This window comes from Aspergillus brunneoviolaceus (genome assembly GCF_003184695.1).
Source record: "Aspergillus brunneoviolaceus CBS 621.78 unplaced genomic scaffold BO95scaffold_92, whole genome shotgun sequence".
Lineage (NCBI taxonomy): Eukaryota > Fungi > Ascomycota > Eurotiomycetes > Eurotiales > Aspergillaceae > Aspergillus > Aspergillus brunneoviolaceus.
The window spans coordinates 1-121,920 of NW_020290822.1; the positions used below are offsets into that span (position 1 = coordinate 1).

Sequence of the window (121,920 nt, forward strand, 5' to 3'; positions counted from 1 at the left end):
CCCCCCAACCCCGCCAGTCCTATGAGTATGCAATATCAACTACCACCCACCTTACATCATTCCGCAGGAAATCGCTCTACGTGTGTGTGTGTGTGTGTGTTTGTGTGTGTATGTGTCCGATCAACCTCAGACACCACAATTAGAAACCAGTATCCATTCCCATTCCCTAAAAGCAATGACGAGCAAGCTCCACGCAACTCGCCTCAGCCCCAGCCTCAGCGATAGATGCGCGCGCCATCGCTTCTTTAACCATCGAGGCTTCGGACCACCACCAGACCACTGGACTGTACAATCTACAGAGTAGCAGATCGAGTCTGCGCGGTACTGGTTCGTCCAGTTGTCTGCGTATACCTTACCCCTTTCTTTCTTCCTCTTCCTTGTCGACAAGAAACTGAATAGGTGTATGATTCAGAGACGAAGAGGAGAGAGGTAGGAACTATGACCCGAAACTTACCGTGGTAGCCTACTAGACACTCTTCCAGCTTGAATGTGTTGGATGGATGGATGCGTACATAGTACTGTACTGTACAGTACCTTCCTGGGCCGGGGGGGCTCAGCCTTAGAATATTCATACTCATACTCATACAATAAATAGGTTACTGAGTAGCTGGCTGGCCACCATGAACCCCAGTCTCACAGTAGTCCAACTCCAAGCTAGAGTATACTCGAAGTTACCTAGTACACAAATTACCAATGACATCAACAAGCATGCAAGTACAGTACGGACCGACCAATCATGTGAATTTGCCAATCTGAACGACTACAATATACAGGTACAGGCACTCGGCCGTCCTCTAGTCAACAGTCTTCACCATCCATTCTTCTTAGTGGCCCGCGCCGTGTCAGCCATCTGCAAGGGGAAAAGACGACTGCATCCGGTCCATCCCTGCGCGGAGATCCTCTGCCAACTTACCTTACGGCTTGTCGACGGTCCCCGGGGCCTTTTGCCTCCGCCACCGGTCGTGTCATTGGTCGAGCTGGAATTCATTTCCATTGCGACCAACGAGAACGCGTCCTTCGTCTCCGGAACCGAAGCCACCGGACGGCTATACCACCTCATGTATACTTACTACTGAGCATACCAATCGAAGGTTCCGGCAGTTGAATGCCGGAATTCCTGGCTACATGATAAGTGGCCTCTCAACGATTGGTTCATTCTTTTTTTGGTTGGGTTGGTTTTCTTTTTCTTGAGTCACTGCACCACGCTTCACCTCCATGCAACCACAGACCACAGACGCTAAAGCACATCCTGCCGAAGAGAATCCCACTAGTACTTAGTACAAATCAAATCATTTACCCCCTGACTTCACCAATGCTAGAATTCATCGAAAGGCATTCCTGCAAGACTGAAAATGGTCCCAAGGGGACAAGGTCACAAAAAAAAAGAAGAGCAAAAGCAAAAGCAAAAACACCCAGTCCATTGCCCGAAATAAGCCTAGTAGTGTATTGAATGTGTAGTAAAAAAAAAGAACATATGTTCAGTCGTAACGATCGTAGTTGTATAGAATAACAGGTGAGGGAGAACTTCACACGACCCTACTTCCGATGGTCGGCGGGCTCCCAGTGGATGGGCTCGAAATCCTGGTTCTGGAAATGCGCTTGGTTATACGGAGAACTAACCATTCATTAGCATCGCCATTGTCGAAAGTGCAGCAGAACAAGGATCATACTACTTTTTGAACGGAGTCGTCACAGGTAACGAATGACTTAAGTTCGGTTTCATCACCAGCGGATTCAGTCGGATCTGAGGGCCATCCGATTTGCGAGGCAACGATGACAACGGAGCTGGAGGGGCTGACATCCGAAGGGGCGGGGGCGATGCCAGCGAAATCGGAGGAGGGGGCGGTGATGTGTGCATAAGTGGTGGCGCATACACTTCCTGGGGCGGCGAGACACGGAACGGACTGGGCGAAGCCGAAGGCATGGGCGACGGCGCAAGTGCAAATGACGGGTCCATCATCAGATTAGGGATCGACATCAAACTGGAGTTGACGTCGAACGGGAGTGCACCTTGATCCCAGGGGGAGTAGTTAGAAGTCATTGCGTATTGATAATTGACCACGGGTTCCATATTCACAGTAGGTTCGACCGCGTAGAGAAGGTCGTAGTGGCCCCTGGTCGCGCGTTAGCATACTGAACATGACAGCCAAGAGTCGCGGACTCACGGGCGGTACAGCAAGCAGATCGTGGCCGCTGTCACCCGGTTCGGGGTGAGAAGGTGGGGCGTGACGACATCCCCTTCGCTGCGGTCCAGATAGAGGATCTCCACCGCAAACCCGGATGCCTCAATCACCCCATCGACCAAAGCTTGCAGGCCGACTTCATCAATCTCGGTTCTCACCGTGTCGATCCGTGTCGCACAGTACTGATCCACCGGCAGCGACAGGAAAGCTTGGTAGCGAAGGGCGTTCAATTTCATCCATGCGCTCGTGAGAAGCTGTGGTCATACGTCAGTCGCACGAACTCAATGACGAGACGAACAAGACTGACTCGAAAATGAGTGATGATGGCGCTGGCATTGTATTCCTCATTAAATGCCTCGACCAGAAACGTGTCGTCAATGATGCCATTCTGGATTGCTTCAATGATTTGATGGAAGACACCTTCCGTCGCGTCGACGAAGATCTCGTACAGATGTTCCTGCTGGCCGGTTCGATCCAGGAGCACATTGAGCGATTTGATCCGGTTCAGTTCGTCGTGCGCGAGCACCAGATTCTGTAGTTTGAGAATGTTCTCGAAATACCCAAACGCGACCGCTGCACGGAGTTAGCGGACAAGTTGCCCCAGGCATGCATTGCATGGGCAAGTACCTCTCCAGCCGCAGTTTCCGTCTCCCTTCATGGTGCGTACCAGGGGATGTGTTACTGCAAGTGCCTAAGATACTGGTTAAACATCTGCATCATCCTCAAGAGCGGCAGGGCCCAAACTGACTGCAGTCTTGGTGATGAAGGCAGGATCGGCATTGGCATATTCCATGGCGACCATGCTACTCGATAATTTGGTCGAGACAGCGGGACCCTGTTTACTCCATAAGCCGGGGTCGAAGGGACTATAAGGCTATCTTAGACAAGCTCACCTGAACGTTGGCCTGGAACTCATTGGAGAGTTTTTGGAACTTCTCCATCTCGTCGGTAGATAAGGCGTTCATGTTGAACGATCTGTGGCTGTGAGTGGGGTGATTGAGATGCCTAGAATGGGGAGCAGCCCCGTGGTGGTTGAAGAAGGCGGCTGAATGAGGATGTTGAGGGAAAAGTCCGGAAACGGATTCCTGTCTTGTCGAAAGTTGGTTGACGGGGTAGTAGTGATTCCAGGATACACCCGACAGGGACATCGCAAAGCAGACTAGAGAGGCCAAATGGTTGAAGGAGGAAGGTTGGTCACCGGCAGAGGAGGAAATCAGAAGTGTCGAGATACCTTATGTACGGAAGGATGATGGTCAATATCAACAACGGCCTCGCGGTCATCAAGCAGGAATCGCAGCCGGAGCACGTAATACCCACCAGACAATGCAGCATGATTTGGCGCCAGGTTCTGTCTGGTCGCCTTGCTGTGCCGGATCCTCGGTGCAGGAGAGGCGTGCCGGTTCGCAAGTTCTTCAGTGATGTAAGAGCCTACTGTGCAGCATTCTTAGCATGGGCTTCCATCAATCGACAAGATTTCAGGAGGAGTGTTTTCGATCCACCATCACTGTGAATGCGATCGGACCAATGAAACAAGCGCCGGAGATACTCCCGCCAGGGCTCGAAGACAGGATGTAGGGCCATGGAACCAGACGAAGATAGTCCAGACATGTGTCACAGCAAGCATCAAGAATGCAAAGAAAGAGAGCGAGAGCGACGGCGGCTTAGAGAGGGAAAGGCGAGCGGGATGGGCCAATAGAAAAACACCGGGAAAGAGGGCAGAACAAGGAATGCGGTTCGGAAATGCAAATCGAAGGAAGATACGCAATCTTGCACTTGACGAACAGGCGAGGAGGTCGAGCAATGACACCAGTTCGTATCAATTCAGGGAGTGATAGACGATTGTCCGCCCAGTCGCATCCGAACCGATCGCTCACCCTTCCTGGTTCACTCCACGCAGCCCGCCTGAGTTCCGAGATGCAGCATCCAAACGATGCTACTCGGTCATTCGTAGAGGCATGCCTGCCGCTCATCGATCGAGCGAGAGATGATGAAGAGGAAGAGGAAGGGGGAAGAGAGCAAGGAAGGGGACAGGCATGTGTGTATGTATAGTATAGGTTGCATGGGAGCCACCGGAAAAGAGAGAATGCAAACACATAACACAAACACAGCATTCAGCTGAAGTGGCAGATCTATTCCGCATTGTCGACAGCTGAGGATGATGGGAGGGTCCAAGTGTAGGCCAGTAACATCAGGAAACCCCCGACAAAAGAGGGGAAAGAAACCGTGATTGTGTAGGTGTCTCACATAGACACCAGTTGCCAACCAAAAGACAAAGTAGGAGGGAACGGGAATAAGAAAAAAAAATAGTGATGCTCAGACCTTCAAAATGTCGTCAAAGCTTTTCTTTTTCTTTTTCTTTTTCCTTTTCCTTTGCTTACAGCCAACGTGCATACGGAGGGGAACCCAGTCACACGTACTAACTATGGTATCAAGTAAGCATGTGTGATGGGATGGGAGGGTTTGACCCAAAGAGGTATCAGGGTGTATAGCAAAGAACGTTACAAGAACCAATTGAGGGAAGAGAAAACAAAAGAGGATGTCAGGTTAAGGGTGGCAAAGGGGAAGAAAAAAAGACCGACTAATCACTGGTAAGTGATGAGGATCATTACTCGGGCGGCGATATCAGCTACCACCTTGAGTAAAGTGGTAGAAGAAGGAGAAGAAGGAGAAGGAAAAGGTGGAGGAGGGTTGGAAAAAGGTAAAGGGGAAGTAGAACGGAGCGAAGAGCAAAGCGAACTCAGGAAGGTAACCAACCAACCAAGTAAGTGGTGTGTGTGTGTGTGTGTACAGTAGTAGGTGTAGTAACGGTAGTAACGGCAGTAAGTAAGAATAGTTCGTACCTAGTAGTAATTTGGTAGTTGGTACTTGGTAATTGTCAAGGTAGGTAGGTAGTTTGGTAGGATCAAGTCAGTTGTCAGTCGGATCTGGGGGAGGAGGTCCGAGGGAGGGAAGGCTTTAATATGGATATTAATAAGGAAAACTTTTGGCTCTTAGTATGTGGTCTCGCCCCAGCACGAACAATCATTTGTTCGGGGGAGAGAAAAAGGTGGAGTGGAGGAAAATGGAGAAGAAAAGGAGAAGAACACAAAGAAGAAGAAGAACAATCACAACCACATCCACAACAAGCCAATACAGCAGTTCACTAGCAATGGAGAAAAGAAGGATAATTCAAGATGGATAGAGACCACTAATTAGACTGACTATGGCAATCTAAAAGTCAGAAACCGACCGGGCGCGCACGCGGGGTTGCCGGACCATACATCCTGCTTCATACTGACACTAACTGACTGACTGCCAGTGAAGTAAGTCCACGGTGAGTCTTTCTTTTTCCTTTCTGATTTCTTTCTCGGCATCGGTCGGGCGTTATTAGTTCCAAGTTGGCCTCCAGGCTGGTTTGATTTAGTTCCAGTTGAGACTTGAGTACCTCCATCCACTCTCATTCTTACTTCAGTTTGACTCGCTAGTTTGCCGGGTGGATGCGTTCAGTGACTGGGGTTCCGCCAGGATGGGATTGCAAAGCCCGTCCACAGTCCACGGTGTCTCCCTTAGTCTACGACCTTAGTCTAACTTAGTCTATCGCATTAGTTATCTGTTGGCCTACTGTACGAATAGGCGGATTTGAAATGAAGATTGCGATTCCATCCAACCACAAACGTACATCTGTCGCGGAAGATGAAGATCGATGCTGTTGCAGCTGTTGCAATCAGCCAGTGGGTACAATCCCGATCCACTGCGCTATGTTAGTATTATTACTCCGTACGCATATGGATTATTGTCTCCGTATTGCTGCTCTACAGCTTGCAGCTGCAGCGGATCGGGGGAAGCATGGTCCAGTGCAACAATACTACCTAGGTAGCCTGACGTTTCTCAAGTGTGCAGCCGGCCACTATCCGTCCCGTGCGTACTGTCCATGATTTCTTTGCTTCGACTTCTGCTAGCAGCCTAACAGCAGCACTAATGAAGTCAGTACATTACAGGAAGTAGACTACCTAGTAGGTATACAATCAGTAGTTCTAGAGATTTGAACCTACAGGGGTGGTAGCTCTGGCACAATTGGCCGGAAGGGTACGTGCTCAGATCGCCTTGCGACTATGACGAGATAGAGACTAAGTTAACTACTAGGTAACCTAGATATCTCAAGGTTAGTTCCTCGTTAGCATCGAGACATCGTAGTTAAGTTTTCCGCACCCTGTCCCTAGCCGACTATCCACCGGCAGTCACTACTAGGTACTAGGTAAGGTAACAACATCCATCCCCTTCCCAAAAACGGATCCTAAAGGATCGGAGAGGAAAGGACGTGGTCCGGAGATGGGAATTCCTCGGCCTAAGAGTGGGTGAAGCTCCCCTCCCAGTCCTCGAGTCCTCGAGTCCTCTAACCGACTACACGAACGGCCGATCTGAATGCCACCAACGACCCTACCGATCCTTCATGCACTAGGAAACGACCACATGTCCGGACGAGAATACCAACGAATGGCCATGGGTCGAGAGAGCTGCGAGGAAGCTAGGATTCTCTCTGCCATTGGGCCTTAATATCCACCACTAAGCGTCGGCCGCCACTCTGTGACTGCTGCTCCGACGCGATGATGGACGATGCAAGCCTTCTTTCACTGCCGTTATTTCTTTTTTTTTTCTTATCGCTCTTTTTGTGATTACCACTAATCATTTTTTGGGGATCAAGGTACTAGGCTCATCGGAAGATTGACTTGCAAACAGCTGCATTGTCTATCTGTCTTGAACTGTGGTGATGCTTCGCCTGTAGGGTGTTGGCCTTTGCCCCGCCCCCCTCAAATCTAAATTTTTTTTATCGCCGTCGTGCATGCAGGCCGTACTCCGTACTGCGGACAGACAGACAGACAGACAGCAGCAGACCAGGCCAAGTCAAGGGCCAAACTTCCGATCGAAACCGGGCTAGTCGCCTTGAACGACGCACCTGAGGGTCGTCAGCAAGAGCAACTTCCTTGAGACTAACGCCCAACAACTGCTGCAACTGCTGCAACTGCTACTGCTGCTGGCGCCAAAGAAGCAACGTGCGATTCCTTGATGTTAATTAGTCCTCTCTGCCACCATGCGATCAGACCACCGTCGACCTCCGATGGTAAGACCTTTCTCTAAGGTAGTCCCATCTCATCCCATCTCATCCGCTCATCATCCAACCCGTCTCGCTGGTTGTAGCCATGACCAGGTTCACGGATCTCGTAAACACTAGATACTTGTCGAGTCCCAGGAAAAGGATTGTCGATCCAACTAAGAGGGGGCTTGCATATGCTACCTCGGCAGCGACTCCGAGCCCATCCATTCGCGAGGGATCGCTCACGGTGAACTTAGTGTGCTTGTATGGGATTGGAAGACAACTACAAAGACCCCGACCGTGGTGTTGTTCAAGTTGCTGTCGGGTCCGGACCGGCCCTCTCAGGAAACCCACAATAAACAAGGCGAGAGTGAGAAGTCAGAGAAGATGAAAGAGAGAGGAGCTAGAATCCCTGGGATCTGCATTACCACCAACGCCTTGCTTTTGGTTATTGCTTTGTGCTACCCTTCTTCTATCTTCTCTTACTCTCGCAGGCGTGCAGGGGCAGGTTCTTCATATTCCGATTCGTTCTACAAGGAGAGGGGGGGCCCATCAGGTGGTGGGACCGAGCGCCGAGGAGTTCTGGAACGCAGTAGGTAACTTAAGTAACTAGCCATCATGTCAGCCTGCCAGGATGTGAGATGATGACGATGACGATGATACTGTAGTTAGTCTTTGCCGTCTATGCGTCTATACGCCGGTAGACGGTAGGGCGGTAGATACAGGATAAGGTCAACGGCGCTCTGTGTGGAGAGAAGCCGTTGTGTAGCCATCGAGTTTGCAATCAGGCTGCTGCTGTGTATCAAAATCAGTCTACTCCGTACATTCCCTCTACAATCCATCCCCCACCCCCCTCCAATCTACGTCACTCGGCGAATTTCCGGGTCCTGATTGCATCTTCAGGGCACAGGATTGACGCTGGAAACTGACGCAACTTCACATTGGTTCATTATTTAGCAAGATGATTGACATTGGTAGTGGGCACTGCAGGTAAGCTATTCCCGGCGCCTTTCTTTTTTCTTTTTTCTTTCCCACCCTCCACCCCCGCCCGCCTGTGGCCTGCTTGTCCATCGCCAGCAGCACCTCGGAGCTCTTACTATGTGCTCGTAAGAACAAAGAACCTTGAACAAAGAACACAAACAAACAAACACGAATAAGCATTACGGGCTGTTGTCCGTTCTCTCTCCAACTACCGTCTGGGATCGGCATTCGTGTGATAACCTCAGCACTTTGAAGGGGGAATTACTGACCGATTTCCAGATGTTCAATTTGTTCCATTCCAAAATTGTCTTCATTCCTCCGATTCCCATCTATTATTCGGACTAAAAAAGAGACGGACGGACTCCGCTGTCTGGCCCCCCCCCCTCGTTAGGACACTAAAGGATCGATCCCGTCCCTTCTTTTTTCTTATCACTCGCGCTCGCTCCACTTCTCCGGCTCCATGACAGGTTGGGACAGGAAAAAGCAGGTATTCCCATTGCGCAAGTCTCATACATTGGGTACCCGACCAGGTTACAGACTTCATGCCCCGCCCAATGCCTGACTCCAAGGAATGGAGAGGCAGTTTACTGGTGTGGAGAGAGAGTTAGCCCCAAGCTGCTTTCCGATTCCACACACAAAGTACGCACCAGTACGGAGTACTACCAAGTGAGTATCCAGTGGAAAGTTGGAACGAAAATAACCGCCCTTGTCAAAGATCCACGGATTTTCCGTACGTAGTTGAGGGTGCCCGCCCCGTTTCAGACTCCGTTCGAGTGGTGTGGGGGGCGGAGTGGAGTACGCTCATTCCCACGGATCACCTGTCAACTTGTCACCCTTGACACTAGTGAACCACAACCGATGTCTTGACTTTTACTTGAGTGGAAATATCTGCATAAGAAATAGGGATAAAAGAAAGACATACTACCGGGTATACACGATTGCACCCTTGAAGACGAGGTATCCTTACCGAAGTTAAGCTACAACAAAGTACCGAACCCTTCAACCCAAACAATTACCATTATCGATCCCCATCAACTCTTCAATCAAAACCCACAACAAGCAAACAAACACACACAAAACTACCTTAGATTAAAGCCCAAACAAAGAAACTAGGTACCGTACCTAGTAGGTAAACGAAGCCCAAACAAATGAATCCCCCCCCCCACCACCCACCCCAACTACCAGGACACCACCCCAGCGCAGCGCCCCATATCCAAACAAAACAATGGCAAATGTTTGTGCGGTGTAGCAAAACCGAAACCCAAAATCCCTGAGAAAAGCAAACTGCATATACAGTAGATAACTAGTTGCCTCGGGGTTTCCCTCGGGATAATAGTGAAATAGCGCCGGGGGAGGATCGGAATCCCAGGCGAAGGACGGAGGAGCTAGAACAGTAAGTTATCATCCGTCCGTTCCCCCTGTCAGTCTGGGTCTGGTTTTCTCTTGAGTCATGGATGAAGGTCTAGACTCGACACTTTTGGGGTCTTTGATCTCCCGTGTTCTACTCCGTAAAATCTCACAATATTGGCACATGGGGGTTTGCTTGTAGTCGATGGATGTTGCCAAACGCAAGAATGATGCAGCTATCCATTTCGTACCTTTTGCCCCCGTCGCTCATCCATCCACATCCCTGGGCCCTGGGAGGTGAGGTGATGAGACCCTGACACGAGGTATTAAGCACGGTGGCTGGAGTGGTATGAAAGTACTGTACGCCGTACCTCCTCCTAGTACGCCATGGCTGTTTGGTGTGGTGGGTGGCTTGTGGTGCCGAGTCCCCACCCCCGGGGATAACTTAATTGTGTCAATTATGTGAGGTGACTACGATGGATTCGGCTTATACCACACCTCCCAGGTACGGTGGGAGTGTTAGTCTGATCAGCTTTTTCTGCCGGTCATACCTCTGTGTTTGGGGCTCTCGTCTTGTAGAGTATACACAGAACAGTATACTACGGTACAGGTACTTCGCCTAAGATAAAGGGATAAGATAACTACTACCAGGTTTCTTACGCGGATTTAGAACCGTAGGATCTCAATGAGACTGCATATCTAATCAGCGCATCGCATGGAATACTGTACTGTGCTTGCGATCTGGCCCCAAGTACTCCGTACAATCCATATGGATGTATGTACATCAGTCCACGACCTCTAACTTATGTGCTGTACCTATGTACTGTACATGTACATGTACATACATGTACATGTAACCTTTGTTCCTGCAGTTTGCTTTCCACCGCAGGTGCCCCGTGCAGCAGCTCTCCTAGCCTACCTACCAGTCTACGGAGTACTGTAGCTTCCCCTAGCTTCCAATCACAGTTACCTAGTTAGTGTCGACACGCAAAAGCTACCGAGTCGGGGTATTTGGTATGCAGAAGTGGATGGGTCTTTTGGGTGGGGGTGCTGGCGGCGGTGTGTGGTCTGACATCTATCTAGCTATGCGATGCAGGTCGTATGTGTGTGCTGTGCTGTGCTGGGCTGCACTGCGCTGGGCTGCGCTGTGCTGGTGCTGTCCTGTGCTCCTCTGGTGCATGGGGGTTCCTTGCTACAGCGGGGGTGGTCTATGAACTTGAGCCTAAGGCCTGAACCTGGACTTGAACCTGAACCCGGAACCAAATGATTCTAATTGCAACTCTTGGACGATTTTGGGGGTTGGGGGACTCGGGGGGGGGGGGGGGGGGTTTCTCTTTTTTTCCGGGGGGGGGGGGGGGGGGGGGGGGGGGGGGGGGGCTTCTCTCATTTTTCCGGTCGATGTGACTGGGATCGGGGAAAGCTTCCGGTGGACTGGGATAGGAGGGATTGTCCCGTCTGCATTGGCCTTTTGGATTGAGTTGGGGGGGTGGGGGGTGGACTGACGGGGATTAACTGGCCCAGGGACCGGGGGGATGGGAGTGGAAGTATCACCCGCGGAAATCCGGGGCGAGCACTAGGTAGGTGCTACCTACCTAGCCACTAGCTAGCAGCCAAACAGACAGGCAGGGAACAAGCTAGTAAGCTACCTAGCAAGCAGGCAAGACAGCAATTCAGCAATCATGGGGAAAACTACGTACTTTGTACTGTACCCCCTCAGCACGCCCTCAGCACGCTCGCGATCGCTTCTTCTAAGGATATGCAGTGTAATACAGTACATGTAAGTATCCGAAACACCTGCATATCAAAGCCCCTCCAACCTATGGTGCTGAGCTCCAGCATTGCCCCTCAAGCCGGCTCCTGCCCCACCCCGCCCTCGACGGCGAGGACGATTTGGAGCCAACGGATCATCCGACTGGAACAGAGGCCCGCCTCCGGTTACTCGCATCCCCTGGAGAACGAGCTGACCACCATTGTCCTTGAAGCCTTCGCCATCGTTCAACAAATGCGTCCAGCTCTTGCGCATCAGTATATAGCATTCTTTCAGCTGCCGAACTCGCTCGAGGTACGCGGGGGAATCAGCCTCCACCTCCACTGTCCCGTGCTCCTGGTCGATTTTGGCCTTCATTTTCCCGTACAGAATGAGGTAGCTCACGATATCCTGAGCCTCCGGCTCAGTGATACGTATGTGCTTTGTGATGAACTTGAGCGTGAACCGCTTGTACGGGGCGGTCAGCTTCTGCACCGCGCGGACGCGCATGTTCCGGCTAACTTCGTCGATGTTCTCCGCGATGAACGGGTCGGCCAACACGTCGGCGTTCTTACTGAGGATATCCTCGTAGGCGCGAATGTCATCCCGTTGATATGCGTCAACGAGATCGGTCATGGCAGCGATACGCGGATCGTTCTTGTAGGGTTGCGTTTCCTGGGAGTCGAATGGATTGATGTCCGATTTCATGAGCATCGTCGTCAGCACAAGGTACTTGAGCACCTGGATGCGCTGCATGGAGCCCGCCTCGTCGTAATTCCGGAATGACTCGAAGAAGTCGCTCTGTGCCTCCTTCCAGTTCTCCTCGCTCATGTGCATCTTTCCGCCGCACTCTCGGATGATGCCCATGATCTTCGGATGCGGCACAGCCGACCTAACGCGTAGAGCCTTCTGGTAGAGTGCCTTCAGCCGCTTGTTGTTCTTGGTCTCGGCATACATCTGGATCTCCAGTGCGTAGAGTTCAAGGAGGTAGGTGCCTTTGCTGGGGTCGTCGCTCCCGTCCTCCCGCTGACACGCCCGGTGCAGCTCCCGTACCTTTTTTCTCAGCTGGCTATAGTCCTTGCGCTCGAGCCACAGTCGGGCTAGTTTGATGTTGGTCTTCAACCATAATCGCTCGTTGTTCGTGTTCTGGAACGATAGCAGCGTCAAGGAGTAAAATTCCTCCATGCACTGGTATGCCCTTTCGTCGTCGGAGCCCTTCTCAATGTAATCCAGCATGTTGTTGATTGATTTCTCCGAGTAATTCCGGGTGACAGCCGACTTGACGTAGGTGAGCAGTTCCCTGTAGTGTTCAACCGCCTGAGCAGTCAGTATTGATCGCACGTAGGGTGAGTGAAGGGGAATTACATCACTGTATCGTCCGAGCTTGAATTCCAACTTGATGGCTTGCTTCAGCCCCTTGAATCCCCTGCGCATGGCTTCGTTATTTTCCTCGGCTGGACCTGTTTGGTTCGATGTCGGCCTTACCAGTCGCCTTTATCTTGCTCCAGTGCCGGCACTCCTAAGAACTCGTCGATCGCCTCCTCCGGATTGTCTATCTTCACTTGTTTCGCGTTATAGTATTTGTTCTCGATCCCGACGTCGCCTGACTCGTCCTCGTCTTCATCTTCGTATTCAAAGTCATATCTAAGAGTCGGTCAGCCAGGTGCGACGGCAGGTTGGATACTGGCACGTACTCCTCGTCACCAGAATCTTGCATGAAATCATCGTCATCCGACATTTTGAGAGAGTAAGGTGTAGAAGGAAAGTTCGCTAAAGAAAAAAACAAAAAGTAATAGGAATAGGTGATTAAAGCATTAAGGAGAAGGGATGGGAGATGCAGTGGTTGACCCGTGACAAAGTGAGAGAGGAATGAGATAAATGGATGGAACCAATGGAGCCAACGATGGAGGTGCGGTTCGCGCCTATCGGAGAGGTCGGTTTGCTGCCTTCCCCGCCTTCCAATTTGGAGTCAACTTCCAGTCACTGGACACCTTCACCAGTCCACTGCACGGAGCTGAACACAACAGTTTCTTGAGTGTTGCACCAACGGTTGAGCAGGCTGCTACTTTTAATTCTACTAGGTGGCTATGCATGACAAGGCCACCAGTGACACATCCTGGCCTTGTCTCTGAGTACGAGTTCATGGAGGCCTATTCCGCATATTTGACCAGATTATATATACAAGTGGTCAATCTTGACTACTAACTCAGAAAAATACTTCCAAGTGGACACGATCAGCATGCGATAATCAGTCCGAGACAGACTCCATACCGATTGCGCAGGCTTTTTCTTGTCAACTACTAGTAGTAGTTATGATCCTGGGAAACATGATACTCTCACATAGAGCACTGTACTGTACAGCTCACAGTCTAGGCATGATGTAGTTATCTCAAACAAAAGCAATTAACCACCAAAGTCCATGTAGGCTGAAATCAACACCAACAGGTGAAAAGGAGACAAACGGCCTGAAGGAACTCATGATCGACATGCTTCAGAGCTGCAGCAACGGCCACCATATCATATTCTCGCCGCCACATTGAAGAATTCCAGCGGTACTGCGTAGTTGGCAGATGAAGATCGGCTCATTCGTGGAGCCTCCGATGACATCTGCTGCTGCACTGCAACTCCGCCGCCCAGCCATGACTCGCGCCCCGTCAATAATCAGTTACTAAGTAATTCTTCCTCTTCACTCACTCTCTTCTGCTTCGTGTTCGGTTCTAACCAAGACTCTCGTCACAACTACCTCGTGAAACCTCATCATTTCCTATTATTCAAGTTTCGTCTGCCTAGGATAGGATAATAATTTCCTTCTGACCCGACGCAAACAACTTACATCCGTTCATACACCAAATCTCCGCCCGCTCGCTGCTGTCGAACCCCGTTCCCCGATCTAGAACCTCCCCCCCTCTCCTCTCTCCCATCCTCTCTCCTCCACCCCCCCCCTTCCCTCCCTTATCTTCGTCGGGACCCTTCGACCCTTCTTCCTCCTGCGATTCCTCCACCAACACCCCATTTCACTTTCACCATCACAATGAGTCTCTGTGGGCGTCAGAAAGTTGTGCGCCGGAAGATGGTGCTCTTGTCAGTGCAATCTATGACTTATCGGTCGGCCAGCTGGGAATTTGAAGAGCTGACTTCCTAGATAAGAGGGGACGGTGCTTGCGGAAAGACCTCGGCTTTGAATGTTTTCACGAGAGGGTTTGGCCATCTGATCAGCCCCCCTGTTTTCTCCAAACCGAACTAACATCCTCCCACTTTAGATATTTCCCCACGGTCTAGTGAGACACCTGCTTTGCGCTTACGCTTGTTTGCGATTGATTTGTTGACCGCAGCATTGACTGCATAGTGAACCCACCGTCTTCGGTACGCATTGGCTGTTCCTCCCTTGAGATGATATGCTTGCTAACGTGTTGTTGGAAATTAGAGAACTATGTACATGGTAGCTACCTCCCCGCCCGATATCGGCCTTGGCTACTCCTATATACTCATTCTCTCGCCAACAGACATCTTCGTCGACAATGTACATATGGAACTGTCGCTCTGGGATACCGCCGGCCAGGAAGAGTTCGACCGACTGCGCGCGCTATCGTACGAGGATACGCATGTGATCATGCTCTGCTTTAGCGTAAGGAGGACCGATGCGAACGGCTCTGTGTTGCGGTTTTGACCCCGTACTAGGTCGACAGTCGCGATTCGTTCGAGAACGTGGCCAGCAAATGGATCGAGGAAATCTCCGAGAACTGCCCCAGCGTGAAGCTGGTCCTCACGGCACTGAAATGTGACCTGAGAAAGGACGAGTTCCTGAACGACAACCCCAACGCCATCGCCTACGAAGAGGGCCTTGCGAAGGCCAAAGAGATTGGTGCCGTCAAATACCTGGGTACGGAGTCTTTTTGTTTTGTGCGCCCCTGCGGCGGTTCATGCCTTGCTGACATATGACCTGCAGAATGCTCCGCCGTGCAGAACCGTGGCATCATGGAGACTTTCTACGAAGCAGCCAAGGTGGCCCTGGAAGTGAAAACTCAGGGGTCGAACGGCTCCGGGGATCGGTGTATCATTCTGTAGACCTGCTGGGTCTCGGTCGCTCTTTGCTTTTTTCTGCTCTATTATTATACCCGTTCTCAATATTCCCCTCTATGGTTCGACAAAAACCGACCTGGATCAGTTGCCCTGGATACGTGCCTGCAGTTCGGGAGGATCTTGCTTGAACCTTCGAAAGACCTTGTTTCGCCGCAAATTCAGCCTGTTGTACTTTGCATTTGATCGCCCTATGTCTGTTTTCCCTATATATACTTCTTTTTCTCTCTGTCACATCGTCCTCATATTAATCGTGTACACTTACTGTCATGATTGCGTGACCCCCGAAGCTTTTTGTTCCGGAAAGCATGCAAGAGATGTTCAAGGCAGATACCTACATCATTATATCTATATCATCCATCGTCCTAAGCATAGATCGAGAAAACAACCTATGAGTACGAGTATTAATACCGTGTCTAATCTAAGATCCCTTGGATAACTCCCCAACCCAAGGCCATACCCCATGGTTACTTTTTATTTGATTTATTCCCTCAACAAATCCTCCTCCGCAACAGTATACACCTCCTCAATCCCCTCCCCCTTCCCTTTCCCGCCCTGGACCGCAAAATCCCGATTCACGCGCCGCACAAACGCCTCGACAAACCGGCCCGCCACCGTCGGGATGTCCGTCCGCACCCCGACGCCCGCCAGGCTCGTCGCCTCGCGGCCCTCCAGCCCACACGCCACGATCTGCCGGAACCACCACATGGGCTCCTGGGTGACATTGAACCCGATCCCGAAGCTACTGATATTCCGCCGCAGATGCACCCCGACCGCCGTGATCTTGTGGGGTAGCTGTGCGTCATCGGTGCCGGTGTTGTGCCGCTGTTGACCGGGCAGCGGCGCAGGGGGATGCACCCACACACCCGGATCCTCCGTCACCAAGCCCCGCATCCCGTACGAGGCCAGCACGTCGATCACGCTGTTCTCCAGCAACCGGATGTGGCAGCGCGGGGTCAGCCCCAGGCGCCGCAGGTCGAGGATCGTGTACGCGACCATTTGGCCCGGGCCGTGGTAGGTCGTCTGGCCGCCGCGGAGGGTGGGGTGGTATTCTGCTTTCTCGGGCGAGCCCGGCGATCTCGGGAAGGATGAGGGGGTGGGGTAGGGCGTTGGCGGGATGAGGAGGGGGCGGATTTGTTCGAGGGGTGGAGGGAGGGAAAGGGAGAGCGTGTTTTGGGGTTGGGGTTCTTTTGTGCTGGAGGGTGCAGCGGTGGTCGTGTCGCGCGGACTGGTGTTCGAGGGCGGGAGGTCGCGGCGGCCGGTCGTGTAGACCGGGTGCGGGGTGAAGGTGATGATTGTTGGGTCGGGGGGCGGGGGCGGGGGCGTGGTGGTGTCGTTCGCCGAGGAGAGCAGTTTCTTGTGTGTGAGGAGGCGCGTGGTCAGGGTTTGTTGGAGGTGGGAGATGCGCGTGAAGGAGGTTAGGTCCGGGTAGTGGATGTGGGCGAGGCGCATTTTGGATTTTGCTTTGGGGGATGATGGTGTGTGGGTTTGACGGTTGGGTGTATGTTGTTTAGAGGGTGTAGGAGGAGTTGTTCATAGCATTGGTGGTTGGGGAGAAGGGCAATTGGCTTGTCATTAAGGGCTTTCAAAGTTGGAGAAGAGGAGCTGGAGATGATGGTTTGCGCGGGCGGAGAAGATTCGAGCGGATGGATGGATGGACGTCACCGCGGGAAACTAGGTTTAGGACGGAGTCGGTGGGAGAGTTAACTTTGCCGCCGCTTGCTGGCCGGAAGATCATGTGATGGCAGCTACCTTATTTTAGAGATGACCGCCTCGATTGAGATCTCTGGACATGTTGGTTTTCATAATACGCAGATATAGTCACTAGACTTTTGGACATATGTTCCTCCAAGCCACTGATATGGACAAGATATGGGTTGGACAGAGTAGACAATGCGGGATTTGAATTGGTGAGAACGAACATTGAGAAAAAAAGGACTGCAACTCGAAATCATGCAGGCGCAACTCCATTGACCAAGGTCTCCTGCGACTCGCCCTCACGAACCAACTGCCAATCACGCACCCCTCCCTTCCAGTCCGCAATACGTCCCTCCCGCACCTGCACAGTCACTACCCGCACGTCACTGTCAATCGAGATGCTCGGCCTTCTGGCTCCCGGCTGTTGTTGGAGCTGCTGTCCGAACGTGCCGATCTCCTCCTCGAAAGTGTTGTTCTCCAAGTGCTGTGTCTTGCACCATTCCTCCTCCTCCGAACCGGGCTCCAGGACCCGGGCAGTACCGGCAATTGTCGTGGAGATGCTCGACAGCGCACTCGTGTTCAAGTTCAGCAGTAGGCTAGCCAAGGATGAGCGGGTGGCTGCGGGTGGCGGAGAGCCTTCTCGGTCACCCCCGGGGTTGGATGCGCGCGTAGGAGGACGGTGGGAGACCCAGTCGTGGACCAGAAGGGAGACACGAGGATTTGTCAGAATCTGGTTGGTCTTGCGAGACGATGGGTTGGTGGTCATGATAATCGTGGGGTATGGGTCGAACGGAGTGGACGGTAGGTAGGTGTATGACATGAGGGAGATGTGGGGGGTCATGCCATCGGTGGTTGCAAGATGAAGCTAGTGAGGGATTAGAGAGTAACCCGTGAGTCTGAGCAAACAGCTAGCAAGGACTTACAAAGCGCGAGTTCTTGAGGCTGGAGACCACCTCCGTAGGCAAGGTGCTGGCGACATGCGGGTGGCAGGTCGAGGCGGACGCCTCGTACGACAGGGGAGGGTTGTTGGGGTCTGCCATGGTGGTGATTGTAGATGTAACTTATTCCGAAGCCCTGCCTGTATTGTATGTGATACGTGACTCTCAGTATAAACTGTAAACCGATCAAGAGCAGCTGAGAATGGAGGAGCGCAAGTGGAGGGGCTGCGGAAGCCAGAGCAGCTCACTATCACTAATCCAGATTGGGGATGAGCGGTTGAGCGCGGATCACCAGGCGGGCCGAGTCGATTACCTAACACCCGTTGCTTGTCTGGCAACGCTCGCTTGCCGTCGACGTCATTGAGATCGAGCTCTGTTTTCGGTGCTTAGTGCTTATGGAGATTGTGACAGGGGCAAAATAGCTCAAGACTAGTACTCATATGAGTAGTACTGCTAGGTGCTTTGGACAAGATGATGAAGTTTTACCCGTCAAGACTGATAGGACAGAAGGAGCTCGAGGAGCCACTTGTTTCGTCATGGTGGTCTCAACCATTGAGCAGTAATACTCGTTGTTGGACTGAAGATCGCGGCAGAGTCCAGACGGTGACGAATCATCCGCAATTCTTCCGTTATCAGGAGAGCTGCTTTACTAGATCCTTTTCGGCAGGATGAGCGGATGCAGGGCCTAGGATCACTCGGTCATATGGATTACTTCACTGGAGGCCAAGATTGGTGGTAATCATATAAGAACAGGTGATGACTGGCAATAATACCCAAGTAATCACCCACGGTTAGCACTACTGGCCGATTTCCCCGCACTTTGCTCCGTAACTAGTAGTGACGGTCGACTTTCCCCAGCTTCCAAAAACACCTACGGTACTTCGGGGCACCTCGCAGCTCTCAGCTCACCCTCCGCTCTTCTTCTTCTTCTTCTTCTTCTTCTTCACCTCCTCTTCCACATCCACGCCTCTTACCTTTTCAACCAGTGTCATTTGATCCCTCACCACCACCATCACCACCACCACCTACCCCGTCCCAATTCTACCAACCAGTATCTTCCTGATCCCCAGGATTAATTCTACTCCGCTCCCGCCGCGGCCAATTCCACCAGTTCCTCTTTGCTGCTAATCCTGGCCTCCAACGCTTGCTACCCGACTGGTTCTCAGCGATACTTCCTGCCGTGCTCCTTCCTCTCAGCCATTGGGTCAGGTCACTAAGTTGTCGCGTGCTGGCCTCGATATATCCCTGTCCCCTTGTGTCTCAGCCTCTGTGTCTTTCCCCTCCCTACTTATTAAACCCCTCTCCTACAATCCTTCCCTGTTGCTTTCACTGCTCTGTGCTTGGGTTGATCATACGGTTGACCCTTCCTTTGCCAGCGTCTTTTCACCCACCATTGTTTTCTATTTGTTTCCAGTTGAATTCCTAGCCTTTGGGCAGCTGCTTGTTGTAAAAGCATAAGCCATGTTCGCACAACGCGTGGTTCGTCCAGCTTCGGTGCTGGCTCGCCCCTTCAGTTCCTCTGTTGCTGCCTTCCGTGCCCCTTCCATCCGTGATCTCACCCCCGACTCGGCTGCTGAGTTTAACGCACGGCAAAAGGAGTTTCGCGAGAACCTTGAGGTGTCTCGCAAGAAGAGAGAACAGCAAGAGAGTCAGTCTGTCGATGCTTCTGCTTCTTCCTCTGCATCATCCCCTTCAATTCGTGACCGCTTCCGTGAGTACGCTACCGCTCCCACTGCTCCGCTCGAGAGCAATGGAAGCTGTAACAACAGCCCCGACCTTGAAGCTGCAGACGTACCTGTTGGGAAGGCATTGGGCTCACTCTCTACTTATCATAAACTAGAAGACGAACAGCTGCTGGAATCTAGCCAGTCTCCGAAACGCGGTCCGCTGTCGTCGCTCATCTACGGAACGAAGGAAGGCCAGCAGCTCGACAAGGACATCGAACGGTCGTTCTCGCAAGTGCTCGCCCGAGGCAAATACGTCCATTCCATTGTCTTCCACGATGTCAAGCCCGACAAAGTCGATGAATATGTCAACCTCGTTGGCCAGTGGTATCCTCGCATGGCGACCGAGCCCGAGAACAGGGTCAACCTAGTCGGAAGTTGGCGTACCCAAGTCGGCGACAACGACACTTTTGGTAATTATAATAGCCGACGTTCTTAGTGATGCTGGTCCCAGTCTGCGTACTAACAGCTCGATTGAAGTCCACATCTGGGAATACCAGCGATACGAAGGTTACCACGCATCCTTGCACAATATCGCCTCTCATCCCGAGTTCGAAGCCTTTGACCGGAAGCTGAAGAGCTTGATCAAGAGCAAGAAGACGTCACTCATGCAGGAGTTTTCCTTCTGGCCCACAACCCCTCCCCGACGCCTCGGTGGCTTGTTCGAACTTCGCTCATATACTCTTCACCCTGGGAATCTCTTGGAGTGGGAGACACATTGGCGTCGCGGCCTCACCGCCCGTCGTGAGGTCATGGAGGGAGTCGGTGCTTGGTTCGTGCAGATCGGAGACTTGAACACAGTGCACCATCTCTGGCAATTTGCCAACCTGGAGGAGCGGAAGATTCGCCGCGAACAGTCCTGGGGCATTGAAGGCTGGGCGGAGACCGTGCACAAGACCGTCCCATTGATCCAGAGCATGCAGAGCCGGATCTTGATCCCGATGCCGTGGAGCCCTGTCGGCTAAAGAGATTGGGTAGGCTGCGGGGAAGAAGGATCGGTGATCACAAGACAGAACCGTCCGAGCGAACTAGCCAAGCATGCAGAACCGCCCAGGTTGCGGGCTTCCGTTGCAATCCATGCACCATGTATCAGGACAGGGCAAGAGGGCGAGGATCCAAACCGCCAGTGAGCGGTTCGACAGAAGGAGCGTGGGGCAACCCAGCTTTGTCCTTTCTTCCACGAATCCTGGAACTGAGGGAGTTCTTGACCTCGTTGGTCTTTATCTACACATTCTTTTAACCAGCCGCTGTGCCCACGGTGTATCGTGTCAAAATTAGCAAATATTGAAACTGTGTTCTTTGTTCCCTCTTTGTTCCTGTTTCAATTACCTCTTCTACCTTTTCTACGTATCTTGTAGTCAAATTATTGTCGAGATAGCCTAAACGCTTTAGGGTCAAAGATGGGCCCAATATCAAGTCGCGGCCCATGGTCCCGCTTTATTGTGCTAGCCGAGCTAGCGTAACTGAGTCCATCCCCGCTCTGTACGCGACCGAGTCACGGTGTCGAGTTGGGTGTCAAATGTTACCTCGGGTCGAATGGCGAGAGGGAATACTGGTGGTATTTGCCAACCCCACTTCGGGGGGACTTTGGTCATTTCGGTTGACGACGATCTAAGCCCCGGACGGCACAAGGAAGAATGCTATAATAAGTGATGCATGGTGCTTTATCCTAGTGAAGTCATATCAAACCATTGAACCAGCAAATCAAAGGTACAGCTGCACGTGCGCCACTTCGCCAAGGGATCGAATCTTTCGACGATGTGCGGTGAGGTTCTTTCTCTGCGAGTCTGCAGCCCTAGAGAAGTGTAACTACAGTCCGTAGAAGGAAGTGTTGAATGTTGACTGGCTGTCCTCCCCGCCTTTGCATCAAGCATCTTTCCCGCCGGCAGAAAAAAAAAGAGGGTCGTTGGGAAATCAAAACAACCAAGGAAAAATTCATGGTTGAAAAGCGAACAACATCATCGTTTGCTTTTTATTCTTCTTCCTTCTTCGGCACCTCCCTTTGTCTTAGCCTTTCCTCTTCCTTTTCTTTTCTTTTATCATTTTATCTTTCATCTTCAAATCGACTTCCGATCCTTTTCGAAGTTGACTCCTATTCTGACGTCCTCTCTCCCTTCCTACTTCCGGGACATCTGGACATTCTGACATCAATCTTAATTTGCCGCCTAGTAGGCTACCTTTTCCGCGCGTGAAGAATAACAAGGACAAAACATATCCGGGCCTTTCGCATTCTGCACTTGATTCATCGGACGTACCGTATCGATTCTTGTAGTTCGAAGGGATAAACTCCGGCTTGCATTACAATCGCCCGCACTGCCAGGCAAGATGGTGTACATACGCCAGCACGAACTGCCCGCTCTGCGGCAGTATCGCTATGCAGGAGTGGACCACTCGCTCGTCAGTCGTTATATCCTGAAGCCCTTTTACAATGATTTTGTCATTAAGTTCTTTCCGATGAGCATGGCGTAAGTAGTTGTTCGCTGTTCTCACCGGCTGCATGCCTCTTGCTAACGACCTCTTCCCACGGCCTTAGTCCTAATGCTGTAAGTTATCTGGCCTGATCGTTCTGCAGCCGGAACGAGACATAATAACGGAGGACCGGCAGATTACCTTGACCGGCTTCTTCTTCGTGGTAGTCAACTTCATCACCATCCTATGGTACAACCCGACCCTAGACCAGGACTGTCCTTCCTGGGTCTATGCCAGTTGCGCCCTCGGGTTGTTCCTCTATCAGACGTTCGACGGTGTAGATGGCATCCAAGCGTATGAAAAAGCCCCTCGCGCCCTTCTTTCTACTGGTAGACAGGACACTAAATGGAACCACGCAGGCGGCGAACGAAGCAAAGCGGCCCTCTGGGGGAGCTGTTTGATCACAGTAAGTTGGAAGATCTAGGGCTGTATGAAACCGAGTATAGAACCTAAGTGCTTTTTCCTAGGCGTCGATGCTTGCAACACCGCCTTGGGAGTCCTGATCTTCTGTGCGGCTATGAACCTCGGCCAGTCATGGGCTACAATCCTGACTCTTTTTGGATGTATGTGCTTTACTCCAGGGGGGAGTGAGCCGCTGAGAGGCTGACACGGTAGCAGCGACCATGACCTTCTATGTCCAGACCTGGGACGAGTACTACACCCAGGTACTGACCCTAGGAATCATCTCCGGCCCCGTTGAGGGTGTTCTCACTCTCTGCGTTGTGTTTGGGTTTACAGCATACATGGGTGGGGGTAGCTTCTGGCACCAGCCCATGCTGGAGACCATCGGACTCCCCAAGCCAGACTTCCTGCCGGACCAGCTCTACGGAATGGCCTTTACGCAGTGGTACATGGTCTATGGTGCGGTTCTCCTCTTCTTCGCCACCGGTTCCAGCATCGTGCATGTCATGAAGATTCGCAGCGAGCGTGGCCAAGACCCCATCAAGCCTCTCTTCGGCCTCCTTCCGCTGGTGGCTGTGTGGACCTTTGTTCCGGCCTACCTCTATCTCCAGCCGACCATCCTGAAAAACTACGCCATCCCGTTCTGTTTGTACGTTGGCCTGGTCAACGCGTATGCGGTGGGCAGGATGATCATCGCGCATTTGACCAAAACCAGTTTCCCATACTTCAACATGCTCCTGGTGCCTCTCGCACTGGCTACAATCGACAGTGTTGGCGACAAGTACGGGGTCTGGTCGAGCTTGCTTGGTGGTGAGGTTGGCCAGGCCGCTTTCCTGTGGGTGTGTTTGGGTCTGTCGATTGGTGTGTATGGTAGTTTCGTGGTGAGTATTGACAATCCCTCCAGTGGGCGGAAGGGCGCTGATCGTATCCAGCATGATATCATCACGACGATATGTGACTACGTCGACATCTGGTGCTTGACTATCAAGCATCCACAACCGCGTGTGGAGGTGGTTATCACAAACGGAGCCCCGAAGAAAACGAACTAGAGTATCGCATGTTGGTGTCGCATGACGGAAGTAATATCGCGATGGAGGAGTGCCTTGCGGTGTATGATAGAGACGGTGGTATGCGAGCGTTAGGTGGCGAAGTCAACTTAGTATGCATGGAGGTGCGCCATTGGATAATGATGTCGTGAGTATTGTGCCGGGGGTGGATGTGTCGGGTACATGTCGCCCGGATGAATCATTGTTTAGTCATGAGTCGAGAGTCAAGCAGCGTATATAATTCATATTAGCGGAATCTTTCAGCCGCATCCAATACATCGATATGCATCTGTATACATAGAAGCTGAGAATGACCGAAGGACCTTGAAGGATATGGTAGGATCTCGAAAGCTGAGCTAAGCGCGAGTCGATTGGCGGAGAGGGCGGGCGGCACGGGGTGAACAGACGGGCCGGGCCCCCCAGCTGCCTGAAGCGGCAGGGTAAGCGAGAGGGTTGCAACCCTATTTTGCCCCCAAACGGGCTGGCTGGGTGACGCCGTCGAGAATTCCCTTCAATCCTCGCCCTCTCTACGAGTCCACCTTTTTGCTTTCACCCTCAAGCAGGCCATCATCATCAGCGCCCTCATTCAACCTCCCTCGCTGATCGACTTTTTTGTCTCGTCAAGATGGTAGGTCCTTATCAATCCTAAAGCCCTCTCGATACAACACGCAACACATCCCCACGTCCAGCATGCACACCGGCTGCACCGACTGTCATGTCGCTATCCCCTCAGTGCCTTTTAACGTCGCCGCCGCCACCTTATCGCCGAACCATCGAAATTTTTTGCTCGAACGGACTTGGTCAAAAAATACCTTCGCTAACAGGATGATACATCAATAGGTTCTCGCGGTCGACCTCCTCAACCCCACGCCTCAGGCTGAGGCCCGCAAGCACAAGCTCAAGGTATGCTGATACCCGGATGGAAATGGAAAAAATAATGGATTTGATATTCCGACCTCGAACTATTGGCTAAGACATTCGGCGAAACAACAGCAACTTGTGCCTGCTCCCCGCTCCTTCTTCATGGACGTCAAGTGCCCCGGCTGCTTCACCATCACCACCGTCTTCTCCCACGCCCAGACTGTCGTCGTCTGCGCCGGTTGCTCCACCGTCCTGTGCCAGCCCACCGGTGGTAAGGCCCGTCTCACTGAGGGCTGCTCTTTCCGCCGCAAGTAAATGTATCGATAATCGCGCGCAATAAAAACCTCCCGTGGTCGGAGCGATGATGAAAGCAATGTGGCGTTCTTCGATGATGATGGATTAATATATCTCGTTTTTTCTTTGAAGGAAAGCAAGATTTCAGATAGAAGATGGAATCCTCGCCCCCCTTTTTTGTGCGAGAAGCAGTCCCCCCCGCAGAGAACCCTCCCTTGTCCAAGGGAAATGAAAAAAAAGACAATTTTTGACCAGCCATACCCATTTCTTTTTTTTCCATACTTCAGAAAACAAAAGCAATTCTTCGGTTTTATCACTTTTGCTTTTCTTCCCTATTCTCTGTTCACGTTCAAAAGAGGGGCGTTCCGGATATCTGGCAACTACGAATCAAAGAGACACTACAGTTTGACAACCATGATTCGGTCCTCGAGAGAGACAAATTCCTTCTCCAGTTTCTATTGCCATTTATCTGAATTCCTTCTTCGACTTGATTGTTTGATATTTCCATGTACCCACGTTGATTCTATTGACGGATGTACATCGCCAATTCTTCACAAAACCAACAATCCGGAGCACGACGTGCAGTACCACCGCCACGATTGCACGAGCTATGCCGGGATGCCACAGGGACTGGGGACGATTATGGAAGTGGATTGATGGTCAGCAGCAGATGCGACCCGGGAATACGACACTTGGCACTCAGCATTCGACATCTCTCTCGTGACGGAACAATCGTTGGTTCGGGAATCAAGACCTGAAGAGGCTTTTTATCCCAAGGTGGTACTGTATCTCTTTCTCCGTGCGGGTAGCAATCGTATGTTTTGTTCATGGTCTTTTACACTCGTAGTCTAGGCATGATGTTTCCTGCCCCAGTATGATAAGACCATTGTAACGGCTCCACTCAACACCCCGCAGTAGTGTAGACACTAGGCAAGAGTATCCGGGGATGGGTCTGGAAGTTGGTCTTGTGCTCGGGACTAGTGAGTACATTGTGTATCTTGTATGAATGACGTACTTCCTCTAGGACAATGAACCACTTACTCTTGTCTGTCCACAGTAACTTCTGACATCCCCCAGTTTCAAAGGTGACTCAATAAGGTCAACTCGGATGAACATCAGGTCAGACTCAGGAGGGTAAGACATCCATGATCCTTATCGAACCTTCTCCGCATTCTAACCTCACGAGGCTGTGTTAGCGGATCTCTTGTTCGGGTCTAGCGTGTGACGACAATGGTAAAGCGCATAATTGCCCGCTTGGCGTTCCGCTTATCGATAAGGTCAGTCCGGGATGCTGGAAGTATGAATATGTAGAGAGAAGATGTTTTACTTCATCGGCTTTGTCTCGCCTTCCAACCTTATACTTATTGTGCTTCTGGGTTGGGCTTACATGCTATCATCATCGAGAGTAATGCTGATCTTCATATGCGGTCCAGTACATACGATGCAATAGAGAAGCATGAAATCTTACCAGTGATAGTGCCTCGTCACTTATCTCATACCCGCCAAGTCTGAGACAGATGTACAGTACCGCGAACATTAGCCCTCACAAAGGAAGACACCCACCATGATGAACCTTCTTTAAGACATATCTGAGACTTAGTATCTGCAGTATGTTGATCTCAATGGCCGTCAGTCCCTATGTGGCTCTTTTCTGTGGCTCTTAGACTAAGACCGGAGCGCAGAGTGGCTATGCTGTCAGTCAGCTCGCGCGGCTGATCAGGCTGCCCTGACTTCTTCCTCCACCCATTCTGTTCCTCCATCTGGAGCCATGTCACTTTCTATCTATCGGCTATCATGTCTAGCCCGAGAGCTTATACGGTTGGCTGGATCTGCGCCATCTCTGTTCAGGAAGATAGAAGTCATCTCACCACAGACTAGGATTTAGAACTGAGTTGCAGAAGATGGGTCTATGATAAACTCCTGTTTTGGATCCCACCATTGGACTAGTCCGCATAGCAAAACGATAATTTCGGAAGACGGACCACTAACATTGATCGTGGTTGTGGGGCTCAAATGCCTTTCTATGCTGGAAAGATACACCAAATCAGACATTATACTGTCCCGGGATAGGAAGACAGTCTTCGCGTGCGCTGTCATTGAGCATCTTCAGCAGAAATCTGAAGGTGTGGATGCAGGAGTAGCATATATATGTTGCGCCTATAATGAGCGCCATACAGTGAGTGACTTGGTTGCTTGTCTGCCCTTGGGATATTTACTGAAAGACTTGTCAGACACGTGTAGGTTCTTGCATGCTCAATTCCACGCGAGCTACCTCGCAACGAAGCATAACGTGCGAAGTCTTCGTGAAGCCCTGAGAGATCTTCCAAAAAGCTCGGGAGCGATATACCAGGAGGCGATGGGAAAGTTGAAGAGTCAAAATCCGGAGGCCGTTCGTTTAGCCGAGAAAATGCTACTCTGGATCGTCAATGCATCGCGGCCGCTTCGTGTCAAGGAACTTCAGCATCTGTTGGCCGTGCGAGAAGGGGACCTCAATATCGATGATAATGCACTTACTGCACCCACGTACATCCTCTCGATATGCGCCGGCTTAGTAACCATCGATGAAAGAGGCAGCATTTGTCGCCTAGTTCATTATACGGTGCAGGAGTTTCTCAGAGAGAACCGAGCTAGGTCTTTCCCCTGGGGTCATCTTGGAATGGCGTCTATTTTTCGCCTGCAGTATCCGTCCTTCGACTCCTTTGGAGCCGGACCTTGCCCTTCTTTCGACAAGCTGCGCCGGCGGCGGAAATTTTATGTGCTTTTCGATTCGCTGCAAAAGACCTCGGCAAGCATATGTTTGGGGGTACATCACAGAAGAATGGTAGATTTGGTACTCAGGCCTTTCCAGAACAAAGGTACAGTGGCTAGCATCGCGCAGACTCTATTCGTTGAACAACGTGGAGTCGGCGTGCCTGACTTCCCCGGCGACTTCCTGGGCATACACTACGCATCATACCTCGGGCTTACAGACGGTGGATCGATTCGGAGACACGCCACTGTCTTTGGCAGCAGGAAGGAGGATCTTAAGCTGTAGTCAGTATACTCTTGCTACGCTGTCAACCTAGGTAGTTCGTTATTATGTCATTGCATTGAAAAATGAGAAGATGATAATTAAAGACCTTGTGATGACCTTATCTGCATAGTGTTAGCAGTCAATAGGGAGCGGTGGCCGTCGTCGCATCTTCGGCAGAACTGTAGTACAGCGGGACAAAACTCGGCGCTGAGAGTGGTTTTTTTCATACCGCCTCCGAGGGAGCCGGCAGAATTATACAGACCACGGGGGAAAGTCGGCCGTCGAAAACTGTTCAACTTGTTACCGCCTTGTGGTGGCAGAATTCCTACCACGGGAGAAATTCGCTCGATGAAAATGGTTTCTTTCATACCGCCTCCGCCAGAGCGGCAGAATCACTACCACGGGTGAAACTCAGCCGCTGAAACTGTTCAATTGGTCACCGCCCCCCAAAAAAGCGGCAGAAATCCAATGGCACCGCCGGGCTCTTATCTTATCGCCGCCATCCTTCTCTACTCTGACTCCGCAACACTGAGTAACTCACTTAATCAAAGGCATTTGTCTCTCTTTTCTTCATCCTTTTACTATATCCCTCCCTCTCTCGGAGACTCCAAACTTCCACTGATGCGCCTCCGGAGCCTCTCTTCCAACCCTCCCATCTAAAGTTGCAAAAATGCCACCCCCAGGAACTCCCCTCAAACTCCTCTGCCTGCACGGCTACACGCAATCGGGCCCCCTCTTCCACGCCAAAACCCGCGCCGTGATCAAGCACCTCACCAAAGCCCTCAGCCCAACCTACACCGTGACGACGAGCTACCCGACCGGCCCGCACCGCCTTTTAGCGTCCGACATCCCGGGGTACGAGCCCCCGACCACCCAAGGCGGGATCGCGTCCACCGACGAGGTCGAAGATCCCGAGGCCTACGGCTGGTTCCGCCGCTCCAACACCGCCAACCCCCCTCTGTACTCGGGATTGGAGGAAGGCCTCACCACGCTGGCGCAGGTTATCCGGGACGAGGGCCCCTTCGACGCGGTGGTGGGGTTCTCGCAGGGCGCCGCGATGGCGGCCATGGTGGCGTCATTGCTGGAGACCGGGCGGTTGACGGTATTTGAGGGGTTCGAGGATCCCGAGACTGCGTGCAGGGGCACGGAGTGGAGTGGGGTGGAGGGGTTTAAGGTGCCCGAGGCGTTGAGGGCGGTGCTGGCGGATGGTAGTAGTGGTGCCGGGGAAAATGGTGGCGGGAACAGGCAAGAAAAGCAGGGCCCGTTGAAGTTCGCGGTGTGCTACAGTGGGTTCCGCGCGCCGGGGCCGCGGTATCGCGCGTTCTATGAGCCCGGGATCAAGACGCCCGTCTTGCATGTGCTGGGCACCTTGGATGCCGTGGTGGATGAGGGGCGGAGTCGCGCGTTGGTCGAGGCGTGTCTGGGGGATCCGGAGGTTGAGGGCAGGGTCGTGTTCCATCCTGGCGGGCATTTTGTGCCGAGTCAGAGGCCGTATTTGGATGCGGTGGTTCGGTTTATTCGGGAGGTTTTGGAGGCCGAGGAAGGAGGCAAGAAGAAGGGGGTCATGGATGAGGATGTTAATGATATGGAGTTGCCGTTTTGAGTTTGTATACGGGGCTAGATAGATAGATGTTGTTTGTGTATAGAGAGAGACAGTGTGTGTGAGACTACTATAGATAATCGTCATACCATTCCTAATCCTCTAACGTCGGGTTTCTCGTTGTACATCGTTTCCCTCTATTTCAACGAGCCTTGCCCTTCTCGCCCCGAGTGGGAAGGATCCGAGCCATCATCTCCTCCTTGGTGATCAGGTGATCAATCCGCTCCAACAGTCCCAGCAGACTCTTCATGTCGCTGCTCCATTCGTTCAGCACGTCGTCCGCGTCGCGCGGCTTTGAGAAGTTGACCAGCCGCGCGGGACGGTCGATCTTGGCGTAGATCGTCTTGGACGTCACCAGCTCGCTGATGTACTTCTCCGTCTCGTCCTCTGCCAGGTCCAGCAGCTCCGTCAACCGGCCCATCTGGATGCGCGTGTAGTACTTGGCCACCACCCGCACGTTGTGTTCGATCACCCGCTTGCGGAGATCCTGCCACCGCCGGTGGGCCTGGTCTTCCGCCGACTGGCTCGGCTGCGCCTTGAAGACGTCGGTCTGGCACAGGTGCGGGCCGAACTGCTCCGCCACCATCGGCCAGCGCATCAGCTCGTGGATGGTGAAGAGCTTCACCAGGCGGGCCTCGACGGGCACCGACGACAGGCGCGAGTCCTGCTGGATCCGGTGCAGGAGGTCCGACTGTTCGTTGTCGTAGGGCGAAAGGACGATGTAATACACGATGCGAGCAAGAACCTGGAGAAACACCGTTAGCAGGGACCACCCAAAGGATGTAAGAGGTCAAAAACGTACCGCGTGAAGCTGCTCGGGGTTGTTCTGAACCGAGTCCGTATCCAACACCTCACGGTAGTGCTTGCACACGTCCAGGTATTTGTAGTCGTGGTTGGCGAGGATGATCTGTTGTTCGTAGTAGCGCAGCTTCAGGTCGGTCACATCGTCGTCCACCTCCATCGGCGGCTCATCGGGCTGGCGGGTCTTCTCCCGCTCCTCGGCCTCTTTCTTCAGCTTCTCGATCTCCTCGGCGCTCTTCTTCGGCTTGCGGGCGAAGTACCGCTTGTTGATCTTGCGGCTGAGGATCGTGGCCTGCGTCCAGTCACCCCGCTCTATGCACAGGGCCACTTGCTCCAGGATGAACTCTGTCTTTTCTCTTCGGCTCATCGAACCGAACGTCTCTACCTGCAGCTCGCAGAGGATATCGGCGGCCGCCTGGAGGTCGCCTTGGGTCTTCTTGATGTTGGAGAGGATACGGGTGACACGGGCGCGCTCGACTTCGACGAAGATCTAGTGCGGCAAGGCGGCAGTTAGCGAGCGGACCTGGCTTGATTTGAGCGCAGGATGGTGTGCGACTGACCTTTCCCTCGGTCACCGTCCGCAGCGTGGAGATGACTGAGAGCTTGACCTCCAGGTTGGGGGTCTCGTCCAGGAATTCCATCACCACCTGTACCATCTTCGTTATAGCTTGTTTGAGCTGACCATGCTTCTTCGAGAGCAGCAGTACTTGGTCGTTCAGGAGGGTCCAGTCGCCGGAGTCCTTGCTGATTGTGACGATTGTAACGATGATTCGGGATGTGGTGGCCAGATCGGAAGCCTGGAGATGGGCTAGTTAGACGCGGACTTGTCGCCGGACGGGGGCAAGGAGGGTCGCACCTGTCTGGCCTGCTTCTCCAACACCAGAAGCTTGTCAATGGCACCTTGCACATCAGTCTATAGATAGTCAGCATTTTGTGAGCTTCAAGATTGCTAGTGCGCCGACCTTGGCAAGCTGCTCTGCCTCGGGGATTAGCTTGTCAGCATCCTTGGAGAAGTCCTTCTCCGGCTTCAACAAGGTTTCGGACATGGTGACGAGGCGTCACTGTAAGTAAAGAGATTGTAGATCTGAAGAAAGGGGTATCTAAGGAGTGTTGGGTATGATCACTCAAAGAGGACGTGGAAATGGGCGAGAAGATGGGGATGGGGGGATATGATGAAGGCGGATTGTTCGAAGCATGGATGGACGGGCTTCGGAGCTCTGACGTGCAGCTCCCAGTTGCATCACGTGACCGAACAGTGTCCAGCAACCTCCATTTGAACACTATGGATGGTGTTGTTTACAGCTGCTACTGTCCTCTCATGAACAATGTGATTTTCGCCAAATTGATCTCTTGTGTCCTCATTTTGACTTTTATTTTTTATTCTTATGAATGTCACCAGTAAGATGAATGGCACGCATTATATGTGGTTGGCTATCTCCGGTCTCCTCACTCAGCAACTGGACAATCAGAACCCTGTTATCCGACCTCTTTCCCAAGACTTACTGCCTGAGGCCGTGAACTTCATGGATCAATATCTTTTCAGACTCCACCAACTGGTCATGCCCAGGCCTACCCAATCCGGTAACTCAGAGTGAGCCGACCGCTTATCTAAGCCAGATTCCCGAGCACGCAATCACGCAATATGAGGTTAACCGCATTGGGCGACGAATCTATAAAATCCTCAGGGACAAATGACTGCGACGCCGCGGACATTTTGTGTTTTTCTGTTGTGATTCATATCGCAGATAGCCTTATCGACCATACTTTGCTGGCAATTGGGAGAAGTCGCAGTGCTTATCTTCAGGTTGTCACTAGTCATCCGCTGCGTCGAACATTTCCGCGGAGGTGCACTCTCTACCCTCTCGGAATCCATAAATTGAATCGACCATCCTGAGTCACAGGTTTCAAGAGTGTATCCGAAGAAATCACGTCGTTTACCCGGTGCTCAGGTTTCTCAACTACTGATCGGAGAAGAGAGAAGTTGGAAAGATACGCCACCCATTATAGCCTGCATTGTCCGCAGTGGCGACTTAATCATCATGCGGGATGCATCAAATACCAGCTCCCCCGCGCCGTTGTTGACGGCGGTCAACGTCGAGTCGCAGGTGCATTTGATCATTGGAGCCAACCCGCTGGCTGCCGCTCGATGTGCGAAGAGCGTTGAGGCCGGCGCAAAGCCCATCCTGATTACCCCCGAACCGCAGGAGGGGCTGCAATATACGCTTCTTGAGCGGATCGAGAGTGGTTCCGTGCAGTGGGTTCGCCGGGATTTTCAAGACAATGACCTGACCAGCCTGGGGAGGGAAGAAGTCGACCGCGTGGTTGACACAGTCTTTGTTACCCTGGGCGGAAGTGACCCGCGCAGCGCACACATCTCCAAGCTCTGTCGACGGCTTCGGATCCCGGTGAATGTGTCCGATGCTCCCGAGCTCTGCACATTTACGCTCCTATCCACATATTCTGATGGGCCCCTACACATTGGCATCACGACGTCGGGACGCGGGTGTAAACTGGCGTCTCGGCTGCGGCGAGAGATCTCGTCTTCGCTGCCATCGAATCTCGGAAGCGCCATTAACAGACTGGGCGCCGTGAGGAAGCGGCTCTGGGCTGAAGACCACGCAGCCGGACTGTGTGACACGGCACTCGAGGGTGACGAGGACGACTCCACCGGTCAGCGCCATACATTCAACACCCTAGTAACCGAGGACGACATTTCCGCCGCCAAAACTCGACGCGTGCGCTGGCTCTCGCAGATTTGCGAGTACTGGCCCCTCCGCAAGCTCGCCGCCATCACGGATGCCGATATCGAGACCATCCTTGAGGCCTATTCAGCTGGCAAAGACCAACCCACCAACAGCAGCCAGAATGAGTCGAGCAGTCTGGCCCGACGAGGAAAGATTGTCTTGGCTGGTTCCGGCCCCGGCCACCCGGACCTCCTTACCCGGGCCACTTACAACGCCATCCAAAATGCCGACCTCATCCTTGCCGACAAACTCGTCCCTGCTCCGGTCCTGGAGTTAATCCCGCGCCGGACGGAGGTGCATATCGCGCGCAAGTTTCCCGGCAATGCGGATCAGGCGCAAGAGGAGTTCCTGCAGATGGGACTGGAGGCGCTCCGCCGGGGCCGGCACGTCCTCCGTCTCAAGCAAGGAGACCCCTATCTGTATGGGCGGGGCGGCGAGGAATTCGAGTTCTTCCGCGGCCAAGGCTACGCGCCGATTGTGCTGCCGGGCATCACCAGTGCTCTGAGCGCGCCGCTCTTCGCAGAGATCCCGGCCACCCACCGCGGAGTATCGGACCAGGTGCTGGTGTGTACGGGTACAGGTCGCAAGGGCGCCGCGCCCGCTCCGCCGACGTACGTGCCAACCCAGACGGTGGTGTTTCTGATGGCGCTGCACCGGTTGTCAGCGTTGGTGGAGTCGTTGACCACGGTGCCAGCGGCGAGTGATGACAAAGATGAGTCGTCGCAGCCAACGCGGACGCCCTGGCCGAAGGAGACGCCCTGTGCGATCATTGAGCGGGCTTCGTGTACGGATCAGCGGGTGATCCGGTCCACATTGGAGCATGTCAGTGCTGCATTCGAGGCGGAGGGGTCCAGGCCCCCTGGGCTGTTGGTTGTGGGAGCCAGTTGCTATGTTCTGCATCCGGCGCAGGGACAGAAGTGGGTGGTTGAGGAAGGTTTCCGGAGCTTGGATGAGTTGTGTTTGGAGATGGGTGGTGGTGCTGGCATTGATCAGAGCCAGTGATAATCGTGTTGTATGTTGTTATGTTTGCTGCATAGATACCCATAGATAATGTGTATGAATGAAACCCCGATGCGGGGATGATAGACCGATGGTTCACCACTGAAGATATGCCTCGTATCGACTTCCAACTTTCCAGTAGCACTCAATCTAATTCCCGAAATGGTCGGTCTCCGGGGGAGAACCCCCGGACCCCCCTTTCTTTCAGTTTCCCAGAAAAGCTCATCTATAGTAAGTATTGAACAGCTCGGAGGAAGATATCGACATGATACACAAGATGTCCATGAATCTTGGGTACAAAACAATTAAAACCACTGTTATTCACAAAACCATATGCAGAACAATCAACCTATATAGCATATCATCTATACCAGTTCACTAACTCAGGCACCTACCAACCTACCCAATAGCCTCCACAGCAAGCTTCCTCGTCGCCAGCAGCTTCGCAATCTTCTCCCTCTGCGCATTCATCTGCCCCAACTTGGCCCGTTGAATCTTCCCCGTTGCCGTCCTGGGAATCTCGCTCACAAACACCACCCCCCCATCCAGCGCCTTATACCTCGCCAGCCGGCCCGCGACAAAGTCATAGACATCCTCAACCGTGATTTTAGATGATGCCGGTGATTTCCTCACCACGAACGCCCTGGGCACTTCCGTCCCACTGCCATCACCTGCCTGCACCCCGAGTACAGCCGCGTCGTCGATGCCGGGGTGCTGAACCAGCACATCTTCAATCTCCGCAGGGGCGACAGAATACCTGCACACTCACACTCACACTTGTTAGCACCCAGCCCCAATTGCATACCTTCTTCCGACGCCATGAAAAAGACAAGAGTAAAGAGAGAAACCTCACCCCCGAACCTTGATAATCTCCTTCACCCTCCCAAACAAATAATACAGCCCCTGCTTCCGAAACACCATATCCCCCGTCCGAAACCAGCCCCCTTCTTCCTTGTCATCATTACTATCTGAAGTACGATTCTTATACCCCAGGAATATCCCCGGCCCACGGACCCACATCTCCCCGGCCCTCCCGTCCTCCTCAATAACGGCCCCGTGGTCCCTGGGATCAACAAGCCTCACCTCGACCCCGTCCCCGCGCACGCGGCCAATGCTCGCTTTGTCGTGGATGGTATCCGTGGCCGGCGACAGAAACACGAGGCCGGTCTCGGTCATGCCCCAGTTCTGGGTGACGATGGCGGAGGGGTGGGTGAGCAGGGATTGCAGCCGGTCGAGGGCGGGGACGTCGATTGGGGCGGCGGAGACGAGGCAGTAGCGGAGGGAGGCGAGTTTGGGCTCTATGGGGAGGGTGGTCTGGGTCAGGATGTGCACCATGGCCGGGACGAGGTAGGTGTTGGTGATCTGGTGGGTGTGGATGGCTTGCAGGAAGGCGTGGATCTCGAAGCGCGGCAGGCTGTAGACGGGCGAGCCGTAGCGGACCGGGAAGATGTGCGTCCACACCGCGCCGTAGAGGTGGTGCATTGGGATGGCGATTAGGCGGCTTGTTGTTGGGTTTGGGGTGGGGTAGTGGCTGCTGAGGTGGTGCGTGATCATGTTGGCGTGCGAGAGGATCGCGGCTTTGGGGAGACCGCTGGTCCCGCTGGTGCAGAACATCGAGGCGGGCGTGGTGTGTGCCTGGGTTGCGGTGAGGGGGGTCCAGGGGCTGGTGCCGTGGGTTAGGAGGGTGGTTAGCGGGATGGGTTGGGGGGTCGTGGGGGTGATCGGTGGCTTTTCTGGGGTGAGGGTGTCGGGGCTGTGGAGGAAGCTCAGGATGGTGTCCTCGGAGAAGACGCAGACTTGGTTCGCTGCGATGCCTCGCGCTGAGGTGACTTCGAGCACGGTGGCGAGGGTTGCGCTGGTGGTGATGATCAGCTTGGGTTCGCCTGCCTTGACCACGTTGTCCAGTTCAAGCGGTGGACTGTCGGGTCCGGCGCCGATGTAGACATTCCCTGCTCCGAGGATGCTGAAGAATAGGGCTGAGTGGGCGAACTGGCGGAGTGGTCTGGCTGTCAGTCATGGATACAGGCAGTTGTGAGGACAGGGACAGGTCGATTGGTACTATACTCACGCTGTTGCCCAGGTGAACCAAGACCGCTTCCCCGGGCTCAACATGGCGTTTCAATCCGGCCACCAGGGTCTGCACGAGATGCTTGAGTTGATAAGCATTCAGACTGCGCGAGGCATCTCGAGCGTCAATGTATAGAGGTCGGGTCTGGTCGTACTCGACCGGACCGTTGAATGCGAAAGACACTACATCCATGTTTGCATTGATACTGACTGAGTATGCTGGAAGGAATGCATGTGCAATGACTGACTGCTTTAAAGCCCTCGATATCTCTATTGTCGCTTGCATCCTGAAAGCTCGGCTATTCAGCCTTGGGCTTACTCGAGACCAATTGGGGTATCCGCCCCCGAGTCAAAGAATGGGCTGCTGCAGAAGTCAGACGCATTGTCTATGAGATTGAGAAGAAAAAGCAAAAAAAAAAAAAAAGATACCCTCACCCCAACCGTTATCTGTCACACCAATCGAGGCAGACTCGTGCTGCTTGGTGGCTGAAGGTATTTGGAAGGATGGGGAATGGAAGCAAGTATACTAGGGCTGTACGCAGCCAGCCACTGTCACTTACCCCCTCTTCCCCCACTGCTTGGTCTGGCTATTGTTTGCTACTACCTAAGTCTACCAAGTCTACTAATTCTACTAACCAAGTAGATCGTTCGCAAGTTGTTACTTCAATCATCATTAGCAAACGCTTCCAGACCATGCTACTGGACAACCCCCGCCGGACAATAGGCAATGGACAGTGCGATTCAGCTTATTCCAGAAGGAAAGCAATTCCATCCTGAGCTGACGCTACGTCATTCGTCAGAAGGATTGCGTCCCTTTTGCAAGATCTCGTATTATCAGCTTGGCTTATAGTTCTATGTCTTCCTCGTGTTGGCGTTGGTGTCGGAACTATTTCCCCAATCAGCCCGGCTGATTGGAAACTTGGAAGAAGTAAGACACAAGAGGCAGGACTCAGCCTTCCTTTCCACGCGATGGTGCGAGGGGTTCCTTGGACTTTGGCGTCGGGGACTGACTCGAGGGCAACCCCGCCAATGGTGAGGGGAGGAGGAAGTAATCCCGTTCGTGCTAAGGCTGCCACTAATTTAGTACAGTGCATGTACTGGATTGGAATCTTCTGCACCTGGATGGTCATCGCTCACTCATTAGTTACTCACTTCCGAGGTAACTAACAATGCACAGTGGTACTGTGCGTCCTCGCAACCGATAGGCGTCCAGCTTGCATCTTCCCTTGGTTTCAGCTATGATCTCCTCGCCCCCACTCAAAACGAGGCTGTTCATGTTCATTGCTTGGAGAATGATGACCCGTTTGGTAGCCAGAATCCTCGAGATACTTACAAGCGAGATGGATATACTTTCCGCGATAGCCTGCTGCTGTGTGCATGTTACAGACCAGGAGGGCATCTTGTATCGATTGGTTGATAGAAGGAAGGCCAGACAGACAGACTTAAAGAAGGTCGTGAACATGCACTTAACTCCAAGCTGAAGAACCGACTCTGTCTTGAGTATAATACTTCGTTCTTTTCTTCTTTCCATTCTCTTGGTGTGAGACCAAGTGGTGTGTATTTGTGTACTTGCTACCTCTATAAGGTAGGCCCGCGGCTACAGTCATGCCTTCCTTTCCCGAACCGATTGCCATTATTGGCACGGGCTACCGCTTCCCAGGCTCAACTTCTTCCCCTTCCAAGCTCTGGGACCTTCTTCGCTCTCCTCGCAACCTCGCTTCTAAGACCCCTAGCAATCGCTTCAACCACGATGCATTCTATCACCCAGAGATTCACCACGGCACGGGAATTGCCCCGGAATCCTACTTCCTGTCCGAGAACATCCAGCAGTTCGATGCTTCTTTCTTTAACATCTCCCCCACCGAAGCCGAGGCCATGGATCCTCAGCAACGACTACTGCTGGAGGTAGTCTACGAGTCCCTGGAGCGCGCAGGTCTACGCATAGAGACTCTGCAGGACTCGGACATGGGCGTCTTCTGCGGCCTGATGAACACAGATTACAGCAATATTATCACGAACGACTGGGACGATATCCCGACCTACACTTCCACTGGCGGGGCTGCTTCTATGCTGTCTAACCGCATTTCCTTCTTCTTCGACTGGCATGGCCCCTCAATCACCATCGATACCGCTTGTTCGTCGAGTCTGGTTGCCATGCATCAGGCGGTGGATGCGTTGCGGAAGGGCGATTGCCCTGTCGCCGTCGTGGCGGCGAGTAACCTGATCCTCAGCCCGCGGGAGTATATTGCTGCCTCCAAGTTGCGGTTGCTGTCACCGACTGGTCGATGTCGAATGTGGGATCGGGATGCCGATGGATATGCCCGGGGAGAGGGTATTGCCGCGGTGGTTTTGAAGCGGTTGAGCGATTCAATACGGGACGGTGATCCCGTAGAATGTATCGTGCGTGCGACGGGGGTCAACGCGGATGGCCGCAGTATGAGTCTGACCATGCCCTCGTGGACGGCCCAGTCGAGGCTGATTCAGTCGACCTATGCCAGCGCTGGCCTGGACCCTAAGAGTCGTCCGGAGGATCGGTGTCAGTACTTCGAGGCCCATGGGACTGGGACCCAGGCTGGCGATCCCCAGGAGGCAACGGCGATATACGATGCCCTGTTCGAGGAGAGATCCCGGCCGCAGAACCCGCTGTATGTGGGCTCTATCAAGACGGTCATCGGTCACACCGAGAGTGTGGCGGGTCTAGCCGGCATTATCAAGGCATCCCTCTGCGTCCAGCATGGTGTCATCCCCCCTAACATGCACTTCGATCGCATCAACGCCAGCATCGCACCCTACACTACCCATCTGCGAGTGCCAACTGAAACGGTACCGTGGCCTACTCTGGCTCCCGGCGTTCCGCGGCGAGTCTCGGTCAACTCTTTCGGATTCGGCGGTACAAATGCACATCTCATTCTTGAGAGCTATGCGGCTCCGATGCCATATCTGCCAAAGACACTTTTACCCCCATTATTGCCACTCGTCTTCTCCGCAGCCACAGAGAAGTCTTTGACACACCTACTTCACCGATACATTGAATACTTACGACAACGCCCTGACCCCGACCTCATTACCTTGGCAGAGTCGTTGATGCATCACCGATCTCTTATGAGCCATCGTCTCACCCTGACAGCATCCTCACTGGACGATCTTGAGACCAAGCTCCAGACAGAGCTTCAACATCGTAGCTCAGTTGAAACTACCACCAAGCACCGAGCGATTTCCAAGGGAGTTGTTGGAATATTCACCGGCCAGGGCGCACAGTACCCGCAGATGTTCTGGGACCTCATATCTCGAAGTTCGCAAGCCCTAAAATGGATGGAAGAGCTGCAAGAATCCCTAGTCTCCCTTCCGCCACAATATCGCCCTGATTTCTTGCTAACACAAGAACTCTCGGCCCCCAAAGATACCTCTCGGATCCATGAGGCACGAGTATCGCAAACCCTACGAGCTGCCATTCAGATTATTCAGGTCAATTTGCTCCGCGTGTTGGGAGTAGTCTTTTCTGCTGTTGTTGGACATTCCTCCGGTGAAATCGCTGCAGCATACGCAGCTGGCGTAGTCTCAGCATCGGATGCAATTAGGTTGGCATATTTGCGAGGCTGGGCAACCCACCAAAGCATGAGTAGGGGTGGACAGCCGGGGGCAATGCTAGCGGGGGCGATGTCCTGGAAGGATGCAGTTTTCCTCTGTGAAGATGGTGGATTCAGCGGTCGAATTGTGGTGGCGGCCAGCAACTCTCCCACGAGTGTGACTTTTTCAGGTGATGCGGATGCGGTGCAGGACCTGGAATGGATCTTGCAGAGCTTGAACATCAGAGCACGTTCTTTAAAGGTCGATACGGCGTATCATTCTCCCCATATGGTGCCTTGTGCTGAGTCTTATCTCTGTGCTGTGAGAGCCTGCGATATCAAGTATCGACCGCCCAATGTGCCATGGTACTCCAGTGTATACCATGCAAAGAGCCTTGAGAGGCACGATGTGTGCCATGAATACTGGGCAGAAAATATGCTTCGTCCTGTTCTGTTTTGCGAGGCTGTTCAAGCTGTGCTTTCTGACCTTGCGAGTTCGAACATGATGGTTGAGGTCGGCCCGCATCCAATGCTCAAAGGTCCGGTCTTGCAGACCCTGTCTGACTTTCAGCAAAGTGATACCAAGCTGTCGTCTTATGTCGGTCTGGCTCATCGGGACAGCGGTAGCTTTGACTCTATTGCCAACGCTATCGCACTCTTCTGGGATCATCAATTACCAGGTCTCGAGACTCAAAAACTTATCAGGCTGTTCGACCTTGATCATGACTGCCACTTCTTGAAAGATCTACCAACCTACCCTTTCGATCATACGAATTCTTACTGGGCTATGTCTCGCTTGACCAACGCCCGTCTGCACCGTGCTGACCCACCACATTATCTGCTGGGGGCACTTAGTCCTGAGACCACAGAGAATGAATGGCGATGGCGGAACTTTCTCAGTCGGACAGAGCTGGCATGGTTGAATGATCATAGAGTGCAGTCTCAGGCTATCTTTCCTGCCACAGGCTACATTGTCATGATGCTCGAGGCGGCCCTCATAATGACTCAGGGACAGTGTTTGCGCTTGTTCGAGATCGATGAAATGCACATCAAGCGCGCCATTAACATTCCAGACGACCCCCAAGGTGTTGAAGTTATCTTCAAGGCCGAGCAGGAGTCCATGAGAGATCATGAAATTCTAGGCACGTTTACCTGTTATGCCAATATTGGGGGAATTTTGAAGGTCTGCGCTTCGGGGAGAACCACGCTTTCCCTGGGTGAAACAGACGCAATGGCGCTACCTCCACGACGGATGCCAACGCCTTTCACAAGACCGGCGGACATCGACAGCTTCTATGCCGGCTTGGAGAAGTTCGGTCTGGACTACCGTGGTGCATTTCGAGGCCTCAAAGCTGTTGCCCGCCAATCGAATGGGTCGACAGGTGTCGTCTCCTGCAATAACACATCATCGTCAACGCTGCATCCAGCAGCCATGGATTCTAGTCTTCATGGTATGCTGGCTGCTGTAAAGCTACAGACACCAAGTGTGCCCGTACACATAGAGCATATTGTCATGAACCCATTACTCTGCCGAGCAGAATCGTTGAACGAAACCCAGGATCTGATGGTTGATACTGCGCTTCTTGAGGACACGGTCGACGGAGCGAAAGCGGATATTCACACTTATAATAGTGAGGGTCAAGGCGTCTTTCTTATCGAAGGCTTTCAGGTCGCTCCACTCGCCGTCCCTGATGATCGCAATATCTTCTCTGAGATTGTCTGGGGACCGCTTGTGCCTCATTCTGTGCCAAGAAAGACTGGTGCCAATCCAGAGACCGAATCAAACTTGTATTGCGCGGAGCAGTGTGCTCTATTATACATAAAGGACGCCTGGGAGACGCTGACAGCACTGGAGTATGCGCGTATGGATCCGTACCGTGCAAGTGTGATAAAGTGGATGGAAAGGGTCTTGCAGATGACTCGTGATGGCACTCATCCTATTTATCAGCCTGAGTGGTTGGATGACACCATCGACGAAGTGCTAGAGATCGCAGATGAGACAAGTCCGGGTTGGCACAATTTGCGGGTAGCTGGAGAGAGTTTGTCCAGCATGCTGCAGGGAGTCTTCGGCCCCTTACCGCTCTGCCACGACAATGATGACTTTGAACCTAGAAGGCTGTATCTGGATCCTTTTGAAAGCGACCCTAGCAGCTCTGAGCTTGCAACCTTTGTCGGACAGCTGGTCTTCCGCTTTCCTCAAGCGAAAATCCTAGGGCTCAATGCAGGGAGTGGATTAACGGCAAAATCCGTTCTCAATAAGATTGGCAGCTCTTACCAATCATACACCATCACTGACACATCAGCGATTCGGCTCTCAGAGGCATATGAGACGTTCGCCGGCGACAATAACACCAAACTGATCTTGCAACGACTTGATGTTGAAGAGAGCTTGCTTGAACAAGGCTTTGAGAATGAGAGATATGATATAATTATTGCTGCTAACTCTCTGTCCCAATCACAGAGGCTTCGTGAGACTATGGTGAATATCCGGCGCTTGCTCAAACCTGGTGGTTATCTAGTTGCGCGGGAAGGAACTAACCTCGATATCAGTCGTGTTATGCTGGCAAATTGTGGCACTGCAAAGTGGTGGCAAGATGACGACAGCGTTCGCCAGTGGAGTCCAATTTTAAGTATCCAGCATTGGGAGAAGCTGCTTCAGCAGACTGGTTTTGGTGGTTTTGAAGCAGTCTCACCTGCCAGTGAACTTGTGTTCAATTCGACATTTGTCTCGCAAGCTACCGATGAGGCAATCATGCTTCAGCGTAATCCATGGACGTTCTCAGGCCGCCTTGACAACGATGTTTGGATTGTTGGGGGTGCAACAAACGCGACTGCGAGTCTTGTATCAGGGCTCGAGGCGCTTCTGGCTCGCTTTTTCTCTCGTGTGGTCATTGCATCGACACTAGAGGTGCTGGATCAGCAAGACCTATCCAAATCACACGTCCTAGTCTTGACGGATCTCGATTGTCCTTGCTATAAAGTCTTCACAGAAGAGCGTCTGGGTGGACTCAAGGCGCTAATGAACCATGCCAGCAGGCTTCTCTGGATAACTGCCGGACACGAGAGCCAAGATCCATACTGGGCGATGGCTAAAGGCATTATGAACTGCGTTGCATACGAGAACCCGCAGCTACTCTGTCAATATCTGAATGTTCCTGATCGAGCTGAGATTACTGCACCGGGACTGGCTACGATCTTCTTGCGACTGTCTCATACCACTGGAGACAATGACTTCACGTTGTCAGATCGTGTGCATAGCATTGAGCCGGAGCTAAGGCTCGTCAATGGCACGTTGCAGATTCCGCGATTTAATCTTAGCGACGCACTGAATAATCGGTACATAGCTGGTCGGCGCAGACTGAACGGGTATGCCAATTTGCATCAATCAGTGGTGCATATCATTCCACCTTCAAATCGGCGTCGAGAATTTGTTTTGTCTGAAAGAGCAGGCAGCAAGGGTGACGACTGTCGAGGTACCTCTCATCAGCGCTGGCTTGATGCGAGCTACTCCACATTGAACGCTTATCATGTGGAAGGTGCTGGATATCTCTACTTGGTGATAGGCCGCGATACGAGTGACCGAACACGTTGGTTTGCCCTATCGTCGCAGCAAGCTTCATTGATCTCTGTGCCTCTAAGTTATTGCTTTCAGATGCCGGAGCATCTCCCTGAAGCTGTGGAGCCCACATTTCTAAATAGGATGGCTGCAGCAATTATGGCCATTAGTGTACTGAGCTCTGGAATACCTAATATGTCAGTACTGATTCATGGGCTCGAATCGATGAGCAGATTGAAACAGGAAGCGTTCACGGCTCTGAGTGCAGTGCGACAGATGCAAGTCTATTTCAGTACTAGCGATTTTGTGATCTCACCGGAAAAGCACTCGTTGTTCATTCACAACAACGAATCAGTGCGCTCTCTCGCACGCATTTTACCTTCTGACCTGTCTGTCATTGCTGAGCTTGAAGAAGGCAAGCTTAACTTGTTCTCTCGAATTGCAGCGATTGTCTCAGAGGATGTTGCTCAAGTCAAGCTGACCAACGTATGTCGAAGGTCTTCAAGCATCACGAGGCTTAGCAATCCAGTCGCTGTGAGCCAGACGTTCCTGAGCGCATGTGGGTTTGCTTTGCAGACAATGGAGGCAGACAAAGCGACTGATCTAATTTCTCTTCGTGACATCCACGGCATGCATACGGATCTTTCCCGTCAAGCAGTCGTGGATTGGACTGTGCATGATAAAATCCCAGTCGAAATTCAGACGGCAAGTTCGGCGGTAAGTTTATCACCAGACAAAACATATCTCCTTGTTGGAATGACTGGAAGTCTGGGCCAATCGGTCTGTCGATGGATGGTTCATCGAGGTGCGCGGTGTGTTGTCATGAGCAGCAGATTCCCCAAGATTGATCCTCTGTGGATTGGGGAGATGGCGAGTTTGGGGGCTCGCGTAGTTCCATTTACAATGTCAGTTTTCTTCAACAATCTCGCTGATAGCTACTGACCAGATATTCTAGGGACGTCACGAGTCGCGTATCAGTGACTTCTGCATACGATACACTCTCTGCCCAGCTACCACCAATAGGGGGAGTCATTAATGGTGCAATGATCCTTAAGGACCAAATGTTCGCCAATATCAATTTTTCAGATTTCCAGTCAGTACTTAGCCCCAAGGTGCAAGGAAGCCTTCTTCTTGATGAGATATTCGGTCACCTTGATTTGGACTTCTTCATCCTCTTTGGGTCAGCCGCCGGACCGATGGGCAACATCGGCCAGGCGGCCTACTCAGCAGCTACCCACTTCATGTCTGCGCTTATCCAGCGGCGACGCAAGCAGAATCGAGTGGGAAGTATCATCCACCCGACATCGATTGAGGGAGTGGGCTATCTTGCCCGCGCAGATTCTGCTTTGTATGACATCCTTCAGAAAACAATGGGCAGTAGCAGCTCACAAATGTCTGAAAATGATCTGCATGAACTTATGGCGGAGGCAATTCTTGCGGGGCGGGTTGAAGCGGGCAGAAACGCAGATATCATTGCGGGGTTCGAGCTTGTGGATGCCGCCAAAAATTCTGACGCAATATGGTTCCGGAATCCAAGAGCGTGGGGCTTCATTGATCGAAGTGGACGCCCCTCTAGTGGAGCATGCGTCCGTAAGGACACTGTGGAGATGAAAGTACAGTTGACGGAAGCAAATAGCATCGATGACGCGATACAGATAATCACCACGGGCTTCATTGAGGAGGTTCGTTCGAGGCTGCGTCTCCCCGATGAGGAGTCCGTGACTCCTGGTAACGTGTTGAGCGAGATGGGGGTGGACTCGTTGATGGCCATTGGGTTGCGGCAATGGTTTGTGAAGGAGGTCGGGGTTGAACTCCCGATGCTACGATTTCTGGGCGGGTCGTCTATAGGGGAGCTGGCTGGTGTTGCTGCGGTACGACTTGCTGAAGACGGTGTCTTCAAGGGTGAAGATATTGATTTGGATAAGGGTGATGCGGTTTTGACGTCGCAGACGGAGGAAGAGGCGAGTCTGGTTGAATGGAGATCCTCTGAGTCCGGACTCAGCCTATCCTTGTGATGGGTTTGGAGCTTATAGTCTTGTCGTAACCCTCGATGCATGATGTACAGTACATAGTATTTCACGCAATTGGTTGTGGATTTGCCTTGTGCTGTCTAGCACCGTTCTAATGGCATAATATCACGCTGAGCATAGTACCGCCCATTATAAGTAAGAGTAGAGATCCTTAACCACCGCAACACCTAATATACACAATGCCCTAATTCCACAACAAGAAACCTTCAGACACCCCCTTCCCACCTCACAGCATGCTTGATCTCCGCCCCCTCCATAAACTCCTTAATCCTCACAAACTCCTTAAAGCCCTCCGTCTCCGCAAACGCAAAATGCCTCTCAACAGCCTCCCACCCACTGAACAGAACAAACTCCGCTGTCCCCTCGTCGGTGTCTGCATTCCCCCCATCCTCCCCTTCACCCCTAGCAACCCACCCGCCCACCAGCGAATACGGGGTCGTAAACGCCTCAAGATGGGCTTTGCTCGCCTCAAACGTCCGCTGGAATTCGGCGCGTTGGCCGCGTCGGATGAAATACCGACCTATCGCGAGGACGGGGGCGGTCTGTGGGAGGGTTTGGGCCGGGAGATCGAGATCGATCCTGTGGGTGGATTTGTGGGTGATACCGATTGTAGCTTGGGTGTGGTGGTGGTGGGAAGTTTGGTGGTGGGGTCCTCATGGAGGAGGTAGATGTTGTTTGGGTCTTCGAGTTGGATGTAGATGTTGATGTTGATTGTTTGGGGGTGGGCGTGAAGAGGGAGGGATTTTAGGAGTGTGGTTGAGGTTGTGGCTGGAGGGAGGGGAGTGGAGAGGTGTAGCTGGGTTAGGTTTATGGTTGGCATTTTGGGGGGGGGGGGGATTGTAGTGTGAGTTGGGTATGGTATGGGTATGGGTATTGATGAGAGAGAGGGTGGGAGGGGGAATTGGGGGCTTTTATGCTAAGTATTTGCGTTTCAAGTTGAGAGGATGAAGTACTAAAACTGAGGTAGTATAGGATCCATCAGGCTAAATCAAGTATGGTGGGTCTCATACTTTTAAGCTGAGTTGAGCTGACTGACTGAGCTGGAGGATGATACCAATTTCCTAGTTGGGTTGCGCTATACTCCCAGCAACTCTTCATAAGAACTAAAAACTATGGAATCATAACTAACTTAGGCCGTGGATAGTGACTCAGCAGGACCATAAATAGCCTCCCCACTCCCGGCATAATCCCCCACTAAGCCCAATCGAGCGAATCCCTACCCCTGCAGTGCGAAATGGAACGATGATGGCAACTTCATCTGACGCCATACTGCAACTTTCCCTTCATCAACATCAACCTCAACCTCAACCTCAACCTTAAGCAAGCCTACGATCCCCCAAATAAACCATGGCGCCCGAACCCCGAACCTACGTGTCCGGCGGCCGCGTCCTCGGAAGGTAACCACCACGATATCCCATGCCATGCCATGCCATGCCAGAGCCCGAAGCACCAAGCACCGTGCTAATCTCCGTCCCCTCCGTCTAGCCCCCCACTCTCCGTCCGAGTCAGTCGGTTCTTCGAGAGTGTGTATGTGTTCCTGGGTCTGTATCTCGTGAGCTTGTTCTCGGTGAGTCATACATTCTCCTCTTGGTTATGGGTCTGCGTCTCGTGTGGTTAGGTGGTTGTGAGGGTTGCTTGCTGCCTTTCCGCTGCTATTTATGCAGACTTGTGTTGTGGCGTTGGGATTAACTGATATTCATGGGTTTTGCGAAATATAGCTCGATCCCTACGCCGCGGCGCAGAATTCGCAGTTCAATATCCATCGGAAGGGGAATAGCTCGGGGTCTAGGTCGCGATGGGGGTTTTTTGGGGGTGGTAGTGGTGATGGTGGTGGTGGTGGCGGTGGTGGTCCAGGGGGAGGCCCGAGGGGATTTGGGCCGAGGAAGATTGGTCGAGTGGATGATGTTCGTGGGCCGGAGTGTAAGAGCTGTGGATAGAGGGTGTTTTATGCAGGGGATAGGTTTATGGGGGTGTGGGGAGTTTGATATTAGCATTGGGTGTACCAATTTGATTATTGTTTCCTTGACGATTTGGACTTTGGCGTGGGGTAGATACTGGATGATGTGAGGATGTTGAGTAGATCTATGGACCTGGATCGAAGACAGATGGGATGGCGGTTTGATATTGATATCAACATCACGTGGGGATTTCTCCGCAAACATACCCCCCTCCCCGCCCCCGCAATTCCACTCTTTCTATCCATGATGTATATGTTCCATTCTACTTGTTTACACCACCAACAGTCACCAGTGGAATCTGTATAGTACTTACTCCATCCCATTCCCCAAACTCACACTCAGCATCAAATTAACAAGCACAGCATCCATCTCCAACCCAACCCACATTCTCAACTCTCACCACCACCACCACCACAACCAAACCAAACATAACCATGCCCCCCGCAACCCCCCCAACCGACTCCGACTGGAAAGCCCTCATCACCACAACCCTCCAACAGCTCCAATCCACCACCACCACCACCAGCTTCCCAACCTACCCGCTCCCCGCGCACCCCAGCCTCACAATCGACCACACCCAACTGTCCCCGACCGCCAGCCCCACGCAAATCGACACCCTCTGCACCGAAGCCCAACGCCACCACTTCGCCACCGTCTGCGTGCGGCTGCCCTACGTCGCCCGCGCCGTGCAGAACCTGTCCGGCAGCAGTAGCGGCAGCAGCTCCCCCCAAACCACCCCAGACAAGCCCGCGCCAACCCCCGGCATAGCCTGCGTAATCTCCTTCCCGCACGGCACGGACCCGACCGCTTCCAAGACGCACGAAGCCGCCTCCGCCGTCGCCGCCGGCGCCACCGAGCTGGACATGGTGCTGAACCGGCCCCTCCTGCAGGCGGGGGAATACACGGCCGTGTACGCGGACATCCGGGCCGTGCGGACGGCGATCCCGGCGGACGTGGTGCTGAAGGTCATCCTGGAGACGGGGCGGCTGGCGGGGACGGAGGAGGTGGTGGCGGGGAGTGTGGTTGCTTGTCTGGCGGGGGCGGATTATATCAAGACGAGTACGGGGCTTGATGGGCCCGGGGCGAGGGTGGAGGATGTGCGGGTGATGCGGTGGGTTGCGGGGAAGATGGGGACGGGGACGAGGGTCAAGGCTAGTGGTGGGGTGAGGGGGGCGGAGGACTGGAGGGCGATGGTGGAGGCCGGGGCGGAGAGGGTGGGGAGTAGTTCGGGGGTGGGGATTGTGGTGCAGTTGGCTGGGAATAAGGAAGGAAAAGAGGGGGAGGGGGATGGGGAGGAGGAGGGGGGGTATTGAGGTGATTTGGTTGTGGGAATTCGTGTTATGGTTATTGCTGATATTCGAATTCTTGGGGTGTGGTTGTTACCCTGTCATCAGTTTGATATACCTATCTGCTTCTGGGGTGTTCTCATACAAGTTCATTCAGGCTGCATACAGCTACATATTCAAACGGTATAAACAACTCATCGTAAATCAAATAAGCTAAAAACAGAGTCGTCGCTGAGATACATATGGAACAAATCAGCACATGCAGGAAATCCACACAAACAAAAACAAAATGTGGGATGCGAGATGAGTTTTGGTCCTCCCTGCGATGGATAGGGGCTGCACGCCGGACTTGGCCCCAACCGGGGTGGAAGATACACTATATGGGAACAAAGGGGATTCAAATGTCGAATGTCGAAGGCCGAAGCGGAGGTATATAGATGTCGAGGAAATTTCGGAAGTCCCTGCTATCGACGGGATTGAGCTGGAAGATGTGCTGAAGGGGCAGGCTGAGTGTATGCCGGGAGAGCGGAACCATGATATACCCGACAGCATCAATAGCTGTTCTTCCTGCGGCACGTACGAGACCACACCACAAGAGCACACGGCAAACCGACAAAAAACCCCCAACCCACCCACCCCCACAACTCAGCTCAACTCTACCACGCATTCCGATCCCAATTCGGATCTGTTCCCACAAATCAGCAAACCAGTTTCACACACAACCCCACCATACGTAACCATATACGAAAATACATACCCTGCACAAAACTCGCCAGCACCTTACTCCCCGTCTGCAGCAGCGGATGGCCGGCCACGATCTGCAGGAACCGCTGCAGCCCCTCGCGCCGGTGCTCGATCACGTCGTCGCTGAACCGGTTCGTGAACACCTTCCCCGGCAGCGGGGGGATGGTGACGCGCGTGCTCTCGCGCTCCAGGGTGTCGCGGAAGTACTCGAAGTCGGAGTAGCGGCGGCGCACGACCGAGTGCTTGAGCTTGAAAGCGGGGATGTTGGTGCGGCACACGATCTCGTACGAGGTGTACATGTTGCGCGAGGTGCCGTGGGTTTGAGGGTTTCGGACCTGTGTTTTGGGAGGTTGAGACTTAGTTGAGATGGGAGAATTGGGATTGAGTAGGTGGTGAATGAATGTAGTAGGCTTTGGGAGGTATGGCATGGTGTTCTTGTGTCTCGATGGCAGCAAAGCGTACCTCAATCTCCAGGAAATTCTCCGGAGGTCCGTAGATCTCGTCGAAGGTTTGTTGACGGGATTCGGGAACGGCCTGCATGGTGGATGGATTGTATCTCGTGGAAATTTGTCGCAAATGATAACGACAACAAAACAAAGCGAGTGTGCGTGCGCTTGTGCGTGGACGTGGACGTGGACGTGGACGTGGGCGTGGGCTGGGCGGACTCCGGGCTGGTGTCAAGTGGGCGGGGAGCGGAGGGGAGATTCCAAGGACCGCGGGGGAAACGCTGGCGATTGTTTGTATGAGGTCGGGTCCCGAAAGATACTGACAAGACACTACTCGGTCAGGATTGTTCGGTCGGCTTAAAGTCAACGAGTGTCGCGTGCCGCTGTCTTCATGGACCAGACCAGCAACTTGCAGCTTTTTGGTGGGGATCGGAGAAGGGAGAAGAGATGACGACGAGGTGAGGGACGGACAGAACCGATAAGAAGGCGGGCGGGTGGGATTAATCTAGTTTAGCTTCAACTCGGCATCTTGACTTCAATCACTTCCCCGGGCCTTTGTTTATCCTGTCCGCTGTCAAGATTCTGTACACAACAACACCACATACATAGTACCCATTCCATTGCTCATTACAGCTTGGTCATCTAACCAGACAACAGACAACAGACAAATAGATGATACAAGATTCCCTTTGATTGGTCTAAAACACCGTAAACACGATGCCCTCATGAACAACAGAAACACAAGCAAAGAAACAAATGCCAATTTCCCCATATGAACCGTTTGCAGCAAGGCAGAAAACATGAACCCCGACGTGGACGAAAGTAAGAAAGCACATGTGATACATAAATACTACCAGTGATCAAAGGCCCGTGACCACCCAGGGCCACGGACATGAAGCAGTTAGAAAAAAGAAGCCCGGTTGAGAGGGAAATGAAAGGCCAACGGTAAGGATATCACTCCTGTCGGCTGCGCTTGGCGCCGTGGGGATTCCATGACCCATCGCCGCCTTGAGCGTTGGGGAAGAAGCCCTGGTTGAACGCTGGATTGGGGCCTTGGAAACCGCCTTGTCCTAGTAAGAATTCCCCCGGTCAATAAGGTTACGCAAGCACACCAGTCAAGAACTTCGAGACATACCCTGCATACCCATATTTCCACCCATTCCGCCCATCATCGGATTCATTCCCCCGGACATCGGGTTCATCCCCATGGCGCCCATAGGATTCATGGCCGGCATACCCATCATGTTGGCACCCGCCATGCCGCCGCCCCGGCCGCGCATGCCACCGGGGCCGCCACGCATGGCACCACCCATCATCCCACCGCGGTTGTTGAACCCAAAGTTCTGCATCCCCATCGGGTTGTTCTGCTGGAAGCCTCCGACCATCGGCTGCTGGAAGCCACCCATGGGACCCTGGAAGTTGCGGTTCCCGCCAAAGCTGTTCATGTTGTTCATGCCACCCCGGTTGTTGAACCCGCCCCGGCCGCCTCGGAAGCCACCACCCATGTTGTTCATCCCGAAGTTCATGTTTTGGTTGGAAGAGTTGAAGCCGCCGGACATCGATCGCGACTGGTTGTCCTTGCGCATGGGCGCATCCTTGGGCAATGTGCGGAAAGGGTTGGGCTGGGGACTAGTATAGACGACCATGTGCTTGCGTCCGGCCTGCCCCGACGTGGCGAACGACTCGATCTTGTGTTTCACGGCAGTGGCCGCCTGGAGGGTCGTGAACTCAACGAATGCTTGTCTAGAAGAGGATCAGTATCAGTGCCATCCCCAAGGACCTAGTCATAGAGGCAAGCCTACCCTTTGCTTTTACCGTTCACCTTGTGCTCGCTGAAAGTCACGTCCTTCAACTCATCCTCGCTGCCGGCCTGAGCCACCCAGCCGCGAATGTCATCGTCCGTGGTCCACCAATACAGATCCGAGATGAGAAGAGCAGGTGTCGCATCGGGATCCGTCGGACGATCATCATGTTCCTTGCGCTTCACACCTTGCTGGGGAACCGGAGCGTGGGTCTGTTGGGGGGCGGCTGTTCCATGTGCTACGCTCTCGGTGCTGCTGGGCGCAGCCCCTTCACTTTCCTGCTTCAGGGTTCCTTCCGATGAGCCATCGCCCTGAGCGACGCTGTTATTCTGCGTGGCGTCCGACGCGTCTAGAATGAGCTCCGTGTCCTCGTGCTTGATGTCATCGCCCTGGTCGTTAGCATTGTAGCTCCCGCCGTCGCCATAGATGTCAATGTCGAAGTTATCATCCTCAGTGGCCATTGTGATTTAGTTATGACTCGGTCTTCTTGCTCTCAAGGCAGTTTCTTGATTTGGTTTGCGTGAGGGAAGATACAGTTTCTGTTTTTTTTTTTCTCTTTCTTCTTGGCTTTCAGTTTCGGGGAATCAAGTGAAAATACATGTCTGCAGACACACCAGGTCAATTAGCAAAAGGAAGATTGATCGAACGGTGATCGGACGGTGCGAATACTGAAGAAGCCGCGGCGGCAGCTGGGTCATTTGTCGCCCAGAAAGAAGATCCATGTTTTCAACACTCTTAAAAACAACACGGGGGGTGCAGGGCGGCAATGATGTCCAACAGGAAACAAGAAAAAAAAAGGCTCGATGATACGTACAATTGTGAAGCAAAGGCAGCTTCAAAGAGAACACACAGGTCTTTTCACCAACGTCCGAGTGGAAGTTGATTTGTGTCTGATAAACAGAGGTAGTGCTTCTTTGCCTTCCGAGTGATTGCAAGTACAGGTAGTGTGTGCGATAAGAGAGAACCTCTTGTGTCCAAATGGAACAACAAAAACTGAGAAAAGCGAGAAATGAAGAGGACGAGGGGGGATGAAGAAGGAGGGTGTGAGGTTTATTTCCACAGATGCGGCGCTGAGACGTGCTGCTACCACAGAATGTAGCTCAACCTTTAGCTATCAATGAACAGGTTCCACTGTTCCGATGAGAGCATACAAAAGACAGGGTTCGAGCTGATACTTGTGTTAGTAACACGCTGTGAGATCTGGAGTCAATCTGCCTGAACACGATGATGTGAGTCAGGAGGAAGCCCGAAACAAACTGCGCGTGAGCCTAGCACAAAGGTGGTGGTCCCTTGGTGTTGTTGCGCACCAGGTTGATAGGGTAGTCACAGGGTGGCGAGAGGGCGAGATAAAAGAAAGAAGAAGGGGGGGGGGGGCGATTCAAGAGGGGGAAAGAACTAAGAGATAAAAGAATAAGGCAAGAGAAGAAGAAGAGTCCTTGAAACGTGTCCAAAGAAGGGTTGCAGGTGGAGCGCGCGCGATAGATGGAAGAAGTACGAAGTAGGAGGGAGGAGGGAGGAGGAGGGAGACTCGGAGAGAGAGAGGAAAGAGAGGGAAGGAAGGCTGCTGCTGCTGCTACTGCTACTGCTACTGCTGTGCTTGCTTGTTGCTCGGCTTGTTGCTTGGTTGGAACTGCGGGCGGTCTCGAAGGCGCAGAAGTGGAGCTTTCCCAGCCCCGGAGCGGCAGATGTATAACTCCGCCCGCGGACAGACCACACGGTGGCACACACTCCCCAGACTCGAACTCCCTCCTCGAGTCCTTGAGTCCTCGGGTCCTCACATCTGTCGATCGCATTGGCTTTGGAAATTATCTCTGTTGCTAGATTTTTGTTTTTGTTTTTTTTTTTTCAATTTGTTATCATCTAACACTGGTGCAGAGCTTAAAAAGTACATTATTGGCATCCTATCGCCTCAATCTGGTCAATATAATATATAGCAAGCTGGACTATCACTGCTAAGAGCATTCTATCTGGGACTCGTGGATTACGTGTCGAAGCACACTAAATTTCCAAAACAATCTCACGCGCTCCGAAATCAGATGAAACAACGCCTTTTAGTGAGCAACTTCAGACTCGCGGAGTGCGCTCGCCTGCTTCTGTATAATATACCTCCAGATAATTTACCATAATTCGTACGCGAGTTCGTCATCCAGCGGAGATCTGTGAACAGGCCGACTGCGAGACATCGCTGCCATCGTCTGCTTGAAATCATCATACTCAGGCACGGGATTCAACTTGCTGTCGTAATTGCGTGCTAATGGAGGGGTCCCTTCGTCGGATGTGGCGCCATCGTTCCAGGTGTGCAAGGTGCAAGTCCCAGTGGACAGACCCCAGCCATTCCACGACGTCGCTGGAAAGGCACGGTTAGCTTGGTTCCCAACCGGTCATAGACATCAATGCATGAACTTGGAACTTACCCGCCACAGCTGGGCAGCTCGGATGCCAGCTCGCGTCCCGCACGCATGTCTTCCACAGCACATCGCTCCGGCTGCTACGTATCTCATATGCAGCAGTCGACATGTCGGGGTCCAGCGGGCGCGAATTGTGAGTGGCTTGCCCTACGTCAATCGTCCCCGCCAGCGTCGCATCCATGTTATACACGTACACCTTGCCGTCCTCGCTTCCGCTATATACGTATCGGGAGTTGGTGCTGTTGGGCGGCGAGAAATGACACCGGATCAGAGTTTTGAGGACCCGATGACCACGGTAGGTGACAACCGAACAATCGTGAGGATGAGGTTCGTAGTAGTCATCGGGGTAGGATTCAAACCGGTAGTCGAATCCCGTGGTAAATGTGTTGAGATCGATCGAGTCAAACTTCGCCGTGGTCATCATTTTTCGCAGATCCCAGAGCTTCATCGTCTGGTCCTTGCCGTTTGAAAGTACGTATCGTCCGTCCCCCTTGCTGTCAACGTATGTCAATCCTTCCGTATGTCCCATAAATACACCAGCTTCGCGCCCGTCGCCCATCGAGCGTCTGTCCCAAACCCGCAAAGTCGTGTCATCGGATCCGGAATAAATGATATGGGGCGAAGACTGGTCACCAAAGCAAACGGCATTCACATCATCGTCGTGATTCTGTAACCGCAACACCGACTGTCGTGTTTCAAGGTCATAGACAATGACTGATTGATCGGAAGTGCCAGCCACGATCTCGCGACCGTCGCCTGAGAATCGAATCGACCAGATCTATGGCAATTTGAGTACATACGATCTCATCAACGGGAAGTGTCATTCAAGCTTACACCAAAGTGAGAGTTCCCACCAAAACGCATCCTTCGTCTTCCGGGTATCGAGGATAGATCCAGGACAGCCGGCTCAGACTCATCAGCCGGATCCGTGGGCGCCAGGCAAACGAGATTCCGAATCGACGTATATGCTAGGAATTTGTTGTCCGGACTCAGACTCGCGTCGGTGATAGTCCATTGCCCGAATGGATACGTCACAGTCTTGTAGTACTTCCAGTTGAAGGGGTTGGAAGTGTCGTACATGCGCACTTTGAAATCCTGGGCACAGCAGAAGAAGAAGTTGCCATCGTCGGAAAACTGGCCTGAGTAGCAGCGAGAGTCAAAATGGATGACTTTGTCCGCCACTGAGCTGGGAATTAGCCCCTATACTCCGAAGGTTAGCATGTAAACAGAATGTCTTGTGTGGTATCCAGGAAGGAATACGAACCTGCGCCATCGATCGGATATCCTGCCTATTTGTTCCCGTCAAGTTCACCCCGAGTTCCCGCCACATGATCTTCGAAGCAAGCGCCTGGTTTCGTCGCTGGCGTCGATCAACGTAATTTGTATTGCGTCCAAAGTCGCCCGATCTCATCAAATCCTGGCCCTCGTCGCTGGGAACCTTGGGGAATTTGCTTTGGCCGGATCGCCGTGCTCGCCGACGGTAGCCAAAGAAGCCAAACTCGTAGTCGTCATCTTCCTCCTCCCCGGGGGAGGTCTCATGCAGCCCGTTGTAGTGCAAGATGTGCCGCAAGCCGTTGGACGCCAACAAATTCAGCAACCGAGCTGCAGATACTGTAACCATGAGTTCAACGAATCAATGAGCCACAGATCGGATCGTGTTACCTCTATTCTGTCGTACCCTCTGAGTCTCTCCACCATTCCCGTTCTGGCCTGGCTCGTCCATGGCGAATTCAATCTCTATATTTCCCAGATGTAATTCAGGATCTAAGATGCAACGAGGCAGAAAAGCAAGCACAAGTCAGTCGTATACTCCAAAACAATACGTTCCCAAGCTCAATGAGCTGGCACACAAATCAAACTAAAAGACTTGGGGGGGGGGGGGAACAGTACTGAGATTAGCACCATCGATATCGATGTGGTCTAGGTCGTCGTCGTTATCTTCGTCGTCATACGGCTCAATATCGGAATCGTCGTCGTCTCTTTCGTCAGTTTCATTGGGCTCATAGTCCATATCCTCATACTCGTCGTCTTCTTCTTCGTCTTCCTCAAGCCATTCCCGAGCCGGATGCCACCCTGAATCCGATGCTCCTTGGTGAGAGGGAGGAGAAGATCCCGGAGGGCCGCCGCCAGCAGCGGGGGGCAAGCCAGATGAACTCATTATCAGCCACACGGGTGAGAGGGTCGTGGTGCAAACAGTGTGAATTCAGCAAGGGTCATAGCAGACACCCTGCCAATTCACTGCAGAGCAAGACCAGCCACGAGGTTCCAATTGGCCGGCAAGTTGGTTTAGTGCTTTTTGAGGGCAGGCCGCGCTTTGCCCCATGCTTCTGGAGAGAAAGAGGGGGATGTTGTTTGCTCATTGCTGACCGACGCTTATCGATAGGGCGGATCCTCGGATATGGTTATGTCATCTCTCTCGGGTGGAGATTACCGGTTAACTCCTATCCCCGCAGGCCCGTCCATCCACCTAGTAAGGGGTGAATCTACTCTTCCTTCTAGGTAATATGTTTTGACTAGTATCCGTTCAGGATTTTCGATTTGTTACATGAAGACAAGAGAGAACTATCACTATCTGCAAAGGTATCTTAGTGGTGGAACATAATAAACATGCATAGTACGACAAGCGGATAGATGCAGGTGAAAAAGAAGCGGCGCATGACAATACCAATCGTAACCCTTTCCGAAGCATCAAGAAGCAGCATTGGCAGGTATTGTTGTCAATATTAGCTCTGTAGCCGAAGAGTGATTGGGCTGCCGCTGAGAATGATGTAGATATACGACCACATTAACAGCATCAATTCTACCTGCCCTTCAGTATCGGGGACGATAGTTGCGATCCAAGAGGAGACGATATTCACCATCGCAAAAGTGTCCAACGCTATGACAGCGTCGAACAGCGGGGGGACCACATCATCCGGGCTTGCTAGCTCAGGTAAAGTGCATGAAATCGAACGAGCGACGACTTTAGCGGTACGAGTACCGTCAGTCAAACACTTCCTCTTGGACCGTTGTTTGATGGCCATCGCGTGGAGTGCAAGAAGTTCAACAACTATGTGGAGCCGTGCTCGCAACATTGAAGTGCCTTTCTTCTTATCAGCTCGTTTCCTGACCAATTGAGGAAGACGCGTCTTCTGTGTAGACGGCTTGCACGGCCATCCCAAGGAGCGACGAGTGACATCCACATCCATCGATTCGATCAGGGTGCCTTGCTCGATCCCTCTTTCTGTGGAACAGTGAGCACATGAGCCACTTCATGGTCTATACGCGTGAAAGGCTAGGTGTACAAAAACATACCATAGAGGATCATTCCAGACACAGAGCTGTACATCACACGCAGCACCGCGTGGTCCAGATGACTGATTGATAGTGTCTTCTCATGTGGCATGCATGAGTCCGAGTTGCAAAATTCAGTCTTTTCTTGATCCAAAGATACCAGCCTTTGACTGAAAACTGTGAAATACCTTGTTACTTGGCCTGCGCGGCACTGATGTAGTCTAGTCTGTGCTTCGGGTGTCGATTGATCTTGCACCTTTGCTGGTAGGCATCTTGCCGGGGCGTGCAAGACAACTGCGGGTTCTTTTCCGGAAGGGTCTTTCGTCGAAATCACCACATTGGTATCAATTGAAAGCATTGGCATTAGAGTAGACCGCGATCTTGTGGTGCAAGGACTGTGGCTTTCGCTATCTAGCTTGGTTCGGCTGTGAAATGGAGGAATTGTGAGCTGACGGTGCAGCGAGGAGACTTCATAAGGTCGGCATTCTTCGGGAATACTAGAAGCACCCGTAGCGCGAGGAGGATCAGAGTAATCATTCCCAATATTTGTCGATGGCAGTGACCAAGTCGTATCGGTGACGGAGTGTGTCAGGGCATCCTGTCTATTCACACGAGGAGCCCGGTCACGGCCCCGCCAGATCTCTGCTTTTCGGAGACCTGCATTGTTGCAGGTCCGATCTGCACATTGATGACATTTTCCGGAAAGCGCTTTTGATCGTCGACATTGAGAGCAATTGTCAAAGACATGTCCACAGGTGGTGCACTTCTTCTCGGCCTGAACCTTCTTTGGCTCTTGGTGGAGCTCTCCTTGACCTCTAGCGAGAAATCTTTTCTGTAGCGATTCTTGTGAGTGGGGTCTTCTTTTATGTTTCTCAAGCCCAGAAATGTTGGTATGAGACTTGTTGATCTCAGAGACAGTTCCCTCATTGTGTTGGGCACGTGTGGCTGGATTGGTACCATTCGTCACCGACCAATGCTGACTTGTTAGACTTGTTGGTCCGGCACATGTCCTTTCTTCGGAACGCGGCCCTTCAACTTCTGCAAGATGTGATGGTTCATAATCAGAGACCACACCGGAGTTTGGGCCCGTCAGAGTCGCTGACGCGGGGTCGTTTACACCATGTGTCGCTTGATGTGTATGCTGTTTATAGTGATATCCCGTGCTGAAAAAGGTCGAGCCCGTATGTGTGCCGTTCCCAGAGGGGGACTGGCCATTGTTCGCCCCAAGGCCACTGCCATGGAATTGGAAATGATTGAAGCCAGAGCCACCACTGCCCTGTCCACGGTCGTCGCTGTTCCGGCGACTCTGGCTAGCGCTGGTGCTTGCCGAGCCAGCTCCTGCCACCTGACAATGCCCACACACGCACTTAAAGTACTCATCCCAGGAGCCAACAACATTCTGACACAGCGGGCAGACACTAGGTGGGGGCAGCTTAGTCTCAACTATATTGATTTGCTCGCGAGTGGCCCGCCATTGGAATCCGTGATTGTGTCTCAAGTGCGAATGCACCTTGTCCTTCCTCCTCGTCGTCCAAAGGCACTTGTCATCGAGACAACGATAGATAGACCGTGGGGCATGCTCATAGGCAACATGACGTCTGAAGGAGGCCCGCGTGTTGTAGAACTTACGCTGTCCACTAGGGCAAAGCCAGCAGCAGAATTTGCTTGTTCTTGGACCGGTATCTGCCAATCTCTCGAATATTTCAATTTGTTGCTGAATCATGCCGTTCAGTCTGTGCCAGATAACTTGCAGGAAGTCTTTGGCATCATGTAGCTGAGGGATCTGGCGTTGCAAGACGTTGTTCTGAACTATGTGGATGAGATGTTCCACGGCAAGCCTGAACTCATCCCGATATACATCGCTCGATGCCTGAGGCGCAGGCGCAGGCGCAAAGTATAGCGGATCAAACCCAGTATCCTCAATGTCTGTATTTGTTAAAGGGTTCGCGTTGTCAAACAAAGGTTGATGGCCAGCTAGAGGATTGATGGAGTGGTCGTAGAAGAGAGGAATGTCTAACTCATGACGAATGGCATCTTCCGTGGGACTAATACTGATCGAAGGAGATCCGAGAGAGGGAATCGACGAGGGGCTTTGCTGCTGAACACTGAAGTTAGATTAGGTATGGGTAGAAAGGTCTACTTGGGACAACAAACTAATGAATGTATTCCAGATGGTCCGGAGGGTCCAGTAGGAATAAGTTGACCATGGTCTAGATGATGTTGGTAATCAGGATAAGTGAAACGTATATGGGCCGCATCGCTGTTGCTCGAATCGTCGTTCATGTCCACACAGAAGGCTGTTGGCGCAAGACAGACTAGTGAATCTGAGTTAGAGAGGTCAATGAGGCGTCCTGTGAGACGGGAAGTTTGGAAAAGATCTGAATGGGGGATGGAGCAAGGCTTGTATTGATGAAAATAAGCGGTACCTGGCTCTTCACAAGCACCGAAAGGTCAGGAGTGTAGTAAGACAAAGGTAGCCGACTCAAATGGGAATGCTATATTGAGCACACACAGTCCAAGCCAGCTAGAATAGGTCGAGGATCTCAAAAGAATATAGAACTTTGGGAGGATAGCATATCATATATAAGGCATCACTGTTCCTAGCAGGCCGTGTCAGGTATCATATCATTCGAACTCAACACTTGTCTCTCCCCCCAAATAGCGGTATGTAGATTATCCCTTAAGGAAAATTCGAAATGCCATGACGTTGCGTGGCTAATTTCAAGCGGACAATTAATCTCAGTCCTTTAGCCCAGGGCCATCTCGGAGCCTTGCCCGCAGCGACGCCCGCTGGTGACCATTTGAGGAGAGCAATATGCAGGTTAACAGGCAGACATTCGTACCCCTGCTCAAACGTTGCCTAGACGTTTCTAAAAGATAAAAAAGCATGAAAAAAAAAGAAAAGAAGTAATCGGCTTTGTAATGCTTACACTAATGGTTGATCGTCGCCAGGTACACATGCGGACCTTCGTGCAGAGTTAAGCTATCTATTCAGAAAAATTAAATGATGAATTGTTCAAACACACTTGGTTTCTAATTAGTGAGCTTGGCGTATAGTTGAAGACAGCCATTGTAGTCCCTAAGAGCAGTGCAACAATATCTAGATCCTCGTGATACCCGGGCAAATGCAGGTTGCAGGAGATGGGCGGTGTTACAATCACCATACTTTGCATGAGCTCTGGTCGGAAATCAAAGAAGCACCGTGCGGCACACTTGTAGTACCCAATCAAAGAGGCAGAGCACAATCCAAATGCTTACACTGAGGGCCCAGACAACATATCCGGGACTGTGCAAAAGCTCCTATCAGAAAGTGAGGCGTTCAGGATCCGAGATCGAATTCACAGAGTGCCCTGAGCCTAAGCACCGCTTCACTGTCGTACCTGGGTCCAGAAAACCTTGGAACTCAAGTCAACTGATTGAGAAAGGCTGGAAGGTTGAGAAGAAGGTCACAAGTCTCGGACTCTTTCAGCTGGAGTGTCCGACGCCCCATCGTGCTGTGAAAGAGCGCTACTAGTACTTTAGACACTGCTGCGCCACTGATAACTGCTGCATAGTACCTCTGGCCAGAAATGACAATTACCAGCAATCAAGCGTAGACCTAGAATCAACCCCCAGGACATCATAGATGCTTACAGTCATAACGTAAGTCAGGATAAAGTAGTGGAGCAGACGGAAGACCCAAAACCTTCTGTCATACATAACAGCTTGTTGCAAGTGTGATGACAGCAGCAAGCTTTGACAGGTAAGCCTTTTTTTCTCTTGGACCTCCGACCTGCACGAGCAATGAAAAAGGAAAATGGTGGTCAAGAGCCTCCTCTTTTCTTTTTTTTTTTCTTTTTTTTTTGGTTTCTCTTTCCCCTTTGCGCCTCGGCCTTTGCTTCTCCGCTTTCCTTTCTTCCTGATTCGTACGGCTCCCACGAGCCTCATGACAAGGCACCGATTGTTTGCTTCAATGGCGCTAGCAAGGGATGTTATTGCAACCCAAGGCAGATTTTCCTAGTCTTTTGGTCCGACATGATTCATGTCAGCTGGGATGGAACCTGCACCGGCAATGATGTCAAGCCACCTGTGGCTGTGCAGCCGTCCAGGTCGTTCCGCCGTTCCCTTTCCTTCTCTTCCCTTCCCGTCCCGTCCCTTCCCTCTCCCCCGAAATCTGGTGCATGAGACTACAATCGGTTCCTGATGATATCGTGGCTATGAGACCATTCTGTTGGCTCCAACAGTATAGCTACCATGCTCCTTTGACCTGATTCGTGCTCAACTCTCCGACGGAAGTATACTAATCTACTTTGTTATCGACAACTCACCGAAGAAAGAATGGAATGATAAGCCGCACCATGCAAGAGGTAAGTGAGGCTGGTTCTCAGCCATATTCGTAAAGTCCTCGACCCCGAGCCAACATGTCTGCACATCATTGCAAATACCTTCGGGCCAAGCGTGATGATGCGATGTAACACTCATGGAGGCTTGTCGAGCATGCAGGTCCGGGCAGCTGTCACGGCAAGAGCAGTCAAAATGGGCAGGAGGCTGTGGGGTGTTGAAAAGTCGAGATAATCGCTAAGCCATGGGAGGAATTTGTTTATCCGTTCAGTAATCTCACTTGGGAACTGCCAGCTGACTAACCAGAAAGCATGGTAAAGCTGCGAAGAATGGTAAACTAGCATATGAGAAAAGCCTGTATACAATCCTAAGCCATATCGTTTGGTCTCTGAAGCGCATAACTGATGCCCTATCCCATTGGCTTGTTCGCTTCAGTACGGCATCTTAAAGGCCTAGAAAAATGAACAGGAAGTCTCGTCGGTCCAAACCCTCGAGTTGTACGGGCATTCTGGAAATAATTACGCACACTGTGTCACATAGCATAGGACTCCTCGTCAACCTGTTTAATGTCTATCAAGCAGAGGACCTAAGCTGTCTGCCCGGAAAACTTCAAAGACTGCAAACAGTGGGGTGGTACAATTTGTTAGAACGCAGGGGTAGGACATGTTGCTAGAAACGATTCTCAATTGAAAGATGGTACAATGATCCAGGTGATGTTCTACATTGTCTTCATTGTAGAGGGTGTGGTATATACACAGATCCTCGCCCGTCCGGTAAATCAAAGACCAGTCGTTTAGTGGGGGTGGTTCTTGTGGTGACCTGCTCTGAAATTAGCGCTCTTGTATCGCACACTGTCAATGAGTTTAGGAAACATACGGAGGTGGAAGTAATACTCCATGCTGTAGCCGAGGAGAAGGATACCGGCAATGGCGTGGATGAAGGCTATATGCCATGCGGCGTCAGTTTGATGTATCGTACAACAGAGGGTGAGTGGTCACTAACGAGTAGCAGACTGGTTCTTTCCGGTGAAGTAGCGAGCCTGGTAGCGTCCAATGAGGCCAGTGGCCTTCACCTCAGGGGCGGGACCGCGAGGAAGTCTGGCGTAGAAGTTCACAACACGGTCCATGCGGGCAGCATCCTTGGCAGCACCGATCGCCTTTTCAAGTTGTTAGCTGGGGTGATAGGGAAGGGGTAGGTGTGCGGGTAGTTCAGCCGAGGTGACCAGAGCAGAAAGAGATTGCTTCCCGAGGCTGCATCTCAGAAGGAAGGCAGACAACACGACGGTAGGGATTCTCACGTTAGGGGAAGCGATCTAAGCAACTATTAGCATTCAATTTGCCCAGGTATCATGTTGTTCTCAGATTGTGCTGAAGTCGGGTCTTACCTTGGGAGGGATCAGGGTCGAAAGACCGCGGCGGGCGATGTAGCTCATCTTGAAGGATCTATCCAAAGGTCACATCAGTAAAAAAGTTCAATCCATACCAGGAGACGTGAGATAAACAATGGGTCGGTCTCGGAACAGTCGACTTACCTTGACGCTAGCAGGTTAACTAGGACAATTAATACTGACAAGGAGAAGAGAGAAGTGCCAACAGAAAGCGGGTTGTCGGATGAGCGGTTCCTAACGCAGGGAGCCTCATTATCGCGCTAGTCCTAATTCGGATTTGTCTGAACAACCGGCACTCGCCGCATACCTCACCTTGCAATTGTCCTCCCGCAGCTGCTCCTCTACCTGTTCCCCTCCACAGACCACACACACACATATACCCATCATGTCGCTTGCGAGAGTAGGAAGGTTCGCCTGCCTCCGCGCTGGCAGGCTCGCCGCTCCTGTCAATGCCCGTTTTGTGTCGACCGCCGACGGCTCCGTCCAGACCAGCCCTGCTGATGCCCCGACCATCCCTCACAAAGACAGCACATTGATCCGCAAGGAGAGTCCTTCGCAGGCAATGGCCCGTCACCAGCCCGATTACGAGGCCACCATTGACCACGCTACTTCGTGAGTCCTCTTCCCTGGCGATCTGGGGAACTTGCGTCAACTGACGACAATCCAGGCAATTCTCCCCCGTGCCCAAGCGTGTCATGGATGGCAGTGAGCCTGGTGACACCGTCGCCGCTGCTGTTCTGTCCGGCGCTCCCACCGATCTGCAGGCTCGTACCGTCCGGTGAGTAAGGTCGTCGGTCGCCGTGCTCCAGCGCACTAATTGGATACAGGATCTACCGCCCCACGAAGCCCGCTACTCAGTCTGGAACCTGGCACGGTCACCACTGGAGAATGGATTGGGATATCTTGCAGAAGGGTCACCGGTGGGAGAACCCTCTGATGGGCTGGCAATCTTCCGCCGACTGCATGCAGGGTACCAACCTCAAGTTCAAGACCAAGGAGGACGCCATCCTGTTTGCGCAGAAGCAAGGTTACGAGTACTTCGTTCAGGAGCCCAATGAGCGCCGGTTCGTTCCCAAGTCGTACTCCAACAACTTCCTCCACGAGCCGAAGAAGCTCAAGCACATCAAGACCAAATAAATTGAGTTATTCTTCGCGTCTCGTGTACATAAGTGCAGGCTTTTGTTCTAGTTCTGAATCATGCTTGGAGGTTAATTACATTGTTTTCAACACTTCAACCTCCTCACACTTTCAAGTCCATGGCTTGTTTTCGTCACCGAAAAGGTGTTTGCATCACTAGAGGTGGCTTCCAGAAGGCGGTGTTTGACATGGCACCTACTCATGGACCAGGCTAAGATACAGCCTTTTCAGCGGTTCCCTCATGGTACATATGCTACGGAGGTTCGAACAACCAGATGCTATAGGCTCACCTGGGTCACATCAGCATCTCAGTCTGAAAACCTTTTTCTCCGTATGCTGGCTCTTGCCCCAGCTTACCATTTTTGTCTCTGCTCGTGCTACAATTCCTTAGTACCCCCAGTGCTTTATTGCGAGCTACTGCATTGTATTGATCTTAATACGTAACAGCAGTCTGACTAGATCCCAAAAATAGATACCAACACATGAGTCTCTTAGCCGCACATGAGTTCCTCAAAGGTATATGTATGAGACGGAAGATATCATGTCAGGTTGAACAGAAAAGTCCACCGTAGCTAATTAGTACGACTCTAGTCAATTTACATACACGGCTGTAGTATAAAAAACAGTACAATACGGCGTTTTGCGTGGGAAGGCACTAGCGCAACTGCGAAACATTCTGCATCTGCCGTATGTATGTGGGAGCATCGAGCTTTATATTTTGTGCCGATATTTGGCATGAACATTGTCTGCCTACACATGGGTCCATTGTCACATCTCAATCTAGTGATATGTCACCTCATTGAGCTTTCCTGGGGCATTTCAGCAGAGATAAGATCTGTCCCGCTGCAGCTGAAGGATGGTGCCTACCGGCACGTTTCGATCCGGATCGTGGTGGTGGTGGTGGCTAGGAGAGATTTTAAAGCAAAAGACGCCTAGCCCACGGCCCTGGCACCCCGCCCCCCCACCTAAAATTTATTATCGGGTAGTGATAAGATCGAAAAATTGTCCATCTTTCATGGTCGACTATCTCTCTGCCCTCTATTCTCCTTCAACAATACCCCCTTCCCCCTCTTTTCAGCCTTCTCGAATACGTTCTTTAATTCATAATCATCATGTCTTCTGCTGCCAACGATAATCTGGAGGGTGTCGACGAGACCGTCCTCACCTTGCGCAAGGTTCTTACCTCCGAGTCCGAGCCCCTCGCTCGCCGGTTCCGCGCCCTTTTCTCCCTCAAGTACCTCGCTTGCCTGCAACCTCCCACCGAGAAGACGCTGCCTGCTATTCAGGCCATCGCTGCTGGATTTTCGTCCAAGTCCGCCCTCCTCAAGCATGAGCTTGCCTACTGCCTCGGTCAGACCCGGAACCCCGACGCCGTCTCGTACCTCCAGCAGGTCCTGAAGGACACGGAAGAAGATGCCATGTGTCGTCATGAGGCTGCAGAAGCTCTCGGTGCTCTCGGATATGAGGACAGTCTGGAGATCTTGAAGTCTCTGAGAGACAATGAGAAGGAGCTCGATGTCATCCGCGAGACGTGCGACATCGCGGTTGATCGCATTATCTGGGAGAATTCCGAGGAGAGAAAGGCCGAGAAGTTGAAGCCTAGGTACGTCTACGCAATTCCGTAGTCTATTCCACAGTCTATCGATTCTTCATAGATGTATTGAGCGCGCTAATCGTTGAGAAACAAATAGTGACTTCACTTCCATCGACCCTGCTCCGCCACTTCCCATGGCTACCGAGCAACCTTCCATTCCCGAATTGGAGAAGACCCTGCTCGACACGAAACTTCCTCTGTTCCAGAGATATCGCGCCATGTTCGCACTGCGCGACCTTGCCTCGCCTCCGGACTTGCCCACGGCCGTCGAGGCTGTCGATGCGCTGGCCAAGGGTCTCAAGGATCCCTCCGCTCTTTTCCGTCACGAGGTCGCTTTCGTCTTTGGCCAACTGTGTCACCCTGCCTCCGTGCCTTGCCTTACGGAGTGCCTGAGCGATCAATCAGAGATGGGTATGGTGCGACACGAAGCCGCGGAAGCCCTTGGCAGCTTGGGCGATGTGGAGGGTGTTGAGGATACATTGAAGAAGTTCTTGAACGATCCGGAGCAGGTGGTTAGAGACAGCATCATCGTGGCGCTCGATATGGCGGAATTCGAGAAGAGCGGAGAAGTCGAATACGCCTTGGTGCCAGACGCGGCTGCCCCTGCTGCGGTGTCTGCTTGATTTGATGAATTATGCGAACAATGATATTACGGTGTCGGTAAATAGTTGCTTTCGTGCCTCATAGATGTACAAATAAGGGCCAAAAAATAGACGTCATGATTTTCGCATTTTAGTTGTTGGTCGTCTCCCTGTAGAAAGTGGTCAATGATCCGGGACTATTCAGAAAACGCGAGCAAGGAATTGGGCTTACTTGTAACCACAAACACACGTGTAGAAAACTGTACTTCCTTCGTCGGCGCTGCGCAATTGTACTGTCGTGAAATACATTTCCTTTCTACCACACTGGGCGCATGTGTGCTGGGCAAGGGCTTCCGTCTTTCTGTCCTCCGCGGTCAAAGTCTGGACGGCAGATCGCTTTGCCCTGAGAGATGAGGGGAAAGCACTGGGCTTGGATTCGGACACGATAGTTTGGGCAACGGTGTCTGATCCACAAGAGAGCTGCGTCAGTGACATGGTATATTTTATATTTCCTTAACTTTGGGGGACCGTTCTACCTTTGTTCTTAGCTCCGCAAATATCGCAGATCAGAATCTTGCTCGGGTCTCCAATTGAGCCATCCAGCAAGGAGCCACAGTCAGTGCAGAAAACAAGGGATCCGATGGCCGACATATTGGATATAGGTCGAGTATGGGGTTCGAGGTTGTGATTTCTTCGTTAGCCGTATCGATCTGTGAGCCTCCCAACTTTTTTTTCTGCGAGGGAAAGCGGCCCTCCGGAAAGATTTCCACTGCACGGACCACTTTCCAAGGCCAGCAACTACATTAGTCCCGGGCGGTCAGCAGCGGCAGCGGCATGAGAACCGTGCCTGGCATTAATTATTGCATCAGTTTGTATTGCGATCTGTTGAAGTAAACCCATCTTCCTTTTTTTGGAATGATCCCTCATTTCCTTGACAGATAGCCATGTCTCTGGATAGAGCATGTCTTCCTCCGCTGTTCTAACCCTCCTGTCACACCGACCCCTATTTCCCACTCGGGTATACCGCTGCTATGGCTCAAAATTGGCACCCGGCCGTTCAGGTCGTCATCAATGGCCATCCACAGGCGCAGCCTCTGGGCCCGAATGGGCAAGTTCGGGCTTGGAATAGGCCTTTGTATGTGAACGAAGCTCTGCAGTATTCTCCTATGTCTAGCGCGCCGATATTTGGGTTAGGTCAGTGTGATATAGCATCTGAGCGACAAAGGAGTTCAAACTGATAGTTACCCGTCTCTCCTTAGACTGCATCCTACGTCCTGACATTGGGCGACCCCCTAGTACCACCTCTATCAATCATATTGTTCAGTCTGGTCGTACTGCTCTGAGCGACCTGAACAACGAGATCCGATCGGGACGCGATGAGTCGAGCCGCCTGGAGACATCTCGGGAGTACCTGCAGCAATTGTTGGATGGTGACCAGCTAACGGAATTGTGAGATGAAAATGACCCTTGGTATACACAACAAAGACTCACTGGACTTCATAGCAAATTTAAACTACCACCTGGCATTGGAAATGTTCAGCCCTCACCATCAACTACCGTTCCGGACCATGTTTCCAGCAACAACAAGCTTAGTCCCTTTGCCCAAATGATGCTGGACGCCACGGACATTGCATTCAGATGTATAAAGCTCAAGCATATACTCAATCGCAATACGCGCTCGTACTGACAGTCATCAGATCCAACCTCGGACGACATGAAGGTCTCGCAGAAGCCTACGTCCCGGAAAGAAAAGACACCTCTCACAAATAAACCAACCCCTCCTCCCCAGAATCGGCAGCTTTCTCAAGCCACTCAGCTCTCGGTAGTCATTCCCGTGAAACCGCTGCCACCTCACACCGACAATCATACTGCCTCAAAGAGGCGCAAACTCAATGCAGATGGGGGTGATAATATTGGATCAATCCGGTTGAAGGACCAGAAAGAAGAGGCGGATGCGGCTCTTGTCAAGCTCCAGGATCTGTTCCAGGAGATATTTGAGGCAGAGGATCAGCTTGATCCGGGGACATTGTCAGAGGGGACTACTGAGCAGTGCAACTCGATGTTCGTCGCAGCTCACGCGCTGGACGTGAACGGGCTAGTTCTGTCCTCAGATACTCATACGCGGCTGCAAAAGGCTATTAAGAAGGTCATTAGCTTCAATCGGCTTCAGGATATTCCTTCAGAATATCTGAACAGGGCCCAGAAGCTCTGCGAAAAGCCCATCATTGCTGCGCAATCGCTTGATTTGAGACTAGACGATCCGTCAAGTGAGTCAGACACTCAGAACTTTCTTAGAAAGCTGGATGATATGTACAATGCATTGTCCACGGTGGGAACTTTGCTGCAGACCATGTCTGGTTCTCAAACGGAGCGGGAATTATGCCCAGAAGACCTAATCGAAGCAATCCCCAACGTCTTCAATCAGCTTTTCGATCACTGCGTTATTCCTGCCGTTCAAGCACGTCCTGGGGGCAAAGATGCGAAGTACTTTGAATTCTTTTCATCGCAGAAACGGGTGCTCAGCGCGCTCATTCAACACAGCAAGAAAGTCCTTGCCCTTTTCGCCAATTTCCTCGCTCGCATTGAAGTGTCGGAAGGGACAGTCAATGCAGCGGAGTACTTCGCAGCCAAACTGATCTTCGTGGAAAATGCTCATACTGAAAAAGACTCCACTGTCGGCTATCAGAAGTATGAGTCGGTCAGGCGGGGAGCAATGGACGTTCTGGCAAAGATATTCTCGAAGTATCCTGCCCAGCGGCCGTATATTCTAGATGAGATATTGGTTTCTCTAGAGAAACTCCCTTCCACGCGACAGAGTGCCAGGCAGTTCAAGCTTGCAGATGGCAAGAATATTCAGCTTCTCACTGCATTGGTGATGCAGCTGGTGCAAACGACCGCTTTAGACGTTCCCAGCTCCAAGTCTTCCAGGATGAAGCAGAAGCTGCCAGGGTTGACTGATAACGACGAGGACGAGGACGAAGACGAGGAGCGTTCAGGAGGCGGTCAGGAAGATGATGATCAGGATTCGGATGTGTCTCTGGAGCGTCTTGCAACGAAAGTCAATCGCTTATATGATAACGCCGTCCGAAGTGCTCAATATATCGTGAAATTTATCGTACAACGGGCAATGACTTCTACCAAGACTGGGGACCAACCATATCGGAATATCTTCGACCTTTTCACTGAGGACTTGATTAGCGTCCTGGGCTCTACAGATTGGCCGGCTGCGGAACTCCTTCTCCGAATTATGGCTTCTCATATGGTTGGCATTGCTGACCTTGATAAGAGCTCCGCGACCGCCAAGAGCATGGCGCTTGAGCTTCTGGGTTGGATGGGCTCTGCAATTTCTGACCTAATAGCGACTGCTCAGCATTTGCTTCCAGTCATGGAAGAAGCGGATAGTGGCCTCACCGATGATTTGAGGCAGATGTTCGAGGACTATTCGAATCGCGCTTTACACCCGCAGGATCTCGTCGTGGCCGAGGGTCCTTATCGGATGACTCTTGAATATCTTATCCAGGACCGCAGCTCAGACAATTGGCAGCTCACAAGTGCTCGGGGATACTATTTGGCGCAATGGGCCAAAACCTTTTGTTCAGTATACTACAACTCTGAAGACAAAGATGATCCCGCAAATGATGATGCAAATGAAGGTCTGGTGGAACTCCTAATGAGGTCGATGTCTGACCCGCGGTGGCTCGAAACTCATCGGTGAGGGACTCATAAAAGGCACGCATTTGACGAGGGCGTATCGCTGACTTTCCTAGACACTTTGACAACATTCCTACAGCACATGGTCGATTTTCTTACATGATGACAGTCTTGAATTCGGGATTTTGTAAGGCATTCGACACAATTTTGAAAGTTCTACTCAATTCGATCGCCAGTGATCAGGCTAAGGTCCGAAGTCGCAGTCTGAAGAGTGTTATCTACATGCTTGAAAAGGACCCCAGTCTTCTCGACAGAGATACCTCAGTCATGCGTGTGATTCTGCGCTGTACGACAGACGCATCTCCGATGGTGCGCGATTCTGCATTGTCTTTGATCGCCAAATGCATGGTCCTGAAGCCGAAGCTTGAGGAAGAAGGCTGCCGGAGCATTCTGGCTTGTGCTGCCGATCCGACTGCAGGTGTGCGAAAGCGCTGCATCGGTCTGCTGAAGGACGTCTATCTGAAGACATCGCGCATTGAGTTGAAGCTAGCTATTGTGGACAGCTTCTTGCAGCGGACATGTGATCATGAAGAAAGCGTTGCCACCTTGGCTCGCCAGACATTTGAGGAGATATGGCTTGCGCCCTTCCATGACCTGATAGACTCTGCGCAAGACAACTCCATGCTCAAGGTGGGTCTTGGTGAGCGCGTCACTCTGATCGTTGATCTTGTTCAACGCAGCGACACCGCGCTTGAAACCTTGGGTAATTGTCTGAGGAAGATCATGGCCGACACTTCAAAGTCTGCACCTCTTAATTTCAAGGTGTGTAAAGCCATGGTCTCTACCATGTTCGAAAGACTTGTCGAAGACAATGAATCTGGCAAAGACTTTCAGCAGGCGCTGCTGCAGACAATCACTGTGTTCGCGAAATCCAATGCGAAGCTGTTCCGTCCCGATCAATTGGAGACGCTTCATCCGTACATTGGACATCTGGCTACGGCGGAGGATTTATTCCTATTTCGGTCTGTGGTCGTCATTTATCGTTGTGTGCTGCCGTACCTGTCATCGGCTCATAACACTCTTTTGAAAGAGGTGCAGAACGATCTGTTCAAGAGCGTTGCCAAGCTTGCTCGCTCCGAACTCAACGAGGTTATGGCTTGTCTTTGGACCATCAATGGCGTTTTGAATAATACCGATCGGCTCGTGAAGCTCACGATCTCGGTGCTGAAACCGATACAGCACTACAAGAACATCGACCTTTCGGATAGCACCAACAGTGCCGTGTTGGCTAGAGCTAAGAGCTATATTCGGATCGCTGGCTGCGTTGGAAGGCACTGTGATCTCGAAAAATACGAGCCTCATTTTAGAGCTGCCTTTCCATCTTGGAGCGGAGGATCGGTGGCTGGCTTGATGGTGGACTCCATCATATCATTTGCCCTTCCTAAGCAACCGCTTGAGCTAAGGGTAATGTCGCTGGAGAGTCTGGGATCCGTCTGTCAGTCTTGGCCAGCGCAGTTTGGTCGCGAGGGCCCGAGACACGTCCTCTCGGGCGTCTTCAAGGAAGACAACCCAAGTCTGCAGAACATAGTACTCAGGTCCTTTGCTGATTTCTTTGCAATGCACGAAGGCAAGGCAGAAAAGTCTGTGGTGGCTGCTGCCGAGCTTGCAGAACAAGAGAAAGCAACAAGGTTGGGAGGATCACTCAAAGCCAGCGACAATGATGGCGCTGCGGCATTGATTGCACAGCACTTCCTTCACAACATGCTTAAAGTTGCGCAATCAAGGCAGGATTCGTATGCTTTGACGGCGATTGAATTGATAGCAAGCATCAACCGTCAAGGTCTAGTGCACCCCAAAGAGTGTGCCGGTGTCCTCGTCTCCTTGGAGACGTCTACAGTACCAGCAATTGCCAAGGTAGCAGCCGATACTCACAGGATGCTTCATCAACAGTACGAATCTATGTTCGAAAGAGAATACATGCGTGCTGTCCAGGAAGCGTTTTACTACCAGCGCGATGTTGTGGGAGATCCGAGTGGCGCCTTGAGCCGCCCATACATCGCCAAACTAGCACCGCTTTTTGATATTATCAAGATCAGCAACAGCCGCTACCAGAGGAAGTTCTTGTCCAATCTTTGCTCCAAGGTGGATTTCGAACTCAAAAAGCTCAAGGTCACCGGCGACCCGCCCGAACACCTTTTGCTCGCCCGGTTTGTGGCGCAAAATCTCGCGTTCTTGGATTATGGCCAACTTGCGGAACTCGTGCCGACTATCGGTTGTATGGAACGCATTTTGTCTGCAACGGGAACCGTTGTGGCTCACTCAATTGAGACGGAAATCTTCGTTTCGAAGCCTGAGACGTCGACCGAAGGTGGGGCAGCGACGACTATGTCCGCGGCGCAGGGTCTAGGAGACATGGCTCCAAAACCAGAGGTCAACCCAGAGACCCTGCGGCTTCTGGCCACGGCTGCCGCATCCCTCGCCATGCTTTGGGAAGCCCGAACATATCTTCGCCGTCTCTACGGAGTTACAGCACATGTCCGTGACAAGGAAGCTAAAGCCGGGTCCAAAGAGCTCAACAAGTCAGCCACCAAGGTGCATGGAATTACCGGCGACAAATTCTGGGACGCGATCGCACGGAACATGAACTCTCTGAGTAGCGAGGAGGCTATGATCGAGAAGTGCCGAGAATTTGCGACCTTACTCGCGATTGACGACGAGTTTAAGGTGGGAGACAACGAAGATGCCGAGGGAGAAGAAGTCACGGACATGGATGATCAGGGAGCTGCATGGGCTTCCACGGGTGTGCAGAGACCCGCGAAGAGAAAGAATTCGACGTCCGGCCACAGTCCGGTGAAACGTCCGCGCGGGCGAAAGAGCGGTTCGGGGAAGAAACGAGCCAGCACTGAACCGGGAGAAGAACAGGAATGGCATTGAACATCAACAAACGAAGCCGAAGGCCCGTTGATCGGGTCGGTTTTGATGGAGGAAGTGTAACTGGGCTGTTTAATAGTCGAAAGGTTGCATGCATATGGGACCCGGACCGGCGTTAATGGGGAGGAGACTTTGCTTTGGCTTGGTAACTGAGCGCTACTGATGAACTTTTATACTTATTCCCATATTTCTGAACCAGAGAGGAGCATGCTTACTGGTTTCTTTTGTTGTTATCTATACATGAGTACTACTATCTTCATTGAATCTCGGAAGGGTGGGTTACCTCCACATTTCTTGGGTCGATGGTTTCTAGCTTGCGGTGGAGGAGGTTGGACTGCCGAGATATATATAGATTACGTTTAGCTCGTGCTATCAACATGTTCAAGAGCTACTTGCAACTGTTGGTGAAGATTAGTTTGTAGTGAGTGCGCATTAGACTAGCACCCGCTATTCAAGTTCTTCCATGAATCCATAGTGCTCGCTCATACTGAGTGGATGCCAAGCCGGGCCCTGCAGGCCGAGTGGGCCTCAGTCCTTCCAGTTAGCGGGCTTGGCTCCCAATGACGTCGCCTGCCACTCACTCACTCCCTCCGATTTTCGCGTGTCTCTTGCTGTTCTGTTCATTCTTCCCACTCTTCCTCACTTACGCTCGGTGGTGTAACTTCCGTCATTGCGTGTATTCACTCGTTCTCTTGGTGAATTTCTGTCTATTCTATCTTTGATCCCCATTGCGGGTGGTAATATTTAGCCCAGCCCTTCAAATTCGGCTGTTCTTCCTTGTCCTGTTTTTCTCCCCCCTACCGCTTCCATGAGCGCAGCTTTGCTCCGGCGTCGTCCGGACACGTCTTCGCTGCGGAGAATCGGCCTTCTCTCTCGTCGTTACAATTCCTCAAAGCGCTCGGCACCAATTGGCTTGGTAACAGTCCGAGCCCGATCATCTTTTCTAAAGCCTACCGCTCAATGTCTGTCGTCGCGGACGTTCTTCAACCCGCGGTATTCGGCCCGGCATAAGTCCACCACAACAGAGGCCGCGGAGGTCGTGCGGAGATCCTCCATCCGCAATGTCTTGTTCAAGTCGTTCGCATACTGTGGTTTCTTCATTGTTATGAGCGGTGCGGCAGTGGTGGCTTTCTTCATCTACGATGCGACCACTTACCGCGAGAACTCCAGCGCCTCGGATGTCCCGGTCTCGGAATTGGCCCTGAATCCCCGACGGGGCGGCCCTAAGAATCTGCCCATTGCCGAGGTCTTAATCAGTGACAATGACTCGGACGACCGCTTGGCAAACCAAGACAAGCCTAGGTTGGTGGTGTTGGGAACGGGCTGGGGAAGCATTGCGCTGCTGAAGCACCTCAACCCGGGTGACTACCATGTTACGGTCGTGTCTCCCACCAATTATTTCTTGTTCACACCTATGCTACCGTCCGCAACGGTGGGTACGCTCGGTTTGAGGTCCCTCGTGGAGCCTGTCCGTCGCATTGTGCAGCGGATCAATGGCCATTTCCTGAAGGGACAGGCTGAAGATGTGGAGTTCTCTGAGAAGTTGGTCGAGGTGTCTCAGGTTGATGCCAGTGGCAAGGAGCAGAGGTTCTACCTTCCCTATGATAAACTGGTTATCGGAGTCGGTATGTTTCCGTTCGACTTGTTTTTGTGGTTGATTGCACAGACTGATGTTGACGTTCCCAATCCGCAGGCTGCGTGACCAACCCCCATGGTGTCAAGGGACTCGAGAACTGCCACTTCCTGAAGACGATCGACGATGCTCGCAAGATCAAGAACCAAGTTCTGGAGAATATGGAACTGGCCTGTCTCCCGACTACTAGTGACGAAGAGCGCAGGCGTCTCTTGTCGTTCGTTGTCTGTGGTGGTGGCCCGACAGGCGTGGAGTTTGCTGCTGAACTGTTCGATCTTTTGAACGAGGATCTCCTCCACTCCTTCCCCAAGGTTTTGCGGAATGAGATCTCCGTGCACATAATTCAGAGCCGGAGCCATATCCTCAACACCTATGATGAGGCACTGTCCAAATACGCCGAGGTGAGTTTCGTGCGCTCGACAATCGAACCATTGAACTTCTTGTGCTAATCACCTACATAGGCTCGCTTCGCTCGCGATTCCGTGGACATCCTGACCAATGCTCGAGTCAAGGAAGTTCGCGACGGCAAAGTCCTCTTCACCCAAACTGAAGACGGCAAGGTCGTGACCAAGGAGATCCCTATGGGCTTCTGTCTCTGGTCGACTGGTGTCTGTAAGTATCTCTTTAGTCCCTTGTCTACGAATGTTGGGCTAATGGCATAGCCCGCGCTCCTCTTTGCAAGCGGCTCTCTGACCGACTTGAATCCCAAAACAACAAACATGCCCTGGAAACTGACTCGCACCTACGCTTGATTGGGGCACCCTTGGGCGACGTCTACGCCATTGGCGACTGCAGCACGGTGCAGAACAACATTGCCGAGCACATTGTCTCCTTCCTCCGTACCATTGCGTGGGAGAAGGGCAAGGACCCGCAAAAGTTGCATCTGACCTTCCGCGAGTGGAAGGAGGTCGCCAGCCGCGTAAAGAAGCGCTTCCCCCAGGCCTCGAACCACCTCCGCCGTCTCGACAAACTCTTTGAACAATATGACAAGGATCACTCTGGAACTCTCGAATTCGGCGAACTGTCCGAGCTCCTGCACCAGATTGACAACAAGCTCACCTCTCTCCCGGCCACGGCGCAGCGCGCCAATCAGCAGGGCGAGTACCTCGGCCGGAAATTGACCAAGATCGCGGCTGCGTTGCCGGGCATGCAGGCCAACCAGATCGACTACGGAGATCTAGACGAGGCGGTATACAAGGCCTTCAAGTACAAGCATCTGGGCAGTTTGGCGTACATCAGTAATGCGGCGGTGTTTGACTTTGGAGGGCTGAACTTTAGCGGGGGCGTGTTGGCGATGTATCTGTGGCGGAGTGTGTACTTTGCTGAGAGTGTGAGCTTCCGGACCAGATGTATGCTGGCCATGGACTGGGCGAAGAGGGCGCTCTTTGGAAGAGATTTGATGAGTTTCTAGTTTTTTCTGTTGACTGTTATTGAGTTGATTTTCGACCCGTCCACCCATTGTTCAGGGGGGAAAGGGTCGACATGCAGATAGATATCTATGGACGACGACCTTAATTCTTTAGCTTCGCAGTGGATATTAGTTATATGCAATGACTTAATGACCACTGATTCCATTATCTTATGACCAGGCTAAAGGCCAAAGGCAGGCCCAAACCGTGTAGAAGTCGTGTTGTTGCGTTGTGGTGGTGAATGATGCTTAGAAAGAAATTCGACTGCGCCACGGGCTGAGGGGCTAACGTCATTATTCATTTACTCCTTCCCGACTGTTCCCTCTTCTTCTACTCTGTACTCATACTTTAATTGTTTAGCTTCTGCCTCTCTTTCTCTTTCCACCCCCCCCCCCCCAGTTCACCTCTCCTCTTTTATCCTCCCCTTCTTATTATTTGTTGTTTATCCAGACCTCTGTGTACTTTTACTTTTGACTCGGTTACGCATTACCCATACTTTTCACAGGCACCCACAGGCACCCACAGGCACCCACAGGCACCTATTGTTTGCGCGGTTAATCTGAGCGTCCATCGCTCTTGCTCCTCCTACTGTTTGTCTGCCGTCATCGACACTTCCATGTATCTCTAGATCGAGCTTTCGCTGCCCTGCCACCCTTCCAGGCTGTGCTTGCAACAAGCCAAAAGGACGGACAGACGGACGGACGGACAAATAAACCATGACTGAGGTTGCATGACTGGATTTTGGTTGCCAGAGAATCAAGCAAACACGAGCTAATTTCCAGATCGCTGTTCCCCGCCAAACGCCCGTTTGCTGGTCCGAATCTGGATTGCGACCACCGATAGATTGATCGGATCTCCTCTTGCTCCTCTCCTTCCCCTCTCCCCTGACCCCTTTCTCATTCTATCCCTCCTCGACGCTCACCCCTTCGCGCTTCATTTTGAGTCTCTTGGTTTGGCCTTGTCATCATGGCCGACGCCGCCGGAGACCGTGTCATGTGTCATGCTTGCGGCGGCGTCTGGCCGCGCAGCGAGCACGGCCTGATTTGTCCGCAATGCCAGTCGGACTTTACCGAGATTGTACGCTTTTACCCGATTCATTCTCTCCCCATCTGACCTATCTACTACTCATACTACGTATGCTGCATCAAATTCTAAATTAATCGGTCAACCGGTCGCAGGTCGAAATCCCTCCCGACCCCGATGAAGAACCGCCTTCTATTTCCGACCGTCCCGACTCTGCCTCCTCTCCCCGGTCTGCCGGCTCTCCGCGCAACCCATGGGCTGATCATAACCCCTGGGCTGCTCCCCAAGGGGATCAGGACCGTAACGAGGGTGATCAGCCCTGGGACTCCGGAAGTGGATTCCGGCATCGCACATACCGGTCCCCGGACGGTCGCTTCACTTTCTCCACAACCACCTACACGCATGGCTTTGGCGGGCAGTCCGGGCAGTCCCCGTCCACGCGGAGCACTTCGAACCTCGATCCGATGATGATGGTGCAGAATATGGACAACATCTTCCGGGGCTTGACCAGCAACTACCAACAACGCGAGCGTTCGGCCTCTGTGTCCAGCTCGGGGCAAGCCTCTAGCCAACCTCGGGGACAGGGACAACGTCTGGGCTCCTTTGAATTCAATATTGAAACCGGGAATTCCGCAACGTCCAGCCAGGATGGTGGCTTACATCCTCGAGACGCGGATGGTCCGCAGCCGATTAACAATCCGCTACGGACCTTGAGTGAGTAAGTTGATACTGCGTTCCAGTCAAAAAGGGAAAGGAGTGCGTGGCAGAGTGCTGACTTGACTGCAGTATCCTTGAGTTGTTTCGTGCAGATCTGGGTGCCAACGCCCAAGCGGCTGGAACTGGCGGCGCACGGGTGGTGACAGGGACTAACCCGCTGGCGATGCTGTCGTCGCTGTTGAGTTTCGATCGCCTTGGCGACGCGGTCTATTCACAAGAGGAGCTAGACAGGGTCATCTCTCAGCTGATTGATCAGACTGCCAACCGTGGCGCACCTCCTCCAGCTCCTGCCAGTGCTATTCGATCCTTGCCGAAGAAGAAGGTTGACACGGAAATGCTGGGCCATGAAGGCCGAGCTGAATGTTCGATTTGCATGGATGCTGTGGAGCTTGGAGCCGAAGTGACGGTGCTTCCTTGCAAGCATTGGTTTCATTATAACTGCATCGAGCTTTGGTTGAACCAACATAACACTTGTCCTCATTGCCGACGGGGTATAGATTCCCCTCAGTGAGTCACCCGCATTATCTGGTGGTTTTTGAACTGGTGCTAATAGTGTGTGTGTATAGGACTCAAGGAACAAGCGATAACCCGGTGGTAATTGCCGATAGTCCTGAGCCTGTTTCGCGACGCACAAGCAGTGCCGAGGCCAACCCCGGTAGATCGTCACAGCCGCCCCCAGGCGCTTGGCCTGAACAATCACCCTCCTCGTGGAGCTCGCGGTCATTCTCATCGTGGTCAGCTGCGTCGCCTGGTCCTAGCTCTGAGGCGCCAGCTCAACCACAGGAACAGGGACGAGACCAGGGGCAAGGTCAGGGACATGATCAAGGACATGGTCAGGGCGAAAGCCAGGACCGGAACAATGGACAGGACCAACGACGAGATAGCCGTGGTGAAGGATCTAGCACTGGCTCCGGGTTTACGGGCTGGGTGCGTAACCGATTGGGAGGAGGGGGCAGCAGCAGCTGACTTGGAGAGGAGGCACTTTTGTATAGACTTTGGACGACGACAGCAGCTGGTCAGGAGATTGGGATCCGATGCGACGACTAGCTTTGTTACGTAGTAACGACCTCACCTTGCTTGGCATTGGCATTGGCATTGGCATTGGCATATTGGGTGCGTAGCCTGTCGCTTCCTTGCTGCCTGATGGATTAATGACTACTAATTGACAGTCAGTCGATATGGTTGGTGACTGTTGACTAGTGAGTTGACTAATAGTGCGATAAGATTGATTGATTGATCCACTTTCCATCTTATCACTCGCTTCCTTCTCCTTCCCTCGCTCCACCCCACCTTTTAGTTTACTTTGGTTGACTTTGACAGCTGTTGCTTTCCAAATCCTGGTCTTCCACATCTTGCTATATACCCTGCTCTCTTCCTCGTTCCTCATTCCACTTTCACCTTCACCTTCAGTTCCAATTCCAATATGAAGACTCTCTTCAGGAATGCCACTATTATACCGGGAGTCAATCCTCCCCCCGCAGATTCTCCCACTTGTATGATCATCGAGGATGACCGTATTGTTTACGTCGGCACCGAGACCGATCTTCCCACTGACCCGATGGATCATGAGGTCGATTTGAATGGCAAGAAAGTCCTACCTGGATTCATCGACGGGTAAAGATCCAAATTCCCAGAAATCCCAGATCCCCATAGCTTCAAGCTCAGATCCAGACCCACAGACACATGCACCTGCTGCTGTTCGGCGCCTCTCTCTCCAAGATCGATCTCAGCGACTGCAAGAACCTGGCCGACATCCGCGCGACGATCGCGCGCGCCGCGGCCGAGAACCCCACGGCGGAGCGGCTCTTCTGCCGCGGCTGGATGCACAGCATGACGGACGGCCAGGCGCTGGCCAGCATGATCGACGACCTGGACCCGCGGCCGATCTTCATCGACTCGAAGGACCTGCACTTCGCCTGGCTGAACACGCCCGCGCTGGAGGAGCTGCAGGTGGCCGGCCTCCCGGACCCGGAGGGGGGCACCATCGCCCGCGACGCGACGACGGGCCTCCCGAGCGGCCTGCTGGGCGAAGCGGCGGCGGTGACCTACGTGTGGCCGCACGTGGCGCGCGTGTCGACGGCCGAGGAGAAGCTGGGCTACATCCGCCAGGCGGTGCGGGCCTACAACGCGGCGGGCTACACGGGGATGATCGAGATGGCGACGGACGAGAACGTGTGGGCGACGATGCAGCAGCTGCGGGCGCGCGAGCCCGTCCCCATCCGCCTGGCGGCGCACTGGATCATCACCCCGTCGCCGGACGAGGCCGTCGTGCTGCGCCAGGTCGACCGCGCCATCTCTCTGCACCGCGAGTACAACCGCACCACGTCGCCGGACTTCCGCATCGCCGGCATCAAGATCATCTGCGACGGCGTCGTCGACGCCTGCACCGCCGCCCTCCTCGAGCCCTACGCCAGCACCGGCACCACCTGCGGCCCGCTCTGGGATCCCACGCTGCTGGCCAAGGTCGTCGCCAAAGCCGACGCCGCCGGCCTCCAGTGCGCCCTGCACGCCATCGGCGACCAGACCGTCCGGCTGGCCATCGACACGCTGGAAGCCTGCACCAGCACCAGCAACCGCGGCAGTGGCAGTGGCAGCAAGCGTCACCGAATCGAACACCTCGAACTCACCCACCCCGCCGACAGCGCGCGCCTCGCCCACCTCGGCATCACCGCCTCCATCCAACCCGTGCACGCCGACCCGGCCATCCTGCGCGCCTGGCCCCGCCTCCTCGGCGAAGCCCGCTGCCGCCGCGCCTTCGCCTACGCAGAGTTCCTCCGCCACGGCGCCCCCCTCGCCATCGGCACCGACTCCCCCACCGCCCCGCACGCCCCCCTCCGCAACCTCTACACCGCCACCACCCGCCGCTCCGCCCGCGACCCCGCCCTGGACCTCGTCTTCAACCCCGCCTTCGCCCTGCCGCTGCTCGAGGCCGTCGTCGCTGCCACCGCCGGCTCGGCGTACTCGTGTTTCGACGAGGATCGCACCGGCACGTTGGCCGCCGGTAAGATGGCGGATTTTGTGGTCTTGGATATGGCCTGGGAGGCGGAGGAATTGTTGGAGGCCGAGGTGCTGGAGACTTGGTTTGCCGGGAGGAGGGTTTTCGAACGGTGAGTGGAGTGGGGCGTTAGGGGTTAGGGGTTAGCGGTCGGATATGGGTTGGATATGCTTTGGCTTGTATTGTAAGTTGATCGAGGTTTGGGGAGGGGATATGGTTCTGTGTCTTCGGGTGTGCGGTTGGGGGTTTTTGGGGAATAGGATAGGAGGGTACAGTATCCAGGATACAGTTTCAGTGCTCTCTTGGGTGTCGGGTATTATGTGTGTATAGTATGGTTTGTGGAGGGGGGGGGGGATATATCCTATGGTGTGTCGAATGACCTGCCGGGTTCAAGCAAGTGATAACTTGTTCAATTCCTGTTGGTACTGTACAGAACATGGACTGGGATAGAGAGGCGCAGAGTACACTACCGGCAGACCGGACTGCGTACTGTATACTGTAGACATGCACATAATTTGATGAGACGAGCATACTGCTATCCCGCTCCCTGAATCTGCAGCATGTCTACGGCACTGCTACGCTGACAACTACAGTCACTTCGGCTAGGTAAACCCTATATGCTTTAAACTCTAGTGCCCCAGGAACAAGAAATAAACACGATGCTCTCTCCATTGTGTTCCATTGTGTATAAATGAGTCAAGGTATATCCTGAATTCTACTCAAAAAAAAATAACAAATGCACCGAACCGAACTTCAGTCTTTTTCCCGAGAAGCTTAACTTTTTCTTTCTGCGACGAAATCTAAAATCTCAAGTCCCATCCGATCTTAGGACCCAACCGCGGCAACTCATCTGCCACACTCTGCACATCCTTGTCACCTCGGCCGCTGAGGTTGAGGACGATGTTCTCGCCCTTCTGCATGGTCTTGGCCAGCTCCATCGCGCCGAAGACGGCGTGCGACGACTCCAGCGCCGGGATGATACCCTCGTGCTGGGCGAGCGCCCGGAAGCCCGTCAGGGCCTCGGCGTCGGTGGCGGCCACGAACTTGGCGCGGTCGCTGTCCTTCCAGTTGCTGAGCTCGGGGCCGACACCGGGGTAGTCCAAACCGGCGGAGATCGAGTGGGTCTCGGAGATCTGGCCGTGCTTGTCCTGGAGGACGTAGGTGCGGACGCCGTGGAAGACACCCTTGCTGCCGCCGGAGAGGGTGGCCGAGTGGCGGTCCGTGTCCACGCCGTCGCCGCCGGCTTCGACGCCCAGCAGCTTGACCGAGGGGTCGTTCGAGAATGGGTAAAACATACCCACGGCGTTACTGCCACCACCGACGCAGGCGACGACCGCGTCGGGCAGCTTGCCGATGAGCTCCTTCATCTGCTGCTTGGTCTCGTCGCCGATAACCGACTGGAAGGTGCGCACGATCGTGGGGAAGGGGTGGGGGCCGATGGCCGAGCCGATGATGTAATGCGTCGTGTCCAGATCGACGACCCAGGCGCGCAGGGCTTCGTTGACCGCGTCACGGAGGGTGCGGCTGCCGGCGTCGACGGCCACAACGGACGCGCCCAGCAGTCTCATCCGGAACACGTTGAGCGCCTGGCGCCGCACATCCTCGGCACCCATGTAGACCACGCACTGCATGCCGAACTTGGCGCAGACCGTCGCGGTCGCCACGCCGTGCTGACCGGCACCGGTCTCAGCGATGATCTTGGTCTTGCCGAGGCGGCGGGCAAGGAGAATCTGGCCCAGGGCGTTGTTGATCTTGTGGCTACCGGTGTGGTTGAGATCCTCACGCTTCAGCCAGATGTTGGCGCCACCGCAGTGCTCGGTGAGGCGGTTGGCCAGGTGAAGGCTGCTGGGGCGGCCCATGTAAGGGTAGTACGACCGGAACTCCTCCCAAAACTTGGGGTCGTTGCGGGCGATCTCGAAGCCGCGCTCCAACTCGGCCAAGCAGTCCATGAGAGACTCAGGAACATACTGACCGCCGAACTCACCGAAACGAGAGGGGATGGCGGACGGGTCCCCGCTGCCGTTGAGGGCGTCAATCTGGTCGACCAGGCCGGGGCCATCGGGGGTGTCATCGTTGGTGATGACGTCGGTGGGCTGCGAAAGCGCCGGAGGATCCTCCTTCAAGACAGGCTCCAAGACATGGACCGACCCGGAAACCTGACCTTGGGCATCGCGCTCAAGTCTGCGACCAGTGACGCTGGTCAGGTACTCTTGGGCATGCTTAGCCGCCTGGCCGGCAGGCGCGTCACCCAAGACGGTGATAATCTGGCTTCCGATCACAACACCCTCCGAGATATTCTGCACGGAAAGGAAGTGCTCGCGGGTGCTGACTCCGAATCCGAGCGCGGTGGGCACATTGCCGGACCAAGTGTGGACACGAGACAGGAGATCGGGCAAGTTCGTGCTGAGGGATCCGGTAGCACCGGTGACACCCATGCGGGAAACGACGTAGATGAAGGAATCTGCGATCTTGCAGAGGAGCTTCATACGAGACTCGGAGGTGGCGGGGGCGATGAGGGGGACGTAGGACAAGCTAACGAAGCAGGGGACTATCAGTATGCGTGGGGAAAAAAAAGAATAAGGCACACCAGTGCAGGACTTCTTACCCATAGCTAGTGCAGAAGTCACGGAAGCGGACGGCCTCCTCTGGGGGCAGATCGACCATGATGAAACCGTTGACCCCAGCGGCCTTGCAGTCCTGGAGCATGCGCTCTTCACCGTACTGCATGAGGGGGTTGTAGTAACCCATCAACAGGACGGGGGCGCGAAGGCCTTTACTTCTGGCGGAGCGGACAGTGTCCAACACCCAGGGAATCGTGACACCGTTGGCCAATGCCTGAGTGTTGGCCTTCTGGATGGTCGGGCCGTCTGCGATCGGATCGGTGAAGGGGACGCCCATCTCAATGATGTCTGTGATTGACGCAATGCAAACAAATGGTCAGCGGTCCGCAATCGGAGCCAACGGGAAGCGGGGAGCATCAAGCTCTTACCAGCACCACCATTTTCCAGACCCAACAGGATATCAACAGTCTCTTCGATGGTAGGATATCCAGCGGTGAAGTAGGCTACCAAAGCAGCACGCTTCTCCTGCTTGGCGCGAGCGAACGCGTTCTTGATTCCATCCATGGTGTGGGTGTGGTGAGGTGGAGGGGCAAAACGCAAAACGCGGAGAGGGACGGAGGATGGGGGAAGAACGAGTGGCGGTTTGAGGGACCCGGGGAAAAAGGAAGGGTTTAAGGATAGGGCCAGGAGGACAGAGTGAACGGCCCACAATTGAAAGGGGTTCGATTAGGGGAGAGAAAGCAGGCAGGCAGCACGGCCTCGAATGTAAATTTGGAGGGGGAGGGGGAACTTGGAAGGGGCAGGATTGAGTCACTGTCGGCGAGTAAATCAAATCGATCTCCCTCGATTAATTGTCCCGCCAGGTCAGGTGATGTGGCGATAAGATAACACTCGGGTATTGCTGCGGTATGGGGCTGGTATGGTATGGTACACATAGTTACATGTATTACAGGCTCTCTCTCTCTCTCTCTCTCGCGCGCGCGCGCGCGCACGCTATCTTAGCCCATTTCAAGGGATATATAGAATCATTCAGTGATAAGGAAAGCAACAATGAATGCTGTAGAAAAAGTATGCTACAATAATGATATCTTTAGTGACAATAAGACTCAACCCTCACACCTTAGGTACGTTGATAACGGAACTCTAAAAACTTCTAAGTCATTTCAGGTGCTGGATGACCCCAGAACAGAAGAGCCAAGTAAGACAGAGAGGAAAAGAAAGACGGCAGACAAAGATTACAATGATGAATATTCACACAGACGCCAAAAGCTATGCATATATACTCAGCCTAACCCCATGTGTTGCCCCAGTCCGGGAGACAGCACAAGCCAGGCCAAACAACCATCAAAAAATAAAACCACAGAACACAACCAATTCCACACATTTTATCCTTCGCCATTCCGGGGGTTCTGTTACATCAATTCCAAACATTTTTCATCCCAACCCCTGCATAATGAAAGGAATGACAGTGGCGCCATGCTATGCCAGATAGTTGTACAACTCAGAAAGGAGTGAAATCCCAATGCCCAGACTGAATGCAATGTGAAATGAGAAAGAACAAAAGCAGAAGACACCAGATCGTCTATCACGCATAGATCAACAGAAAGATGAAAGGGGGGGGGGGGGGGCATCAAGACATTAAGATACTCTTAAGGAGGGACATCAGATCATGGACAGTGATCGTAAGTGAAGTGAGGATCCAAACAAGAGGCATATCCGTAAATCCCAATCCAGGGGTCATGCGCCCTCATGGGGAGATAAATCAGCCATGCGCCGGGTTTCAACTAAAGGAACGACAAGAAGAGGAAGGAAATCAAAGAATAAATGATAAGAGGAAAACATTGCAGGGAAATAAAATGGTATATCAAGTCCGACTCGAGAAAGAAACGCCATTCAATGCAAATCACAGCCTCTAGAGGTACTGCAGCAGGCAGCAACTCAATGCCCGGGGGGACCTGAGACAGAATAAGGCATATAACTGTAGACGGGCGTGCTGCTCGGAGCTCCACTGGCGAGTGGAGGGCTGAGCATGGAATTCATCTCCCAGGCCCGGGTGCTCGGTGTAGAGACGCCGACCTGGCTCGGCTGTTGACAAGCTGCAGAGTAATAACTGGGGGCAGTAATGGAGTGGTACGACTGGCTTATAGCAGGCAGACCATGTCGGATCTCAGAAGGGCCGGTCATTGAAGGGTCTCCATGGTCGGGAGGGGCGGAATATGCAGGAGCAGCCAGTGGAGGTCCATATGCGCTGGGAGCAGCGGTATCGGAAACAGATTGAGGAGATGGGGCAGTGTGAGGTTCCGTGCCGGAGTCTGAGGCAGCCCGGGTGCTCGCATAGGTTGAGCTGATCGGGGTTGTTAATGCTCCGGCGGTCGAAGAATAACTCGCCGACTAGAGATTGGTCTGTTAGCACGCCACATACACATGCACACGCACGCACAAGCATCTTAGACATCAATCACAGAAACTAATGGAGCTTACATATTTGCCAATGATTTTCTTAAGGGCAGGAGTCAGAATCTTCCATGGAAAGACCTTCACATCTTTCTCGATGTTTCTGGGCTTGGGCGCCGGAAACCCCATGATGACCTTGAAGAACTCTTCGCTGTCTGGCCTGGCCTTAGAGACAGTCAGAGGTCGAAAACCTTCAAGATTTCTTCGAATGCGATTCTTCTCCTCAACGGTGAATCGAACCCCGACGAGAGACTCAAGCAGGTAGATCGTATCGACACTGGTGACGAAGCAATCTTCCTTTCCATCCCAAAAGATGCAGCTAATGCAGATACTGTTAGGAGCTCGGTCTTCGAGAGAGACTGGCGCGAAGTCGGCGGAAATCGTACTGCCTCTCTGGGCACGGGTGAACTGGACTAGTCGGCGCTTTGCATCTCGTTCCTCCTTGCACCAGTTCTCCATCATGCTGTCCAAGTCTCCGTTCAGCTTCAAAACAGCTTTTGTGGGATACATGGCATATGGGTTGAAGGCCGGAGTCTGACCCATGCCACTCGATTGCTGCAAGGTCGAGGTGCGAATCAACTGAGGGTTTGCGCCGTAGTGGCCTGACGAATGAGCATTCTGTTGACGGTAACCGTGGCTGGACACATAATGGTTCCGATGATCGCCGCTCACGGAAACGATAGAGGGACTCCAGGTCGATGTCAAAGGTGAAGGCGCTCGGATGGAGGGTTGCGACGCGGCTGACATGGTAGAGTACTGGGTCGAGGGCGCTCTAGGCGAAGAGGCCGCTGCGTAAGGGGCGGCAAATCCATTCATCGCAGGCAGAGACTGCAAATAGGGTGAGTACGACGCTGTCGAAGCCGGCGATTGGTCTTTCGGGGGCAGCGATTGGCCAATGACTCGTTTTGGTGCTCTATGAAGGGGATCCTCCGGGTACAACGATGGCCCCCTCTTCCGAGCGTCGTCTGACGGTGGCGGGATGGCACCATGCTCATACGTGTAAACCCCAACTTGAAGGGTCGTAGCCGGGCAATCGTTCGAGTCCATGGAGACTTGCAAAGGAACTGCAAACGAGGGAGAGCAGGTAGAGCTGAATGGGGGCGTCTCGACGGAAAACCCGTACTGGAATGAAGAGCCTTGGAATCCAAGAAAGTGCGGGATACATTCACATTTCTTTGCGCCGAAGACGAGATAGAGCGATGCATAAGACGATTCATGGAGATCGAACGGGGACTGAATTTGAACAAAGACTCTTGTTCCTTCGGACCCTCGCTGGGGCGAGTAGGAAACGACCTCCGGCACCGGGCGAGACTCCCCCGTCATCATCGGTGAGCGGCCTTCTTCGTACGAACTGGCATATTCCTGGTTGTCCATATAAGGAACGCAATCCGACATCTGGCTGGCGTGATCGGCCATAGGCGATGGGACAAGTGGGGTGGACGTCACGTATGGTGCCTGACCGTAGGCCGAATATGAGACACCATCGTGTAAAGATCGAGCGGACTCATAATCTATTGGACACTTAGCACACAAGCTGTCTCAGCCGATCCAGGGTGAGCAAGACCACAAATCCCTGCCTGAGCCTAGATATTGTGGCCCAAATGAACACTTACCGATCAAAGCCGCCTGTGGGGGCTTCTGGAAAGTAGGCATGGATAAGATGGGGTCAGACTTGGCCAAAAGGCCGTCTGAAAATGTGCCAATGAAGTGGGACTCTTCAGGGTCCGATAAGTCCAACGACTCGTCTAGAATTAACGGCGTTTGCAGCTCCGGATTGAACTGTGAACCGCGATTGTCAGTGGATGATCGTATATGCACAGGACCGTGAGAGACAAGGGAAATACAGGCAAGATCCCAGCGCAGCAACAACAAGTGAATCAGAAATTATGAAACTGGCGAGGATGAGATGTGAAATGAATGAAGCAGGGCGCAGTAATTGGGCAGCGGGCGGGAAATGTCCAACGCACCAAAACACCGTGTGTCTTCGAGTAAGCCAGCTTGAAGGTGTTGCAGAAACTGCAACGGAACACGACAGCTTAAAGAAGCGAATGACAGCGAATTTATCGTAAAAAACGATAGATTGTCGGAAAGTTGCGAGGTAGCTCTCCGAGACAAAACGAGTGACGACACGAAGTGGCTGTCAGGCTCAGCAAGGAATACACCACGAGAGGCTTCGAATCAGCGATCAGAGTTCAAAGATCAGGTGTGAGACCTTGAAGGCTAGCTGCAGAATATGAACCGGCTTGAGACCACGCTGCCAATGAGTGCTTGAAAGAGCCTATAGGAGAACTATTTCCATCTGGGGGCGATGTATCAACCTTCCAATGCGGTCTGACCTGGCGAACTAATGGTCGACAATTCGGGGCGGGATGTCTTTAAAGGTAGCGAGTGAAGCTGTGTCAACAGAGCGAGACAGGAGCAAGCTTATTTGTTCGGTTTTCCTAAGACTGAAATGAGACTCCAGAACTTCCTGGGATATGGAAGATCGAATGACGACGATGGGCCACGAACTACTCGGCTGAAGAGTGCGATCTTTCCCAGAGACGAGGATCCGGCCCGTTGCATAGACAAGGACTTACCGGGGTGAGACGAAGATGTTCAGGTTGCGCTTGTGAGGCTTTAAAAGCGACGGGGGAAAGGCTGCGTGTGAATCTCGTGGTCGCTTAAAGCTTGATGGAAGAGACCTACACCATGACACGGTCAACAACAAAACATCCGAAACATTAGTGGTAAAAGACGCCCCAAGGGAGATGGGAAGCGCACAGAGTCCATCGTGGACCCAGAAATCCTTTTTGGAGATCTTGTGCACCAAAGGCACGACCTTGAAGATGCAAGGAGTCCAAAGGGAAGGGGACACGAAGGAGAGGGGATGCAAGGCACCACAGAGTCAGTGGCGAAGGGAGGGGGACTGGTACCAACCTCAACAGACCAATGAGTCGGGGAAGAGTAGACCCTGTCGACCAAGAGTCTTTGAATCCAGGTGATTTCTGCTAGTGTGAAATAAGGTAGTGTCTTCAGCCGAGACAAAGATCCACGATGGTGGTGTAAGTCCAGGTCCGGCCTCGTTGAAGGACTAACAGCGACAGAACGATTGGTAGACGAACAGACTCCAGATCCACACCTGAGCAGCACGACGGGGGAGATGAGTGACAAGCCCAATGTGCACCGTAAAATGAGAACGAACTCCTTTTTTCCTTTTGTTTTTTCCTTTTGTTTTCTTGGTTTGGCTTTCCCGGGAGAGGAGGGATAAGGTTGTTGACAGCGAACCGAGGATGATGGTGGTGATGATGATGAGTTACCAGGTTCGGATCGGTATACCTCCCGCGCAGCAAACGGGAATCGCTCTACAGTCCCAGGGCAATGAAACCGAGGCAGAGGCAAACGCAGGTTGATGCCGTCTGCACGGAACAGGGGACAGGATGCGATGCGTCCGTCACTCCAGATCGAAAATCAAATCAATGAAATGAGCTGAAGATTTTCCCTACGGGAATTTAGACCGCTCAAGTTGAAGGTCGGATTGGTGCGGAGACAAGACCCCCCGGGGGAAGAGAGAAAAACAGAGATAAAACGAGGGTGGTTTGTTTTGTTGTTTTTTCGAGATAATCAGCGAGCGCGTGAGATCGGTCCAGATTAGTTATTAAGGATGTCTCTGATGATGAATCCTATCGGTCCCTGTCGTTGCTTTCCAACAATAAGATTTCCTTCAATCGATCCCGTTCGTTCTTTTTCTTAGTTCTCTGTTTCCTTTGCAGCAAAAAGAAAACAATCTTCCCTTCTTAACCGGTCACCTCCGGGTGTAGCGAACGTCAAAAAAAAATAGGTCGATACCAAACAAAGCGAGTGTGAGGTAAACGTGGGAGAGCGAGTGTAAAAAAGAAACAAAATGATAAAAGAGCAGAGGAAGAGTCTTAATCTGCCATCACAGATCAAATTGACGAAAAGGTGGGGGGTGGGTTTAGGTGGAGAGGGGAGTGGGAGGGTTATGAGGAGAGCGGCGGTAGTAGAAGAAAGACAAGGGCAATAGTAGTCGTAGTAAGTTAGTGGTTGGTTAGTGGTGGTGGTGGTGATGTAGTTAGTGGTAGAATTGGTAGTAGCGGGAGTAGTCCAGTAGATTAAAAAAAGAACAGGGACGAGCGACAGATGGAGTAAACCAAAAAAAGATAGTAAAGAAAAAGTAGTGTAAAAAAAAAAAGGGAAAATCCCAAATAAGATGACGGCCGAGTACGAAGATGACGAGAGATATATTACTCTCGTTCTCTCTTGGTCCCAACTTAAGGGCCGAGGAAGTAGGGTAAATGGTAGGCAGGTTGGCAGGTTGTAACTTAGCGGTCGTAAAGAACGAGGGCCCTGGAGGATCGGATGGCCCTTAGTGTGGCGGGGAATGCGCTGATGAGAAGATGGGTAATGATGATAATAGTGACAATAATAATAGTAATAATAGTAATCATAAACACCACCCCAATCACTAACTATCGGACGGATTGATTGCTAAGGTTAGTGTAAGGTACTGACTGGAGTTTATAGAGTAGGAGATATATGACTTTCAGACATTGGGGATGATGAAGCCCGCTTTTTGTCTCCTCTTCCAGTGCTGTTTTTATCATCGGTAGTACCTTGAATTGGAAAGTACTCGGAGAAACTGAGCTGAACCATCATCACTACGCCCTGAGCATATGGGCTGGTTGGCCCATTGTTTTCTCAGGGCTCCATAGTGAAAAAAAGTCCCTGGACTGGTGGTCCCTCCACATCTCAACCGCTAACCGTTCACTCAAGGAGAATGGAAACTAAGGTACGGAGTACCTACCCTAGTACACCCTACCCTACCGGTACCAACCACCAACTACCGTCCCAAACTATGAGAGCAAGAACTATTTTACTAAGCAGCTCATTTCATAACTAACACCAACCACGCAGTAGTTTAGGAAACACTACTATGAGGTGAGGCTTATCATTCCTTAGAGACTCGGTAGAAAGGACATTCCCCCGTAGAAAGAAGCAGGAACGTATTTTGGCGCTCTTTCACCTGATGCCGGAGAAGAGGGGCCCAAGTGGAGGAAAAGGTGTTCTTGCTGAATTGCCGAAAGAGGGTTAGCTCAGGGCTAAATCCATCCTCCATCATGATTTTTATGACTTTATGATTTCTTTTTGATTAATCAATTTCTGGAAGGACTTAGCACCATCTGGTTAGGACCGGGGTTTCCATTACTAGCAGTTAGGTCAGGATTAGTCGGTGGTGAATAAAGCAGGACCCCCCAATTCAGTACCGGGCAGGCTAAGAATCTGGCAAGGGTGTTTTAGCACCAGCAGGCCACCGTTCAAGCGGTCCATGCCGCCATGACCGAGTGGGGCACCCCCCCGAGGAGCTACTGAGTAGGGAAATCCTTTTACCCCCCCCCCCAAAAAAAAAGAAAATAGATAAAAAAGGAAAATAAAAAAGAGAGAAGAGAGAAGTTGGACGGAAAACAAAAATGAGAGCGAAAAAATGGATAAAAGTGAATAATCGATTACTCATAATAATGCCGACTGGCTGTGGCTACTGCTGCTGCTGCTGCAAGAAAGCATGGTTGACAAGGTGTGGTTGACACCTATTTTTATTCCATCGATGCAACAACTGGCAATCAATCAACTTCACACAGACAATACAGCATGGTAAGGGAGGATTCCTAGCTTAACTTAGTACTCCGTACTGCTCACCTGGAATCGGACTCGGAGGTCGGGTCGCTGCAATAGATCCATCCTTCCATACAATACACTTCCTGGTTTCCAATCCGTCATCGTGTGTTCCTATTTGTTGTTCACGAACTTCCGACAGGGCAGCAGCCTTAGGGACAATAAGATTGAAGTGATTGTCGATGGCTAGCACCGCCTCCTGGCCTACTAGCAGTTTAGCACCCAGTCAGAATCTGGTACCTAGTGGCCTAGGAACTGTGATTTCCCAGTGACTAGCAGAAAGCAGGCATGAGGGAGTGGAACGAAGTAGTACAGATGTACCAGTAAAAAGAGTTTGATCGAACCTTGTTGCATTCGCATTACAGTTCCTCGTTGTTATTACTGGCTATAGAAGAACTGTCAAGAAAGCCAGGACACAAGCGCACTGCCTGCACCACTGCAGTCATTGTTCGGTGCTTCTTCGGGCTCCTATCCAGACTATTGGGTCGCTGGTGACTCTTTCTCCACGATGCTCATAGTCAGAAAAGGGTTTCATCCTCGTGGCCTAGAAAAAGGTCTGCTGCTGCTGCTTATCTAATGTATGTGTCAGGTAACTAGTTACTAGTTGAACATGATCATCTCCTGACCTTATCTCATTCGCCATGATTGCCATGATATCAACTTTGCGGATCAACTCGCCGGCAATGGCCCACTTGGAAGCTCCTTTCGATTCCGCAGTACCGTCGGGAGCGAATTGAACTTGACAGAGTCCGAACAGGATACGGGAGGCAGATGGGCAGATGGGCAGATGGGCAGATGACCTAATGACGACCATCCAAAGTCAACTTGGACGGTACTATCAGCTTCGCCAAGGCCCTGTTCTGGTGCAGGGCATGCGACCGATCGTGAGGTTCGTGAAGTGTAGCATATATTTAGCTCTTCGGGCAAATTGGACGGACAATAATTCAGTTCCCCACCTTCCTTCCTCTCTTTTCCTGTCCTCCCAGTCCTTTCCAGTCCTTCCCCTTTCTTTCCGACAAGGAGGGGCAAGAGCCATCATCATCGATGATTTCGAGTCTTAATTTGGACCAAGTTAGTTCCCTCAGGCAGCACCACTCATGCTCATAGTCTGCTGTTTTAGTCTTCCCCTTCCACTGGGGACTCCTCCGCCAGTGCCATTAAAGTTAGTCAATTTATAGGTCGGTAGGTAATCCACTAGGTGTGCCTAAGGTACAGAACTAAGTGGCATCTGGTGAGTTAGCTGCTAATCGACTAATGGCCCTCGAGATCAAGCCGGGTTTTTTACAACTTCAGAGGTCGGTATCTACTCTTGGCCGATACCCCGATCTAGGGAGGCTAGAGGACTCTACGGAATAGTCTATTCAGATGGCTCTGTTGAAGCTTGGAGTTTGAGACAAGACGGAAAAGAGAATCTTCTCAGTCATTATCGTCCCTAAAGTTTCCGTGTCACTATCTCATTGATCGCATGCTTGTCATCTTTTGCCCAGATGACTAACTACATATCCTACCATAACAACTTCCCTCACTAACAGGTAGTATTGTTGTTTGTCTAAATCGTTAAAATGGTTGTCGTAGGCTGATCGGGCCATGGGCCCCACCAGAAACGATCTGACTTTGAGAGAACCGAACCATGGCTGCCTTCCATTTGACTTTCTCCGCCCGCTGCTCAACTCTGGTCAGACCGGCAAGCCCTCACCCCTCATCCTCATCCTCTTTCATCGCACTCCCGCTAAGCCAGCCAGCTGCCTTGATTATCAGGTTTGGTCGTCGCTGAGGGAGACAAACACTGGGGTCCACGGTGTTTTCTTTTCGTAAGTACCCTGCCAAGTCTTCTGGAAAAGTCTAATTGCCCTAATCCGGAAACTCCTCCATGCCCTATCCGAACGCCATGGATGTAATGCAGTCAGATCGGTAGTTCGGGATTAGTCCACAATGTGGCAGTGAACTACCTAGTATCCTTGGGGTACGGAGTCGAGTATCCGGACACATTTGGCAAATCACCTTGCCAGCCATCACAAGCAAGTGGACACTGCAATCATTAGAAAAGAGATGGCGGGTGAGGCGCCTCGACGCAAAGACAAAGCTTCGTTTCTCGAGTGTCTTCGACTCCGAGGTGAAGATGGTTGAGTTGACCGCTTTGTTTGAGTGCCTTCTGCTGCAGTGCTGCAGAATATGGCGGGTTGCGATCGGGAGCCGCGGACAAGCAACTGACGGCACTTTCGGCTTGAGGGATTTGAGAACACAAACAACGACTCGAAGATAGCGGGCGATCTGAAAGGGCTAAATTGCTAAACATAGAAAGCCTTGCATTGACCGTCCGTCCTTTCACCCAAATTCACCTCTGCAAGGGCAGCTGAGCCATCATGATTGGGTGGCTGGTCAGGTGACACCCCACTTTCTGTAGCTCTTCAGGGCTTAGCGCACGAACTCTGTGTGGATTTGGCTTGCTTGAAGCCTCTGATTGCACTGATTGCACTCAACTGGAACTCACGCTGCCCTTGGGTCCATCCCGAGTCCGCATGGATATTTTCCCTACTGATTCGTTCTCATTCATCCAGCCGGTGGCACGATGGGAGGGGAAACACACTCAAATGCTATTTTGGTGACCGACCTCGAGGGTGAGAGGTAAGGTAGCAGCATGGTAGCACCAGACCAAGGGAGTGACCCTGCACTGTCACCATACCTTAGTTGAGAGCTATCACGGTCAAATATAATCGGCATAGAGCTTCCCCTCGCCTGCCCTCCCCCCGCAGCTGCATTGTTGATACCTGACCAACCAACAGAGATTGATCACCCTTCACGCGGCTCTTGGCCATGAATTATCTGATGTTGTCCCGCGAGTAACGATCGAAATAGTGGCTCACATGTGTCCATGTATATACATACGAAGTAACACCGGAGGAGATAGGGGAAAAGGAGAAAGAAATAGGATTGAGATCCTAGTGTGACGCAGTGGCACCTTCGCCACGGCGTATGGCGGAGGTAGGGCAATCCAGTCACGATCGCGCCTGCCTGAGGAAGATGCAGTGCCTCAGGAAGGCAACCTTGTCTGAATGTGCTCGTACGTAACGTCGTAGAATTTCCCTCAGGCTTTCTGGCTTTGCCAAGATCGTGCCAAAGTCAAGCACAAACAAGCCCCCCGGCCGGCCGAAAAGCAGAAAGTACCACAATGGACTCCCCGGTCCCCACCATTCAGCCAATGTTTGATGAGGTCATGCCGACCAGGAGAAATACCGATTAAGAACGCTGATCGTTCCTTTTCAAAGGACATGAGAGACCCAATGTTGTGAATTGTATGGATACAAAACACCCTATGGGCCTATAGTGTCGACCGTTCCGCGTTTCGATACTCGGAGAACTCTAAACCTCCTCGATAGCACGGGTAATCGACAAGATAACTTACTTATCCCAGCAGAACCTCCGATGGTGAACTTGCCTTCGGAATTGCCGTGCATGATTCGGATTTCGAACCAGATTCTTTTCCGATCTTGCCTCGGAAGTCCGACCACTGTACTCATGTACTCAGTAAGTATTGTTGTTTGCCTGCTGGACGACAGCTACGAGTACACTTATTCGTCACCCCACCCGACAGCGACAACAACCACAGCTGGAACCCCAATCTCGATCGTTTGAAAGGAAGGGGAAGCATGTCAAGCTTCCAAGTCCAATTCTCCATTCCTTTCCTTGGGATCGTCATGCTTAGCAAAGATAAAAGCTTATATCTTAAGTTCTCAACACTATCCATCCACGTTTCCATCACGCACAAATTACTTTGTCGGCGGATACGGATCTTTACAGATCGCCGTTTTGAAGCACATTGCGGGCAAAACTGAGGAGCGAAGACCCCGAGCGCTCAGCGTTGACATGCTAACTAGGCACCTGTCCACTGCACTAGTTGGCCGGTACCTACTTTAGCAAATTTAGACTACCAAAAGCCGAATAACATGCATATTGTTGGTGTTATGTGCGGTGGGGGTCTCCTTTCAGCATGGAGATGATCCATTATCCAACCATAAGCAGCGAAGATCGGCAATCTCGTCCTACGATAGTGGCTCTCAGCTTGCCTCAATTGGGCTGAGTGCCGCCGAAGGAATGCGATCAAGCCCCAAGAATTGTCTTCTCCAGGGCGAACGGCAGTGGGCGTGTGGAGAGACGGGAGTGGTTAAGCATGATGGTGATTCCAGAAGGAATAAGATGTTCAGATGGAAGGCTTGTATAGAGTCAGCACCAGTCCAGGACCAGCTACAAGGAGTTCGAACCTACATGCATACAGGCGGTGGGAGGGTGGATACTATGCAGACACCACCAGATGCCGTGCAATCTGGGATCCAGGCAAAAACATGCAGTCATCTGATCTCTGCTACTGCTGCCCGCTGATGTATATCTCGCCAGCCGTTACGGAGAACTATAGTATATGGTCAATCAAACATACTTTCGAAGGACCGCATCTTTGATTGTACCTCAGAGTTTGTCCCCACGGACTAAGAAAGTCTACTCAATTACCTTATCCTCGACTTCAACCGCCATGGGTAGGATGATAAAATATCGGCCAATGCTCGGAGAATTCCTACTTCCCCCATCCACCCAGACCGTCATTGAAGCGAACGCACCACTTGATACCTGTGAAGTTCGGTTTAAGAATAATTCCGCAGACCAAACCAAACCATTCTTCTTGGTAGCCCGTTAGCCACTTAATGCGGGTATGGCGCTAGCTCCAGCTTCTAGCACCCATTTGACTACCTGTCTATCTCAATATTTGGGCTGGCCGCATTTATCCGAAAGACGGCGGTGCAGCCTGTCCAAACATCCGGAGCCAGCAAGACTGCTTGAGGTCTGGTGGTAGGGGATGTCATCCAGTGATAATATTCCGCATTAGTAACATTGTATCCTGAGAGAAGATGAGATTTTCTCCACGTTATGCCGTGTCGAGTTGTTGTCGACTTGGATGTTCACTGTTTAGTTTTATGCCAAAGTACAGTGCACAGTACAGGCCTGCCTGCACCACGGGGCGTGCAACCGCACCGCAGTGGGTGGTCTTTGTCCCAGTTCTGCACCCTTGCCATTCAAAAGTTCAAACCAAACAAGTCGGAACTTCCCCGGGGTTGACCGGAGAAAAGTGATTGCCTAAGGCGGGTCCTGCTAGTCCGCCCCAGTTGCAACTAAAACTTGCCCCTACGAACCCCGGTTGGTCACCTTTAGAGGTGAATCTTCCGGAAGGCTCATGGAACGGAGACAACGGAGCCACGGGTCGATGCGCGTGGAAGATGGATAAAGCCACTATCGCTCGCTACAGGATAGTGCGGCTTTTCCGGTTCGGCCTATTGCCCTTTTCGAGATTCGGCATTATGAAATCTCTTGTGTCTACCAATTCTACCCTTATTTTTGGAATTCCCCTCGGATTCAGCTCGGAGAACAGACCAGCAAAGACGAATGAACTCGGAAGACTCCAATTGAGGCGATAGCATCGGTGGTGGACAGAGGGGTCACCATGACGATCTTCTACCTGCCGACCGAAGGTGCACTTATTGCCATTGACCGGGAAAGAGAAGGGGAGGGGAGGGGGAGCCGACCAAAACAAAAAAAAAAAAAAAAACGATGTAATCAAGCATTCAGGGTCTTTTGATTACTGTGGGCAGCACGAACCCGTTAGCAGTGTCATCTAAATTGTGGTGGCAGCCTCGGTGCTATCTTGGCATCAACCATTGCCCGAAGAGATTGGACCCTGCAGCGGGTAAACTTACTGAGTATGTGATGGCACGATCAGTCTGACCCTACTCTGTCACGTTGGGCCTTCGATACGAGGAAGGACAAGCTGTGAGGTCACTGCTAATCTAAGAATTACTTATTAAATAATCACTGAAATTATTCTTCGATGATAGACTGTTCTCTAAGCTGCAAGTGAACCAGCTGCCCTTGCAGTGAAGGCATTGCAGTATTATAAGTCTGCCCTAGCTTCCCCGCGTCCTTACGTACTGTAAGTTACCAAGTTACCTCCTTCAATGTCTACTAGTAGGATCCCACCCCTTGAGCATTAGTCCGTTAGAACATGCTTCCTTACTACTATGTACAGTGCTGTATATGCAGTGCTCATCAACCCCCGGAGCTCTTCCCTGCCCAGCTACCTAATTGGTTTGGCTCAAGCTCAAAGTAAGTTATCACTTGTCGATGAGAGAGAGCCTGGCAGAAGTGACTCCACTCCATAACCACCCTAGACCTCTCCTGGCGAGCCTCGGTCGGCCCGGCCACACGACAACCCTTCGGTTTAGTAAGGGAATTTCTCCTTGGCGTCACTGGTTCTGCTGCATGCCGCACGGGATATTTTGATCCAGTAATAATCAGTGGGTAACTTACTGAATGATAGTTAAGCCGGACCCTGACCGAGAAAAAACCCCCCCCAAATGAATAAATAAAACCAACAAATAGAAATTGTGGTAGTGGCTTCGCCTTGATCTAAATAACCTCAAGAGATTCAATAATACCAGATGATTACTGGACGGTCGGTCCACCTGCCCGCCTGCCCGTTCTGATCGGCACGTTTTGGAGATTGGGGGTTTTCGTCGATCCGAGTGAGAGTGGTTATGGTTATTTCCCATGGCTGTCAGGAGCCGAATAGATGCGCTTCCTGAATTAGTGTTCTATGATGTGATCTGAGGGAAATGCCGACCTCCACGTTTAGGCTTGATGCTTTGCTTATCGGTCAATCTATGTGAGGCCTACTTGTTTCTCCGCCCAGCCAGAAACAACCCGGATCCGACGGGGATAGGGGGCCCAAGGAAATTACAACAGTCAACATTTAATCTCACGGCCTTGATTGAAGTGCAATTCGATGTACAATGGGCTTGCTACCCCCGTACGTCGAGGGAAAGAATCACATAGCAAATCCTCAACAAAATCGAGAGAACTGGGTTCTTGCATTTGTATCTCCTCCCGTTGCTAATTCCCCACACATGCCGGCAAGAGTTCTATACTTGTCAATCTATACCAATATAGGCTTCCGAACCCTAACTGCCAACCCGCGATGTCTCACCAACTTCTCTCTCGTGGTCGGTCTCCGGTCTCTATCGACCAGCCCAACACGTGAGCCCATTGAATAATCAAGTGGGCCATGGAGTAAGTTAGCACGGATTGACAGCCTCGTGTATTTGAATAGCCACCAGTTTGCGCGCCGACCGCAAGAGAAAGCAACAAACTTATCTGAATGACGATCGCATGCGACAAGCATCCCCGACCACCGGTTTTGACTCCTTGTAAGCCGACTAGGAAAAGTCTTAGCTGCTCAATGCTCGTACGCAATGGAGCCACGGGTTCCTGGCTTGGTTTCCCGCGTGCCTGACTCCAAGAGGACCCCCGTAACCTGTTTATGTGCTGCAACGGAATTGGTTTCCTCCAGTCTACGGCCGTCTCCAGGTCCATCCGTTCCCTTGGGACAAGCTGTGGCTGAGGGATGGATGTTCTTTTCTCTTTTTCTCCTCTTCCGGGATATTTTACCTAATTTTTCGTCCTCAGTCAATCCCCTCAATAGCATCTCCTTCTATTCTTTTCTCTATTCTATTTTTTTCTTTGCGCGGCAGCCAAAAGAGAGACAGGAGGGAAGTGCCCGCGGATGGTTGCAAGTGAAACAAGCCTGTCAATTGCGGCAGAAGCCAAGTGAGACTTGAGGGTCGCGCGGCTGAGGTTATTTTTGGTCTGACTTACTACTACCTACTACTTATTTAGTTGTTGTACTGTACGTACCGTCCACTGCTCGTCTCGAGAACAGCATGTAGCGATCCATGGTAGGTCAAGCATTCAATTCATGATTCTAATATTGATGATCATGGATGATCTGCAAATATTTCTGAACTGGTATCGATATAGTACTTCATAGGGTAGTGCTAACTTCTTGCTAGCTCTAGAGAGAGAGGGGGGGACAGACTCCGGCGATGGTGGCTAAGTACCTATACCAACTTGGAAGTACTTGGTAGTTACCTAGTACCGGTTACCGGCTCGATCGAGAGTGGTTATGTTTCTTCTCTGCGGGTAAACTACCTTCGTAGTAGTCTTACTTTGCTACTACTACTACTACTACTACTACTACTACTACTACTACTATCTCTCCTCACTATGGCTATTGCAACTAGGTAGTACCTAGTGAGAAGTGAAGACTGCCACTATCATGTTAGAATTGGAGATATGGACTCAGGTGGATGAGCAGATCGGCAAGAGCATTGAGAGACAGTTTCCTTCCTGTCGAACGAACCGCTGGGATTGCTTCGGCTCAGTAAGCTCAAAGCTACCTACCCAACCCTCTCACAACGCACGCATATCCTGCGTGGGCCGTTGTCTCATCGCCATCTCCCAAGAGGAGCTTTACCCCTGAGATACTGCATTATGCGTGCTGGCTACTAATGGGCAAAGTGGGCTGAGCCATCATAAACTCGCCAATAAAGCTTTTCCGATGATCTGGCACATGGTCAAGTGAGGTTTAGCTACAGCACATCCCTAGAGGGCGAGGAAAGGCCTTCAACACTCCGCCACACTATAGAATCAAGAACCCAGACAACCAGGAGGCGAAGCTTGCTGCCCCTCCCCGTCTTCCTCCTTCTGGACTGCTGTTGACCCTGATCTTCCCTTCCCGTGCGCCATCGGCTGCCTGCAGGAAGGAATTCTTTATCTCACTTGTCACTGCCTTGTGCGTCGCACAGATCCCGGGTCAACACGAGCTGCCTAGGATCAGCCACTGAGCAACGGTGATTCTTGGCTTTGTACTGTACTTCTGTACTTTCCTCCCTGCCAGCTTCCCATGGACTGATCCTGGACCCTAGCAACCCCCGGCTGCAGCATGCAGCATGCAGCCTGCAATGACATTTTGATCCAGGGTGTGTGTGTGTGCGCCTGTGTACAAGGATGAAAGGGACATCACGTCACTGTCCTTTGGTCTGATCACATCTTGATCTAATTGTGATTGGGGTTAGCAGAGCGAACAAGACATTCTAGCTCCATTGCATGCCATCAGTGGCTGGAATGCGCTTCTCGGTTCACTACCCTTGTCCCTCCTTTGCCTGTCTCATATCTCCATACTCAGAGTCGACCAGAACGATCATCCAATGGTGCCCTGGTTTGGCGACATCATCGTCAAGACCCCGCCATGTATAGGCCAGCTTACTGGTGGACTACCTAGTGCGAATCACATTTTCCACTGACTGGTCCAAGGTCTCTGTATGGCGCCAATATGTCTCAGTTCCGAGAGGACTATCGGACAAAGACCGTCCAAGACTAGCTGCTCTGAACTCTGAGTTGAGACACCCCTACCTACCCTGCAGGTCTATCTCAGGGGGACTGGAGAATTGGGCTGAGACTCCTAGGCTTTGGGGTCTCTAAGGGGACGGAGAGATGAGAGAAAGAGGCAATATGGCGAGGCGTCCTTCGCATAAGGAGTATCTCCAGGGGATCCGACCGAGGCAATAGAGCTTCTTGTGTGCGGCATGGTCTCATAGTCGGCGACTACCAGTGCTTTAGTCGGCGACTGATTATCTCCAGCCACTGCCCACAGGCGACTGCTAGTCCACACAGAGCGGAGTGTTCATCTCATTGGTGCGAATGGCAGCGCACAACCAAAGCGATGTCACAGATGGAGGATTAGAGCCATGTTCGAGTGTAACTAAGCCTACAAGATGATGCTTCAGCAGGTGTATGCTTGCGAAAAGAGTATAAAACAGCACCAACGTACTTCAATCTCACAGTGGTTTCTAATCACCCAAGCCTTATATCAAAGCCTTGATCTGTTACTGCGTACACATCCAGGCCGTCACAATCAATTACGTCGCCAGAACAGGCCATGTTCCCGATCAGGTGGAATAAACGAGAGCGCAACAATTTGCATAACTATACCTTCAGGTATCTACCATCGAGCCCCAACCCAAGCCCGTGAGGTATATAGCAGCCTCTTCGTGACACAAAACGAAGCAAAGCCGCCAAGAGAACCCAACCCGACGATATTCCCAGTTTGTAGCATAAGGTACAGAGCAGTCGAACCAAGTCCAACTTAACTAACGTTAGTGCCCTTTAGTCATAGTATCTCAGGTTGACTAACTATAACCTACACGAACTATACGACAAGTCAAACGCTCGCCAAGTCCACCAGTCAACTACTCACCCTTGAACCGGCTTACATAGTACAGTAGGTACTTACTAACCAAACCATCAAATCAAATCACACATTACACGCCGAAAATAAAAACACCCTATACCTATACCTATAGCTAACAAGTTATTCAACAACCTAACCAAATAAAAGCTAAGAAAGAAGTCAACAACCAAGACCAAAAAACGGTGCCTACAAGCACAGAGTAAATTATAGACTAAGAGCGAAGGAAAAAGAAAAAAAGTTATATATAGTATCATATATGGGTCCCCCCTCCCCTCCGAGGTCCCCTCCGTCCCCATCCTTTTTTTTTTCTTTTCCGATATCAATTCGCTACCGGCCAAACCGTTTCCCCGCCACCCACACAATACGAGCTGCTGCCCCCCTCCCCCCTCCCCCTTCCCCCAATTTTTTTCCCGAGCCTAGGAGCTTGGGGGAAGGACAGGCACCAAAGGGTTTGGAAGGTGAAGTGTGTGCTTGGGTGCTTGTGTGCTTGGGTATTTATCCTGTTTGGGGAAATTGTGGGTGTGTGGTAGGTGTTGATGCTCTCGTTTACCCCGTATACATTACCAAGATTTTGCGGTGGTGGGTTGTGGGCACTTACTCTGAGATTATTGTTGAAATTGAGGGGAGTGGATTCGTGACTTAGTATGAGTAGTATGGTACAGTAGGTACGGAGTAGGTAAACTACTGTTGGGAGAGGGCGCCGTGCCTGCCTGCCTGCCTGCCTGCCGGTGGACTTGCGCGCGGGCCGTGGAGGACCTACCGGTAAATTAAGCGACGAGACTAAATTCACCCAAGCTTGTTTCTTGCACGTTGGGGCCTTATTCTCTACCTTGAGAGTAGGAAAAGGACAAGGGATGATGTTTGGGATAGCTGATTCTACTGAGATAAGTTGTGAAGTGGGATGTGTGTATGAAGACACATGACATATACTATAGTCGGTCAGCTGATCTGTCACGTTATTCCTGCCATCCTACATCCTACATCGATACATCCAATGATGTCTCACTTGCAGCCCTCTACACACAAATGAAGCCCTGAACCCTGAAACAAACATCCTGTCATGCTGGGTTCATCATTATTTGCAACTGGTTTTGGCTAAATGACATGGGGGTTAGGTAGGCATTAACAAAAGTAACGTGCGCCGACAGTGCAACAAAGGGGGGGAAAAGGGAACCACCACCACCACCACCCCCTAGCTAATCAACAACCATCCTATCATCCAAATGGAAAACTCCCCCTCCAAGTTCCTCTCGACGTCACGCTGTGCTGGCCAAAGCGTATCCTGCGTCCGGGCCGATTGTCCATAACCAACCAAGCTGGAGCCCAATGCAGGTCCTTTGCACTGGCCGGAATTGCCAGAAACATGGCCAGTCAGCGTCGCACTTGGGCCGTTTCCTCTGAGATCGACATCCTGTTGGCTGCGTGGACTAAACTGGAGAAAGACTGGGATATTTTTTTACGGGTCTTGACCAGAAATGGGATCGCTGATAACACACCACACGCCAGTCCAGCATAGCGTCACCGGTTTTGGTAGCATGTCTCACTCAACTTGCCACGGGGCTGCAAGCTGGTGGGACTGAGGCAGAGACTTTTTCATTTCGATGCTATCTATCCGAAGATTCTTGTTCGAAGGCAGGATCCTGCAATCAAGGAAAATCAACCTCGCGGGAGGGCTGGCTGCTAGTCAAAAGATAGTGGCGCTCTGCTCGACGGACCGGTTGTTATAGCAGAGAGGAAACAATCTGCCCCAGAATCGATACGCTCCCCGATTCACCTCCTTCACGGAGACCAACCATCGAGCGAAGCTGTTCTCAGTTCGGCTGGGATTGGTGCTCCGTAAATGAGTGACCTAAACTCCCATGTTAGAGGGGGGTGTGGCAATGGGCCAGTGGGGAGACAGCAGCTCACCCCCGCATGGGTTAGACTTACTTCATGGTATCTCTGTAGAGCATCCCAGTACCGCATCGGCAGCCCAAACCTCTTCGTAACCGTCTCCTTCTTGATCCTCACTAAGGCCTTCAAGTACAATGTGGAGAGGGTTTCACGGGGCAGGTAGATGTGGTCGCCAACGGCAACCCTGCCGGGAAACTTCCAGCCGTGGCGCTCATATATAACCTCGATGAGTCGCGTCAATGTGTCTGCCTGCCATGTCGCCAAGAGCTCGCGGTTGAATGCTTTCACGTGCAGTTCCAGGTTCATCAGATCGCGTCGGAGTCGATGGGTGTTCGTTCGTAGCTTGCAGATCTTATGAATCAGCATCTCATTGGTCGTTTCCAGGGTGCGGAGAGTTGAAGAGTATCTCTGAAGGTAGAAAGAACGGTCAGTTTTATGTTTTATCTGAGGTTTTATCCATATCTCGAGTGCAACTGAGCTGACGAACCCTCAGTGACACGTTGGCGGTATTGCTGTCAGGTTGAGTTAAGTCTGGTGACTGGAGGTGAGACCGGTAGAAGGACATGCCAGGCCCGTATCGCAGGACAAGCTCGGCGTTCATTGTGACACTTCAGTCACAGAATGTTGGAAGAGCTAGAGACTAGAGGATCAACGAGTGGCCTTTTGGTATGAAAGATAAAGCCGTGGTGCTAACTAAGTAACGATGGCACTGTATGTACAGCTGTTGTGAAGGACCAGGTGCTGGTAAACACTCTGTCGACTGTTGACTGCGCAACGGCGCAGCAACAGCGTGTCAACACAGGGAAAGGGCGACCTGCCTGTTTGCCAGAATTTACTGCGTGGCCCTGGAAGAAGTGACCCAAGAGACGCGCGCACAGTCAACCGTTGCTACATAACTACCTCTGTGAGCTGTGTTCCTTGCGACCTAGAGTATATCACTGATAATTGGCGCTCAGCGTAACAGCTCATAGTTTGCTTCCCGACGCCTTGCCGAATTCGAAGACCAGCTTGCCGAATTGTTTGCCCTCCTTCATGTCCTGGAAAAGATCATCCAGTGCTGGAATATCGCCCAAGTCGCTTTGAACTACTCGCGAGACAACAGGATGGATCTTTTGGCTCCTCACAAACTCGACCATCTCTCTAAACTCTTTGCGCGAGCCCATCGTAGACCCACGCACCTCAATATTCTTTAGCACCGCTTGCATCAAGAAAGGCATTTTGGGCGCGACCGTCATTCCATAGACCGAGAGGATGCCGCCAGCCTGCATCAATCAGTATTCTCTTCGAGCAGACAGCAACGGGGCGCAGCCCACCTTGAGTAGCTTGACAGCTTTTTCGACTGCATCGCCTCCAGCACCGTCGATGACCGCATCGAAAGCCGCCTTTCCGGGGGGAAGCTGACCCAGCAGCTTTTTCTCCCATCCTTCCTCCTTATAATTCACACCACCCTTGGCGCCCAGCTCAACCGCCTTCTTGATCTTCTCCTCGCTCGAGCTGGTCACATACACGTCGACTCCCCTGGCCACCGCAAATCGCAGAACCATGAGAGCCACCCCACCTCCGATCCCCGTCACCAGGATGGCCGCCCCCTTGCCCGAATTCCTCTCGCCAGCCTTGACCACCAACGCCCGCCACCCGGTCAACCCCGTCAAAGGAAGCGCCGCGGCCTCCGCATCCGATAAATGTTCCGGCGCCTCCTCAACCTCGGACTCCTCGATAGCCACATATTCTTGCAGCGTCCCCTTGTTGTACAGTTTCGTTCCGCCCATGATGCGATACCCCTTGGGATCTTCCGGGCCATCCGGCGAGCTGTCCCAGCCCACCCCGGGATTCAGGATCACTCGTTTCCCCTGCCAGCGCTGCGGGTCAGCGACATCGGGACCCGCCCCGACCACCATGCCCACTCCGTCGGCACCGAGGGGAACATCGAACGTGACTCCCGGGTACAAATGTTGGCGTAGGAAGACATCGCGGTGGTTGAGCGAGGCCGCGGTCAGCTTGATGAGTAACTCGCGGCCCTGTGGGGTAGGGACGGCCTGTGCCTGCACGGAGAGGGGATAGTAGACTTGGCCCGGTTTGCCTTCTGTTTTGGTCAGGAAGACGGCCTTGGACATTTTGACGCAGTTGAAGTCTTTCGTAGTTGTAGGATATGTAATTGTGATGGAATTGGGGTGAGGGAGGGGGTTTAGCGATCAGGGGGAGTGAGAAGATGAAAGGGCGGACCCAGCTTGAGTTATTTATCAGTGCGGGGGAGCTTGGATTTGTTATTAAGTGCCGAGGATGTCCTTAGATCCGATCGTCACTAGAGCTAAGAAGAGTATATGCTTTGACTGAGCATTCTTGACGTAGAAGAATCACCAATTGCTATCATACTTCAAATAAGAGCATCTCTTCATGGAACTAGGTAGCAGATACAGCATATGGAGAGATTAATTGCCATTCAAAGTTCAATGCCACAACCCTGCCGAGGACGGATTATGATATCAACCTCAACACCAAAGGAGGAGACGTGTTCACCTGTCTCATCGACTGACGATGGAGATTTTCCATACAAGTGGCTTAGCACTCATGCTGCAGCCATGCCAATGCTCTACCTATCTTGCTCAGAGTATGATACTGCTGGCGATGCAACCACGAAGTCCTCGGTGCCTCAGGCCGACATAAATTATACACTCTGTAATCAGATTACTGGCACCGGTATCATACCGGTATGGTATCTGAGCGGCGGAGGCAAACATTCCACACCAACGGAACCTTACATTTTGCAGTTAAGGGAATACTTCAATAGGGCAATACTGATCACCTCGACGACAACGTCGAAACGGGGTATTTTCTTCCAGTGTCTGCTGGGAGTTCTTAACAGGCGGTGGGAGTATTCATTCTGGGCGGATTTTGAGACTTTTGATATTCGGTGGCAGATGAGAAGTGTGACGCAGATTTATACATTTTGGTATATACATATGGCCAAGGTAGCAGAAGCATCGCGAAGTTGAATATGAGTATGATGGGGGGGGAGGGGATGTTTGATGAGCAAAGCTCCCGAGTTATGCACTGCTCAGAAGTAGACCCCCAATGCGAGCAACCTACAGGATAGATCGGCTGTGACGTGTCAGTTTTCAACTTCTATGCGATCGAGAGCATCGAGCATCTGGCTGTTGGTAATGCTCCGGCGAGATGCGATTGAGGTTTTCCGCCAGAGGCCCTGGATAATAACCTGCCTGAACTCGGGCAACCGAGCTCCAATGAAGTGTACTGTACCATCATCACGAGATAACTATATGCCACCCGTCTTGCGAGCTCTTTTGGTAGGTAGGAATATGTATGTACTTGTGAGCTTTCGATCTACGCATGAAAGACCCAGAAACGTCAAACAATAAGAAGAACAACAACCGAAGCCACGCCACTGATCATCAAGGTGTATCCAACCTCCAGCCATGAGAACAATCCCGGATATCACGTCAACCTCCCCACGGCCAAACTACCTTAAGGTTTTAAGTGATATGGTCAATCAAGTATATCTGCACAAATCGGTCCAGTGCACAGTACAAGACCAACTCCCCAGCCAAGCAAGCAAGCAAGCAAGCAAGCAAGCAATAAAAGTATACTTCCAAGCCCGGCTCGGTGGGAAAAGCGACAGAAATTACTTAAACCGGGCAAGCGACCAAACCTTAAGGGCGATTGGATTTCCGCTGTAACCGGCCGAGCTTTTTTTGCGTCTGGATTATTCTTGATGGGTAGGGAAGAGTGCTTGATGATTGATTGATTTCGTGGTGGCTGATGCTGATGCTGGCCGGACTCGGAGAGTAGGAGTAGGGCTGCTGTTTGTGCTGTTGCTGTTGCTGTTGCTGTTGCTGTTGCTGTTGCTGTTGCTGTTGCTGTTGCTGTTGCTGTTGCTGTTGCTGTTGCTGTTGCTGTTGCTGTTGCTGTTGCTATTTGCGTTTCTGCGTGAAGCAAAAGCAAACTGCCCCAAATTTAAGGACTATGTAGCTAACTTATATGCGTACCGGTAGATTATTCCTTCCGGAGAACTACCCATCGATTCCGCCAGCCTATTCTTTTTTCTGTCTTTTTGGGGGGGGGCTTATGAGTGGGAAAGTACTGTACAGTACGCAAAAAAAGGCAAAAAAAAAAGAAAGCGACACGTCGAGGAAGAAGCCGAAGCGTTTGCGGATGGTGTGTGGGCCAGTCAACGTCGGGGCGTGGTCTCAAGAGAGATGGAGTCGGCTGGGGAAGAGGTCGGGCCACGCACCCGATCCTGGAGGTCGAGCTTTCCAGTAGTAGTACTGCAGGTACTGCCGGTGTAAACAGTGATCGTCTCTATTCTTCGACCCGCGTGGAATACACATGATACAAAGATTGTGCTTGCAGAGGATGTGTTGTGCATGGGTGGTCACCACCGTGGTCACCATAGTGGTCTACCCAGGCTTTGCCTGGGAGCGGCACTGTGTGTTAGGTTATGAGGAGTAGGGGCCTGGCAACTACGAGTGTAGTGTGTAATAATGAGTGAATGAATGGATTGACATCAACAATCATTCAGGCAAGGTCGAGAATTTACCCTTACTGATGAGGTAATGTACTTCAATTGACTCGAGGGTGGCTGGTATCCAACGTATGGGGAAAAAGGCGAGAAAAGCGACGAAACACGAAAACAGTCCCCCCTTATTGCCACATCCCACCGCTCATTCGCCGCTCAGCCCTTGGCTCATTTTTCTCACTCTTGAACTTCCCAAACTTGCACCAGGAACTGATCCTTTCGATCTTCTGATCTCGAACTCGAACTTCGTTCAATCCCCTCGTCTGCTGCTGCTGCTGCTGCTCCGAACCTGCAATTCCTCCCACAACCTATTTTCGCTCTACACAATTCTGTCGCCGTCTCGATCAACTTGGGCCTGGTATGTCTCTCTCTCCTGCTCTCCCTCCACCATCGAAACCTCGTTTGCCTCCCTCCGCTTCCTCCCCCCCCCATCTTCGTCCCTCGGGTTCGTTGGCTGATCGATTCTCTCTTCTCTCCACACAACCAAACAGCTTTGCGTCCTTGTTTCCTACCAAACACATCCCTCTAAAAATTTTCGAAACCAACGCGTTCGCCTCACCTCTGACCGTCGACCTTTCCCTCGATTTGTCTTTCATCTGATCTGCTGGACTCGGCCTTGTCTTTCCCGTCTCAACCAGCTATCCTCTTCTTCCATAATGCCTACGCCACTTCCCTCTAGTTTTGCCTCAGCCGCCGCCGGCAACATCCACGACTCTTCCAACCGCAGAGGAGATGGAGCTCCCGGTGGAGAATGGTATGCCTGCCCCCGTTCCTTGCCCAACACCTTGTCGCGCGTCCGTCTCCTCGTTTGCCAGCAGCCCCATCCAAATCCGGCCGGGGGCCTCCTAGTTTTGTGGTGGAACCAGAAAAACTGACAACTCATTCCTACTTCCGCTGGGGATGCACAGGTCTCGCACTCGCATGAACGGAGCAACACAGACCTTCCGCCGCCCCTCAGTCGCGACGAACCCGTCGCATAACCGGGATACGAGTCAACCGAACTCGGCCACCACTCCCACCGTCGGCACCTACACCCCCCCGCATATGTCCTCGAACTACCAGTCCAGCGCACTCCGGAACGGTGCCACCACGGAAACTCGTTATTCCAAGGACCTGCTGCTAAATCTCTATAAGAACCAACGGGACACCGGCTCGCTGGGGAAGAATGTCGCAGAGTACTTCGTCGCCGACTGGAATCCCCACTCCTCCGAAACCTCCCCCGTCAATGGAGCATGGGGCAAGCGCGAAGATTCTAAGGACAATCCGTCCGGTCCGGAGGTCTGCTGGGATCATGGGGGCCATGTCGAGCCGCTGGGTCTCGTGGAACCGACGGACGACGAGAAAGAGGTGTGTCTTTCTTACATGTTATGCCCCGCCACATCACCTATGGACTATTTTCAACTTATGTCGGGGCATCTTTGCTAAATCGTCCAGTTGTTTACCTCCTCCGTCAACTCTCCGCTCAAGCCGCCACCCACGAACGCCTCGAAAGAGAACACCGCTACCGGCGCGGGAGGTCGCAAGCTGTCCATTTCCCAGGGTCATATGAACAACTACAACACCTCCTCTCCCAGCGCTGGACGTCCCGGTCCCCGGCGTCGGGAGACGGCCGATTCACCCGCGAATCCAATGTCTCCTACCACCAGTGGCTCTCGCTTCTTCCGTGACGAACCGACCACGTCCACCCCGCCTCCCTCACTGCTGCGCCGCAAGACCGACTTCCGCGATACTTCCTCTTCCACTGCTCGGTGGGAGGAGAAGGAAAAGGAGAATCTGGGCAAGGAGCCCAGTGCAGATGTCGCTTCGCCATTTGGCTCGCTGAAGCGGAGCTCCACCAATCCGTTGAGCGTGGCGCCAGGTGGGCCAAGCTCGCCTTGGGCGGCCGCCTCGCAAAATGCCAATAATTCACCGATGGGTGCGTTCGGATCCTTTTCTCTTGGACCGGGAACGAGCACCACCCCCACCACGGAGAAGAAGGCTGGGTTTGGCAGTCTCCGTGGAGAAAGTCGCCTGAAGGGACTCTTCTCCAAGGATAGCTCCGAGGACATGGCGGCGGCGGCTCTCAAGGAGAAGTCGTCTCTTAGCAGCCTGGAGCGCTTTGCTGATGTGGAGGGTGAGAAGCGCGCGCAGTCCCCTTGGGGCGAGCCTGTCAAGACCCGCACTGGTCGCAGTGAGACGAACCCATTCCAGGAGGAGCTTCGCAGTGGCAGCGCGGCGCTTGGGGGCTCTCAAGAGATCAATCCCCAGCCCCAGCCCCCGTCCGACCATTTGGGCTTTGGGGCGTTTGGCATGACCTCGAGCATCCCCGGATTTCGGGAACTGATGCAGAGCCACGAAAATTCCCGGAACCCTACCCCGAGTCTTCTGCAGGGACACGAGCCTACTAGCCCGACCAATACGAACCCCTACCAGAGCCCCCACGGCGACCGACACGAGGTGGATGATGTCGAAACCGACGGATCGGATATTCAAAACACCACCCACCCCGGTATCACTGGCCTGCGCGATACCTCCTCCGCTTTCGGCTCCATCCGACGTGTCGGCTCGGGCATGGACTTGCCGTCCATTGACCGCAGCCAAACATCGAGTGCAGCTGGAAACAGAAGCTTTTCAAGCTTGGGCGGCCTAGGTGGTCTTCCTCCCATTGGAGGCGCTGCTGGATGGCCCACGAGCGCCGCCGTTGGCACCCCCACGCGCGAACGATCTGCGTTTGCGGGCGGCTTCGGTGACCCGATCTTCGGGACCATGGGTGACCTGCAATCTCCAAGCTTGTCGACGCTGGGAGGAAGCGGTCTGTTCAGCCCTCATGCTGGGATCACTGGAACGGGCAGTCTGGGTCGCTCGAGCAAACTAGGCTCGCTCTTCCCCCCTGCCATGCAAGAGCAGATGCAGAGTGACCAGATCCGGCCCGATCTAGGGGCTTTGGACGAGGCTGCCCGGCAATCTGGGGAGATCTTCGATGGACTTTTGGCGGATCAGGGCCCACTGACGCACGGAGCAGATCTACAGCCTATCGATAAGACTGTGCAGGGCGGCCAGCCAGCCACTTCGACTTCTCAGACTCCTGTGTCTGCCGTCGGCTCTGGTCCTGGCTCCATGGTTCCTGATGCGCCGCAACCCAGCCAGACCCCCGGGAATTCTGGGTCTGTCCCCCCGGCGCAGCAACGGACCATGGTGATGCCTGACCGCATGCGCTGGATCTACCGTGACCCGCAGGGTAACATCCAAGGCCCATGGACTGGACTCGAGATGCATGACTGGTTCAAGGCCGGATTTTTCAGCCCAGACCTGCAGATCAAGAAGCTCGAGGACCCCGAATTCGAGCCGTTGGCACAGCTGGTTCGTCGCATTGGCAATTCTCGCGAACCGTTCTTGGTACCTCAAATCGGCATTCCTCACGGGCCTGACCCTGCCCCCGGACCATGGACTGGCAACACGAGCGGCACAGCGCAGCCTCCCTTCCCTGGCAGCTTCCCTAGCTTTGGTACCACCCTGACCGCCGAGCAGCAGAACGCTTTGGAACGTCGCAAACAGGAGGAGCAGTACCTGATGGCCCGCCAGAAAGAACACTTGGCTCAGCAGCAGGCTCTGATGAAGCAGATGCAGTTCCAGGGCGTTCCCCACTCCATCCACCCTCATCAGCTTCAGCACCATTCCAGTGCTCACAGCCTCCACAGCCAGCCTAGCTTCGGTAGCATCGCTTCTCCGGTCGGCTTCCAGCCCTCACCGATCCAGGCGCCGATGCAGCAACAGCAGCAGCAGCAGTCCCAGCAGCAACCTCCGTCTGTTGCCGGCTTCTTTGATGCGGCTGCCGCCATGCGAGGCAACCCTCTGCCCAACGTGGGTCCTCAGATGCTCGGCACGGATCTGGGCCAGGATCAACTTCCTACTCTTCTGGACCGCCTGAACATGAGTCGGCCGGATCCGTTCGCCTTTGGTACCCCCAGCTCTTTCGCTGCTCGCCAACCTGAAAGCCTGTTCCACCAGCAGCAGGTCGCTTCGATGCTCCAAGATCGGGCCCGTCTGCAGCAGGAGCAAGAGCAGTTTGATAGCACCCAGGGTGATGCTCTCTTCGACCAACAGGCACGTGAGGAGCGCCTTCGTCAGTTCCATGCCCTGAGGGCACAGGAAGCCGAACTCGGAATGCAGACTGTCGAGGGTCTTCCTACCCACCCGGCCGAGTCCGTTCAGTCTCAGATCCCCGAGGAGAGTACTGAGTTCGATACCGTTGAAGCCGCTCCCCAGGAGCCTCCTCTCACTCTGTCGCAGCAGGTCCAGAAGGCTGCCACCGCTCAACGCCAGCAGCTGGAGCAACAAGAACAGCAGGAACAGCAGCAACGCGAGCAGCAGCAATTGGAACAACCGCAGGCGGGCTCCGTCACCGAGGCCGCTTGGATGAGCAAGGGCGATAGCGCCATGCCCCAGCCCTTCCCTCCTCCGCCCTCTGCCTCCCCTCTGCCGGCTCCTGCCGCTCAGCGCAACCGCCAGAATGTGGCCGAATCTCTGGCTGCCAACTCTCGCTCCCAGACGCAGACCCCGGTCGATGCGCCCACCACGTCCATTGCGCCGTGGGCGAAGGAAGCCAACGAGGTCCCCAAGGGTCCTTCTCTGAAGGAGATCCAGGAGGCTGAAGCTCGGAACGCCGCCCAGAAGGAGGAGATCGCCGCTGCCGCTCGTCGTGCTCAGATGCTTGCGGAGCAGGAGCGCCTCAGCCAGGCGGCCCAGGTGCAAGCGCCTGGCCTGCCGTCGACTGCCAACTGGGCGAGCGCCGGATCCCCGTCGACCCCGACTTCCTCCGGTTCCGTCTGGAACAACAAGGGTCCTGCCGCTCCATCGGCTGCTGCCAAGAAGACTTTGGCTCAGATTCAGAAGGAAGAAGAGGCTCGAAAGCAGCGTCTTGCCGCTGCGGCCGCTGCGGCGCAAATTGTTGCTGCCAGCCCTCCTACTGCTCCCTCGTCTACTGGTAAGCGTTACGCCGATCTGGCCAGCAAGGCTCCCGCGCCGTCTCCTGTGAACACGGCTGCCTCTTCGGGCGCATGGACCACCGTCGGTGCCGGCGGCAAGGCCAAGGCTCCTCCTGCTGCTCCTTCGGGACCGCGCGCGACCACTGGCGTCGTGCCCGTGGCCGTTTCGCCGGTGAAGCCCAAGCCCGCTACGGTTGCCACGCCTCGCACCGTGTCTGTGGGCCCTACGCCGGCCACCAACCCTAACCGGGCGGTTGAAGAGTTCACCAAGTGGGCCAAGTTGGCGCTGGGCAAGGGCCTGAACAGCAACATCAATGGTAAGTGTTTTTCTTTCCTCGGGGTTTATTGAGCTGGAGCTAATTGCAATGATGTAGTGGACGACTTTGTGCAGCAGTTGCTGTTCCTGCCGGCGGAGGCGGAGATCATCTCGGATTCGGTGTATGCCAACTCGCAGACTCTGGATGGACGGCGGTTTGCGGAGGAATTTATCCGTCGGCGCAAGCTGGCGGACAAGGGGATTGTGGACCCGGTAGCGGCGAGTGCGTTTGCGGAGCCGAAGAACGCGGGCGGGTGGAGCGAGGTGGCCAAGAAGGGGTCGTCGAATGCGCACCGGGAGGAGGATGCCAGCAATGCGGCGTTCAAGGTGGTTGCTCCGCGTAAGAAGGGAAAGCGGTAGATTGTGGGTGTCAGGGAACTGGATGCAGGATGGTGACGGTGAAGGTGTATCTTATCAGGATCTATCCCGCATAGCATAGATCGGGAACTTATCTATCATGTGATAGCCACGCCCTTCGATTACAGTACATGCCCCTCTATGCGTCATTGACGAACTCGAGAGGAGCGAGTATAAATACATCTACATCGGCACTTACTTGGTACAGTCCAGATTCTCCTCGTACCTGATAAACTCCTTCCCATCAACCCAGAAAACATTCGAAGAGCCTAGAGGATGTCACCCACCACCCCCTTCGGCGCCCCGATGCGCCAACACTTCCTCCTCGACACGAACTATAGAAACCTGAATCACGGTCACTCCCACTGACAGACACTATAAACCCCCCGCCCCAACACACAAAACTAATAAATGATCGATCCCCAGGCTCCTTCGGCACGCACCCCCGCCCCGTCCTCGCAACCCAGCAAACCTACCAGCGCCTCGCCGAGCTCTCCCCCGACCAATTCCTGCGCTACACGCAGCCCACGGCCCTGCTCCCCGCGCGCCACGCGCTCGCCGCCCTCCTCAACTGCCCGGTCCGCGACCTCGTCCCCGTCAAAAACGCCACCACCGGCGTCGCGACCGTGCTGCACAACCTCGCCCCGCACTTCGTGGAAGGGGACACGCTCCTCTACTTCTCGACGGTCTACGGCGCCGTCGAGAACGGGCTGTTCTCGCTGCGCGACCATCTCCCAGGTCCCACCCTGCGGCTGCGGAAGATCGAGTACGCGTTCCCGATCACCCCGGCCGAGCTGGTGCAGCGGTTCCGGGAGGCGGTGCGCCAGGTGCGGGCGGAGGGGTCGCGGCCCCGGATCGCCGTGCTGGAGACGGTGGTCAGTCTGCCTGGGGTGCGGTTTCCGTTCGAGATTTTGGTGAAAGTGTGTCGGGAGGAGGGCGTGTGGAGTCTGGTGGATGCGGCGCATGGTGTCGGCATGATTGAGTTGGATTTGGGGACGGCGCTGGTGGATGAGGGCCGGGATGGGGGCCAGGATGGGCTTGGGGATGGGCTTGGGCTTGGGCCAGGGCCAGACGGGTGGGGGAAAATCGGGGGCGTGGATTTCCTGACCAGTAATTGCCATAAGTATGAGTTACCTTCCTTCCCCTAGCTTTCCCCTTACTGCCGAGGGCTGCCCCGGGGGGGGACGGGGCAAGCTGCGCACCCCACCCCCACAAGACTTACAGATCAGAGGAGCATAATGCTGACAGTTGATGCGCACTGCGCACAGGTGGCTCTACACCCCCCGCAGCGCGGCCCTGCTCTACGTCAACCCCGCCCTGCAGCACCTCATCCGCACCACCCTCCCCACCTCCTGGGGGTATATCCCGCCTCCATCCGAGACGCCGGCGAAGCCCTCGCTAATGGCGAGTGCGGGACGGAAGACCGCGTTCGAGGCGCTGTTCGAGTTCGTGGCCACGGCTGACGATACGCCGTATCTGTGTGTGCCGGCCGCCCTGCAGTTTCGGGAGGAGGTGTGCGGCGGCGAGGCGGCGGTTTATGCTTATCTTGAGGAGCTGGTGAATGAGGGGGCGGATCTCGTGGCGGCCGGGTTGGGGACGGAGGTTCTTGGCGACGGCAATGCAGCAGGTAAGAGGAGTGCGTGGAGGAGGTGTGCCATGAATAATGTGCGGTTGCCGGTTAGGGTCGTGCAGACGGTAAGAGGCGAGGAGGATACCGCCGGTCTAACAGCGGAGCTCGTCCCCGCGGTGGTGGATTGGATGCAGAGGAGGCTGGTCGAGGATTACCGCACCTTCGTGCCCGTCTTTGCCCATGCCGGTTGGCTGTGGGTGCGGCTGTCGGCCCAGGTCTATCTCGACAGGAGCGATTTCGAGTGGCTGGTCCCCGTGTTGAAGGAGTTGGTGGGTCGCGTCAAGGAGGAGTTTAAGCTGGGAAAGGTGTCGTCTCACCTGTAGCAGCAGATGCAACAGATACAACAGACTACATAGACTAAGCCCATCCACAAAATTCTGCAATGATATACAACTACGCGAATATATGCAGGCCGTAGTAACAGCATCACAAACACAATCAAGTACCAGCAGAAAACACGCAACTCGCAAACCTAGCTATCCACTCACGTCTCAATCAGATCCGCAGTCTCGCCCTGGGTCTGCTCCGCCACAGTGTTGTCTCGCGTGTCCTTGTTGGCGATCTTGCGCGCAGACCGCGCATAGAACTCATCCAGCACACGCTTGGGGATACGATTGAGCAGGTCCTTGGGGTAGATCCGCAGCAGGTTCCACGCGATGTCCAGCGACTCGAAGATCGTGCGCGACTCGTACGGCGACTGGCTGATGAAGGTCCGCTCGAACTTGTCCAGGAACTCCAGCGAGAGCTTGTCCTCGGAGGAGAGGGCCTCCTCACCGACGACAGCCTTCATGGCGGCTAGACACAAAAGTTAGCTATGACCACATCTCAACACAGCACACAAACTTACCAGCATCACGACCAATGGCGTACTTGGCGTACAACTGGTTGGACACATCCGAGTGATCCTTCCGGGAACGGCCCTCACCAATAGCCGACTTCATCAGACGGGACAGCGACGGCAGCACGTTGATGGGCGGGTAGACACCCTTGTTGTACAGTTGACGGTCAATGAAGATCTGTCCCTCCGTAATGTAGCCAGTCAAATCGGGAATGGGGTGAGTGATATCTGCAATCCATCAGCATTGGCCCATCGGCATATGCACCACCAGATAAGCAACTGACCGTCGTTAGGCATCGTCAAGATAGGAATCTGTGTGATGGATCCGTTACGGCCCTCCACACGACCGGCACGCTCGTACAAGGTCGACAAGTCAGTGTACATGTAACCGGGGTAACCACGACGACCCGGGACTTCTTCACGAGCAGCCGAGACCTCACGCAGAGCGTCACAGTAGGCAGACAGATCAGTCATGATGACCAGGACGTGCTTCTCCAGCTGGTAGGCATAGTACTCGGCCGTGGTCAGCGCAAGACGAGGGGTGATGATACGTTCAATCCTGGACGCGGGCTGTCAGTTCCGCACGCACACAAGCACACAAAACCAATCACATACGTAGGGTCGTTGGCCAAGTTCAGGAAGAGCGTCACGCGCTCCATACTGCCGTTCTCCTCGAAGTCGCGGGTGAAGAAACGGGCCGTTTCCATGTTCACACCCATGGCGGCGAAGACGATGGAGAAGTTCTCCTCGTGTCCGTCGTGGACGTCCTTGGTGGGGCGCTTCACCAGACCAGCCTGACGACAGATCTGGGCGGCGATTTCGTTGTGTGGCAGACCGGCGGCAGAGAAGATGGGGATCTTCTGGCCACGGGCAATGGAGTTCATCGTGTCGATAGCGGAGATACCAGTGGAGATCATTTCTTCGGGGTATACCTGCACACCACCAAACGCGTTAGCCACCTGGGATGTGCATGTCGCGGAACAAAGGCGAGGCTCATACTCGGGAGTAAGGGTTGATAGGTTGGCCGTTGATATCCAGGTAGTCCTCCGCCAGCACCTTGGGGCCCTTGTCAATCGCGCGACCGGAGCCATCGAACACACGACCCAGCATGTCTTCAGAGACACCGAGCTTCAAGCTGTGACCGGTAAACTCGACTTTCGTCTAAGGGAAGTCAGCACGGCGGTTGACTCGGGCTCTGGCTATATGACAGCGAAGTACCTTCTTAACGTCGATGCCAGACGTGCCTTCGAACACCTAGTATGACCGCATTCCGATGTCAATATACCGTCCGATAAATCCACCTCCCATTCTCTGCACTCGGAAAGACCGCACCTGAACGACTGCTCGGTTTCCTACAGCAAGGGTAAGATACATCAGCGGATCTGATCGTTATCTCATTCATCCATCCACACATACCTCGAGCTTCCAGAACCTGACCCGACCGCTCGGTCCCATCAGGGAGGGTCAGAGACACGATCTCATTGTAACGGGGGAATTTGACCTAAGCCATCGTGGATTAGCTGGAATTCCCATCCCTGATATACCTGGGGTCGGCCAGATGACGTGCCGATGGAGACGGGCCCGTACATTATCCAGAACGACCAGCGGTCCGTTGATACCTCCAATGGTGTTGTAGCGGATGCGAGGCTTGACGCTGGTCATCCGGGGGTCGACGAAATCGGCCATGGTCGAAGAGTCCACCACAGGGTACTATTTGAGCCAGAGACGATAGACAAAGAAAAGAGGGAAAGGGGGGAAGGGGGGGGGGGAAGTGGGAGAATGCGGACGAGGAGGCGGAACTGAGGGGAGAGGAACAGCTCCTGGTGGTGGTCGGGAGTGTCGACGTATGCTTAGGCTGGAGCCCGTGGGCAGTTTGGCTGGTTTGCCCCGTTTGGCTCCACGTCCTCCCGGGGGGCGGTGTGGAACCTTCCCACGTGATGCTCTCTCGCCTACGATCTATAATTTAGTACAAAGACTTATTACGATCAAGAATACGATAATCAGTCATGTTCTTGCAGAGATAGTGAAACTAGTGACTCATACATCCCACAAAGCCATCTGCGGCCGCCATAAAATGTCCCCATCCGTGTTAGGCTTCACAATCGAGTCAAGTAAAATAAAACGAACGCCAAGCGAAATGAGATCATCAGATCAGCTCGTCATGAATGTCATACTGATACAGCTGGAGAAAGGAAAAGCATCCACGAGAAACGCAGGCTAGAATCGTGAGATAGATACGCCAAACCGCCGTCAAACCGTCATGGTATCGTGTGCAAAAACAAAGAACGGGGAAAGCACATGGAGAAAAGGTCAAATTGCAGTCATTCAGTCCACTTTGGCCAACGCTAGCTTCTTGGGCGTTGTTAGATTGTTGGACAGACGGACGTTCATCTTCTTGTTCTTGGTTTGTTTCTTCAGCTTCTTGCGGGCCACCATCACCGGTACCGATGAATGCATGACCAGGTAGTTCGAGAACGATCCGAGGACCACCCTGTTGTAAACAGTCTGATTAGTTTGCAGCCCATGCAGGTCGATCGCAGAGTTCTTACCCTTTGAGTGCACTTCGTCCTCTGGCCCCAACAATTACCAGCGTAGGATCCAATCCATCAATCTGAATACTCGGTCAGCAACTGCGTGCACCTCGGAGCAAAATCAAGCTTGACTTACAGCTTCGGTGATCATGTGCTTCGGGCTCTTGCAATGAATCACCTCTACCGCCACGCGCACCTGCAGTAGCGTCTTTCGCAAGAGACGCACGCACGTCTGTGAAATGACCTCCACCGCCCGTACGCGCTCGGATTCCGCCTTGGACATGCCTCGTGCATCGACCGAGCCCGGTTTGCTGTCCGTGCCGGTCCCTAAGCGATTGAAGAAGGTTCGAGGCAGGTGCGAGCTGGAATCATTCTGGGATTTCGCCGCCGTCTCGGCCGTTTGCGAGCCGACCACCGCAGCAGCATCCTGCATGGCTTTGGCCCCATCCCCAATCTGCACGGCTGCCGGAGTAGCGGTCTCGTCGTGCATGGCACAGACCGCAAACATTGTATCGCCGTCCCGCAGAATGGTACCAATTGTCCACTCCAGAGCATACACCGATTCCTCACTGAGGTCAGTCGTCACCAGATACTTGCGCTGGCGGCGACGAGCGCCTTCCTCTTCGTGTATGCTGGGATAGTCGCCGCGGATGATCGTCCGGATTGATCGGTTGTGCACCGAGCTATCGATCGCAGACATTTCAATGCTGAGCTTCTGAGCGCGTTTGATGTCGCACAACTCTGCCTCGTCCTCCGAGCCGAATGGGGTGTTGGTCGCTGAGGCAGAGTCGAAACTCGTTCGGGGGCGGACATCAGGCTTCGAGACGGGGCCTGTCTTGGCTGAATGGATCAACTCAGACTTCCCTGTGGAGTTGTTGCTGGGTTCTGCAGCTCACAATCAGTCAGTATTAAGTAGCGGAACAACGAGACGAGAACGTACGAAATACCGGAGCCGTCTTTGTTGTCGTGCGCGGAGCGATCCTGGCAGGTTCATGGTCGACCGTCTCTTTCCGCCCTCGTTTGTTCTCTTCCGACTCGCGATCCGGACTCTCATCATCGCTGGAAGACATTTCGTCACCGTCCTCGTCACTGGTCTCGATCGGATTGTTCTCGCTGTCGTAGTGGTCCTTTTCGAGCCGCTGCTCTCCGGGAGCCGAGGAATCAGCATCCGCCTCTGGTGGGAATTGAGGAGCTGGTGGAGGCGGGACTGCTGGCTGGGATGTTGCTGGAGGGGTCGGAGGAGGAGAGACCTTCGGGGCGCTCCCAACCGCCACACTCTCTTTTGGCTTCTCGTTGGGGGTTGCTTTCAGCGGTTCTTTAGTGCTTTCTGTAGGCTTCTCTGCCTGTTTCTCCTTAGGAGACTCTTTACTCTCTTTCAGCTTTTCCATCGGGTTCTCATTCGGGCTCTCCTTCGGACTTTCAAGTATAGGCTTTGCGGTGTCGACCGACTGATTGCGTGAACCGGGGCTCAGCCAGCGACGCTTTGGCGAACTGGAGCGGGTCGAGCGGAGCGCCGGAGTTCGCGAGTCAAGCGAGTTGCCTCGGGATGAGGAACTACGGCCAGAGTCCCGACCTCTGACAAAGCTCGGGAACCCAACCTTGATGTCGAGGCCTGACATCACGGCAGCCATGCTTGGCAGACGATTCGAGGAGGAAGCGGCCGGAGGCTTCTCCTGAGATTGACTGGCACGACGGGCGCTGGGAGGCATATCGAGAGAGGAATCCCAGCGAATGCTAGGGCCTGATTTGTGCGTGGTTGTGGTTGCGGCTTGGGGGCCTCCGGACTTGTCGCTGCTGTCGGACTGAACGGAGGATTTCCTCGGTGCCGGTGGTAACGGAGGAGCCACCAACGAAGTGGTCCTGGGCGGCGGAGGGGAGGTGGTGGTCGTGGTGGTCGTGGTGGTCGTGGTGGTCGTAGGTGACGTCGAGGGCGATGTGGACGAGGAGGGAGGGAGGGGAGGAGGTTTAGAGGAAGTGGTGGGAGATGATGCAGTGGACGTGGTGGGGGTCGAAGAGCGGCGGGGAGCAGAGGTAGTAGTATTGGAAGCGGGATAAGAATTGTAGTGATGGTGATAATTGCGGCCCGAGGGGGAAGTCACGCCCACTCCAATGCCGGCGATGGAGCCATGCCGGGGAGGGACAAAGCCTGGACTGGGAGCGATGTCCAGCATGCTCCGGCGTGGGTACCAAGAGGAATTAGTGTGGTTGCCTTCCCCCGACTCCCGCAGTAACTCCCGGCGTTCTTCCTCCAGTGCCGTCTCTAACGAGATGGGCGCAGGTTTTCTACTGTAGTACGGCATGGTGACGGTGGGTGAGCACAAGTGAGCACGAGTGCACTGGATTTCCCCGAATTCACCCGGTCCTTTTGATCTTTCTATTCAGTTCTTATTAAGATGTGTTCTGCCTGTCTGTCTGTCTGTCTGTGGGATTATTATCTGGCAGCAATAAGTTAACTGATGGAGCCACCCAAAAACGGAGGGGGAGGAGGGACCGACTGGAATTGAGACACACGACTAATCCGTAACGGGCCCCGGAATGTGGAGTACGGTTGAGCGACGATCATCGGCCGAATGAGCGGCGCCAAATCCAGGTAAGGGGCGGCAAGTCACTTCCCAAATCCCCAGATTTCGCTTTCAGCTTTCCCCGTGATCGGTGACAAGAGCTTGAGCAAGCTGTGGCAACAGCACAGCACGGTAGCAGCAGGCAGCGAAGCAGCAAAGCAGCAACTCTGTCCTCTTTCACTTTGCGGAACCGTGATGCGGAGGTACAACAACAACAACAGGAAAAGGCACGAATTATAGATTAAGCGGGCGAGCTTGGGAGATCCCCACGTGCAACGAAACGGCTGCAACTGCCGGCGATCGAATCGGTCGCGACCAGCCGCGGCCCAGGTTCTGGCTGAAGCTGAGGGCTCTTCCTTTGTTACAGTTCGCAGCGGACGTATCACAAACAAAAGCAACCAAAGGCCAAAGGGGGTCGGGCGCGTTCACGAGCTCTCCCCACGGATAGGTAGAAGGTGGAAGTGAAAGTGGAGGAGGGGAACGGGAACAATAAAGAAGAAAACGAAATAAGAGGAGAAGATGAATGGTAATAGTCGAGCACAGTCCACTCTGCCAAGTCAATCACAGGGAAAAAGGAATCGAGGAATGACTTGACAAGTTGACAGTTAGTCCCAAGATCGACTGGGGATTCGAGGGAGCTTAAGAGGACCAAGAGGTGAGCAAAAAAGCTCGGCCAACGAAAACTGCAGCTGAGCTCGTCAGAAAAAGCTCGGCATGGCGGGGTATCACCAACAAAGTAAGAAGAATTGGGGAGGGGAGAGGGGCCGAGAGAGGAGTGGAGATGAGAGGAGAGGAGAGGAGAGGAGAGGAGAGAAGAAAATAGGCTGATCAATTTAACTCAATACTCAGTAACTCAGTAACTCGATTCACACAGCTGATAGACCTATCCCTTGCATGAGTGCTTGAGTGCTTGAGTGCTTGACTGCTTGACTGCTTGAGTGCTTGAGTGCTTGACTGCTTGACTGCTTGACTG

General features: G+C 52.9%; 42 protein-coding genes across 42 annotated transcripts; 21 read left to right on the plus strand and 21 right to left on the minus strand.

The window, feature by feature from the left end:
• Positions 1-620: 620 nt before the first annotated feature.
• BO95DRAFT_436361 (uncharacterized protein) lies at positions 621-1,076 on the plus strand (the record flags this gene model as incomplete). The annotated part of the gene is made up of 1 exon (XM_025585229.1): positions 621-1,076. The coding sequence occupies one exon, from the start codon at positions 621-623 to the stop codon at positions 1,074-1,076; it is 456 nt and encodes a 151-aa protein (XP_025437257.1).
• A 460-nt stretch (positions 1,077-1,536) lies between these two features.
• BO95DRAFT_374769 (ubiquitin thiolesterase) lies at positions 1,537-3,331 on the minus strand (the record flags this gene model as incomplete). The annotated part of the gene is made up of 7 exons (XM_025583111.1): positions 1,537-1,615; positions 1,674-2,114; positions 2,166-2,437; positions 2,491-2,756; positions 2,811-2,874; positions 2,932-3,018; positions 3,077-3,331. The coding sequence occupies 7 exons, from the start codon at positions 3,329-3,331 to the stop codon at positions 1,537-1,539; spliced, it is 1,464 nt and encodes a 487-aa protein (XP_025437258.1).
• A 7,655-nt stretch (positions 3,332-10,986) lies between these two features.
• Positions 10,987-13,224, minus strand: BO95DRAFT_447548 (putative COP9 signalosome subunit 2 (CsnB)). Its single transcript, XM_025587645.1, has 4 exons — positions 13,024-13,224; positions 12,815-12,973; positions 12,695-12,755; positions 10,987-12,646 (listed from the first exon to the last, which is right to left on the minus strand). The coding sequence occupies exons 1-4, from the start codon at positions 13,065-13,067 to the stop codon at positions 11,384-11,386; spliced, it is 1,527 nt and encodes a 508-aa protein (XP_025437259.1). The 5' UTR covers positions 13,068-13,224; the 3' UTR covers positions 10,987-11,383.
• A 1,046-nt stretch (positions 13,225-14,270) lies between these two features.
• Positions 14,271-15,743, plus strand: rho3 (Rho family GTPase RHO3). The gene is made up of 8 exons (XM_025587646.1): positions 14,271-14,410; positions 14,477-14,527; positions 14,590-14,607; positions 14,676-14,692; positions 14,754-14,768; positions 14,833-14,954; positions 15,008-15,209; positions 15,276-15,743. Exons 1-8 carry the CDS (start codon positions 14,361-14,363, stop codon positions 15,392-15,394), a joined length of 594 nt encoding a protein of 197 aa, XP_025437260.1. The 5' UTR covers positions 14,271-14,360; the 3' UTR covers positions 15,395-15,743.
• A 21-nt stretch (positions 15,744-15,764) lies between these two features.
• Positions 15,765-17,024, minus strand: BO95DRAFT_447551 (lipoyl(octanoyl) transferase LIP2). Its single transcript, XM_025587647.1, has one exon. The coding sequence runs from the start codon at positions 16,856-16,858 to the stop codon at positions 15,890-15,892; it is 969 nt and encodes a 322-aa protein (XP_025437261.1). The 5' UTR covers positions 16,859-17,024; the 3' UTR covers positions 15,765-15,889.
• Positions 17,025-17,192: 168 nt separating this feature from the next.
• Positions 17,193-18,238, minus strand: BO95DRAFT_424010 (pyridoxamine 5'-phosphate oxidase family protein). Its single transcript, XM_025584652.1, has 2 exons — positions 18,028-18,238; positions 17,193-17,969 (listed from the first exon to the last, which is right to left on the minus strand). Exons 1-2 carry the CDS (start codon positions 18,142-18,144, stop codon positions 17,358-17,360), a joined length of 729 nt encoding a protein of 242 aa, XP_025437262.1. The 5' UTR covers positions 18,145-18,238; the 3' UTR covers positions 17,193-17,357.
• A 1,265-nt stretch (positions 18,239-19,503) lies between these two features.
• On the plus strand, positions 19,504-20,731 carry BO95DRAFT_436367 (NIPSNAP family protein; the record flags this gene model as incomplete). Its single annotated transcript, XM_025585230.1, has 2 exons — positions 19,504-20,179; positions 20,247-20,731. 2 exons carry the CDS (start codon positions 19,504-19,506, stop codon positions 20,729-20,731), a joined length of 1,161 nt encoding a protein of 386 aa, XP_025437263.1.
• Positions 20,732-21,693: 962 nt separating this feature from the next.
• On the plus strand, positions 21,694-23,707 carry BO95DRAFT_485960 (aminoalcoholphosphotransferase). Its single transcript, XM_025590433.1, has 7 exons — positions 21,694-22,231; positions 22,300-22,309; positions 22,372-22,529; positions 22,595-22,641; positions 22,703-22,798; positions 22,854-23,518; positions 23,570-23,707. Exons 1-7 carry the CDS (start codon positions 22,092-22,094, stop codon positions 23,684-23,686), a joined length of 1,233 nt encoding a protein of 410 aa, XP_025437264.1. The 5' UTR covers positions 21,694-22,091; the 3' UTR covers positions 23,687-23,707.
• Positions 23,708-24,308: 601 nt separating this feature from the next.
• BO95DRAFT_457121 (40S ribosomal protein eS27) lies at positions 24,309-24,859 on the plus strand (the record flags this gene model as incomplete). Its single annotated transcript, XM_025588456.1, has 3 exons — positions 24,309-24,311; positions 24,524-24,586; positions 24,677-24,859. The coding sequence occupies 3 exons, from the start codon at positions 24,309-24,311 to the stop codon at positions 24,857-24,859; spliced, it is 249 nt and encodes an 82-aa protein (XP_025437265.1).
• A 2,012-nt stretch (positions 24,860-26,871) lies between these two features.
• On the plus strand, positions 26,872-27,872 carry BO95DRAFT_518442 (uncharacterized protein; the record flags this gene model as incomplete). The annotated part of the gene is made up of 2 exons (XM_025591971.1): positions 26,872-27,014; positions 27,080-27,872. The coding sequence occupies exons 1-2, from the start codon at positions 27,001-27,003 to the stop codon at positions 27,870-27,872; spliced, it is 807 nt and encodes a 268-aa protein (XP_025437266.1). The 5' UTR covers positions 26,872-27,000.
• Positions 27,873-28,381: 509 nt separating this feature from the next.
• On the plus strand, positions 28,382-29,531 carry BO95DRAFT_447556 (alpha/beta hydrolase). The gene has a single exon (XM_025587648.1). The coding sequence runs from the start codon at positions 28,522-28,524 to the stop codon at positions 29,452-29,454; it is 933 nt and encodes a 310-aa protein (XP_025437267.1). The 5' UTR covers positions 28,382-28,521; the 3' UTR covers positions 29,455-29,531.
• On the minus strand, positions 29,472-31,430 carry BO95DRAFT_447558 (proteasome regulatory particle lid subunit RPN5). The gene is made up of 5 exons (XM_025587649.1): positions 31,215-31,430; positions 31,109-31,165; positions 30,813-31,049; positions 30,254-30,742; positions 29,472-30,196 (listed from the first exon to the last, which is right to left on the minus strand). Exons 1-5 carry the CDS (start codon positions 31,296-31,298, stop codon positions 29,594-29,596), a joined length of 1,470 nt encoding a protein of 489 aa, XP_025437268.1. The 5' UTR covers positions 31,299-31,430; the 3' UTR covers positions 29,472-29,593.
• A 534-nt stretch (positions 31,431-31,964) lies between these two features.
• BO95DRAFT_447559 (putative siroheme synthase) lies at positions 31,965-34,082 on the plus strand. The gene has a single exon (XM_025587650.1). The coding sequence runs from the start codon at positions 32,292-32,294 to the stop codon at positions 33,996-33,998; it is 1,707 nt and encodes a 568-aa protein (XP_025437269.1). The 5' UTR covers positions 31,965-32,291; the 3' UTR covers positions 33,999-34,082.
• A 112-nt stretch (positions 34,083-34,194) lies between these two features.
• BO95DRAFT_476986 (adenylate-forming enzyme AfeA) lies at positions 34,195-36,255 on the minus strand (the record flags this gene model as incomplete). Its single annotated transcript, XM_025589963.1, has 3 exons — positions 34,195-34,752; positions 34,849-35,984; positions 36,064-36,255. 3 exons carry the CDS (start codon positions 36,253-36,255, stop codon positions 34,395-34,397), a joined length of 1,686 nt encoding a protein of 561 aa, XP_025437270.1. The 3' UTR covers positions 34,195-34,394.
• A 1,412-nt stretch (positions 36,256-37,667) lies between these two features.
• Positions 37,668-45,199, plus strand: pyr2 (non-reducing polyketide synthase pyr2; the record flags this gene model as incomplete). The annotated part of the gene is made up of 2 exons (XM_025591286.1): positions 37,668-44,089; positions 44,140-45,199. The coding sequence occupies 2 exons, from the start codon at positions 37,668-37,670 to the stop codon at positions 45,197-45,199; spliced, it is 7,482 nt and encodes a 2,493-aa protein (XP_025437271.1).
• A 221-nt stretch (positions 45,200-45,420) lies between these two features.
• Positions 45,421-45,786, minus strand: BO95DRAFT_374781 (uncharacterized protein; the record flags this gene model as incomplete). The annotated part of the gene is made up of 1 exon (XM_025583114.1): positions 45,421-45,786. A coding segment is annotated over one exon (366 nt), but the record flags the coding sequence as incomplete, so codon positions are not given.
• A 775-nt stretch (positions 45,787-46,561) lies between these two features.
• Positions 46,562-47,151, plus strand: BO95DRAFT_374738 (uncharacterized protein; the record flags this gene model as incomplete). Its single annotated transcript, XM_025583110.1, has 3 exons — positions 46,562-46,611; positions 46,700-46,781; positions 46,933-47,151. The coding sequence occupies 3 exons, from the start codon at positions 46,562-46,564 to the stop codon at positions 47,149-47,151; spliced, it is 351 nt and encodes a 116-aa protein (XP_025437273.1).
• Positions 47,152-47,358: 207 nt separating this feature from the next.
• BO95DRAFT_508486 (2-deoxyribose-5-phosphate aldolase) lies at positions 47,359-48,485 on the plus strand (the record flags this gene model as incomplete). Its single annotated transcript, XM_025591287.1, has 1 exon — positions 47,359-48,485. The coding sequence occupies exon 1, from the start codon at positions 47,607-47,609 to the stop codon at positions 48,483-48,485; it is 879 nt and encodes a 292-aa protein (XP_025437274.1). The 5' UTR covers positions 47,359-47,606.
• Positions 48,486-49,114: 629 nt separating this feature from the next.
• On the minus strand, positions 49,115-49,742 carry BO95DRAFT_374773 (sorting nexin-3; the record flags this gene model as incomplete). The annotated part of the gene is made up of 3 exons (XM_025583112.1): positions 49,115-49,143; positions 49,216-49,537; positions 49,665-49,742. 3 exons carry the CDS (start codon positions 49,740-49,742, stop codon positions 49,115-49,117), a joined length of 429 nt encoding a protein of 142 aa, XP_025437275.1.
• A 563-nt stretch (positions 49,743-50,305) lies between these two features.
• On the minus strand, positions 50,306-52,316 carry BO95DRAFT_290390 (RNA-binding protein). The gene is made up of 3 exons (XM_025581712.1): positions 51,451-52,316; positions 50,784-51,391; positions 50,306-50,712 (listed from the first exon to the last, which is right to left on the minus strand). The coding sequence occupies exons 1-3, from the start codon at positions 51,909-51,911 to the stop codon at positions 50,603-50,605; spliced, it is 1,179 nt and encodes a 392-aa protein (XP_025437276.1). The 5' UTR covers positions 51,912-52,316; the 3' UTR covers positions 50,306-50,602.
• Positions 52,317-53,349: 1,033 nt separating this feature from the next.
• On the minus strand, positions 53,350-55,216 carry BO95DRAFT_447567 (WD40 repeat domain-containing protein). The gene is made up of 4 exons (XM_025587651.1): positions 55,123-55,216; positions 54,693-55,058; positions 53,865-54,636; positions 53,350-53,797 (listed from the first exon to the last, which is right to left on the minus strand). The coding sequence occupies exons 1-4, from the start codon at positions 55,186-55,188 to the stop codon at positions 53,568-53,570; spliced, it is 1,434 nt and encodes a 477-aa protein (XP_025437277.1). The 5' UTR covers positions 55,189-55,216; the 3' UTR covers positions 53,350-53,567.
• Positions 55,217-56,421: 1,205 nt separating this feature from the next.
• Positions 56,422-57,276, minus strand: BO95DRAFT_447571 (uncharacterized protein). The gene has a single exon (XM_025587652.1). It carries the CDS (start codon positions 57,044-57,046, stop codon positions 56,582-56,584), a length of 465 nt encoding a protein of 154 aa, XP_025437278.1. The 5' UTR covers positions 57,047-57,276; the 3' UTR covers positions 56,422-56,581.
• BO95DRAFT_290619 (putative C2H2 zinc finger domain protein) lies at positions 57,054-59,829 on the minus strand. The gene is made up of 2 exons (XM_025581714.1): positions 59,286-59,829; positions 57,054-59,221 (listed from the first exon to the last, which is right to left on the minus strand). Exons 1-2 carry the CDS (start codon positions 59,336-59,338, stop codon positions 57,133-57,135), a joined length of 2,142 nt encoding a protein of 713 aa, XP_025437279.1. The 5' UTR covers positions 59,339-59,829; the 3' UTR covers positions 57,054-57,132.
• Positions 59,830-60,774: 945 nt separating this feature from the next.
• On the plus strand, positions 60,775-61,355 carry BO95DRAFT_290603 (uncharacterized protein). The gene has a single exon (XM_025581713.1). The coding sequence runs from the start codon at positions 60,915-60,917 to the stop codon at positions 61,293-61,295; it is 381 nt and encodes a 126-aa protein (XP_025437280.1). The 5' UTR covers positions 60,775-60,914; the 3' UTR covers positions 61,296-61,355.
• Positions 61,356-61,973: 618 nt separating this feature from the next.
• BO95DRAFT_424050 (F1F0 ATP synthase subunit f) lies at positions 61,974-63,015 on the minus strand. Its single transcript, XM_025584653.1, has 6 exons — positions 62,983-63,015; positions 62,836-62,893; positions 62,749-62,763; positions 62,454-62,607; positions 62,328-62,393; positions 61,974-62,270 (listed from the first exon to the last, which is right to left on the minus strand). The coding sequence occupies exons 2-6, from the start codon at positions 62,881-62,883 to the stop codon at positions 62,245-62,247; spliced, it is 309 nt and encodes a 102-aa protein (XP_025437281.1). The 5' UTR covers positions 62,884-62,893; positions 62,983-63,015; the 3' UTR covers positions 61,974-62,244.
• A 155-nt stretch (positions 63,016-63,170) lies between these two features.
• Positions 63,171-64,247, plus strand: BO95DRAFT_447574 (ETC complex I subunit). The gene is made up of 3 exons (XM_025587653.1): positions 63,171-63,450; positions 63,506-63,616; positions 63,666-64,247. Exons 1-3 carry the CDS (start codon positions 63,224-63,226, stop codon positions 63,973-63,975), a joined length of 648 nt encoding a protein of 215 aa, XP_025437282.1. The 5' UTR covers positions 63,171-63,223; the 3' UTR covers positions 63,976-64,247.
• A 693-nt stretch (positions 64,248-64,940) lies between these two features.
• Positions 64,941-66,281, plus strand: BO95DRAFT_447576 (deoxyhypusine monooxygenase). Its single transcript, XM_025587654.1, has 2 exons — positions 64,941-65,578; positions 65,667-66,281. Exons 1-2 carry the CDS (start codon positions 65,088-65,090, stop codon positions 66,190-66,192), a joined length of 1,017 nt encoding a protein of 338 aa, XP_025437283.1. The 5' UTR covers positions 64,941-65,087; the 3' UTR covers positions 66,193-66,281.
• On the minus strand, positions 65,813-66,889 carry BO95DRAFT_424060 (DNA-directed RNA polymerase I core subunit RPA12). Its single transcript, XM_025584654.1, has 3 exons — positions 66,687-66,889; positions 66,383-66,614; positions 65,813-66,320 (listed from the first exon to the last, which is right to left on the minus strand). The coding sequence occupies exons 1-3, from the start codon at positions 66,799-66,801 to the stop codon at positions 66,302-66,304; spliced, it is 366 nt and encodes a 121-aa protein (XP_025437284.1). The 5' UTR covers positions 66,802-66,889; the 3' UTR covers positions 65,813-66,301.
• Positions 66,890-67,045: 156 nt separating this feature from the next.
• BO95DRAFT_518458 (putative sister chromatid cohesion protein Mis4) lies at positions 67,046-73,002 on the plus strand. The gene is made up of 5 exons (XM_025591972.1): positions 67,046-67,344; positions 67,410-67,599; positions 67,654-67,790; positions 67,848-69,861; positions 69,918-73,002. Exons 1-5 carry the CDS (start codon positions 67,182-67,184, stop codon positions 72,733-72,735), a joined length of 5,322 nt encoding a protein of 1,773 aa, XP_025437285.1. The 5' UTR covers positions 67,046-67,181; the 3' UTR covers positions 72,736-73,002.
• Positions 73,003-73,540: 538 nt separating this feature from the next.
• Positions 73,541-75,926, plus strand: BO95DRAFT_424064 (putative NADH-ubiquinone oxidoreductase 64 kDa subunit; the record flags this gene model as incomplete). Its single annotated transcript, XM_025584655.1, has 4 exons — positions 73,541-74,357; positions 74,426-74,766; positions 74,827-74,977; positions 75,028-75,926. The coding sequence occupies 4 exons, from the start codon at positions 73,541-73,543 to the stop codon at positions 75,774-75,776; spliced, it is 2,058 nt and encodes a 685-aa protein (XP_025437286.1). The 3' UTR covers positions 75,777-75,926.
• Positions 75,927-76,740: 814 nt separating this feature from the next.
• BO95DRAFT_374783 (putative RING finger domain protein) lies at positions 76,741-78,480 on the plus strand (the record flags this gene model as incomplete). Its single annotated transcript, XM_025583115.1, has 5 exons — positions 76,741-76,851; positions 76,953-77,515; positions 77,584-78,021; positions 78,081-78,257; positions 78,360-78,480. The coding sequence occupies 5 exons, from the start codon at positions 76,741-76,743 to the stop codon at positions 78,478-78,480; spliced, it is 1,410 nt and encodes a 469-aa protein (XP_025437287.1).
• Positions 78,481-78,495: 15 nt separating this feature from the next.
• On the plus strand, positions 78,496-80,867 carry BO95DRAFT_518461 (amidohydrolase). The gene is made up of 3 exons (XM_025591973.1): positions 78,496-78,627; positions 78,688-79,128; positions 79,194-80,867. The coding sequence occupies exons 2-3, from the start codon at positions 78,938-78,940 to the stop codon at positions 80,623-80,625; spliced, it is 1,623 nt and encodes a 540-aa protein (XP_025437288.1). The 5' UTR covers positions 78,496-78,627; positions 78,688-78,937; the 3' UTR covers positions 80,626-80,867.
• A 308-nt stretch (positions 80,868-81,175) lies between these two features.
• Positions 81,176-83,867, minus strand: trpB (tryptophan synthase TRP5). The gene is made up of 3 exons (XM_025583828.1): positions 83,499-83,867; positions 83,115-83,418; positions 81,176-83,041 (listed from the first exon to the last, which is right to left on the minus strand). The coding sequence occupies exons 1-3, from the start codon at positions 83,632-83,634 to the stop codon at positions 81,310-81,312; spliced, it is 2,172 nt and encodes a 723-aa protein (XP_025437289.1). The 5' UTR covers positions 83,635-83,867; the 3' UTR covers positions 81,176-81,309.
• An 823-nt stretch (positions 83,868-84,690) lies between these two features.
• medA (transcriptional regulator medA) lies at positions 84,691-88,573 on the minus strand. Its single transcript, XM_025591974.1, has 4 exons — positions 88,288-88,573; positions 87,138-87,303; positions 85,552-87,035; positions 84,691-85,461 (listed from the first exon to the last, which is right to left on the minus strand). Exons 1-4 carry the CDS (start codon positions 88,294-88,296, stop codon positions 85,009-85,011), a joined length of 2,112 nt encoding a protein of 703 aa, XP_025437290.1. The 5' UTR covers positions 88,297-88,573; the 3' UTR covers positions 84,691-85,008.
• Positions 88,574-103,007: 14,434 nt separating this feature from the next.
• On the minus strand, positions 103,008-103,817 carry BO95DRAFT_468467 (uncharacterized protein; the record flags this gene model as incomplete). Its single annotated transcript, XM_025589365.1, has 3 exons — positions 103,008-103,172; positions 103,253-103,624; positions 103,704-103,817. 3 exons carry the CDS (start codon positions 103,815-103,817, stop codon positions 103,008-103,010), a joined length of 651 nt encoding a protein of 216 aa, XP_025437291.1.
• A 364-nt stretch (positions 103,818-104,181) lies between these two features.
• Positions 104,182-105,330, minus strand: BO95DRAFT_374814 (putative alcohol dehydrogenase; the record flags this gene model as incomplete). Its single annotated transcript, XM_025583117.1, has 2 exons — positions 104,182-104,478; positions 104,530-105,330. 2 exons carry the CDS (start codon positions 105,328-105,330, stop codon positions 104,182-104,184), a joined length of 1,098 nt encoding a protein of 365 aa, XP_025437292.1.
• A 1,170-nt stretch (positions 105,331-106,500) lies between these two features.
• Positions 106,501-107,600, minus strand: BO95DRAFT_485983 (uncharacterized protein). The gene is made up of 2 exons (XM_025590434.1): positions 107,466-107,600; positions 106,501-107,145 (listed from the first exon to the last, which is right to left on the minus strand). The coding sequence occupies exons 1-2, from the start codon at positions 107,560-107,562 to the stop codon at positions 106,721-106,723; spliced, it is 522 nt and encodes a 173-aa protein (XP_025437293.1). The 5' UTR covers positions 107,563-107,600; the 3' UTR covers positions 106,501-106,720.
• A 439-nt stretch (positions 107,601-108,039) lies between these two features.
• BO95DRAFT_447586 (uncharacterized protein) lies at positions 108,040-108,639 on the plus strand. The gene has a single exon (XM_025587655.1). The coding sequence runs from the start codon at positions 108,407-108,409 to the stop codon at positions 108,623-108,625; it is 219 nt and encodes a 72-aa protein (XP_025437294.1). The 5' UTR covers positions 108,040-108,406; the 3' UTR covers positions 108,626-108,639.
• A 535-nt stretch (positions 108,640-109,174) lies between these two features.
• Positions 109,175-113,527, plus strand: BO95DRAFT_291887 (uncharacterized protein). The gene is made up of 2 exons (XM_025581715.1): positions 109,175-113,031; positions 113,089-113,527. The coding sequence occupies exons 1-2, from the start codon at positions 109,296-109,298 to the stop codon at positions 113,388-113,390; spliced, it is 4,038 nt and encodes a 1,345-aa protein (XP_025437295.1). The 5' UTR covers positions 109,175-109,295; the 3' UTR covers positions 113,391-113,527.
• A 67-nt stretch (positions 113,528-113,594) lies between these two features.
• Positions 113,595-115,380, plus strand: BO95DRAFT_399708 (putative aminotransferase family protein (LolT)). The gene is made up of 3 exons (XM_025583829.1): positions 113,595-113,742; positions 113,814-114,391; positions 114,636-115,380. Exons 1-3 carry the CDS (start codon positions 113,664-113,666, stop codon positions 115,338-115,340), a joined length of 1,362 nt encoding a protein of 453 aa, XP_025437296.1. The 5' UTR covers positions 113,595-113,663; the 3' UTR covers positions 115,341-115,380.
• BO95DRAFT_447590 (H(+)-transporting V1 sector ATPase subunit B) lies at positions 115,343-117,601 on the minus strand. Its single transcript, XM_025587656.1, has 9 exons — positions 117,443-117,601; positions 117,272-117,356; positions 117,188-117,207; positions 117,074-117,109; positions 116,855-117,016; positions 116,471-116,787; positions 116,140-116,414; positions 115,865-116,083; positions 115,343-115,812 (listed from the first exon to the last, which is right to left on the minus strand). Exons 1-9 carry the CDS (start codon positions 117,539-117,541, stop codon positions 115,502-115,504), a joined length of 1,524 nt encoding a protein of 507 aa, XP_025437297.1. The 5' UTR covers positions 117,542-117,601; the 3' UTR covers positions 115,343-115,501.
• A 579-nt stretch (positions 117,602-118,180) lies between these two features.
• BO95DRAFT_436395 (universal stress protein family domain protein) lies at positions 118,181-120,686 on the minus strand (the record flags this gene model as incomplete). Its single annotated transcript, XM_025585231.1, has 4 exons — positions 118,181-118,346; positions 118,405-118,466; positions 118,523-119,271; positions 119,327-120,686. The coding sequence occupies 4 exons, from the start codon at positions 120,684-120,686 to the stop codon at positions 118,181-118,183; spliced, it is 2,337 nt and encodes a 778-aa protein (XP_025437298.1).
• Positions 120,687-121,920: the final 1,234 nt, after the last annotated feature.

What these genes read in the sequence shown, in the direction of transcription:
- BO95DRAFT_518461 (XM_025591973.1), top strand. Translation starts at nt 78,938, where the DNA reads ATGAAGACTCTCTTCAGGAATGCCACTATTATACCGGGAGTCAATCCT. An exon ending in CTACCTGGATTCATCGACGG is followed by an intron (nt 79,129 to 79,193) that starts GTAAAGATCCAA and finishes CCAGACCCACAG; the next exon opens with ACACATGCACCTGCTGCTGT.
- BO95DRAFT_447574 (XM_025587653.1), top strand. Translation starts at nt 63,224, where the DNA reads ATGTCGCTTGCGAGAGTAGGAAGGTTCGCCTGCCTCCGCGCTGGCAGG. An exon ending in ACCATTGACCACGCTACTTC is followed by an intron (nt 63,451 to 63,505) that starts GTGAGTCCTCTT and finishes ACGACAATCCAG; the next exon opens with GCAATTCTCCCCCGTGCCCA. An exon ending in CTGCAGGCTCGTACCGTCCG is followed by an intron (nt 63,617 to 63,665) that starts GTGAGTAAGGTC and finishes AATTGGATACAG; the next exon opens with GATCTACCGCCCCACGAAGC.
- BO95DRAFT_399708 (XM_025583829.1), top strand. Translation starts at nt 113,664, where the DNA reads ATGTCACCCACCACCCCCTTCGGCGCCCCGATGCGCCAACACTTCCTC. An exon ending in CTATAGAAACCTGAATCACG is followed by an intron (nt 113,743 to 113,813) that starts GTCACTCCCACT and finishes ATCGATCCCCAG; the next exon opens with GCTCCTTCGGCACGCACCCC. An exon ending in TGGATTTGGGGACGGCGCTG is followed by an intron (nt 114,392 to 114,635) that starts GTGGATGAGGGC and finishes TAATGCTGACAG; the next exon opens with TTGATGCGCACTGCGCACAG.
- rho3 (XM_025587646.1), top strand. Translation starts at nt 14,361, where the DNA reads ATGAGTCTCTGTGGGCGTCAGAAAGTTGTGCGCCGGAAGATGGTGCTC. An exon ending in TGATCATGCTCTGCTTTAGC is followed by an intron (nt 14,955 to 15,007) that starts GTAAGGAGGACC and finishes ACCCCGTACTAG; the next exon opens with GTCGACAGTCGCGATTCGTT. An exon ending in TGGTGCCGTCAAATACCTGG is followed by an intron (nt 15,210 to 15,275) that starts GTACGGAGTCTT and finishes TATGACCTGCAG; the next exon opens with AATGCTCCGCCGTGCAGAAC.
- BO95DRAFT_290390 (XM_025581712.1), bottom strand. Translation starts at nt 51,911, where the DNA reads ATGGCCACTGAGGATGATAACTTCGACATTGACATCTATGGCGACGGC. An exon ending in GTGAACGGTAAAAGCAAAGG is followed by an intron (nt 51,392 to 51,450) that starts GTAGGCTTGCCT and finishes ATCCTCTTCTAG; the next exon opens with ACAAGCATTCGTTGAGTTCA. An exon ending in TGGAAATATGGGTATGCAGG is followed by an intron (nt 50,713 to 50,783) that starts GTATGTCTCGAA and finishes TACTAGGACAAG; the next exon opens with GCGGTTTCCAAGGCCCCAAT.
- BO95DRAFT_447586 (XM_025587655.1), top strand. Translation starts at nt 108,407, where the DNA reads ATGCCTACGCCACTTCCCTCTAGTTTTGCCTCAGCCGCCGCCGGCAAC.
- medA (XM_025591974.1), bottom strand. An exon ending in CCCACAGGCGGCTTTGATCG is followed by an intron (nt 87,036 to 87,137) that starts GTAAGTGTTCAT and finishes AGTGTCCAATAG; the next exon opens with ATTATGAGTCCGCTCGATCT. An exon ending in AGAAAATCATTGGCAAATAT is followed by an intron (nt 85,462 to 85,551) that starts GTAAGCTCCATT and finishes ACCAATCTCTAG; the next exon opens with TCGGCGAGTTATTCTTCGAC.
- BO95DRAFT_447571 (XM_025587652.1), bottom strand. Translation starts at nt 57,046, where the DNA reads ATGGATGTGGATGTCACTCGTCGCTCCTTGGGATGGCCGTGCAAGCCG.
- BO95DRAFT_447556 (XM_025587648.1), top strand. Translation starts at nt 28,522, where the DNA reads ATGCCACCCCCAGGAACTCCCCTCAAACTCCTCTGCCTGCACGGCTAC.
- BO95DRAFT_290603 (XM_025581713.1), top strand. Translation starts at nt 60,915, where the DNA reads ATGAAAAAGGAAAATGGTGGTCAAGAGCCTCCTCTTTTCTTTTTTTTT.
- BO95DRAFT_447590 (XM_025587656.1), bottom strand. Translation starts at nt 117,541, where the DNA reads ATGGCCGATTTCGTCGACCCCCGGATGACCAGCGTCAAGCCTCGCATC. An exon ending in CGCTGGTCGTTCTGGATAAT is followed by an intron (nt 117,357 to 117,442) that starts GTACGGGCCCGT and finishes ACGATGGCTTAG; the next exon opens with GTCAAATTCCCCCGTTACAA. An exon ending in CTTGACGATGCCTAACGACG is followed by an intron (nt 116,084 to 116,139) that starts GTCAGTTGCTTA and finishes GATGGATTGCAG; the next exon opens with ATATCACTCACCCCATTCCC.
- BO95DRAFT_447559 (XM_025587650.1), top strand. Translation starts at nt 32,292, where the DNA reads ATGCGGGATGCATCAAATACCAGCTCCCCCGCGCCGTTGTTGACGGCG.
- BO95DRAFT_447567 (XM_025587651.1), bottom strand. Translation starts at nt 55,188, where the DNA reads ATGTGGCGGGAACTCGGGGTGAACTTGACGGGAACAAATAGGCAGGAT. An exon ending in ATATCCGATCGATGGCGCAG is followed by an intron (nt 55,059 to 55,122) that starts GTTCGTATTCCT and finishes TTCGGAGTATAG; the next exon opens with GGGCTAATTCCCAGCTCAGT. An exon ending in GAGCTGCCCAGCTGTGGCGG is followed by an intron (nt 53,798 to 53,864) that starts GTAAGTTCCAAG and finishes GTGCCTTTCCAG; the next exon opens with CGACGTCGTGGAATGGCTGG.
- BO95DRAFT_485960 (XM_025590433.1), top strand. Translation starts at nt 22,092, where the DNA reads ATGGTGTACATACGCCAGCACGAACTGCCCGCTCTGCGGCAGTATCGC. An exon ending in GGGGGAGCTGTTTGATCACA is followed by an intron (nt 22,642 to 22,702) that starts GTAAGTTGGAAG and finishes GCTTTTTCCTAG; the next exon opens with GCGTCGATGCTTGCAACACC. An exon ending in AATCCTGACTCTTTTTGGAT is followed by an intron (nt 22,799 to 22,853) that starts GTATGTGCTTTA and finishes ACACGGTAGCAG; the next exon opens with CGACCATGACCTTCTATGTC.
- BO95DRAFT_485983 (XM_025590434.1), bottom strand. Translation starts at nt 107,562, where the DNA reads ATGTGTATTCCACGCGGGTCGAAGAATAGAGACGATCACTGTTTACAC. An exon ending in AGCTCGACCTCCAGGATCGG is followed by an intron (nt 107,146 to 107,465) that starts GTGCGTGGCCCG and finishes AAACGCAAATAG; the next exon opens with CAACAGCAACAGCAACAGCA.
- BO95DRAFT_424010 (XM_025584652.1), bottom strand. Translation starts at nt 18,144, where the DNA reads ATGGCAGACCCCAACAACCCTCCCCTGTCGTACGAGGCGTCCGCCTCG. An exon ending in GCCTCAAGAACTCGCGCTTT is followed by an intron (nt 17,970 to 18,027) that starts GTAAGTCCTTGC and finishes ATCCCTCACTAG; the next exon opens with CTTCATCTTGCAACCACCGA.
- BO95DRAFT_424050 (XM_025584653.1), bottom strand. Translation starts at nt 62,883, where the DNA reads ATGAGCTACATCGCCCGCCGCGGTCTTTCGACCCTGATCCCTCCCAAG. An exon ending in AAAGAACCAGTCTGCTACTC is followed by an intron (nt 62,394 to 62,453) that starts GTTAGTGACCAC and finishes CATGGCATATAG; the next exon opens with CCTTCATCCACGCCATTGCC. An exon ending in GGAGTATTACTTCCACCTCC is followed by an intron (nt 62,271 to 62,327) that starts GTATGTTTCCTA and finishes ATTTCAGAGCAG; the next exon opens with GTCACCACAAGAACCACCCC.
- BO95DRAFT_424060 (XM_025584654.1), bottom strand. Translation starts at nt 66,801, where the DNA reads ATGTCGGCCATCGGATCCCTTGTTTTCTGCACTGACTGTGGCTCCTTG. An exon ending in TTGCGGAGCTAAGAACAAAG is followed by an intron (nt 66,615 to 66,686) that starts GTAGAACGGTCC and finishes CTTGTGGATCAG; the next exon opens with ACACCGTTGCCCAAACTATC.
- BO95DRAFT_518458 (XM_025591972.1), top strand. Translation starts at nt 67,182, where the DNA reads ATGGCTCAAAATTGGCACCCGGCCGTTCAGGTCGTCATCAATGGCCAT. An exon ending in CGCGCCGATATTTGGGTTAG is followed by an intron (nt 67,345 to 67,409) that starts GTCAGTGTGATA and finishes GTCTCTCCTTAG; the next exon opens with ACTGCATCCTACGTCCTGAC. An exon ending in GGTGACCAGCTAACGGAATT is followed by an intron (nt 67,600 to 67,653) that starts GTGAGATGAAAA and finishes TGGACTTCATAG; the next exon opens with CAAATTTAAACTACCACCTG.
- BO95DRAFT_291887 (XM_025581715.1), top strand. Translation starts at nt 109,296, where the DNA reads ATGAACAACTACAACACCTCCTCTCCCAGCGCTGGACGTCCCGGTCCC. An exon ending in CCTGAACAGCAACATCAATG is followed by an intron (nt 113,032 to 113,088) that starts GTAAGTGTTTTT and finishes GCAATGATGTAG; the next exon opens with TGGACGACTTTGTGCAGCAG.
- trpB (XM_025583828.1), bottom strand. Translation starts at nt 83,634, where the DNA reads ATGGATGGAATCAAGAACGCGTTCGCTCGCGCCAAGCAGGAGAAGCGT. An exon ending in TCTGGAAAATGGTGGTGCTG is followed by an intron (nt 83,419 to 83,498) that starts GTAAGAGCTTGA and finishes CGTCAATCACAG; the next exon opens with ACATCATTGAGATGGGCGTC. An exon ending in GACTTCTGCACTAGCTATGG is followed by an intron (nt 83,042 to 83,114) that starts GTAAGAAGTCCT and finishes CTGCTTCGTTAG; the next exon opens with CTTGTCCTACGTCCCCCTCA.
- BO95DRAFT_447576 (XM_025587654.1), top strand. Translation starts at nt 65,088, where the DNA reads ATGTCTTCTGCTGCCAACGATAATCTGGAGGGTGTCGACGAGACCGTC. An exon ending in GCCGAGAAGTTGAAGCCTAG is followed by an intron (nt 65,579 to 65,666) that starts GTACGTCTACGC and finishes AGAAACAAATAG; the next exon opens with TGACTTCACTTCCATCGACC.
- BO95DRAFT_447551 (XM_025587647.1), bottom strand. Translation starts at nt 16,858, where the DNA reads ATGCGCCTCGCCCACATCCACTACCCGGACCTAACCTCCTTCACGCGC.
- BO95DRAFT_290619 (XM_025581714.1), bottom strand. Translation starts at nt 59,338, where the DNA reads ATGGTCAACTTATTCCTACTGGACCCTCCGGACCATCTGGAATACATT. An exon ending in CATCTGGAATACATTCATTA is followed by an intron (nt 59,222 to 59,285) that starts GTTTGTTGTCCC and finishes TCAGCAGCAAAG; the next exon opens with CCCCTCGTCGATTCCCTCTC.
- BO95DRAFT_447548 (XM_025587645.1), bottom strand. Translation starts at nt 13,067, where the DNA reads ATGTCGGATGACGATGATTTCATGCAAGATTCTGGTGACGAGGA. An exon ending in CAAGATTCTGGTGACGAGGA is followed by an intron (nt 12,974 to 13,023) that starts GTACGTGCCAGT and finishes ACCGACTCTTAG; the next exon opens with ATATGACTTTGAATACGAAG. An exon ending in AGCTCGGACGATACAGTGAT is followed by an intron (nt 12,647 to 12,694) that starts GTAATTCCCCTT and finishes CTGACTGCTCAG; the next exon opens with GCGGTTGAACACTACAGGGA.
- BO95DRAFT_447558 (XM_025587649.1), bottom strand. Translation starts at nt 31,298, where the DNA reads ATGTCCGAAACCTTGTTGAAGCCGGAGAAGGACTTCTCCAAGGATGCT. An exon ending in AGGCAGAGCAGCTTGCCAAG is followed by an intron (nt 31,166 to 31,214) that starts GTCGGCGCACTA and finishes GACTATCTATAG; the next exon opens with ACTGATGTGCAAGGTGCCAT. An exon ending in ACCCCGAGCAGCTTCACGCG is followed by an intron (nt 30,197 to 30,253) that starts GTACGTTTTTGA and finishes GTGTTTCTCCAG; the next exon opens with GTTCTTGCTCGCATCGTGTA.